At 39.9% G+C, this 144,179-nt stretch overlaps 1 protein-coding gene across 1 annotated transcript; it reads left to right on the forward strand.

Annotated features, from left to right (window-relative positions):
• The first annotated feature begins 9,156 nt into the window (after nt 1–9,156).
• On the forward strand, nt 9,157–59,713 carry trabd2a (TraB domain containing 2A). Its single transcript, XM_034546998.1, has 7 exons — nt 9,157–9,261; nt 10,462–11,022; nt 31,831–31,977; nt 32,488–32,662; nt 52,051–52,141; nt 55,118–55,384; nt 59,102–59,713. Exons 1-7 carry the CDS (start codon nt 9,157–9,159, stop codon nt 59,301–59,303), a joined length of 1,548 nt encoding a protein of 515 aa, XP_034402889.1. The 3' UTR covers nt 59,304–59,713.
• The last annotated feature ends 84,466 nt before the right edge of the window (nt 59,714–144,179 follow it).

The raw sequence follows: 144,179 nt of genomic DNA on the forward strand, positions 1-144,179 counted from the left end.
TCGTGCTCGGCCTGTTGACACAGGCGGAGAGTCAAAGGGAGGCAGAGCAGAGTGCCTCTTTGGATTGTATTGACCCCTGTGAGCGAGGAGAGTTTGAGGGGATCTGTTTGACTGACAGCTGATGTGATATATATATATATATATATGAGACAAAAATCTCTTCTCATTTACCATGAATATGTATTTTTTGGGCCTCCTCTCAGGCTTGTTACGTTGCCTATCGTTGAGCAAGGTTGCCAAGGTCTCCAGCAGAACAGAGCTGATTTTAATTCCAACATGAAGGCATTTCCAGACAGATTCTCAGGCTTGTCGTCACAGTGCATCTCTTCTGATATAGCCTGCTGATCCGTTCACCATCAGAACCAGGGACCTAAAAATGATAATCAGGATTGCTTCCTTTTTTTCCACAATTTCTGGGTTCCTGATGTTGCCTGTTTAGCCTCCCATCCAACCAGATTATTTTTTTCCCCTTTGAACCCGATTGTCCTCGAGAAAGAGATCATAAACGTCATTTAAAGAAAACTGTTCTGCTCATAAACATTAAAACATAGCAAAAAAATGCACACAGTGGTGAAATAACTCAACTCCAATTGACTGCAATGGGCTTTTCTGTAGATTTAGTGAAAACACAGTGAAATCTCAAATAAATAAAATAATATATTTATATTTAATTATATAGACTTTAAAGGTGGCCCGTGGTGGATGGGTCAAACAAACGCAGGACTTTTACTCAGGAGACTGACATTCGTGTCTCATGTGAGACCAAAAGTGTTTTTTGTGTGAAGAGATGCTCCACCACTGAGTCACATGACGTTAGTCCGTAGCTTACGATGCGTCACAAGAGGACTTATTTGAAGCCAAACCATGATGGTTTGTCCAACCTTAGCCGAGTCGTTTTATTGCCTTAACCCACCGTTACACAAAATGAACCATGTGTTACAAGGCAGCTACAAAGCGTTTCACAATGCTAACGAAGCTGCATCAAGACACTATGCAAAGGTTGCAGAGTCGAGATGAGATCACGTTTCACACTACTCCATTGATTAAATGTGAATGTAAACAATGCAGGCTTCAAATATTTAATATATGTATAAATATAGATTTTCAAATGGTTCATAAGAAAGTAAACGCATTCAACATGTGTGTCGGGCCTCATACACACAATGGGTGTTTGGTGAGATTTAATACATTTTCAACAGAAACTCATGTTTGTTTAAATTGAAAGAAAGGTCCACAGGGCAATTTATAATTTGTTACTTATAAAAAGGTTTACTCTCTCTCTCTCTTTCACACACACACACACACACACACACACACACACACACACACACACACACACACACACAGAGTCCGACAGAGCAGGAAACCATCGGACCAGAGGGATGGACGTCTGAGGGATCTCCACGGTGTTTGAGCCAGAGTGAGTCACGCTGGGCACCGTGACCACTAAATCAAGGAGGTGTTTGAACAGCTGCATTCCTCAATACCCCTTTACTCTCTCTCTCTCTCTCTCTCTCTCTCTCTCGGAGTGCAGGAGTGAGGTAAGTCATCCTTTGACTGTGGACAGGTGTCTATTAGAGGTCGAGCGTAAAGATGAGACAGAGAAACTCTATGAGGCTTCACAGCAGCAACTGCCACTGATTTATGGACCCATGACAGCCCCAAGTGAGTCATTATGCAGCTTCCATTTCTTTCACTCATACAGCTACCCTCCTCCAGAGTCACATACTGTTGGGCCATTCGTTTTCAGTGACAGGCACGATAATTGCAATTGTATGGACAAACTAAGCACTGAATTTGTTCTTCTGACTGAATCCTGGTATTTTCCAAAGTGATGTTGATTCTCTGAACTGCCACCCTTGATTTAATTCACTTCTGTAACCATTGTATTAGTACAGTGTACTCATAAAATCATAGCAATAAAAATGCATTGGAATTGTTGGAGGTTGTAACAGATCGCTAATAAATTAAGACCGAGACAAGCGTGGAAACTGAACAGTTGATCTATGTATATGTATATATATATATATATATATATATATATATATATATATATATATATATTAGAAAGTGGAAATAAATGTTGCTTTTGAACATGTTTGAGCCTCTGGCAGTGCCAGATAACTGAGACATCAATTTAAGCATGTCATCATGAAACTTAATGATCTGAATACACATGCGCACTACACATCAAAGGAGAGAAAGAGAGTCTTCATGGAACGGGCTGGAAGTCGAGGGTGGAGTTGGAATGATAATAGTAGGAAAGATAATCATTTTTTCTTTTTTCTTTACATAACACTGACTGGGAGCAATAAACAACTCACGGTCCACTTTTGACCTCAACTGGGGACAATCTTTGGAAAATTAACCGGATAGATTTCAATTGGAATGAGTTTTCAGTGCATTTAATGAACAAAACTGAACATGTTTCATGTGACTGTCTGATTGGGATTTAATTCTGAACATACCAATAGACAAAGACCATCGGAATAGATTGAATATGTACAGGTAACTTGTAACTTTAAACTCATCACAGCGTGATACAAAGCTACACTGTTGTATTGATTTATTCAATACAACAGTGTAGGTTATTATGTTTTTTTAAATGGATATAATATGATATTTTGGAACAGATATATACATACATTTATAGTGTAATCAAACGTTTTTCATAAGGATTCCTTAAATGTGGTTGTGGCTGAGCAAGACCTTTCACAGTGTAAAAATAAATGTGTCTGTGCTCTCTGGTCTACAGACTCTGTAATGGAGACACTGTTTCTAAAAGACCTCAAACCCTCTTATATGCAGTCTATGCCTCAAACCATTTTTGACATTTCTATACTGACATGTATCTACTTATTGGCCGACATATACGCTGATTAGGGTTCTGCCATGAACCGATGTTCACCAACATACTGGCCCCTCCACCATTTTTTGGACTGTACTCATCATGCATTGGTTGCCAGTTGTTACACCGTCTTGCATTGTCCTTAGTTTATCTGCTCAAGTGTAGTATTATTCCTATTCTAATTATTTGTAGTAGTATTAGTAGTACAATTTATTATGATGTGGAATGTCCTTGATACAAATTAATGACACCTGGGAGGGGAAACAGGACAGTGGTTGGGGGTTAGTAATTTAGTAAGCTGGAGCAGACCTTTATATCTAATGTATGTGGTGTGTGTGTGTGTGTGTGTGTGTGTGTGTGTGTGTGTGTGTGTGTGTGTGCGCCCAGCCCTGGATTCCAGTAAATGTTTTTTACCATGAACACCATTTTCCCTTTGATGCTGTGACTAAAGGCTCAGTCACTCGACCACTTCCATCACAACTGGCCGTGCAGTCGTGCCTTTTCTCTCCGTGTGTCGGTCGGAGTTAGTGTCATGTTTGTTTTTTCAATCTGAAACTATAGCTATTTACAAGAAGCAGAACATTGAGTGTGTTTTACGAATATCAAACACAGCAATCATGTGGTTTGTATTGCTGCTAAAAGCCAGAAGGTCGATGTATAAAATGTACTGATGTTGAGTTATCTGGAAGGTTTGTTTGCTTGTGTTGGAAAATCATAGATCCGAATAGATTTGGATTTATGTAAACGGCACAAAAACACCATTTAGATCATTAGTCAGATTATTTGTTCAAAGGGCCCATCTCCTTTTGGTCAGTGAATGGCTCTGGCAGGGATGTTGTGAAAATAACGTTGTAAATCCAGATGAGGATAGTTTAGGCCTAACCACCATGGTGTATCTGAAATTGAAGGAAGTCCCTGTTTATTGAGATTACATCGATCAAAATATGTCTGTCGGCCATAACCCATTCTGTACAAATGAGCTTTCATGTTTTACATAAACAGTGAATGTCTGAGTCGTTTACCAACGCGTCCCTCAGCAGGAAGCCGCCCGATACAAGACTTTCATCGTGAGACAACAGGACAGTGAAACACTAAAGTTTCTGTCCTGAGCATCTTTTTTTAGTAATAACGTATGTTTAGGGAGCTTTTTGTAAAGCCCTCTTTAATATTAGAATTGTATCAGTGAAGCAGTCGATATGATGCTGAAGTCAGTAGACATTGAGGTAAGCAGGAGATGTCTGAAGACACCTGGGAGATTCTCAGTTTGCTTTGACACCTGTAGACGCTAATCCTGCACCACGCTTATTGAGGTTATTCAAGTGTGGCCGGTACCTTTAATGACCCAATTCCCAAATTACACTTTCTGTGCAGGTTGAAGACAAACGTACCACTCGAATGTCTGTCCATTAAATATGAATCTGCATGCAGCTGGCGGTTAGCATAGATAGCATAAAGCAGAGGGAAACAATAACCTGCTATGTCCAAAGTAAAAAAATAATAATAATCTGTCTACCAACATCTCTAAAGCCCACTGATTAACAAGTTATGTCTTGTTTGTTTAGTCTGTACAAAGCGGCGAGATTGAGCCCTCTCTGCTCCCAGTCCACACCAAGCTAAACCACGGCACGCTTCTGTCCGCTGGTTGTATATTTAAGCTAGCTACTACGAAGATTAGTAATGGGCTACTGCACAATTATCAATACCATAAGAATAACGATAAGTGTAGCAATAGCGTGAACAAATAGAAGGGCACTCGGAGAACGCAGGCCACATGCCAGACAGTCATTATGCTGCATGCACATACAGTGAGACACTTACAGATACTCGTGCCAGGCCTTTTCAATCAGAGTGTAATGACGTGTGTGGGAAGTAGACCATGGTCCATACCACTGACCATCTGTAAAAAGTCTGAGTCACATGAACTCAAGCTATTACTGGAAGGCTTACACTGCTTCTCCTCCTGCTGTGTCATGTGTAACATGAATGGATACCTCTGTCTAAGTGACAGTCATGTCTTCCGTGGTCCATTTTCAGGATTATCAGAACATCAGCAATGTGTAAACCAAAGTGTGCATGCAGACATATTTGCACTCTTTGTTTATTGCTATTTGTCTCTTTTTTTTCTCCTTTACTTCAACCAATCAGATAACAGGGTTGTGTTACGAAGAAAAGTATTAAAGAAATAATCTCATCGTTTTACCCTTCTGAAGAGACGGACAGAGTTGTATGAGTCACCTGACAGGATCAAATACATCCTCCTCCGAGTCCTTATAAAATGAAACATATGTGGTCATTTCCATATTGTCAAATCCTTTTGAAGAGGCATAATCAGATGTTTGCTCGGGAAACCTCAGTAGACCACGGTGCTATTTGATCTTCACAAACGCAGCCACGTTAACGTGGAAATGTACAGATGTGCCGTGGTATCAGTATTGACAGGGGTCACCGAAGTCCACAACAGGCTTCAAACAGACTCCGCTTTCATGGCATAAGAGAATTAATACTTTCAAATACAATAAATGTTGGAGTGTGTTGGTTATGGATCATTTTGAATTTTCTACAGTTTCATTCTTTAAAAGACTATTGTATATGTTTTTAATGAGTTATTACACAACGTGTAAAGGATTATACAAATGCTGAATTCAGTCAACATTTTAATAAATTAAGTAATTAGGTAATATTAAAACATCAAAAGCAAGAAGTGGACTTTTTACAACTGTTGAATCTATTTGAAAAAAAACAATGTAAATTGTGTTGCAATATATGTTGTCTCAGATTTAACTTTAAAACTAACTAAGTATCAATTCAAACAAACTTGATATGGCCGTCACTATGAAATAAAAAAATAAAACAAAAAAGGTATCACAGCTTTTTTCACTCATCGATCCCCCCCCGCACACACACACACACACACGCTAGTACTATCATATGGTTTTAAGTTGTGAAAACATTTTGATTGTGAACCGCAGAACTCATCCCACATTTAGTATGAGTGAAGAGCTGACATATGTGGTTTCACTTCACAGCAGTTATCGTATCTCAGACATATGTGCCTAATGCTGCACAGAGCTAGAGAGGATGATGTATGTGGGACGAGTATTTATAAAGAATAACCTCTGTGGGGTTTGTGGGGAGTAGAAATAAAGTGTGTGTGTGTGTGCGTATGTGTGTGTGTATGTGTGTGGCTTCAGGGGCTCATCTACAAATCTCATGTTCTACACCTTTTTGGACATTAAAGAGGAAGCAGCTGCAGGTACAGATGCACAACAAAGAGGATCACACACACAATCATGCACACACACACACTTTATTTCTACCCACAGAGGTTATTCTTTATAAATACTCGTCCTAAGGACTGTCACTGGTCAAATTTTCCGGTCAAAATAAATTTTTATAAATTGTGTTGGGACATGCATTTGAAGCATTTTTTTATTTTACATTTGCACGCCATCCTTTAATAGTTTTTTACATTCACAGTTAAAACCTGTAGTTAGATACGTTGGGAAGACTATTAAGAGTAGAGACTGAAACTATATGCTGCTGTATTTCTGAAAGGTTATCTACTGTATGAGTGTCCATTTATTGTCTCCCCTGTAAGCAGTTTTTTTTTACCCTTCTCCAGTCTGGGGAATGAAAGTTGAAATTTAATGAGACATTCAGTAGAGATATGTGAGGGTGAAGCAGCCAAATACGTCTTACGACCAGTGGATGCTGGAGAGACTTCACTCTTTGTCCTTGCCCTCTCCATCCTCGCTTCATCTTTCTGCCTCCTTCTCTTTCAGTGTTTCAAATTTCAACTAAGTAAGTAAGTAAGGTTGTAGATCAGCTGTAGATAAAACAGATCTTAATTTGCTGATGTTTCTTAAGAAACATGATCTAGACAGCTACTTGACATGGTGGATTTGTCAAAAATTACCCCGAGATTAGGCAGGTTTAGGTGGACAGCAGATGAGAGTGGACCAATGCTCTGCTTGATCATAGGGACAGCATCATCAGGTGCAATAACTAGAACCTCCATCTTATTATCATTCAGTTGTAAGCGATTTACTGCTGTCCAGTCCTTAATAGCATCAAGTAGGCTGGTTAACCTGAAGGCCTCACTGGGTTTAAAGGAAACATGGAGTTGGATATCATCTGCATATAGATGATAAGCAACATTACAGGTTTCAATGATCTAATAACTAAGCACAGAGATGTTACAGCTTTAAAGTGTAAAGACAGAGAATGAGCAGAGAAAACTATGTTTGTCCACTAGGGGGGGCTTGAACAGGGACCCATTCAAAACCATGGGTCCTAATTACACCAGTGCACAGAAACGCTGTAGAAGTTGGCCAATAAAAACGGTTTGTTTGAATGTAGCCTAAAGGCACCTGTGTCACACTTTCTTTTTTTTCATTTCCATGTTAAACTGGGTAAATGTTGTCCTCCCCTTATCAGCAAAGAAGCTTATTAAACTTGATCAAATTGAAGAGGATTTTCACAGTCATGTGACTTCACAGCGCTCCCGGACTGCCGCTATTTGTCTTTCCGGGCGTCCCGGCCTCATCGCCGCCTTTCCAGCATGCTCTTTGTCTACAAAATGAAGCCCCGAAGTCGTCCTTTGCGTCAACAACCCATCCTGTATTTACTCAGACGTCTGACAACACCGACTTGTGTGCGCTGCCCCGTGGGAACCAGGGCTTTAACGGCACCGGCGCATAGAACCGGAGCGCATAGATCCGCCTTCAGTCCGGGGGTATCCTTCCACAGTGGCATCAGAGCTTCCCCGAGATTTACTTTCATAATTTAGTGTATTTCGGTGTTTATAATATACAAAATAATTACGAAGAGAATAATTTTCCCTCCCACCTTTTTTAAAACCAAAACCAAGTGGTTTTCAATGTCATCTTTCACTGAACTAATTGTTGAACTATTTCCCACCAAAACACCATTGGGACCTATTAAAAGACACCACTTTTTTTCTTCATTGAGCCTAAATATGAGTGCCCAGTGCTGGCTACTGTTATGGCTCCACGAGGGTCACCAAACTGTTGCGTATTATGCTTCCTTATAAATGTATGGGGATTATCAGACTACACAATGGGCTCCGTTTGGTTATGTTGAGTGACTGCCGCATAAAAGTCTGCTGATCTTCAACAAAGATGGAGCTCCGTGGTCTCCGTGTCTGTGCTGTGATGAAACACGCAGAGCGAAGCGCTGTTATTGCGGGTTTTCTCATGCAAATGCCTCCAGTTTGTCGGGCATTAAGTTCCAGGGCACGATAATCTATCCTCGGGATCTCCACTGGCACTCTTGATTGCCCGTAGGCCTCCTACGGGGTGACGACAGAACACCGCATCAGTCTGAAACTGGAAATAAAACAGGCCACCGTGAATTGAAATCAAGGCTACGGGATAGTATTCATATAAATAATGATGCAACGTGTTATTGGCATTATGTCTCGTGGTGTTGTAACGCGTATTGTTCGTAATGGTCTGCAGGCTTCCACACCTTGTGTTTATTGACATGAATGAGGTGAATGGAGACTTGCTCATCGCGGGCGGGGTGTTTTTTAATCAGATTACTGCTGTGTGTGTGTGTGTGCGCGTGTGTGTGTGTGTGTGTGCGTGCGTGCGTGTGCGTGAGAGAGAGAGGTTGCAGATACAAACAGTGAGGACTTGGCAGACAGACTGTGTGCAGAGAAGTTTGACTTTCTTTTAAAAGTCCAACTCGGCGATGCAGCGTGTTCATTCACGCCAGACTCATCTTCACCAGCCTCACAACTAAACTTTAAAACAATGTTTTTATGATTATTTACTCTATTACTCTATTCGGTGCTCCCGGTGCGTTCGCACTCGTGCGCTGCTGCTCCATTCTGGCTTGAACCCCTTCAAACCTTTGGATAAACTCGCGCACACTTTTGCAAGAGAGAGAGAGAGAGAGAGAGAGAGAGAGAGAGAGAGAGAGAGAGAGAGAGAGAGAGAGAGAGAGAGAGAGAGAGAGAGAGAGAGAGAGAGATAGAGAGAGAGAGAGGGGGGGGGGGGGTAATGTGACCCTGAGTAAACTCCAGTGACCAGCTCTGCCTCGCTCAGAGAACACGCGTGAACCAGCAGCAGCAGCGCGTCGGTGTCCAGGGCTCGAGCCAGCATGACTCTGTCCGGCGGTTTGTCGGATACTTGTCAGCTCGTTTTACGCGACCGCATGGAGCCGGAGCCGGAGCTGTGGAAGTAGGCAGGCTGCACTTCTCCCATGCGTTCTGGGGGATAGCTGCTGCAACGCGTTGTGCCAGGCGAACACAGGCGGCGGTGCACCCTTTGGAGAGAGCGACGATGCGGGGCTCTTTGGGCGCATTCATCCAGTCCTGCGTGATACTGCTGGTCCGAGCAGACCAGTGGAGGCTGAAGGACTCCGACAACTGCGAGCTGAACAAGAAAGTAAGTCCTTAAATAAGGAGTTACACTGTGAGCTGTCAATATCAACTGATACTTATTATCTGGACCTCTCAACACATTTTATTTTTTATTTTTGCAGTAAAGAGTGTCACTTCTCTCTCTGCCGTTTGACACACTCCCTTTCTACAACTGCTTAATGTCCAGTTGCACCATACTGGGACTTACTTGTCTAATTTGTGAAGTTGGTTCCCACTAGTGATGAAGGTTAATGAAATGGTCAAATCGACCTTGTCTATTGAAGCCCTTATGTTTTGATTATGTCTGCCACTAATGTCTGATTTCATTATTGGTTTATTATTTGTATCCCATTTCTTCAAATGAACCCTTTAACTCACCCAAAACAAGAGGAAAAGCAGCATTAAATGCCCATCAAAAGTTCCCACAGCCCAACATGTTTCTTTAAATAGTCCAAAACCCAAAGATACTCAACAAATCATATAATTCCAAAATAATATTACAATAATATTGTCATTAAAAGCGGGTAGTAGTGCATTTTGGTAAGCCAAATAAATAACACAAGGTCAATCCGTTATCAAAATTAATAATATGATTAATTTTCTGTCACTAATCGCAAAATCAACTAATTGTACTAGCACTATAGTTTTGTGTATTGGATTTCAGTAACATGTCTTTACTAGGTGTGTGTATTTGGGAGAGTGGCATCCTTTCAAGACTAACTCTGTCCTTTTGTATTGTGTTAAATACAAATAGCTCAGATTACGTAACCTCCCTTTTATTGATTACCTTGCAATCTCAGTCAGTCATGTTCTTTAAACTCACGCCGACCATCTCAGGTCAGATGCAGCAGAAACAGGAAGGTGCAACACGCTGGGTTCACAGTCTGACAATCCCTGACTTGTGTATTGTTTGTTGGCACTTGGGTCCTAAGTGGCCTGTTAATAAGTCATTATCAGTCTGTTAGCAGTGCGTCTAATAAACAGCCTCTCACGGACAAAGTTAGCTGGCTGGTGCCAGACAGGCCCGGTTTGGTTCATGTAAAGTCATGTTTTTGTGAATTCACCATTCGTTTCGTGATCTCTCTCTTTTCAGTCAGTCAATAAAACAAGCAATTAGAAGGAAACTCCGTGGGCAAATGTACTTCTTTTATTTCATCTATTAATCATTAATCAGAATATGATCATACTGAAAGTAATTGTTCGTTGCTTCCTATCTTCCCCTCAGCAAACCGACCTAAACTCCTTCCTGTGGACAATCAGACGTGACCCTCCCTCATATTTCTATGGTACAATCCACGTTCCCTACACACGCGTTTGGGACTTCATTCCTGAAAACTCTAAGCAGGCCTTCCAGGAGAGCAACATTGTGTACTTTGAGCTGGACCTGACGGACCCGTACACCATCTCAGCCCTGACCAGCTGCCAGCTGCTCCCTCAGGGCGAGAACCTGCAGGATGTCCTGCCCAGAGACATCTACCGGAGACTTAAAAGACACCTTGAGTATGTCAAACTCATGATGCCTTCATGGATGACCCCGGATCAGAGAGGGAAGGGGCTCTACGCCGATTACCTCTTCAACGCCATCGCTGGGAACTGGGAAAGGAAGCGGCCCGTTTGGGTGATGCTGATGGTGAATTCGTTAACCGAGGCTGATATTAAGACACGTGGGGTGCCGGTGCTGGACTTGTACCTGGCCCAGGAGGCGGAGAGGATGAGGAAGAGGACAGGGGCTGTCGAGAAGGTGGAAGAGCAGTGCCATCCACTCAACGGGCTCAACTTCTCCCAGGTGAGTTTGAAACTGTACTGGCTCCGCCATCTTTGACCTTTTTCAACCTGTCAGCAGTGTGAAATGCACAGTCCGTCTAATACTTGAAAACGTACGGCTGCTTTTTCTACAACTTTTTCCCTCACCGGAATTGTCAAGATTTGCATCATTGCAGTTTAACCGTCCATAAACTGTTGGCATTCATTCTAGAGATAATCCATTCATTCGCTGCGGTCTTTTGGTTAAAGCCTTGAGGTGGAAATCATGAATCACTTTTCTGATTTTCTGTCGGTGACAATGTAGTTTGTTAAATTATTCCCCCCCGAAGTGCTTGCACCGTTCAAAGAGGCACTTCAGTACGTATCAGCCCTCAGGTCTGTTGCTGGTCCAAGCTGTCGAAGTAACATAGTGTGTGTGTTGTGGGCTGCTGAGAGCTGCCGGTTTGTTCTGTGACACTGGTGCTTCGGTATCAGTTCAGCCTCAAGATTCGTTGTCACTTGTAGTGAAGCTACTGCTTTTTACGCTGCCACTTCCTGCATGTGGTTCACAATACAGGCCCTTTGATAGGAACAGAGTGGTAGGCCTTTACTGTGAAACCGTAAGTTTCGACAACCACAGCAAATGCGTGTGTCACATGTATTAGACAAGCTGCACACGATGATGTGTTTGCCATAATGCATTGAAATTATACAATTTTATAAACCATATTCTTTATTCTTTATTTTGATCCCCATTAGCTTCCACAAATCCACAGGTCCTAGATTTCCTGGGTCTATTGTAGATCAAAAAAAGGCACCAACACAATAATTCCTACACTGGCATTCATTTTTTTTAGATACTTTCTGAAAGAAAATCTACTTTTGCCCACCAACTTTTGATGTTTCTGGGTGGGGAGCATATTGCAGGCAGAAGCAGCTCTATAAAGAGAATTTCTCATGAAGTAATTTGTTCTTAGACAGAAACCACCAAATGACCAGTGTTTACTTTAAGTGTATTATACTGATCACATAAACCAGTCTTTTTTAACTAAAAGAAGTGTGGCGCATTCTTCTAAAATGTGGAGCCAAACTTCTTCCTTGTGGAAAGCAGCAAGATATGTTTTGCAGTTGGAAAAACTGCCGTCAAAGAATACTCACTGTGTCCTGCCAGAGAGTTCCTTCAACATGTTAGAACACAGGAGTTACTATTAGAATCGAGTTCCTTTAAATAGGCCTATGTGCCCTTTCAGTTATTGGCGAGGGAAAGGATTGTCAAAGTTTGACAACAATTGTCCTTTTCCCTCCGCCTGGTACTGGCCAATACTCGATATCCACATTCATGCTGTCTCGTACAGTTGTCTCCTTTCTCATCTGCGATCCTATCAATTCAAATGTTTGTCCCCTTGCGCTGCTTTTCAATGTAGTTTTCATAAAACCCTCAGGCTATAATAAATATTTAAACAAGCCTGAAAAGGATCTTGCGCTATGAACGTCTCCATCGTTAAGAATTCATGTGTAGCTCCATCTTTATATTAGCTGACACATATCGTAACCACTTCCACACAGGGAGGTTAACAGGTTTTACATTTGGGGCAAAAAGGGCACTGATATTGCATCGGTACTTGGTATTGGCTGATTTTGATAATTGTAATTGGTAAAGTGGGAAAACAATAAGGATTGGTGCAACGCCTCGGTGCATCCAGTGTGTGTTGCAGGTGTCAGGGGTGCTACGTGACGCAGCTGGTGGGTCTACCCGTTTGTTTCAACTCAATGCTTCACATTTACTTAAACCCACTGGCACTAAGATGTGTAGTACAAATGACCAGATGTATAGATTCACATTCATTTTTATTTTCATAACAGAGGCCTTCAGTTCAGTCCTTTCCTCTCTCTGCCATAGCATAGTCCAGTGGAGAAAGGTGTGGTGTTCATAATCAGCTGTACAAACATTCAGCCGTGCTCCGCCGCGTTCTTTGTTATTAAAGAAAAATGGATCCTAATGACTCAAGTCTGAAATTGCCAGAAAAAAATGGAACCAGCACAGTTAAGTCCCCTTGTCTGCCTGTCTCACTGCGCCCCTCGGTGACCCTTTCAGTATTACAAACATTTCTTAAAGGCAGCAGTCACTATGAAATCATGTTACGTATTATTGAGGAATTTCTGCTAATGCTGGTCAGGAGCTAAGGGGATTACACTTGACCACTTACCCTAACACCCAGAAGCTTTAAGTGTTGTTATTTTAAAGCAGGCCTTTTTGGCCCTTCAGACATAAAGTCTCTGCCAAAAACCACCCAGGACTTTTATTAGTATTCCCTTGAGTCGTGGATGAAGAATGGGGCAATGTTTATGTCATGATAAACACATGGATTATGAGTTAACAATCGCAAGTAGGGAAGATTTTATTCTCCGACTGTCTGAGATGAGATGATACAATTGAGCCTGTGTTAATAAATCACACACACACACACACACACTTCTACTGAGGAAGCTTTTTCACACGGTGAACAGTGAAGTCATTATTGCTCAGATTCTTTCACACTTGTCTCATTTATGGCAGATCAGATGCAAAGATTTATTGTGTTATTTTAATTCAGTGGTTCAGAGGTTTTTTGGATGAGAGTCCTTTAATGATTGTAGTCATTACAAATACTGCAAGCATTTTCTGTGGTTATGTAAAAAATCACTTACATTTTCTTTTTTCTTTAAACTGGATTTATGCCAATAGGATTCTCAACATAGGGACCTATGGCACAGGTTGTAATTTGTAGTCCAGGGTCAGATTCCACCCAATGATGTACTCCCCATCGTAACTGTTTGACTTCACTTTGTGAGCTACACACTGAGGCACAAATTGCATCCTGGGTAAATGTGGCCTTGTTTGGTCACTAAATAGGAGACTGCTCCCTTGAAATTGCAGTCTTTATATAAACACATTTTAATATTTGGATATATATACTTTATTGTGTGGAGCATTTCGATGTGCAACCCTGTGTTGCACATCGGGAAATGACAAATAAATTAAAAGCAGGGGGCCATCATGAAATCATTTTCATAATGGCCATATTGGACTCTTGGAAGACATCGACACACCATTCTGGTGTTTAAACATGGGGACTTGTTGTGATGGATATCACAGAAAGAAAGTCGGTTGCTGAAATTGGGTTTGTCAACAGGTCTATGAAGAGAGAGAAACCTCCCATCATCACAGCTTTCATTGAATTATATCCACAAAGCCTCCAGAGGGCTCAACAATGGACCCTAGTGTCCCAGAAACTACCTACCCTGACACTGCACCGGCACAGCACACAGCTTGGCACTCCATAATTTCCACACTCAGTTTCAATCCAATCAACAGCAGCTTGATGGACGCCTTAACCGGGCTGGCTTGAAGCAGCCCGCTTGATATTTCAGTCAACATTTTCTTTCACAGTTCTCATTTCAAGCCTTTTAGCTCAACTCAAGTGTCCAGCTAGAGTGTGATGAGTGAGATACACTCTTGGTGAAACAATGCTGCCGCCTCAGACGCCATTGTTGACTGAAAATACATTTAAATGAGGCTACAACAAGAGAACCATGGCTCTGTAATAGTCTCTGTAATGTTTTCACTGGCCATTTACATCTGGCATGAAACAGACTTCAGAGGAAAGTGGAAGGCAAATGGAAAATTTAATAATTCTTTCATTGAAATCGGGAACGTTTCTCTCCTTGCCGGCCTTTGTTGAAGCCGGTGTGCCGCTGATTGGATAAATGATCTTTGAGTATGATTTCACCAGCGGAGAATCTTATGGAAGTCTAGTTTACGAAGAAGTTAGAGGTGATAATAGGCTTCATACCTCTATAGTAGTTAGAATAGTTGTTTGTGAGGTTTAGGAGTTGGTGAATGAAACCATCATATGCTGTCTTGGCTCTTGGGCAAGAAATATTGTCAGAACTAATTATTGTTATATGTTGATACTTAAGTGCCTAACATTTGTTAAAAATGATAGGATATAGAAAGCTTTATGCAAAAAAATGATGGTGCTGTTTTTTCATTTTTTAAGTGATGTGTCCATTTTTGCCTGCCACTATGAATTAAGCCCATTGAGCTCATTATTTTCAGACCACAATGAATTATACTTTCTAAACTCAGATCCCTAATCTGGCTAAGCATGACTGCTCTTATTCTTGCACGGTGCCCCCTCGTCTTTTGAAGAGCAGGCTCAGCCTTGCCCATTACACTAAGTGAGCTTGTTGAGGACAACAATGGCCGTATGCAGGCCGGCTTTCTCTGTCACTGTTGTTGGAAACCCGCGGGACATTCCACACCTCAGTGGCGCAGACCTGCTAATGAAAGTGTTGTTTCTTTCCTCCCATCACTGGGAGTAATGGTGCATGGAGAGGTGATGAATGCAGGTCTCAGTGTACGTCGATGAGAACAGGGAAGGAATGTTTGAAGCCCATTTGGTTCATTCATGATGAGGAGGGACTGGAACCGGGAGAGTTGAGATGCAGACTTAGATCAGTAGAAGAGCCATTAAGGAAGGAAGGCGTGACTCCGTCTCCATTAAAGGTATCATGATGCTACCTTTGTTTGACAGCCTTGTAACTTCAGTTGTGAGGTTTCTTTTTCCCTTCAACTACAGCTCTCTGGATTTTCTGGGTTTTGAGAGGCAAGGTCTGATGTAATCCAAACAACACCCACTTCTTTAACCTACTTTTAACCCAGTTATCAGATATTCCCATCTGTCTGTCATTTAGACGTTTCCGTACCCAGTTATAGAAAAAAAGACTGTGGCTGTAACAAGCATATCAAGCCCATATCAAACTTTTACATCTGATATTTATGTTTTGTCCTGCTTCAGTTCACATCTCGTTACATAGCACCTTTAAAGATTTGGGGTTACAGGGTTTTCTTAATCAGATCATCTTGACCCCTTGGTTAAGTAAAATGATGTGGGAAATGAAAGTCTGTTCTCAATTACAGAAAAAAAAGCAGCACTCTCTTGGTTAGCGGATGTAAACTTTCAATTGAATAAATCAAAGTACGGTTTGTTCTTGAATCAGCAGATTTGTGGGAAAATGTCTGGTGCCATAAATCAGGTCTGAGAGGTCACATGAGAGCAGACGGCTCACTCTGTACCAAAACTCATTGGACAGGACAGACGATGTCACAAAGTGTGAGCATCCCAAAACTCCCACACCCTGCGCTGTCCCGATGGTTAAGACTGCTAAGTGTGTTGGTTATGCATACACGCTCCACTTCCTGCACAGTACAATGGCTGTCCTTATTTTCCAGCCCGGCATGGGCAGCGCTTTGGGCAAACTGCCACTGAGAAAAATCTGTCTCAACCCCTTCTGTAATAAGATTAGACGGCAAAATGAGAATGATGATGATAATGATGATGAGTAGGAGTGGGAAGCTTTGGGAATCCTACAAGTTTATTCTATTCTGATTCCTGGTGTCACAATTACATCCAGAAGGGACTCTACATTGAATGAATAGAAAGAGGTGCATTATTTTTCAGTCACTTACTCTCCATAAATGCATCCACAAAATGCTGCACTTGCGTCATCGCAGCTAATTATAAGGTTATTTAATTCCAAATGCGCTCCAACATTTGCACTATGTCCATCTTCCTGGAGCTGCACTATTCTCTTGTGGTTGAGTTATAGACTTTAAGTAAGAAGTGGATGTATTCGTTGCGATGTCACCCATTGGTTTGTGGACGGCCATTTTGAAGCCTCGAGTTTGGCGTTGTGGCCGTCGCCATCTTTAATTTTTGCAACCAATGAACGGAAGTTACCATATTTGGACTATGGAGGAGTGATGTAGAGATGCCGTATATGGCTCTGGTGGTGGTAGCAACCTGTCAATCACAGTAAGCTCACCCTTAAGCATACTCCACTTTATGGTCTATTTTACTCTAAATTTGACCATAAAAATTAACATCATGCTATATTGAAGAAGACTTAAAGCTGTCAATTCAGACCATACATTCATGTTCACTCTTTTTACTGGGTTAATAAATCAAGTAAGAAGCAGGATCATTTTCTCATAGACTTCTACACAAACAGACTTATTGTTGCATCCAGAGGAGTCTCCCCCTGCTGGCCAGTAGAGAGAATGCAAGTTTTAAGACACTATTGCTTTCATTCTTCAGAACCGGAGGTTTCTGCCCGTGTTGAGTTCTTCTTTTGCCCCCGTTTTTCACATAACTTTATTAACAACATACAAAAATGTATTTAGGCATTTGTGAATCACAGACTCAAGATTCCCAAGTCAAGTGAAAACATGTTTTTCTCACCGTCAATGATGTGAGTGAGTGTGCATGTGTAATTATGTTGAATGAAAAAAACAACAGCAACTTCTATCTTTGACTGGTTAGGACGATTCCTTAAGGAATAGTTTTATAATATGAGTCATGTCTATATATATATATATATATATATATATATATATATATATATATATATATATATATATATATATAAATTAACTTAACAACAACAACTGGAAAAAGGTGGGAAGAGTTAGCTTTCCTTCATTTACACCAAGAAGCAGTCCCTCACACTACCCCCCTCCAAGCCACAAAGCGTTGATTGACTAGCTTTTAGCAGTTCTGCTAGGTGGATTTTGCTCGCTGTTTCCAGGCTGTTTGCTAAGCTAAGCTAACCATCTCCTAGCTTCATGTTGACCATACAGCTTTACAGTCAGAGTGGTATCAATCTTCCTATCCAATTCCTGACAAGAAAGCACATGTGTGTGTGTTTGTGTGTGTAAGGGAGAGAAAGAGAGAACGCATGTTGGCATGATGACAGTATTGCAAAGCAATACTCTGGAAACAAATCAGATCAAATCTCATTTGTCCCACTGGAAATAATCAATTAATTTCGGGATCACCAGAGCAGAAGAGCCCGCAGTTATGAAATGTGCTCACATGGGACACAGCCCAAACAAATTGCAATCAATCTTAACCTGGGCTCGATATATTAAGCTTATAAAGGTACGTTTTAAAAATGATTAATTAGTTATTTAGGCAAATGATTAATCATGTGGATCATTTTAAAATAACCAATGAAACAGTTATTCCAAGTAGATGTCATCATATGAGATATGAATAGGAACCAGAAAAAAAAGTTGATTTTTGTGCAGTAAGTCAGATTAAATTGCCAATTTATTTTCACATTTATTCTCAATTATATTGCAGGAAGCAATTTATTTCAGAAGTTGTTTATTTTTTTCGTTGTTCAGTGTACTTTGATCGAAGGAAGTAAACTTTCCATGCTCAGTTGCAGTGTGGCGTGTTTGTCCAGTCTGTATTTGATCATATAATTGCTTGTATCCGTTTATTATTGTTTGTGTCTGTGAGTGCTGTGCACATCTGCGTTTATATGCATTCATGCAAGAGTTCTTGTTTGTGTGTGAATAGACATTTGTGTGTGTTCATACACATCTATGGTTGAATTTACAACATGTCCTCACAGCTATCTTCAAGTCCCTGGTTTCATGTGACACTGAGGGGCTTGATTTCTTCCCCACTGTTGACCAAACAGTCCCATATTAGATTTCTGACATTATCTGTCTGTGTCTGGATACACGACACCGGAGACAAAGACGCTGAGCTCATCTCACGTTCAAAAGCCCTTTTTCCCCCCAAAAGCTTGATAGAAAGAAATGTAAGCACAAGGTCTGTCAGCAAATGACCACGAGGAAAAATGATTGAACAAAAAAGACCCAACGTTAGAGTGATTTGTTTGCTGCATGGACTATTGATAGAAATGAATGCCATTGAGTTTGTATTGATTATAAGATTATTCTAACCAGCCATACTTCTATTTTAGGAGAGGGTATGTTCGTTTTCCAGTAAACACTTCTTACATAATCATGAGTAAATCCCCCCTCTTTGCTGCTGTCATATCAAAGTAGAATAACTTCACACATTTTATTTTCCATTCCTGTGCATGTCCACCCATTTGCAACATTTTGTTTTTCAAGTATATGTGATTGAAAGTGGATCGGATGCAGCTGTATGGTGCCAACCGTGTGCCAAGAATAAGATTGTAGACCCTTGAAAGTGTATCCAGTAATACACTCCAGTGGAGGAGAGTCGGACTTCTGGAGACGGCTGCAGGCTTTTCCTGGTTGTGTAACGCAGGCTTCTGCAGCTCCGATGAGGATTTAATAGCTTGTGTCTCTGACTTAACACCGGGTCAGAAACATTTGTCTAGGTTTTGGGGAGCCTCTTTGCACAATCATTGCACCCATGCTATTGTTCAATTCGTCAAACATATCTAGTGTTTGTTACTTAAAGATTATCCTGATTTACCTGCAGTTTCCAATGACACATTGAGGCCTTTACATCCGCCTGGTAGTAAATTATACACCTCGCTGGTAATGCTTTCTTAGGCCAAATATGTCCAAGTTAACACGGTTCATTACAATTAATTAATCAATGACTAGATCTACTCCAAAAATAAATGTGTCACGACTCAAATGAAACAATTAGAGATAACTCTGAATGTATTTACAGATGAAATACCAAATATCACTGCCAATGATTTATTTTTGCCGGCTATTTTCCATTCACTGTTCCAAATTGGGAATGCTTGCAGAGGGCGAGCAGCTCACAGAGAAACAGTGAAAGACATTTGTGATTCCGCTGTCTCGCAGTGTGCCTCCTCCACCTCAATTTAAGTAAGAAAAGCTCAGCATCTACAGATGTACTTAACACTCACTAACAGCAACCTCCTCACATTAAAAGCTAATGTAAGTTCTACGTAAGAGCAATTACAGTCATTAATATGCTAATTTCAATTTGTTTGGCGCCCGTCACTCCTTCTATTGTTGTGTAAGTTAACATTTTTGCTGTCCTCTATGTGGCCGGGACCCCAGGGACATTGTTATTACTAAGCTATGACCAGTGAGTCAGCATTGATTTAGCATGGGACTGATACAAATTAAGGAATTATATACATTCTATTTTTGGGTAAAATTATAAATTATAGTAATTCATGTTTATAAAACTTATTTACGTTTGCCATTAATGAGTCATGAACTGATATTGTATTGTTGGGGTACCGTATCAGTTGCACTAATTTGTTTAATCAACATGCGGTAGCAAACTGCCACATAGCGTGAAAGTGTGAATGGGCCTCAAAACTTCAACATCCCACTTCTATTTTCCTGTAACCATAGATTTGGCTGTAATGCGTGTGTGTGGCATTAAAACCATGTTACGGTGATGTGTGTGAACAGCGTGCCGATGGCCACATGCTAACAGTAAAAGGGGGTTGTGGACATGAGAGGTATCACATAAGATGGGAATAATTGTAATAATTGTAATAATCCCAGTACATTTGGATCAGTAGGGAAAAGCGTAATGCCAGTGAATCAGGAAACTGAGGTTCAGTGAACTTACTTTCATAGAGGGAATTCTAATACCATTAATAGATAATTACACACCTGAAACAAACAGTTGTTTTTAGATTCACTTTTATGTTCTAAATGTGTTCAAACTTAAGCATGAATATAAAATGTGCTTTGTTTCTGTATCTTATCATCGTTTCTACACAAAAATAAAACAATGCAAATAAATGAAAGACAAAGATGCTTTTCAAGATCGGGGTGTAGTTAGTTTCACACGAGCGTTTACTTCTCACAGTTTAACGTGCTGTCTTATAAATTGCCACTTATGACTCCTCAGTACTGGCAAGGTTTGTGGCTGGTGTGCATTGAATCAGTGCCTGTCGAAATGAGCCAAACCTGGCTGGACTTCAGCCGAGCAATACGAGGCCAAAGCTGTCCACATGCTCCAACACAGAGGATTAATAGTTTGTGCTTCCTCGCAGAGTGTCACCAGGAACCTGCGGAACGGTTTCGTGCAGCAGCCACTTTGTGATTTGGGATTACCGGTACATTAATTTGTTTTTTTTGATGACTGCAAAAAGGAGAAATGATTCATTATTCCACTGTTTGCTTTGAGGCCGCCGCCTTTTGCATAGAAATGTTGAAACTTAAGACTCTTTGGGTGGTTATTTTATAGACTTTGTCCAAGAATGCTTTTACTAACCAAACCTCAAACCAAGTGACACAAATGAATACAAACTGTAGTGATTTCACATAAACATATGGATGCTGATGAATCCTTTTTAAGCTGACAAGATTTGAAGACCACATAGCTTATGAGCTACCATAAATCCACTTGTGTCTTTCTGGTTCCAGTCCACATTTTTGGTGGCTTGAGTGGAATTTCACAGGTGAGCACCACACATGAGGGTTTTGTGAGACTTCGCGGTTCTCCACAGATGTTTTGACCAGACTTAGACTCAAACAAATATCTTAACGATGTCACATTCCTGCACACGTACTGAGAGTGAGATGAAGGCGCGTCTTTCACAGGTGAATCTTTTCACACCGCTGAACCACAACGGTGGTCAGCCAGGAACTAAGAGAAGCAGATGTCCAGTATGAGGAATATCAACGGCGACGATGCCCGAAGCATCGTAGAATATCTTAGATGGTGTCAAACTGCGGTCGTCTTTCCTTGGGGGGGGGGGGGTTTCATGAGGCGACCTGAATGTAGAATTAGATTTGGAGTTGTCCTGCTTGATGCTCATCATTGTTCCAGGCGCTCCCTAATTTGCCACCTCGCAAAACAGAAGTCGATTTAATGAGAGATTTTGATATCACATGATCTACACGCGGTTCCCCTGCGGCATGTAAAAATAAACCCAGTGTTGCCAAACGGCCTGTAGTTACAGCTTCCAGACAAGATCTTTTCATTGGAACAGTGATTTTGATTGATAGTTGTTGCGTCTTGGTTTGACAGATATTTGTCTGAACACAAGTGGAAATGTGATGGTCCGCTGCTCTGACTTCTTTTGCACCCGTAAAGGAGAGAAAGGGGAGCGATGCTGTACAAGCCTGCAGTGTGAGGTTATGTTTTTATATGAGAAGTTCCCTGTAAAGCAAGATCATGTTTCTGACTTCTAATGGAGACACTGCTTTTCCTCTTTTTTATATTCTTTAATGTTCCCCACCACTGTGTGTGTATATATATATATATATATATATATATATATATAAATATATATATATATATATATATATATATATATATATATAAATATATATATATATATATATATAAATATATATAAATATATATATACAATTGACTATGTTGCGTTAAATTAAATAACATATAAATACCATTTTTAAAAAAAACTGAAAAGAACATGGCTTCAAAGATAGTGTTGGCACCCGATACACGCAGACACACGGACAGAGACACATCATTAAGATCACGTAGAGGTGTATGTAAGCCATTATATGCACACATGTTTTTAAGTGTTCGTGCAAGCATCCACACATGTCAGACCAACACATACGTAAACACGTGTGTCGGATTCCTCCCACCGCCCAGTCAGCTCCACGCCGTGGATGAAGGTTTTCAGGGTTGTTGCTACCCAAACACTGTTTATGTTTTGGGGGTTTGTCTGAGCCGCGGCTGAGATCATAAAACCTGTGAGAGCTTAACAGCAACGCCACTGTTTGGCCTCCTAGCTCATTTCACCACTCTGTTTCACTCGCTCTGTGTGTGTGTGTGTGTCTTCTTTGTTCCAGTCCCTTGACAAAGGTTTAAACAACCTTGGTGTTATTTCCAAATTTCAGACGCCATTCTGGATATGCTAACTTTTAAAACTGTTCTAGCTGCGCGGCACTGAGGATGACAATGTGGGTCTCTCGGTAGGTCAAACAGAAATATCAACACTTTTAGATTCGGTAGATACATTCATGGTCCCCAGAGGATGAATCATACTGACTTTGGTGATCCCCTGGCCTTTTCATCTTGCACCACCTATAAGAGGGACAATGTGCAGGGAAATGTCCAGACAGCTATGGGATGGATTGCCATGAGAAAGACATTCATGGTTCCCAGAGGATGAAAATGAATGATGGTGATCATGGGACTTTAGATCAAAGCCTCACACAGCTGCTTGTGTGACTGTAGACTATAATCTTGTTATTTAACAGATTTGAGTTTTGGGTTTGTTGGACGAGCAATTTGAAGAAATCTCAATGGACTGTAGGCAATTTTAATGTGAATTTTAGAAACTAAATGATTCATTAGACAATACTTTGTATTGCTTTATGGTCAATTATGATGAATGAAGTTTGTGTCACTGCAGCCACGCTGCAGAGATCTGGTTTGATTCATAGGAATACTTTACAGCTACATCCACAAATTGATATCCAAAGTCAGATGCAAACCACTCTCTGTCCCCGTGTCTCGAAGTGTTTGTCTTTCACTCGTCTCTCCTCCCACAGCACTTCTTCCCCTGAGCGGAAATCTTTTTTGAATGCATCTTTTTTTTGTAGCTTTGACAGTTGTTATTTTGGTCACATGACAGGAGCATGTTTATTTGTGTGCCAGTGAATGCAAAGGGACGCTTTTCTGAAAACTGAACTCCCAACACATTTAGGATGTTTGGATGATTTTCATATTGTGTTGGCCGTTTATACATCTGTGGTTCTGAGGCTGTGGGTCAACCACCACTCTCTTTCTTCTGTCTGTCTGTCTTTCTCTCTCTCTCTCTCTCTGTTCTTCCATCTGTCCACCTATGTCTCTTTATCACTTTCTCTTTTTTCTTCTCGCCAGGCGTTTTCTCTCTATCCTCCCACTGTCTGTCTATAAATATTGTTTTTGCCTTTCTCTAGCCTTCTGTCTCCTCTGTTGATCACCACAATAAACGGATGCATTTCTCAGATAGATTGGAGGCTAATCCCTATTTTCCATGACAAAACTCATCCTGCACGTGTGAGGTTAAACATTTGCGGTGGTGTTAAAGGTCTAAGGCAATGTGCTTTGAGTATGTGTTTTTGTTTACAACAAGGGAATTGAAGCGAGCTGACGGAAAGTGTTTACATGCATATTAATGTGAACATATAAGGCTGTGTGTGCGTGGCTCGTTCCGCGTGGTTTGCCAGCGGTGCTTTGGTGCTGAGTCCGAGCCAGTGGTTTAAGAAATTGCAGCGCTGTGTGGTTTTCTTTTTGTATTCCTGCTGTCTCTCTCTATCTGGCTTCTGCAAAGTCAAAAGTTGGAGATGTATTTCTGGCACAGATGCCTGCTGTGTTTGTTGTCCCCGATGCTGGGAACATGTTGTCTTTACAACATTTTCCCTGTCATCCTGCGCAGTTGGAGATCTGTTGTCTTTAAGCCCAAATGCAGTGTTTCATAAAGGAGCTGTATCAATTAGAGACCTAATCCTGGTATATCTGAACACCTTATTGAAATAATGTAACTTCTCAATTGCAGTTCAACTAAATCTGAGACAAAGCAATTTAAGACATGCAATGTTAGTCCAACAAATGTTATGTAATAATAAGACACAGATGCAACTTCTTAACTTCTTCAAGCTAAAGAAACAGCCCTGTTCTGACTCAGGCTCTGGACTCTAAAGGTATAACTGTAGCCGGCCAACCACAATGTTTGCAGGGCTTTTCATTTGAAGACAGGGCCCTTAGCTGAATGACTTACGTATGTGTCTGCAAACTGGTCTGTTGGAGCAAATGTGAATAAATGTATGGAAAGTATGAAAAATTACGTTAGTGCTGGTTGCTAATTGATATATTTGCACAACAGAAATATTCACAATATTATACAAAGCTGTCCTCAACATTGACTCGCATGTAAGAATGAATAATGTATGAGCTAACTGCTTCCCTCCATTGAGGTTGATGTGGTTTAAGCAATGTTGTCTATGTGACCGTAGTAATAGTGGAGGAAGTCCATTAGTGACCTTTAGAGTCTTGAAAAGGTAAAACTGTCTGACCTCAGCAGAAGCTGTGCGTGTGTGTGTGTGTGTGTATGTGTGTGTGTGTGTGTGTGTGTGCGTGTGTGCATGCGCACGTGTATTTGTGCTGTCCTGAAATGTTATGCATGCTAAGATCATATTTGTACACATATTAATGTGCTGCTGTAGTGACATGCACAGAAGAGCAGTTTGCAGGTGATGATGGATCTTTGGGGCTACTTCTTTTACTGCGTGAATGCGGATAATCGTGGTCACAAACACACACACACACACACGCGCGCACACACACGATGTGAATACTCGGCTGGTCAGTGTGTATCCACAGTAAGTGCTCGCAGCTGCATTGGTTTGAATGTCGGCATGAACCGGTGTTGTTCTTGATTTGTGCCGTGCTGCAGATTACCAGCGTTCCTCACAGAGATTGATGGATGTTTTTCTTGTGGCGCTCGTGCTGATTCTTAGTGGAATGATGGGCTGAATGGCTGGCCGGCTGCTCTGTGTGTGTGTGTGTGTGTGTATTTCTGTGGTTGCCAACGTTTACCACCGTGTATGTTGTCAGGCTCAGAACTTTCTTTTTCAATTGATAAGTGGAGGATTCTATCGATTGAGAGTAGTGATATTTTTTACTGAATAATCTACCTGTAACTTATTATTCGAGAAGCCGGAACCATCAAATATTTGGCATTTCTGAGAAGAAAAAAATCACTTATCAGAATTGTTCTTTCGATTTTCATACATTTTTCATTCAATGTTTTATCATGATAGATAGCTTTGGCATGTGTGTGTCCCAGAATATGTTGGTTGGGACCCGTGTACAGCTTGTTTAGGGTGTAGTGAAGCAGCATAGAGTAGAGGGTATGATAAGTTTACATTTCAATCACCACAATCCCCTGTACACACACACACAGACACAACACACACAGACACACACGGACACACACACACACACAGACACACACACACACACACACACACACAGACACAGAACTGCAGCCATTTGGTTTGAGGCTGATTCTTTGTGACAGCCTAAATATTTGGCTGCGTCCGGGCACCAAGGTAAATGCACCCCACAATGTTTTTACAGAGAGAGAGAGAGAGAGAGAGAGAGAGAGAGAGAGAGAGGTGCAGGGAGTTTTGGACAGAGATAAAGAGAGAGAGAAACAGGGAACACACAGAAAGAAAAAGAATAACTGTATTCACCGCTACATTTACATGTGGTTTTGTGTTCTGGCCTTTAGTGTGATGGTCTACATGGATTAAGTGTAGGAGACCTCCCCCCATTTAGTATTTATAGGCACTATAATATTTGTAAGCAGATATTATTATTGTATTTGATAAGACACACACACATATAACACACACACACACACACACACACACACACACACACATATATATATATATATATATATATATATATATATATATATATATATACACACAAATTGATTATCTTTTGGTTTCATTTGTCAGAACAAAACATCATCCTGGGCTCTGGGATGGTTGACACTGTTTTCTCTTTATGCTTTATAGATTAATAGATTAATTAAGTTATCAGAAAAATTATTGATTGAGTAATCAATGAAACAAATAATTAGTTGCAACCATTGCAGAGCTGAAAATACATTTGAGAATAAACCCTTCTTCGATTCATCCCACAAAGGGAAAACCATTGTTCACGCTCATTTAGAAGAAAAATAAACTTTAATGTGTGCACACTGACCTCAGCTGTCTGGCTCGGCAGAGAGCATTCATTGAGTCAACTGTTCAAGATCAAAAGGAATAGGATATATCAATTATACCGGAGGGTGGATTTTCCTTCAAAAAAAGGGGGGAGGGGGAAACAATTTTCGGTCATCATTATTGTCAAAGATGGAGGGAAGCCTGGGGATTTTTCTCTGTGTGGCTTGGCGATGAAATCAACGTTTCTCTTTTGGTCTTTTCGCTCCATCTTCTCTCTGTCTCTCCTGTTTAGGGAATCAAGGCCCCATATTTCCTTTCTTTTGTCTCATATTTGAGAATGAATAAAGCTATCCTCAATGGTGTGCCTTAAACCCTGCAGAGGCTGCGGTAATCCACGATGATGAAGCATTTAAACGCACACACATACAAACAAATACGCAGAGAAAAGCCCTAATCTTGCACAGGTGTATACACACTTACATGCACAAACACACACACACACACACACACACATGCAGCAAGAAGGTCATGAGTGAGCTGAGGAATGCGGGGGTCAAATCTTTAAAGACCTGGCTGATAGAGGGGATGTATAGGATCAAAGAAAAGAGAACGGGAGGGAGAGATGGATGGAAGGAGGCATATGAGGAGAGGGAGGGAGGGAAAGTACACGATCAAAGAGGAGAGGAAGGGAGGAATGAAATGATGGGAGGATGAATGGACGAGAGAGAGCGAAGGTGTAGGCCAGAGAGGAAACAAGTAACAGAAAATGTACTTACGGGGGAGATGGAAGGACTAAATGAGAGAAAAGGGGGAGATTGGGGAGGGAAAAGATGTAGTTGAGGAAGGATAGAGGACGTAAAAACAATACAGATAATTCAAACTGACAGGTGTGTGTGTTTAAATGGTAGGGGTTCAGCCAGAAAGGGAAAGCTCACTTGTGCAGTGTTGAAAGATGTATGTCTCTGTGTGTGTGTGTGTGTGTGTGTGTGTGTGTGTGTGTGTGTGTGTGTGTGTGTGTGTGTGTGTGTGTGTGTGTGTGAATGGGGAATCTCAGTGAATACCTGTTGAATGAGGCCATGAACATTTGTTGCAGCTGCAGTACCCATTAGCTACTCTTGACAGTCATTTCTTTAGAAACGTGGATACATTTGAAAATACCTTTCTTTTTCACATTTGTATCCCCATGTCCTCCATAAGCAATATTTTCCACCACCCAAATATGTTTTTTGAAGATCTTAAGAAAAGAAAAAAACAGTCCTTCTCTGTCAGTTATGTGAGGGTAATACTCCACCAGAAATGTCTTTTGAATTACACATTGTCCCCGCTTTAAAGGTGACTGGAAAATGTTTGAGCTCACCTCTTCCAGAGGATGTCGGCTGCATTTTGCCAACTTTAGACCTTTAAAACTTGAGGAAACTAGAAACACATCAACGGTGTAAACTTGTGACCTGTGCCTCTTCATATATTGGGTCGCATGCGGTTTGTTACAATCAGCCCTGCAATCTGCCGCTAAAATCCTGCAGTTAAAGAAAACAGGTGTGTACATGTGGGACTACCTGAGGACTATAGTTCAGAGTCTTTGTAAAGCCCTGGCAGAGCTGCTGTGCTCCTGATAGGTCTTGTTTTAAGGCCTCCGACTAACATTTCAGTGATAACATCACTCATAAGTAACTCAGAATCCCTATCCCTGTCTGCTTCTGTCTGCCTTTGTGCTCTCCTCCTCTGAGATTTCACTGATAGCATCAGCAGCGAGAGTCCATTTCTCTCAGTATCTCTTTCTTTCTGTCTGTCCTTCTCTCTTTTGGTCCAGCTGTTGTGCTCTTCTGTCTCTGCTGATTTCTGGTAGACATCATGGACAAACCCCCCCCCCCCCCCCCCCCCCCTCTCTTAACCGTCTATGTGTTTGTGTGTGTGTGTGTGTGTGCGTGTAATATGTATGACAGAGAGAGGGAGAGTTGTATTACTCTGATAACATCAGGGAGTCAGGAGGAAACAGAGGAGCGGTTGGAAGTCTTCATTTATATTTGGGAGATGGCCAGGGCTGCAAGTGCTGTGTGTGTGTGTGTGTGTGTGTGTGTGTGTGTGTGTGTGTGTGTGTGTGTGGACAGGCTACCTTTTTCAAACTCATTTCAACCCGGAGACATGCTTTCTCTGCTCACGCACACGAGCAGTCATAAAAAAACAAGAACAAACTCACAGTTGGAGCGATAGGTGCGTGCAGGCACACACATGCTTCTCTTTAGTTTCTTATTGAAATGAAATTGGAAATGAAGTTACTGAAACGTTCTCCAAACCCCTTTCGCCAGCACTTACAATCAGAATGACCCCAATTAGTACGAGGCTTTACCATACAAGGAGTTTACCTCTGTGTTTATACGCCGCTCCCATTGCGGCAGATCCATACAGTGACAGGACCTCACGTACAGTTTTACATACACGATGCTAATTCATATACAGACAAAACGTGTTGGAATGAAATACCGTACGCTACCTTATCTTCACTGCCTTTGAGCGGTGCAGTCGTCAACATTGTACTCAGTTTTAAAGCAAACTTGAATTACAACTAAAACCAACAAAAATGTTGCCCCTCATATTTCATCCTCGAATTCTCAACTAAGTTCCCCGATTGACGTTGTTCTGCTCATTTATGACGCCGCCCCCCCCCCCCCCCGACCCCCCTTGGCCTCATTCGTGTGACGCCTCTGATTTGTTACCGTCGCAATGAAAAAGTTCAGACTTCTTGATATCGGCTTGATGTTATAGCCCAATGACGTGAACATGTGTGAGACCTCAGTGGAGGAGAAAAAGGAACTGAAAATCATTACTTTTCTAAACACTTTTTTTTTTGGTGCATGTTCAAATACTGATTTTCAAATAACAAAGGGAGAGCGCTGCTACTCACTATGCCGCATCACTGATGCAGTTGTTTGGTGCAGGTGCTTGTGTTCAGCGTGCGGCGGCATCATTTCAAGTGAGATGCGTCAAACGGTTTCGTTTGACACATCTCACTTCAAATGATGCCGCTGGCACATTGATATGAGGCCGCAGTGCGAACAGTTGACGATAGGTTGATGAATCGATATTCCGGTTCTCAACAGGCTAATGATTTTTGGAAGGCGATCAACCGTTACATAAATGTATCCACCACACAAAGATATTCCCCAAAGCGTGCTCGCTACTTTTCTTGCAAATGTCAAACGAAGCCAGCGCGCCGCTGAGCGAGAGCAGCGAGAGTTTTGTCAGCCGAGCTCGCCGAACACTCCAACTCTCCACATGTGGGAATCTGACTGTGATGATGTTTGCTCTGGTTGCACACAGCCACCCCACTCCACCTCAACAAGGGGGCACATTTCCATGACAAAGGACAATTATTGACTTTCATTGGCTGCGCTTGCTTTGATATCAGCAAGGGGTGTGTCTGTGTGTCTGTGTGTCTGTGTGTCTGTGTGTCTGTGTGTATGTGTGTGTGTGCTGGAGAGGGTGGGGGGGTGGGGGGGGGTGGGGGGGGGAGGAGAAGAAACAGGGGGACCTGATGAAAGGAGCCGAGTGGGAAAATGCACTCGCTGACCCACAGTGCACTAACAGAAGAGGAGGATCACAGTGGAAAGAAAGAAATCATTCATTAAGGTTTTCTTTCTTTCTTTTCGCTCTGCTCCTGTTTTCTGTATTCTCCCTCACTTTATCGCTTATGTTTTCTTCCTGTCTATCTCTTTCCATCCCGTAACCTCCCACTTTAAAAAAAAAAAAAAAAAAACTTTCTTTCTTTGTAACTGGCTATGACTGATTCCCCCCCCCCCCCCACACACACACACACACACACACTCCCCCTCCTCTCCCTCCTCCTCCTCCTCCCTCAACAGCCATAATTTAAGGGGCTGAAAAGGCACGGCGAGCGGAGAAAGAGGAGAGGAGAGAGCTGAGAAAAAGGGGAGACCTTGCAGATGAGGGCCTTCCTTCACGGACGTGGCACAGATGTGAGGGTGGTTTTGTGAAATGAGTCGGGGAGGGGCGCGATAGGCTAATTTGCGTGGCATAAAGACGGGGCCCTTTTCATATGCAGAGCGCTACTTTGATGCGCGGCCGATGAAAGCTGGAGGGAGCGCAGGGGAGACGAGAGGAGAGGGTGACGGAGGGGTTCTTTGTCCCCTGACAAGAAGGCATCTGCTCCAGGCTGCCCTCATCTCCTCCTCTCCTCTGCTACACCGAGGCTCCCACAATGGGCCAGCCGACAGAGAAAAGTGCACCTTAGAAAGCAGAACATGAACACACAAAAAAAACCTGCCGCTTGGGTAGGTCTGGTTGGCGTACGGGTATGCATATCAATACAGAATTCATTTGACAAAGATCTCAGAGTGCACGCACACAGACAAATACGTACACACATGCACACTGAATTGTAAAAACATGCAGACGTACTGTAGACACATTTACAAAACACATCTTCACTCTGACTGATTGCTCCCATTCAGAAACAAATAAGCCATACAAACTTTCCTCTTTTCTGGGGCTCGAGATCAATGGATTGCAGGGTGAAAGGTGTGCGTGTGTTTGTGTGCATGTGTGTGTGTGTATGGCGGGGAGATCAGAGGGAGAGTACGTGCTGAGGTGAGTGGCGGTGGTTTCTTTTGTGCGTCCGTCTCAGTCTTCTATGTGGAGACCATAGGACCTTCAGAGTGTGTATGTGTTCATGTGTATTTGTGTGCATTTATGCATATGTGTGTCCTCGCGGTACTGATCATAGGCGGCCGGCTCACCAGGGCCCTCTCACCAAACACTGGGCGATTTCACGCTCACACAATAGCTGAGTCTCTGCAGCGCAGAGGGGTTGAGGGAAACTCAAACTGTCTCCTAATAGTTCAGTAGATCTAAGTGTTGTACTCAGTCAACGGCCTATTTGGGTTTGTGGATCCCATCGAGGTTTCTGACACTCAAGAATGCTTCACAAAAAGATATGGGTGAGATGCATGTGTGAATTGTGTCCATGCTAGCTGCGTGGCTCCAGGCCCACCACTTTGGCCCAGACTGAAATATCTCAATAACTATTCAACGGCTTATGAGGACATGTTGAACATATATTTCAGATGATTAATACAGTGCCGCTGGCTGTTGCTCTTGTTTGGATGGGTTTGCGTCTGCGATCGACGGTGACAGATGAACAAAATCTTCCTTCTTCTTGGAAACCTATTTCTATCTTTTTGTTGTAAGTTAATATTATCAGTGTCCATCTAGGCCGATTTTTTTTTTTATATTTAAGTGAACATATTTATAATTTTATGAGTTTTAGAGAACTATGAGGCCAGAGAGCCTTCAGAGGTTCAATCAGCGTAACACAAATACATTGATCAATAACTAATTGCCGTTGTCTCCTAGGTGATCTTTGCCCTGAACCAGACGTTATTACAGCAGGAGTCTTTACGGGCAGGAAGCCTACAGGTCCCGTACACCACCGAAGACCTCATCAGACACTACAACTGTGGAGATCTCAACTCCATCATCTTCAATCAAGACACTTCACAGGTCAGTCTCATTTTATCTTATCTCACCGTATCTCACCTTAACTTACCTTACATTACGTCAGCTTATCTTATGTAGCAGTGGACTTTAACTACTTTCAATTTAGTTAATAAGCTAAGAGTAATTTTGACCCCTTGACCTTTTGGAGTGTCCCAGTGACATGACCCTTAACCTTTTACCTTCACCCCTAACCCTCTGACCGAACTTTCACCCCCCACATCTCCTCCTACACCATCCCTTCTACCAGCCTCTATATACCATCGCCAATTTACTTCTTCTTCTGTTCTTCCTTCCATTATCCTTGCCATGTCTTTCTCTCTTTTGTGTTTGCTATTCTTCCTCCTAACAATCCCAGTTCACCTTCGTCACTTCAGATACACATTTTAATGTGTTTTTAGAATTCCTTTTACTTTGTGATAATTGAATGAAAGTGCTGGGAAGGACAAAAAAAAAGAAAGAAATCTCCTTTCCACCTCGGTGGCTTGACTGAACCATCACCCTTGCACCCTCTAGGTCCCTAACTTCAATAATGTGACACTGCCACCCAGCGAGCAGGTGACCGCCCAGGAAATAGACAGCTACTTTCGACGGGAACTCATCTACAAGAGGAATGAGAGGATGGGGAAGAGGGTCAAGGCACTGCTAGAGGAACACCCTGACAAGAGCTTCTTTTTCGCATTTGGAGCAGGTTGGTGCTAACGATATACTAGAAACAATGACACGGGGTATAGAAACAAAGTGTAATATGTCATCGGTATTTATTGACTATCTCCACAGATGCCGGTGTTTCAGGCTAAAATGTCAGACCAAAAGAAGGTATCTTAGGTCTTTATTTAGTCTCCGTTCATCAAAGCACTCAATGAGATTACTTTTATCTCCCCAACAAAATGACTTAAATTCTTCTTTTTGTTCGGAGAGCACTTCTGCAAAGGACAGCTTAACAAACTGAGCAGCTTAACAAACTCATGTAGACAAAGAGAAAACAAGAAAAAGGGGACAGGAATCCCAGTTGAGAGGTTAGTTAGAGAGGTGGAACTCGCTGATTAACTTTCTCTCTCTGATTTGCAAAGGCTCCTTTCAGAAAAAGAAATATAGTATTGAATTGTACTTATATATATATATTTTCACAATCCTTCTTTTCTGTATTGCATGTGACAAACACAATGTTTTGTCTTTCACAATGTTTCCCAGGACAAATACACATTTTCCTCTTCTCCTTCTCACTGTTTGTTGACTCTATTGAAAAGCAGCTCAGCAATTGATCAGCGGCTTAGACCAGATGAAACCATTGATCTACAGCTTCATCAGCTGAGGGTCCAAATGAAACATTGTTGTGTTGGGCAGAAGCTCAATAAAACATCCTTTTATCAGTTCAAGACTGACCAGAAACATCTGGCCTGTTTGAGTCCTTTCACACAGTTTTAGACATGTCAGTTCAATTCTTTGAATTCCTCTATAACTTTGCAGCAACCTCACAAGAGCCTGATAAGAGACTTGACTTAAAGGGAGTATAAAGGGACCAGATAACAGCAAAGACGATTCCACAAAGTTGTCTATTTAAGCACGGATGCCTCTTTGTGTGTGTGTGTGTGTGTGTGTCTGTGTGTACCATTGTGTTTCTTGGTTTCACAATTTATATCTAAAGCAGACAGATAGTTTTTATGTCATGCCAAACATTTAACCCACAAAAGATAACGCTTTATATCTCACGTCAAAAAGATCACATCTTTCAAGCACACATGCAAACCAAAAGGTAGAGCACGTCTTTAAGTGCAGCAGTTCAAATGAATTATGCACTGAATAGCAGAAGAAAGAAGACAAAGGCCACAAACCTAAATATATATACAGTACATAAGTGCAAATGACATCTGCAGGTAAATTACAGGGTCATTGAAAACGTAGTGTTCATTATTGTGGCCAGGTTTCTAGCAGCGTTTCAGCACCAAGAAATAAGCATTTCAGCAAGATTCCGATGCAAGAAACAATTATTACAATGATTATTGTCTCAATTATTCGATAAATCCTTTGGTCTATCTGAAAATTCCTGCAAGCCAAGGGGATGTATTCAAATTGCTTGTTTTATTTGAACAACATATCTTAAGTCTAGCTATTAAGTTATCACAGAAATAACTAAACTTAGCACTTTTCTTACAATTAATCAATTATTGCTTGACTAGTTGACTAATCATTACAGTTCTAAATATTTTTCATTTATTGATTTATTCATAATTTTGTAATATAAATTTGTAATATAAATTTCACTCAAGGCAAGTGTTCATAAATCCATTCCAATCGAACTTTAATTATCACACTTTCAATTAACATTTTTAATAATTAACGAATAAACTAATTTCTTCACATTATACAATGTACCAAAAAAAGAGAACATTAAACAGATCCAGGATAAATGTAACTATTCATCATGAATCTCTAATCAGATGTAAAGAAATAATTGTGTCTACATTATAATTTAATAAAAATGTACTACAGCCTAAAGCTTAAATTATAATGTCCATTCAACATACTCATTGATGGCACAATATGGACTTTTAGTCAATGTATCATTGAAACTCTAAAATATGTTTACAGTGAAGGGCACATACACATTGGAAAGAATCTGCTCGCCACAAATTAGATTTGCGAAGCTTATTATAGGATATGTATGGAGGAGAGGGGATCACATTTTAGTTTACTTGTGATGACATCGCCAGAAACATCCTCCACCAAAGTTTCTTCGGTCAGTCAGAAGCAGAGAAGCTGCAAAGTTGGAGCAGAGAGAGAGAGAGAGAGAGAGAGAGAGAGGCCTTCACAGTCTGTTGGTCTCTGAGCTGACAGGAAACAGCTGAGGAAAAGCAGACACACACTCACACATACACACTCAAACCCTAACAAGGAATACATTTCACGACGCGTCCCAGAGGAGGTGCCTTTACAAGGGCTTGGTCTAAAAAGGTGTGTGCCTCTGTGTGTACTTATGTGTGTGTGTGTGTCTGTATGTGTGTGCATGTTTGACTGTGTGTGTGAGCCGGTGAGTGAAAGTGATACGGGCAATCAGCCCAGAAGCACTAGTCTTAGACATACGGAGGGCAGGTTGGGTCGGCATGTTCAAGGAACGGGATTAGGATGCACGCACATGTGCATATGCATGAACACACACACAAAAATGTACACACATACACACACACACACGCACACACACAAATTCACCAGCCCCCAAGACAGATTGGAGAAAAATGTGTCCCTAATTATCCCTGGAGGGGGTCAGAGGACACACACACACACATACACACACACAACAAAGGAGCCCATTATGTCGGCGTACTCAACCCTCTGTTACAGTCATGTGTGAGGGCAGTCTTATCAGTGACCATCTCCCGTCTCTGAATCTTTACAAATGGACGTCTTGACAGATTCAGGATGTGATTATTGAGCATTTCTGATAATGATTTTCTAAAGTGTCAGTCTGAGGTGTTGCAGTGACCAGAAACGTGGAAAGAACCTCAAATTCTAATGCTGCAAGCTTCAGTTAAATTATGATTTCTAGGAACTTCATTCAGACTTCAAACTAAATCGTATTCAGACGAAAAAGCCACATATTTATCATACTTCTCTCCCAGAGTAATGATCCCATTAGCATGCAGAGGTCGGCCTGCACATTCCTGACTGACCTATGTGGAACATTGTTGAGGGTTTCCATTTTTCCCCATAAGCTTTATTGCCACAACAAGTTAACAAAACTGTTTGTCCACCATCATTTATTCCCTCTCAACTTGGCTGGCTGGATGCAGATTACGCTTCGCCGAAGATTTAGTGTTTGTGGAAGCCTCACTCATGTTTGTTTGTCAGAATTGATAAAAAGTACACTGCAACAACTTTTAATCTGATAAGGGAAGCACAGTTGTCCAAAAATACCATCATATTAAAGTGATGATGAACGTGGATCAATAATCATCCTAAACAAAAAAAAAATCATCTTTTAGCTGTCCATTATTGCTGCTGTAAAACACAAAGCTCCTCTTGTAGATCATCAACCTTCACCTGTAGTTGAATAACTACTTGGCCATATGAAGGACAAATGTTATACAATCTTAATTGAAAGAACTCCACAACAAATATGATCATGTAAAGTATAACAACAGTGAAACAAATAAATGTTTTTTGTCTGTGTCTAAGGGGGAAGAAATATTTAGTGATTTATTTTTTTAGTTTTGTGGAAAATGTTTATGGAGAAAGCATTAATGGTCGACTGCCGCACACTGCCAAACCAGAGCTAACAATTTCTAACCCTAAATGATTTCTCATGTGCTTACAGCATCACACGCAATACACACACACACACACACTGCCATGCACTCATTATCCCACTGTCTTGTTTCTTAGTGTACTTTGTGGACCAAGTCTCAAGACAAAATCAATTAGACATCTACATCTATAATATAGTATATAGCATCTTATGATAATTGTTACCAAGAAATTCAGGGCTTAGCCTGAACGCCCTCGGTGCGATTTACTTTTGTCTGGAACCACGTACACGCCAAACCACACTGGATGAGAAATAACACAATAAAAGAGGTAAAAAAGTTTGTGAGAAACTATTTTGAGAGATTGTCCAATTAAAATGAAGTATTCAACTGGTCAGCAAAAAAATCGTAAAACTCGTAGTCAGGCCTCCCATACATGACTTCATATCACTTCTAAGACACAGATTATTTGGTTGTATCCAGACTCACCAGAATGAGGCCTGTGACTTTGCCTCCCAGCTCTCGCTGTTGGAGGAACGATGTTTTCGCAGCGGTCTGGTCAGAGTGGTGGTCAGAGAGGCTCAAGCCAAACAAACACAAGTGGTCACTGGTCATCACCAGCGGAACACACACATCTTTATGTCTCGCTCGTCTCTCTCGCTGCACACTTGCTGCCTTTCTTCGTCCCCCACCGTGTACTCACTTTATTTTTTTTGTGTGTTTAGTGTTTTTAAAATCCGTCTGCATCGCACACATTTCTGTAGACTGCATTTTGAGCTTCATTTCAAAGAGCCGTGAGACAAGAACAAAGAGAAAGTGAGCCAGATGATAAGAGCTGCTGGCAACAGTGTTGTGTTTATGTAGCGCACGCCCACAATGACCACCCAGAAGTTTATTTACTATTATGTGGGCGTTGCGAGATTTATGGAATAAGAAACATAGCATGCAACACAACGTTCTTTATCCCAGTTTTCCCTGGATAGCCTTCAACCTCTGTGCTAGATTCAACTAAAAAGGTGTCAGTAGGGTAACAGAACTGTTGGCTCGACCTTTACTGACATCCACATGCAACAATCATTGAACAAAAAGGCTCTGACAGCAGTTTTGGAATTTTGGCAAGCTTTCGGTGCTGCTCGTTTTTGTTCAGCAACCAAACCTGCCTGCTGGCTTAAGTCGTATTTTTGTCAGATGAGACTTGCCAGTTCTTGCACTCTGTCGAGGAGCGTTTTGAATGTCAGCTGGCCTGCAGTATTTTTGGAGGAGTAACTTAAAGTAAAGCGCTCTGGTTGTATCCATAGGGGAAGAAATTAAGTTTTCTTCCAGTTTTCCGACGTGTAACCAAACCGCTGCCCACTCTTACCCTGCTCTGACTGGAGGGTATTGTCATGCCTCGCTATACTTTACTGTATTTTAAGTAAATACCTCCTGGAAATTTGTCCTTTCCCCACCCCGTCTGTTTGTCTGAAATACCACGGCCATCACTCAACATAAATGATGATGTTTAAAAAGCGCCATATGTTCAGACAGGCATATGGAAGCGGTTATTGCTGTGCTCTATAGGTACAGTAACCCAATCCATGTATACAATCTCAACCCACGTTCCCTTTATAATCTCGGCCATACCCTGAGTTTAATAAAACGACGTGTTTACATATCGCTGATGGCTGAGGGCTTCAATTCTGTCGGCTCTTACTAATTCTTGCTTTTCCCCACCCTTCAGTGTGAACTTGAATGCATCAATGTTACTCAACCCCAAGCTGCTTAGCACATCATGATTCCCCTCAAACCACAAATTTAAATATTTGCGGTGGCGTAATTGCCAGTGTGGTTGACAGGCTCTGGCGGTTACTGTACTTTGACATGTTTGACTCTTTTCACAGACAATTACGGTTCACCTTTTGGATCTTTTGCTTTTAGGTTGTTAGGGCCACGCTAAAGTGAATACCCCTCGGTTAGTGAGCTGTTTAGTGTGGTGGGTAGACAGTAATAAATGGAGCTGCGGCTCATGACAGATGTTGACATGAAATCATAACTCACACAGAGCACCTTGACTTGTCAGTGTGTGGGTAGCTGTCGGTACTGGAGAGGGGAAATAGTCACTTAATACCCGACTGCAGTTTAAGAGTCAGCACCGTGTACTGACTGGACCAAATATACATTTATAGGTATAATAGTAAACAAAAAGGACAATGACATAACTTGTTAAAGGTGGTATTTTGTGTGCTTTCTGGTGCACAGTCACCTTGAGCATCTGATCCTATATGTAATATGCAAATAATATTATATAATGAGAAAAAAGAGCAGTTTTTAACATTTTAATCATGCTGTCATCACTGGTGTTCTGTACGCCCTGGTGGGACGCAGTGCAGCCAAACTGTTCAAACCCACAGACCTTTTTAAACAAGAAGGTTCTTAAGATCACACATATGTCTTTTATGTTGGAATTTCTTCTAAAATGATGCACAAGACATCTAGAATATTTTCATTGGACTGGATGATGCAGCCATAAAACATATGCAGCACAGCTCTCATAAACGTATGGAGCACAGCCCTCAGTATAAACATCTTAAATCTTAAAAAAAACTGGTGCAGAATATACCGTACATTATACAGTCTTGGAATTAGATTATTTAAATTCATTTAACAAGCGTCGTAAGAGGATATAGGGAATTTTTTAAAACATTAAATAGATGTCTATCAAATGCATTTTTTAATATAGACCATGCTTTAACTACCCCTGTGCTCAGATTTATAGCTGATTGAATGGACATTCCTATTCCCAGGCCAAATCTTACACATAACTGGCCAAAATCCCTCCAGTCTGTTTTCACACTGAGAACTACATCACTGCGGTCGCTGCCCTCTGTTGCTTTTTTTCTTCCCCAGATGGTGTGAACGTCAGAAACGTGGTGCTTTTTTCACAGCACCTCACCCTCATAAACAGCCAGTTTACAACTGTTTGGGGCAGTCGCTGACATGAATACACACATGTCATACAGCACCATTAAAATCCAGACCAGACCTACCACACACTTGGTAGGGAAGGGAGCAGCCAGGGGCGAAATGTCCGGGCCAAACCTGGATTAAGTCCTGGATTTAAATTAGCACGACACCTTCATGCTGTAACTTTTTGTCAGTTTTTTTTTAAATATTACATTTTGTAGAACTATTTATTTGACTGGCATATAGACAAACATCCTCACAGCCAAACATCAATCACTGAACATTTTTAAAGGCACTGACAAATATTATCCTGCAAATTTGAAAAAAAAAAAAATCAATTGGGTGATTTTGTAATGCAATGACAAACAACACACAGTATTTATTTGTTTGTTTTGCATCTCCTATCAATGCTAAATTATATGCTTGATTTGGGTGAAAAAGATCTCAGGAGTGTCGGCTTATAAAAATGTCCCGTATTCCTCAAGAGCTTGCACTTAACACTGCACCTCCTTGTTCACTCGTTTAGCCAATGTGTATCGATATTGAATATGTTGCGTGTCCAAATTGTACTAAATTCGGGACCTCCTGTGGGTCCCCAGCAATACCAAGCGTGAAGTAGATCAGATGACCGTTACTCGAGATACGCTAAGCGCATACTCACAGACAGTCGCCCCTTTCACACAGAGGTTTGCCTTTTGACTACATGTTATTTTGTGCTCCTGGGAGATAAAAAAAAAAACGTCAATTAGCAGCAAACCTACTGAAACCAAGAATGGCAGCGAATTAAGTAGACAACAAGGTCGGAGAGTTCCTTACCCTCCGAATAGAGGACCTTAACACTCAATGCACCTGCCAATATTTCTTAGGAAAGCAGTCGATAGACTGTATATAAGAGGTGGACAGAGTCATTGTGACGCCACCCATTGGTTTGTGAACTGCAGTTTTGAATCCTCAAGTTCGGCTATTTGTCCGTCGCCATCTTGGATTACGGCTACCGCCATCTTGGCCTTTTGCAACCAGTGAACGGAAGTGACCATATTTGGACTGCGGAGGAGTGATGCAGAGATGCCGTATATGGCTCTGGTAGCGGCAGTGACCTGTCAATCATAGTAAGTCCGCCTTAAAGCAAACTCCGCTTTATGGTCTATTTTTACTATAAATGGGACCATCTTTTTTATAATGAACATCATGTTGTATTGAAGAAAACTTGAAACTATCGATTGAGAAACTCACGTGTACCATGTTTACTGAGGTGATAAATCAGGTGAGAAGAAGGGTCATTTACTCATAGACTTCTATTCAATCAGACTTGTTTTTGCAACCAGAGGAGTCTCTCCCTGCTGGCCGGTAGAGAGAATGTAAGTTTTAAGACACTTCAGAATTTCTTTCACTGTTCAGAACCGGAGATTTCCGCCTGTGTTAAGAGTATTTCCCTGTTTTTCACCAGAGTATGCCGCCTGGATAATCCTCAACATTTCAATGCTAGTTGATTTGGCGGAGCCTGTGGTTACTGGTGGTAGCAGCATGCAGGGTTGAATACTCATGATGCTTGAATTCTGGAGGCGGAAAACACACCTTGAAGCAACTTCTTTGTCAGATATGATAGAGGAGCAACTGGTGTTCCGGTTTACAGTAAAACCAAATAAGCCTTGAGATAAAGAAATCAGTCAATAATCGATCAAATACTTAGTGTTTCGCCAGTTGAATGCCTTTAATGCAAACTAGTAATTCTATCTCAGCCCCCTCCCACGGCCTTATCAAGTAAAGTTACTGCTAATGCAAACCAAACATGTTTTACAATGGATTCCATGTATGCATCGTTGCCTAGGAATCTCTCCTGCAAGTCAATAAATAGATATGTCATCAATATTCCGATCTATATCTTTATATTACATTTATTTACCAGTGACAGTACAATTCTTCATATTTCCTTTTACTGCTTTAAGATGCATCCATTCACAACACGCAGAGAGTCGTCATGACGTTTCTTTTATGGGATGTGAAACACTGATTCACTGACCATGTGTCTGGTCTTCTAGTCCGTCTGTATGGAGCTTCCTTTTGATCTCCTTCCTCTTCAGAAGTGAAATATTACCTGACATATTTACGATCCTAAATACAACCCATACAACCATGAAACACATTCTACCAGTGGGACGTTAACATGTCAGGAGCATCTGCAATGTATCATGTGGTACATCTATGTCTGTTCTTAAATTGGAGGATAAAGCTGTCAGCCACTCTAAAAACTGGCTGTTAGGCTGCAGAGTGAAAGGCACCTAAACATATACATTTTGTTGCACTCATCGGGTCAAAGGCCTCAAACTCTGCACTTGAAAGACATATTTCATACAGCCCACACTTCTCTCCCAGTCATAGCAGGGGAAGCTTGTCACAACAGCTTGTTTTGATTTATTGAAAGAGTTGAACTCCTCACCCCTGACCCCATTCAAACCCAGCAGTATTTCCGTATACACCTGGAACTGACTCTTAATGTGCCAGCCATGGGGCTAAAATATTATTTGGACCACAAATGCCTCACTTCTATATGAAATAAAAAGGGTAAGGAAAATGACATATGTAACTAGCGAGCAGTGCATTTATTGATGATTCTGAGTGGGAATTGTTACGCAGGAGCGGTCCCTTTTCATTTTAGAGGTAAAACATAAAGGAGAGCAACACACTGGCCAGAGGGGATGAAGATATGAAGAGACAGATGAAAACATGACTTGTGTGTTTTGTGGCTTCCACTCTCTCCCTCGCTTACTGGAATCCTTTTTTGTTTTATTGGAGTGGGGAGTTTTCTGATTGGCTCTATGAATGAGCCTACTTGGTTGGCCTTGCACGGCTGATGCCACAGAGCACTGGTTTGAGTTTTTATCCTGAAAATGAGCTCAAATATATATACATATATATATATATATATATATATATATATATATATATATATATATATATATATATATATATATATATATATAACTTTTATTTATCTTATAAGACTCCTGAAATGTCAGTCAATTTATATTATATTATTATATTTTTCACAGTGTAGATTTTATAATTCTATTTGTCTTAAGTACTAAAATGTATTACGCAAATTAAAGAAAGCTTTGTGAAATTGTGTGATGCCAATCTCTGTTGCGGAAATGGCAATATAATCAGCTGCATTCACAAACAGGCTCAGTTTTGATTAGCTCATGTTGAAATTACTGTCGTAGCTTTTATAACGTATTTTTACAACACTAAAGGGCTGGAGCAAATGAGAGAGTGTAAATAAAGAAATATGATTTTCCGTTTATGTTAAGGCTGTTTCAGATGATGTAGTTGGTACCGATTTAAAAGTTGGCCATGTTTCATTCGCAGGGAAGCAGGAAAGTTTTTGAACAACTAAGCTCGCTGTTCTATTTAGAGCTAGTTAACTGGGGATAGAGGATAGAATGATTAAGGAGGAAATGGGATGAATGGAGGTTTGCTAATTGACAAAGAGAGACAAATCTTTCTGTCGTAGTAACTAAATGGAAGATAAAAAGAAGGGAAAAAAGACCGGTTAAGATAACACAGCCAAAAACAGAGCCTTCATTCCTTGAATCTGCTCCTAGTTATAATCTAGACCTCGATCACAGATGATCTGCAGGCCTCATTTGACATCTACAAGATCTCTGGCAGATTGCTCAAATCAACTGGGCACAAAATTGTCCCCCAGGCCACGTGTTTTAGATAGAAGCTCTGTGAGAGAAACATCAGAGAAAAACTACAACGTGGAATGCTTTTTTAAAAAGTGACCCCGCATTCGACTCCCCATTGGTATCCTCTTTCTGTACTGGGAGAAATGAAAGGCTGAGCAGAGACTCGCAGCAGGACGCGAGGCTGGCCAGGATCATGTGTTTTGAGTGGAGGCTGCAATATGCAAACCGAATGAATACATTTCGGAAGGTTCGGACGAGCAAAAACACGTTTGGGGAAAAGAAACACTGTTCTGTCTCAGAAGTCCTGCTGGTTGAACGAGCTGAAAGATTGTGATCAAACCTCCAGTGCAGAACAGTATGCAATTGATTTAAATACAACACACAGCGGGTTGTGTTGCTTGGTGGAAACCATTCTCAATTTCCTAACATAAGTTCACTTTGGATTAATTTAAAACTTGTTGGTGCTGTTTTAGACAAATGGTTTTACTGATGCCAATCTCGTCCTTTTGAACCCACACTCCACCCTTCAGCTCTGCAGTGTGTGAAGCCTCATTCCGTCAGTAAGGTGGATCACAGGGGTTCAGAGCTTTCTTTTGGGCTTGCAACCTCGCTTGCAGGACCTTATCACAAATTGCATTACACTACATCTATGTGTGGGGGCCATTTCAACCAAAGACTGAGATCATTTTTATTTGAGCATAACGATGAACAATTATACAGTAATGCATGAGAAAAAAGCAAAGATTAGAAAACATAATCAGAAAAATAAATTACATTTTGTAATTCTGTCTCGCCCTCGCCCCAGATTCATCTTTTAAACCGTCAGGGAGGAGGGCCAATGGTTAAGCATATCTACCAGAACCATACACATGTTATCTTCCAAATGTAGATTTATGCGTGGTAATGGCAAACTGAAGAAGAAAAAATGTCCTGGATATTTTATTAATAGCAAAAGTTTATCTACCAAGCTTTTACTTGCACCTGAGAAAATGTACTCAATTAGAAGATAATTCAAACACTCAAAGGTATTTTCCTGAATTGGATTCTATCAGTAGTGTAAAGGAGATTTACATAAGTACTGTATACTTAAGTACAATTTTGAAGAGTTTTACTTTCATAAAACTGTATATAACTACTCTAGGCAATGTCAGTGTCATATTGTTCTTTTTACATCACCACATCCATTGTACACCTACAGTTACTATGCAAATAGAGATTTTACACACAAACAATGTTTCTTTTATATGGCACTTTAGAGTCGACATAAAAAACTCAGCCAACCTGAGGCCAGGTAGCCCCCCCCCCCTCCACACACACCCCCACCCCGCCCCTCTTAAACTGCTTTGAAAATCTCCTTTCACTCGCTTTTATTGTAGACAGTATTTCTAGATAAAAAGGAGACAATCAGTGGCAGCGACATTCAGAACTAGCAGTGCTCTGGTGGACTTTGTTAAAAACTGCTCACTTTTACGGAATTTTCTAACTTTGATCACAGTTTCATATGACCACAGGGAATAAGCTGGTGTGTGCTCAAGCGCCATAATTTATTGGCATAAAGAGCCAAACTGAGGAGAGTGTAGAGACTATTGCAGTCTGACAGATGTAATCCCTAACACGGCTCCAGAGTGCTGTGTGCCACCACAAATGTTGAATGTGAGTTTATTTAAAAAACAACCTCACACCACAGGCCTCTTATGTGCTCTGTTTCTCATTTATTTTCAGCATAAATTCAAAGTTGCTCAGCACGATCTCAAGGGAACTATTTAGCCGTTTTTACCCCGACGATAAACACGGCAAAACATAATTCATGTAAAAGAAAAGACAACATGACTCAAATGTTGGGATGTGTAATGATCCATCTTTTTAATTTCCACAATTTAACATAAAGCTGCAGGCAAATTATACATTTTGTTTGCAATTCTACTCATGAAGATTTCTTAGTAAGCTAAACAAACGACCTCTCCCACCATTCTGGGCAACTCCCCCAAATACTACCCATAATACATTTCACTTCGATGCATTTTAACCGAACATCACTCATCAACATGTGTCTGCGGTAGGGAAACTTTGAGATGATTCTACTTTGAGATAATACCCAGATACAACATATAAGGTGTCCGTATATGTGAACATTACAGATGAGGTGGAGGTGAAGAAAGCACATTTTCTCTGCTACAGTAACACCTACTCTATGTTTAACGTTTTTATGATTTAGGACTTTTAGAATTGAGAAGATCTGGCTCATTTAAGAACAACTTTTTTATGCATCTCTTCAAAGAGTTTCATTCAAGACCTTTTCTAGACCCAGTCTCCATGGTTTTGCTTTGGAAATGGTTGGAAAACCTGCATGCCAAACTAAGGTATCACTTCAAATAGCCCCGGCTTCACCCCTGTTTTGTATAGCAGACTTTACATGGGCACTGTGTCAAGATACAGTCTACACAGCCTCGATAGAGAGGTGTTTAAGCCCGAAACCGAAGGCCTTACAGGATGCTCTTATCCTCAGCCATCGCAGTCTGGCATCTGACGACTCAACATTCCTGTGTTGTTTTGGATGACTTTTCCCTTTGTCTCGATTCCTGTTCTTCTTTCTATGTTAAATTGAGCAATTGACATCAGCGCTTATTCTCCTCGTCTCTGCTTCTGTCTTACTTGCACTGTTTATTTTTGTCTTTTTTGTCCCGAGGTTGTTTTTGCATCGCCTTGTTTTTCTTCTTCCCTCCAGCTCTGTGTCTGTTTATGAAATAGAGATCATATCAATTTGACAATAAAGCACTGACCCATTGAATTCAGCCTTTTTCTGAGCTGTGCGTCTCACTATGGCTGAGGGAAATTGAAAGAGAAATGTTTTGGTGGTGGTTGAGATGTTTGCATTCAGAAAGGCTTATTTCATTAAACAGACCTGTATTTGTGCCCTTTGCTTCCAGTTTTAGGTCTTTCAAATTCATACAACCATATCACTGCTGTGTTTCATCACAGCTTTCTCATACCACTAGTATCTTCCACTCATGAAGTCATAATAGATTGTAATATTTTGTATATATTAGACTTATTATCCATTATTAGTGTTCATATATATATTTTACACAAAGTACAAATCCTAAATTATACTGAATCACATTTTTTTTTTTATAGTATCAATGACACTTCCAGTATCAAAAATAAAGATTGATATGCCAGAACAAATTTGAATAAATACCATTAAAATATGATTGAGTTTGTGCTGAAAAGAAATATACCATGCATGTGAGGTAAAGGCATTTTAAAAGATGTATGACAAAATATAAATATGAATGCACAGAAAGTCATCAAAAATAACCAAAATCATCCAGAACTGAATGTTAACAACTATAGATAGATGCGTTATTTAGCCATGTTAGAACTGTAGCTCCCCTTACACATGCAGATGGCCGTAGTGTATTGTCTGAAGGTGTGCTAAAAAAATGTAGATTTAAAATTTTCATTGGACAAGAGGAAATTATGACATCATGCTCAGAAACAAGGCCCATACAGTAGGTCATTAACGGCTGAGCAGCAGAAGCACTAAAACAACATGTGGAGGTTTATTTTGGCCCAGTCAGTAGTTTCAACCTAAAACTGGACTTCACTCTTTCTTCATCAATCTATGTTTTTTAAATTTTTTTACCAACATACCTTGGTTTTGGCTACCGAATTTCTCTCCTATGCTATTATATTAAGCATATCCTCATCCTGCAGAGTTTTGAACAAAATGACAACTTATAGTTGCATGCAACATCATCTTAAATGGATTCCAGGCGAAAATAATCATTTTTAAAACTATTTTTCCAGGGCCCATCCAGTGGTAAAGAATCTTGGTGCCTGCTAGGATGAATATTATATTAACATTAAGAGGCTCTTAGGTCTCAACACCACAAGTTGGCTATGTTACATCAATTATCAAAGATTGAAAAAACAACATTAACTGCTGCTATCCAGTAATTGAATTGTGGTTAAGATATGTTAACATAAAGCACTTAGTGCTTCTCTGCTGGATTCTTGTATTCCTGTCGCCATCTAACATTTTAGCAAAGTGGCTCTCTGGATGCCAATGCTGGTTGGTCGAGGGATTCACCGTTTCCATACTGTCCCACGCCCATACTGAAACATTGAAACAACTATTTCATGGATTGCAATTGTGTACGTTCATGGTCCCAATAGGATGAATCCAAAGGCATTTGGTGATCCCATGACGTTTACTCTAGTGCTGCCAAGAGTGTGTTCAACTGAACGCTACCAACAATTGAATGTATTTTACCACAAATGATTCAAGAATGATGAAGTAAAGACTGATATATTACATTATAATGCTATACCTCATAATTACTCTCAACCAGCTTGACAGTATTTCATCATATTGTCACATTTATTGTTGTCTAAAACTTGCACTTGACTGCTAATAGATGAGGTTGAGATTTAATACAGGGGAACAGACTGTCCATCAAAGACATAAAACAGTATGATTGATGATGATGATGAGCAGGGATAAGAAGAAGTGCTTTCTAAGCAAAGCCTGTTTTTTCCAGACATTTGATATGACCGTTAATATAGTTCTGGCCTAGTTTGTAAAGAAGGATGTTGGCTGTGGGATCTTTATGCCAGTGGATAACCAATAATTTTTCTGTTACTTGCCTTTGACATGCCTTTCACTTTTATGGATGGCTTCGTCTCCTTGACTGTTAAAGACCCTGAGCCTTTACTTGACTGTTAGCAACTTGCTGAGCCATACACAGATTTTCCAGTAAAATCTTTGGCTGGTTAGTACATCCAATGTCCTAGAAATGTCAAATCCTAAACGTCAGTCTATTATTTAGAGTTGATAATAGTTTGAGTAGCTTAACTCACTATTTTTTAACATCTCTCTTCCTGCCTGTGTAAGTTATGTTCCTAAAACCACTGCAGTGTCAAATATCTACACAAGAATAGAAAGCCTTAAAAATTGGCCAGTGGCAAGGCATATTCAAGCCAAAAGTGTGTGGCTTTATGCCATTGGCAACTAAAACACAGCATACTATTGACTAAAGAAAGTACCAGACACCTTCACTGTCATCTTTATTCAGGTCTTAGTAGTCGTGATAATAGGCTGATGAGGCCAGCACGCTAGCAGGGAACATGCTAGCTATGGCTATGCGGGCTATAATGGCCTGTAGCGTTTGTTTATCCAACATGCTGTAATGTTATGAGAACTGCTGCTTGGGCCCTGGTTACAAGTTGTAATGTAAATATCGATGTGCATGGAAAAAGAATGCTATTTAAGACTTACCATATGTTCTATTAATTTGAGCCACTGATTGTGGAGGCTGGATGTCTTTCTAAGGACGGATACTGTTGTGGTTCTCATCTGGTCTTCCTCTTACTAAGTAAAAGTGTGCAGAACATAATGAGATCATTTCCCTTTACTTAGAACATAAGTCATCTGTTTTCTAACTTACAATTCCATTTATTTCATTAACATGTAATAATAGTGAAATTAGCCTTTTATGCTAAAAGACATTTATAAAACGACTAAAAACAAAGCAAGCATCATCAATTCCAGATAGAATAATTAGACTTATTTTAATTATCCTGTCTCCAAAAAATACATTAATAAACAACAACTTTGGTTTGGCAAGTGTGTTTTGTGTAAAGCTAGATTGTTAACAGCATAACAGTTTGTATCAAAGGTTATTGTCATTGTACAACAGGGTTGGTTGCACATCAAAATGCAGTTCAGTATCTGCATAGACAAGATTTTAAGTGAATCTTTCCGCAACAGTAACCAAATGATTTAGAATCCTGAAGCTCACAACATTGGAGCACAGGTCATGAACCCTGTTGTCTGGTGTAAAAGTTGTGTGTTTGTACACACAGCCTTACGGTCCTAGAGAACCTTCACCCCCCACAACTTCTGTGCGGTATAAGAAAGTCCAACTTCCTGGATCTAGGCAGCAATTGTGTTTCCTCCAAATAGTAGACACTTATAGACTTGTTATAAAAGCTGTCACTTCATAGAAAAGTTCAGTACAACACATACCAACTCTGTATGTTTCTATAACCATGACATGAGCTAATATGTGGCCCTCTCACTCAGTGGTGCCATATAATGTTGCTGCGTGTTGGGAGTTAGCTGTGAATGAGAGCTTTCAGGTCTGTTCCTGGTCATTATCTCGCCCATCTCCCCACTCCTGGAAAGACACACAGTCTACATATTGTTCATTGATGTACATATTTCTGGCCCGTTTCATAGTTTTAAAATGTATGAAATTGGCCTAAATAAATAATCTGTGGAAATATATGTCAGATGTCACTCCAGAAGTGTGCTTCTTAAACCTTGGGCCTTAACTATGGACTGTTTCTAGTTTCTAGTAGGAGCGTGAACGGATATGGCTGCTTGTAGCAACACTGATGTGAAGTTATACTCAGCAATAACAGCAAATGTTTATTGCTGAAGTACTAAGTAACTTTTTTAATTAGATTTGCCATGTGAAAAACAATAACCAGAAAACATGTTGATTTTTAACAAAGCCATGCAATGAAAACATCTGTGAAACCATTGTGGCAGAACTAAATATAACACAGGATGGAGGAATACAACGTTAATTATGAGTTAGCTCCACAGCGTCAACATTTTTACAGTTATCGTGTGTTTTGTTTCGAAGCAAATGTGGAAGTGTTAGAATTGAAAAATAAATATGACGGTGGTTTTGTCCCAAATATCTAAACATGTTTTCACTAAGCCAGACATTGATGCTCGGCGTGTCGCTGTAGAAACCTCTCTTTGGCAAACGAGGCGCATGTGTTTTCTCACCACAAAGTATTTTCAGTGTTGGACCGCACAGAGATTGATAATTGGATTGTTTTGTCTTGTTTTCTGCAGAGAAAATTAATTCACCTCCATGGGGGGAGGTAAAATATTCATCCAGGATTGCGTGATGTTTCTTTCTGACAGAAACACAGACTAATGTATTACTTGGTACCAGTTATTGGCCGTATGAGAGAGAAACAGAGAGATGTAGTTGTCAGAAATCACCTGGAATATGTAAGCCCCAAAGTTCAGGTCAGTTGCCAAAGGCTACATCATACAGAGGGCCTAATTTCAGGAAAATGCAGATGCAGACCTTCTAAAACATAACGTTCTGTTCCTGCAGCCTGCGTTTTTCCTTGGCTTCAATCATTTTTAATCAAAGGTGTCTGAATTTCATTTTTGTCGGCGCACAGGCAAGCTAAAGGTTTGGCCTTTTCCCCCCACAAGTATAAAACATGTTCTAGTTAAGGTGGGCTGCTGGACATAATAAATTACCTCCATTCAAAGTCGTCCTTAATTATTTTAGTTTATCAAATTTCAATATTTCTTTTCCCCAAAATAGGTTCTCTCATTTTGTATCTCATTAAAAAAAAGCTTCTTCCAATTTAGAGATTTGGGGTTTGGACGTCAATTCATCAGACCTCTTATAATCATTTCGTTAAGTTTTTTTTTTTTTAATGTCGTGCAGCATGGTTATTTAAATATCACCTTCTCTTGTCTCAAGCATATAATAGCAGAGGTTTTTTTCCCAAACTCGGCCCCCGAAAAAACATTGAATCCTTTGGGGACCCATCAGCTTTGATGGTTTACCTCCTATTAGAATTTGCGTGTGTGTACGAATTTGTATTTGTGTGTGTCCCTTTGAAGTTTTGAATCCCGCCCACCCTTCTGTGGCCCTACATTGTGCCGAACAGCTCCGTTTGTCCCACCTTAATCCTCTGACGTAAACTCACATAAATCACACTGAGTTGTTTCTAAACGTGGGCAGGCTGGGAAACTCTGTCTCTCTGTCTGGTTTCCAAGTCCCATGGAGAGTTTAAGAGCCGCTGGGTATTCATGTATCTGACCACCTGTATTGATACTGATTTCAGCTTAAAGTAGAAAATAAATGCACGTCTCTTTTGCATTGTAGCTGCCGGTTAACCTCCCCAAGGAGCTCTTACGTGATTTAGAGAGGTGTCCAAATGAGATAAAGGCATCCTTACTTAAAAAAGAAAGAAGGTAAAGCATGACTTCAGAAACAGACCAAATCCAAAGTTTTTGTCTGTTTTTTAAAGGGTCCATCAGACTTTATTCTTTTGAGACATTGTTCCTCTCGGAGTTGGTAAGCAGACACAAATCACTTGCATTTACCTTAGTTAAATAAAAAGGTTATTACATTTTATCAACTGTTGACATTACACTTTTCAGGAGTACGCCCTCAGTCCTCTTCCATGGTTATTACTCACTGGGACGTAGTTTTAGCCAACACTTATTAGTTCTAGAGATGAGGCAGCATTATGGCACCCATAGTGAATCGAGGCCAACCTCTCTCTATCGATGGCTCTGGGCCAGATTAAAGTGCCGGGGCTCATTGTTTACACAGCTCTGTGGTGCCACGGCCGAGCAGGCCCAAACAATGGGCCCCTGCTCCCTCTTGTCAGAGTGAGGGGAAGAATGGAGACCTCTTGACATGGCAACCTGAAGCCTCAATGCCCCCACTTCTCGTAGATGAGAGGGTCAGGAGCGAGAAAGAAAGGAAGAGGGGAAGTTAGAGATATAGAAGTAGGAGAACGGAGAGATGAAAATGGCTGATATGAGGGCGGATAAAGAATTATCAAGGAAAGAGAGAGAGAGAGATAAAGAGGTGAAGAGAAATGAAACAAGGGATAGTCCATGAAACAAGAGTAGCAGAGGAAAAAGCTGAAGGGAGGTGGTGCTGAATGTAAAGGGTGCACAACAGCAGGGGTAAAAGTAGGAAATGTAGTGCAAAGAAAAGTCAAACACTTAATTGTTTAGGAGACAGCAGAAGTATGAAAGGATGCAAGAAGAAATAAATAGTTAAACATTTGGGGAAATAACCTGATTCACTTCTTGGACAAGAAGATTAATAATGTGCCAGGATGTTGTTAGCATAGCTTAGCATGAAGACTAAAAGCCGGGGAAACAACATCTAAAGTCCCAAAATATGTTTATTGAATACTGTAAAAAACTCACTAATCAATATGTTACGATGCTAATGTTTATGCTAAGCTAGGCTAAATACGTCCCTGCTACTTCTCAGTATTGAAACCATGTATAAGACTACTTCCTATGAACAGTCAGAAGTAGTAGTAAATGTCATGTTTAAATTTGCTTGCAGTACCTAATCATTAGCATTCGGAAGTGGAGGTCATCATTTTTCTTTTTTTTTTGGTTGCAGGTCACTTTCTGGGCAACAATACAGTCATTGATGTGCTTCGTCGCCAGGGATACGATGTGGAGCACACCCCTGCTGGGAAGCCTGTAAACAGGTACATTTACTGCGAAAATGCCTTTAAACCTCCCACCACACACACACACACACACACACACACACACACACACACACACACGCACACACACACACACTAATCACCATCTAACTTTACTGAACAAAATGATTCATCAGAATCATTTTTGTCTTGTAATTTTTCAACACTGGGTTTCTGTTTTCTGTTTATAATGCTAAAAAATCTCTCAAGGACAATGATGAAAGAATATTGGGTTTAAAGGAATAATTTTCTGAGGCCACATTTTTCAAATGAAAAACCTCCATAAAAAGCACAATAAGTGTCTGAGTTACAAGAGGAGACAGAAGAGACCGACAAGGAAAATAGCAGAGAAAGTGAGAAATACAGAGATGACGGAGGGAGAACTAGGCAGAAAATATTATGTTTCACCATATTTGTTGCACATGATGATTTCTTCAGAAAACATGAGTCTGTAAAACTCCAAGGCCCATACTTTTTCACTTAAATGGGAGTACGGTTTCATTTCCATGCCACATTTTACAGGGCAACCACTGTCTCATGGCCTTGACAGGAATATATTCCTTTCAACTTTTTCACTGGATTTCAAATGGGAAATCATTTTCCCAGTAAGCACAACTCCATAGTTGGTCTGTGTTCATATGCAGACATGAAACAGATGTTCAATTTCTGCTTTTGGCCCTTGTGAGAAATGCATTGTCTGCAAATAAGGAAAAACTGCGCTCTCCAACTGTTCCTAAACGTAAAAGTATTTTTTCATCGTTGCGTCATAATTTATTACTTTACCTGTACTATTGACAATGGAGAGTTGGCATTGAACCACATATCGCACAAGGGGCTCATTTTGGTGTGGAAGTTGGTGATCAATGGAAAGAAAAGAAATAGTCAGATTCAGAGCACTCTTGTACTATTTTACATAAGAAACAAAGGACCTTCAGCAGGTTATTATATTAAGTTGAAATACCAACTGCAAGCTTTACAGGATTTTTCTATTTGTTTTTCCCATTGCTTTAAACTATTGTATGATTTTTAGTCTGAACGGACGCTGTTAAAGTTATAGTCCTTAAGATTTTCATGGTATCAAACCCTGTTTTTGATACTGTTTATCTTTGTATTTATTAGTCTCCATTGTTACAGGCGGACTCTGCCTTTCCTGCAATTGAATCAAATTCATTTCAAATACGTGAGGGATTCACAAGAAACGTTGCATTGTTTACTGTTCACTGTCCCAAGGCTGTATCAGAACTGTATTAAGTTACTCCTAATGCATACCAAATGCATACTGCTTCACATAAAAAGCATTTAACTGGTGAAACATGGGCTGGCTTTTACTGTGAGGCAATGAAACAATGTTGTTGTCACACCAATAAGGTCTGACCACGATCAGCAAAACGAAGGTTACAATGTCGTAACCCTAGTTCTATGAGCACAGGCAGAGCCCTATACTGGACTCAATCTGTAATATTCCTCCTATCACGAGAACAAATTCACCCACTGGAAACTTGCAGAAGTGTAACCCTAGAATCCGGAAATGCTTCGTAACGTACATCCCTTCAACAGGTGTTTTGTGGACCCCCAGTAGTGTAGGTCATTTTCGACCAAGGGGAGAATAGTAACCAAGCACCACTTGTGCTTCTTGGCATCCAAGCGGAGGCTGACAAGCCAGTGAGCAGCCGCCATAAACCTGAGCATCTGCATGATGGTCAATGCAGGGATTTTCTGCAGGGCTGTCCATCTGTGTTACGACAGAGTGGATCACAACCTGCACACATTGAGCACAACCCACACCCACCTGTTGGTGTGGCAGGGGGCGGCTCTGCTTCCAGTTGATTGCCAACCTCAACTAGAGTCAGACCAATTGACCCTTGTGGAACATATCCCATTCTCTGGACTTAGCCACGATGATGAGGTCGTCGAGATAAAAGAAAACACTCATGCCACCGTCGTGCATTGGCTGCAGTAAGGTGCCGAGATCATGGGAATAGCTGAACAGTAGCCTGTTGTACTGCAAGGCTGTCCCCTGGAAAGTGAAACGCAATCATGTCCTGTGTTTGAAAGCCCACACACTATGTGTGACTTGGCGGTGATTTCTCCCCATCAAGACATTTAAAGAACTGAGTGACTGATGAAATCAATCCAATAAGGAGCATTGCAGTGGGCAAACCACTTTGCTACAATGAGGTGCAAAGAAAATGCATTATCTATTGCAGTAAAATGCCTTCTATATGTTTTCAGCCAGCATTACTTCGTAAAAAGTAATTAAATAACTAGAAACATTTTCTAATTATTTGGTGTTACCAGATATTGTCAAAATATATCTGACTATGAAACTGCAGATCTCAAACAATTATTATGAACCAAGCTTATGAATTTTGTAAAAGTCAGGGATGCATTCTTGTATGTAATTGAGAATGTGGAGCCAAGGAGTGCAGTGTGGTGGTCGGATAGGTGTAAGGAAAAATAAAATCTGCTCACTGATTCCCCTTATTCACTGGAGCTGTCTATCTTTTCCACTTTGTAGATTGTAATGCAGATAAATCTGACAAACTCCCCACCAGACCCCAATGAAGTGTTGAAAAGGCCAACCTAAGCAGAGCGTATACCTCCTGCTGTGAAGCATGTAGTGCAGTCGACCATAGCACACTCCGCGGGTGGCTATCTCATTGCAGATCTGTGTGTGTGTGTGTGTGTGTGTGCGTGTGCGTGTGCGTGTGCGCGTGTGTGTGTCACAGGGACATGAATAGAAAAAACTAGCAGAAAACAAGCATCCCTGAGACTCACATTTGTCAGGAATAATTTGGAACAACGATCTAGTCTTTGTTAAACATTAAAGTAAGTCTACCCATCATATCATTTCATTCCAGAATTATTGATAATAATGTGGGACAGATAGGTCACATCCCACATACAAGGTCCTATTTAACCGTTAAGTAAATTATTTCAAATGTATCTTACGGTCCTGTGTTTTGCACCCACTAGGAGATCCAGACCTGACTCACCAGAGTCAGACGACCACGATGACGAGCCCCCTCTTCTGGAGCCTTTCCTCCATGAGCTCCCTCACAAAGAGGACGATGAGGGGCGTCCCCTGGAGGACGATCTGTTACCCCACATGCTGCTGCCACCGGACAGCCTGGAGCTGCTGGAGAAAGCAGAGAGAAAAATGCTGAAGAAAAAGAGGAGGAACAAGCAGAAAAAGCAGCGGCACCGGCATTTTAATGACCTCTGGGTTCGCATTGAGGAGAGGTAAGAGGACATAGGGGCGGTGGGGGGGGGGGGAATAAGCATGCATGGGATCTTTTTTCTGATATACATCTGTCACCAACGACTTCTCTTCCTTTGCTGTGAGAAAGGGATGAAGAGAAATGTAGAAAAAGTGAGATGAAGGGTCACAGGTGTGGAAAATAGAAGAGTGTAATGGTAAAAGCTCAGAGAAGAAAGACAGAGATGATGTGAGGAGAGGGAGGGGGAATCGGAAATGTGTAATGCAGCCTTTCCACCTGTCTTTAGAATAGAACTGAGACTTCCTGGTGAGATGCCGCAGGCTCAAACAGCCACCATATCGCATCACCATACTCTTCATGCAATCTGCACACATACGCACACACACACACACTCCATGCAGTGTAGTATGAGTCCAGACTAGTTCCTAGATGGTATAAGTGTCTTCGATGGAAAAACAGCAGCCTGGGAATTCCGGCTAAGTATCCGGTTGTGTTCTCACAGTAGCTCCAGGCACGGATCTAACCGGACAACAAAACAAGCTCACCTTTCAGACAAAAAGGAGACCAATGCACAAGGTGTGCTCTGCCATGTGGAAAGTTATTTTAGTTTGTTGTCAGGGCAAAATGTTGTGTTGTCATGAGTGTAGGCAGGAAGCCAAAAGGTTTTCATTCACACCTCGGGGCAATTAAGAGATTCCAGTTCATCTGACTTGACCATTTCTGGACTGTGGGATAAAACATTACGTGGAGCCTGTTGCTTTGCCGGTAGTTTACTTTGGTGTATTTGATAAGGGACAGTGCACATTATTAAAAACATTTCTGTAAATGTGCCAGAGTTAGCCAAGAGGCTATTTTTCATCTGTAGTCCTGAGAGGCAGATGTCACAAAACAAACCTGCTGCTCTACCTGCCATAGACCATAGTATAAAGGTGCACAATCACATTTTATGTTTCATTTTTTAATTTTATCTGTGAATGAGCACGTGTTTGCATGCTTAAGTCAACCCTCCCAGACTCCTAAATTGTGTGGAACATAGAGCTTGTTTTCTATGGCTAGTATTGACATTATGCAGATGGCAACTGTTCACGCAGGAACTCACACTCTGGTCCTGGGGAAGCCAGAGGCTACCATTAACCATGTCATTTCAGTTAAATGTTTGAAATCTGTGGTTCATATTTCTAAGATGTCTGTACTTTTCCCGACTCGTCCTCTTCCTTTGTAAATACAAAGCTGCACATTATTTTTACAATACATTTTCCTTTGGTTGCTACAGTTTACTTCAATGGTCCAAAGACATGCAGGTCAGGTGATTGGGAGAATGAAAATGATCCATTGGTGTGAGCATGTTTCTCTGCATGTTTAAATCTGACTATGGGATACTGGGATACACTCAACCGTTCTGCTATAGTTAATAAGCACACGGGCAGATCCCACTCCTTTGTGTTTCCTGTTGTAGCAGATAACAAGTTGCATAGTGCAGTGTACTGTGGGTCCTGCACTGGGTGTGGGCGGAACACGTGGAAGGATTAAGATAAATAAGGAAAAAGAGAAAATAAAGTCTGGTGTCTTTTTTATCCAAACGGTTACCTGCTAAGGCTACAATCCATCCAGTGACTTCAACATCCTAATGATCAATAAGTGTGGCTTACTGGTGGGTAAGGGTTTGCAAAACTGGAGCTGTGCAGGACTCTGCTCTTACGCATTTAGATATATTTCACCTCCGTATCCATATGTATTTTTCCACGTACAGTATGCAAAATTCCAAATTCTTGACCGAAAAAAAGTGTCCAACCATGTAGGGTCTGTTCTTCGTGGGAACAGAGGGGGTTTGTGAACGTTTGTGTACATTATGTCTGCAGATATGTTTTCTCTCTTTCTGAGAGCCCCTGTATTTTGAACGGAAAGGAAGCAGACTGTTTGTGTACATATGTTCGTGTACACGTTGTACGTCTTTGTATATTTGAATGTCTGAAAAGGTGGCTGAACGAGAAAGGTAGAGAGCGAGTTCGGAAAACTGAGGCAACTACAGCGCCCTGTTCTCTGTTGTGTTTGATGCATGACACCTCTCTTTGCCCTCAAACCTAAATAAACCGACTTCATAACTTTAAAATAAATTTTGAATGTTTGCTCTGGACTTTTAAATAGCTGCTTTAATAATTTACAGACACTTTCAAATAAACATATCTTTCTAAGCAGGTACCAGTTAAGAGTTCTGCCTGCTGTTTGGTCTGAAATAATCATCCGTACTAAAATGTATTTAATAACTAAAGCCTGAAGCTAAAAGCCTTTGGCTATACAGTCTTTAGACAACACCAATCAATGCAAAGCAAAGAATATTATCTCCAAGTATCTGCGAGTAATGCAATCAGCCGTGGTTCATTTGTGAGAGATGTATATAAACTAATCAGTACCAAAAAGAGTGTTTTTGGTACATCCTAATTTCAGCCAACGAGATTGCAGTCGGCCATCCAAATCCACAACAATCCCTCTAAACGTAGTCTCATTTGTCTGCAGACAGTCAGATGAGACATCATTTAGTTCGTTTTTTTTTTGCAATGGTGATAGACACGGTTTTCTTGCCAAACTGCAGTTGCAGCCCACTGGGACGAGGAGATTCCAACTTCAGGAACTTGGGTGTTTGTTTTGCCTGGCCTCGTCCCAGTCCAAACCACACAAGCTCTGCAGTCTCTGCATCAAACAGCAGATCAGAAATGATTTAATTGCCAGACTTGTTTAAAAAAGCACAGATAGAGACAGACACACACGATATATATATAATATTTGGAGAAGAAGAAAAAAGAGAGAAAAGCATGCAGGCTGATTGGCTGTTGGTTTATAGCCATACGCTGATCAATGAGTTGCACTCCTCGGAGTTTTGTGTTTGTTAAATCTTTGCTGATTGTTCTGCGCTGTGGATTCCTTTGTTGAGGATTGTTCCTTTGTAGTCGTCACCATCATTAATATTTCCATAGTTTCTTTTTTCTGCAGTCTGCATATTTTCTTTGGGATTGTGGACGATATGGGGACGTATAGAGGCCTGTTTATTATTATTATTGTATGTTTGTTCCAATCCCAAAGAGCAGTGTAAAAACAAATGGAAATATGGAAATTTGTCTGGAAATAATAAGGTCTTACCCAATCTGTTGTAATTCCCGAATATGGGGAGGTTTTTGAGCAACACATTCTCACTCCCAAATCGTCAAAATACGTCGGTCAATGGCCCTAAGCTTCAAACTATGACGCTCTAGCTATCCCTCTAGTGTCGCTTCATGACCTGTCAGGGACGGCATGTCAGGATACACTATCAGACATATTGGGGGAACTGGCCAAGCTGCGATATTTGACGAGTTGGGAGTGAGAACCAGTTTCTTTTGAGTTGAGCCTGTAAAAAAAAAAACAGCCTTTGCTTTTGGTTACTAATCCACTTCATGAGGATTTGATCACATTTGACTGACGACAGCCTGGCAACTTAAGCACACAACCCCATAACTATTGCTAAACTCTGATTGGTGCATGGGAGTATGTAACATCACATTTATTTTCCAACTGAGCTCCGTCCTTCTCAAACCTTTGAGGAGCACAAAAATAACTCACTTAGAAATCTCACGAAATAACCAAAGGCCTTCTTACATTATTCCCAGTTCAAATCCCAGAAAATAGATTATGGAGCTTTTAAACATAAAAAAAGAAAAGAAAAGAGATAATCTGAAAATCTAATTTGTCTGTCTTCTCTGCGCAGCACTATGGTCCAGTCTCCACCTCCCCCGCTGGTTCGCATCATCAACGGTTACATCACAGTGCAACCACCTGACCGAGTCCACAGCCACCACCATCACATATCTTCAGCGTGGACCACCTCCTCGACCTCATCATCTTTACTTGTCTTCCTCTGCACATTGCTGACAGTGATCCCACAGGCATGGACTGTGTTTCTCGAGTAGAGCATTAGTCGGGACTCTACAAAGCAGCCAGCCATTCAAGAGGTTAAACTCTCACATGTGGCGGTTTCCTGTATCGCCTCATGTAAAGTGAGATCTGAGCGTGCATCATAGGACCTAGACGAAGCTAGAAAAGAGTGTGGTGAGTCGGAAACGGCAAACACGGAGCATGGAGAAAGGATGTGAAATCAGCTATGGCTATATGGTAACAACACACTCCATGGATGGTGGGTGAGATCCACGTTGTGTTGAATGGTAAGTCATTTCAATAGAGCATGTCTCTTGCAAATTGAGGTCTTCATGGGCATAACACGTTAGGACTCTTGAAACATAAGTGTTTTATAAGGTTTCAGTTATTTTGCACACACACACACAGACACAACAAACACACACACACAGAGAGAGACACACACACAGAGACACAACAAACACACACACACAGAGACACAAAAAACACACACACAGAGAGAGACACACACACACACACACATCAGGAGTGGGTACACAGCACGCAGCAGGAAAGAAAAGCGAAAGCTCCCAAACGGGAAGTGTTATCGGACATCTCACTGACATTACACAGCATGTCAGTTTCCTTAGTGTTACTATAGACTCTGAATATTCAACATTCAAACCTCTGAGAATATAAGTTCTCAACTGTTCAGTGAATGAACATGAGAACATCACCCCAACTTTTGCTGAATATCAATTACCTTCAATAAGTACAACTGGAACCATATGTCCTTCGTCTGAGGGAGTGTGTGTGTGTGTGTACGTGTGTGTGTGTGTGTGTGTGTGTGTGTGTGTGTCTTAGAAAGAGAGAGAGAGAGAGAATGTGTGTGTGTGTTTTAGAAAGAGTGAGAGAGTGTGTGTGCATGTGTGTTTGTGTGTCTGTGTTAGAGAGAGAGAGGATATGTGTGTGTGTGTGTGTGTGTGTGTGTGTGTGTGTGTGTGTGTGTGTGTGTGTGTGTGTGTCTACCAGCTCTTAAACCCCCCCTGGCCTTACAAACAGAAGAGTTTCTCCTCGGACCTTAATTTATTCTTCCATTTTTAGAAGAATTTGTTGCATTAAAGCCTATTGTGGGGGTTAATTGTACATATTGTTTCTAAATATTATAGATGTATTTTAGAATTATAAAAAAAAATGAAAATCATCAAAAGTTTTGTTGTTGTTTATATAAATATATAAATAGATATGCAGTATATTTTTGAAAAAACTAAATCAGGAACTAACCACCATAGCCCATGTCAAGTGTCTCACTGGCATGTCATTTTTGGAAGGGTCATATGATCGTATTGTGCTTTATGTATCAGTGTTATCACTTGCTTTGCTGTTTGCATCTGTTGAAAGGATTCACGTGTGTTTTTTCTCACATAGAGATCATTTGTTTAATTTATTTAACTACTATAGTTATACTGTAGACCATATCAAACATTCTTAATGTTGGTTTTCTTTTCAAATGTGTTGCCGTCATGATGTCTAAATGTATTATTTCAAATGTTTTCAAGTAGGATTTCAAATGCATATGATAGTAATAATAAGTATAATTCAGTTTTAAATATTTAAAGCTGTCTCCACAGATAGAGCCCATACAGCATAGTATTCTAAGTTTTTCACATTTCACTTGTGGCATGAGATGATTGTAATAGTATTACTATGACAACAATAAAATATTTATCTACATTGAAATCAGATTTTATTGCTCATGCTTGGCTGCAAAGCAAATCATCGGAAAGTCGGTCATAACCTGCATTTCATATTCGTTTTCCTCCATTTTTTTAAATTACCACTGGACCAAAGTACATATTGCCATCATAAAGAAGTTCAGAGCTGCTTTAATCAATATGTTCATATTAACAATGAATCAAATGAATGTGTGAAATGGATTGCTCTTCATAACTCTGCATTTCCCCTCAGCGCTACAGAGCTTCTTTTTATTAAAGATTTCTTTGTGGCATTGTTACCTCCATTTGTCACAGACTTTGAACTTGTAAGAAAAGTCGTACGAGGAAATTCACTAAATGTAAGGCATCAGGTATCTCTAAATGCCCATATACATGTTTACATGATGGGCTATTAAATGCATTACGATGTAATATGTCTCAAGGTACTTCAGGACATATTACTAATTATTGTTACAAATCAATAATCTGACATCGCAGTTGAATTACACCGATCGCGTGTTCTGGCTGTCCTGAACCAATGTGTGGCGGAGTCCACACACACATGCTGCCCTCCTGCCCTGACCCGAGGGTCATGCCATGTTTATGTGAGGTTAATGTGCTGTGATAAGGCTGCTATTAAAAGATGTTTGATGTGTGCATGTGGTCCGTTACAAACAAGGCAGCTGCTTTTCCAGTGCATGTCGACCCTGCAGGAAACAAACAGGGGGAAAAAAGACTCTTCAGATGTGCAGGAAATGAGAGTTAATTGATTTGTTATATCAACAGGAAAAGAAAGCTAATTGAGTTGTTAGTTTGTGCTTTGACTTAAAGTGACCGTGTGCTGGAGGAGGTCATAGAGGTCTGCCTGTGTATGGCTGATGTGCACGAGTAATGTTATTTGGGTATAAGTGAGATATGAGGTATGCACATAGTTCTTAGGAAGATGTAACTGAGCTTTTTTTCTCTGTCTGATTTGTTTGATTTCTCGCATTACAACATTGAAAGCTGCCGAACAACACTGGCTCAGAATCCCGGAGGCGTTTCCTGTTTTTACATTTATTTCTGTTAAGAAAGAGCCGTTTCAGCTGATGGCTGCATGCAGAGTCCAGGCAATCCATTTGGTAAAAAGGCATACTGTGAAATAGAGTCAACTCACCAATTGAGTTTGCTGGTGAAAGCTGAAACATGCCAAAAGGGTAACATCTGGAATGCAAAGACCATCCCAGTCTGATCGTGTGTGACACAAACGGCATCTGGATTTTCCCTCCTTACCTCGGACACTTTGATCGAGTGAGGTTGAATTTGTAATCTGTCGCTCTGACGAATTATGCCTCTGACTTTTTCCTGTTGACCCTGTGTAAATGCAGAAAGAAACTGCACCTTATTTCTATACCATACGTTGCCAACGCAAACTGCTCAACAAAAAAACCATTAAATCATGTCAAATAAATAAATAAAGAATGTGACTCTAAACAAGATCCTTCTTTTGCTCCCTGTAACACAAGACTTTAAAAACAGCAGACCATGTAAGTTACTCAGTCATTCTATAAAAGAATAAACAAACAGAGGTGCAGGTCACCTCTAATTGCCTCCCGTTGAGTACTTTTAATGACTGATACATTGCACAAAGAATAGTGTGAATTCCATAAGTCAAACTGAGTAGCATAGGAGCTCACTGCAGGCAAGACAAACGGTTTCAAGACAAGAAACAATCAGGAAAAGAATACGAGTTGTGTTTTTTTTATTTGTTCTTTTGTGAAGGCTTTTGGGTCGTAACTGTGTGTAATTACGTACCCATGTGTAATTTAAGCTTGTGAGGCCTGCTGGGCGATATCAGGTGAGTCTATAACTGCAGGTTTAAAACCCAGGAGTCCAGTGCCTGCGAACATGATGGACAGTCAATTGGAACACCTTTGAATTTGTGCGCACACACAAAAGGATGGAAAAGCATTGTCTAGTCAGGTGTATCTTAGTTAAGACATTCAAATCGGTTCCATCGCACAAAGGAACATTTGTGAGGATCTGTTATTGCACCAGGCTCAAGTATCCTTCATCACATTCACATGAAATAAATATGCTCTTGATAGACATCTTACTCCATAAAACACAATCACATAAGAGAATGGGTCTCGTGAAAACACACCACACTGGGCTGGACGTGGGGTTGCCAGATTGGACAAAGTAAACCTGTAGAAATTGAAAGCAGATGTCCCCGCAGACGTCTGTTTCCTGTGGAGCCGAAAAAGGTACAAAATAAAGACATGGCATTGAAAATCGTAGGTAGTTTATGTCGTGGAAACACGGGAATCCTACGCTATTTATTGGAGCTTGCCGGTATAGCTCGTTAAAAATAACACATCCCTTGTGAAGAAGTTGGAAAATCACACCTTCCGATGCTTAGCTGGATTTAATGACAGACGTATGTGCAGTGGAATAACTGGGTTTGTTTTCTTTTAATGATTTTAAAAAGGAATAATGAAAATGCGTAAATAATTATGTCAGAGGATCTGTTCACGACACGATATTAATCCGTACTTGTCATGTTTTTTATTGCGAGGACACTACTAATTTCACCGATTATTACCAATCATTTGAAGCAACCATCCTCCCAATTATACTTCCGTGCAGCCTTTTATATAGCTAGTCTCTCTGTAATGTTCCCATTATTAAAACAATCCCAGCGTGTTATTGCTTATTTGATGTAGCACTGGTCAATCCCTCACAGTCTTGCACACATATGGCTGTGTGTGTAGAGTAGGTCTCACGGTGGCTATTGTTACTGAGAGCCTGGCCATAAGTGCTCTGTTGAGTCCTCTGTATATTTATCTAGTAAATCTCATTGGGGTTATATATAATATATTTTAGTGCAGTTTAGAGCTTTGTCCAATAGGAGGTCATAGTGTAAACAACAGGATTTACCTATATCAGAGAATACTCTATTCATACTCTAGTCATGACAAATTCTCATGGACATCTTCAAATTGCATTGTTTAAAAAATAAAGTGCTTTGGCCAATATAAAAGCATACAACACATGTATTTTGCTTATAGTCAAAGAAAAATACAAGTAAGCTGTAAGTATTTAAGGAGGCCATTTTATGGCGGTTATACTTATTTATAATATTTCCACACACGGTTTCTCTTCTCCTGGCCTCTGTCCCACAGTAGTGGCTTATTGGAACACCTGCATAGTGATTACTAATGTTATTGGTAACACCTGTGCTGTTCCTACAATGACAATAACTCTTATGTAAAAAGGGTTTATTTCTACAAGGAAGGGAGGTTTCATAGATTTAACCACAAAGTAGACTTTCCCACCAACATTTACAATATTTATGAATTATTCGTTGACTATTATGATGAAGACGTGGGGCGAAGTCTCCACCATGCTTGCATTACAAGACTCTAATAGAAATACTTTTATTTAGTGACAGTCTAAAATGCATGCATTGCACTGTATATTGAGTCTTCAAGTATTAACATCTGCTGTGTTTCTCTTTACCTTTTAATGTTACCACAGAGGTAAAGACAAGATAAACAGGCCTCTTCCTAATGCTCAAGTTAATGATCAAAGCAGCTATTTAGGCTAAACCGTGTTACACTTAAAGTCACATTTACTCTTTGGTAGGACTTTTAGAGCCAAACATTGTTTATGTCTGTCAGTGGCTCTGAGGGTCGACCTACCTGTGATTGTCAGCTTATAAACAAATGGACCACTTGTGAGCTGGTGCTGCACCACAGGGTGTCACTCAGTTACAGCCGGGTCAATAGAGCCCATTCACAGGGAACCATTTTTTGGGGTGCGTTATTGATAGAAGGAAGCCCACACTGGGAGCTCAAACTTTGAGCCATAACAGACAGACACACACACAGTCTAAATGTTAACAGTCAACTTCACGTCAATACAGATTTTGAGTGGGTTTGGTTGATATCCATTTTCACCCTCTAGAAACTCTAACTAGGTTCTCAGATTCAGGAATGTGTGCTCAGGGTCAATGCAGTCACTGGGAGGCAGGGAGCTGAAGCTAAAAGGTCACGATGACTAACTAAAAGGAGTTCAACACTTTCCTCTCACCAAATAACCACGTCTCTCATAGTCACACCATGCTGTCCTCATTATTAGCTGATTGTATTGCTTAGCATTGTATTACATGTTTCCCTTGTCTACCTTTTGCGTTTTGCACCAAAGTGTGGCAGGCACGCTCTTCCATTCGAAAAGTAACATTTTAATAGTATGACCAATAGCTTATGATAGCTAATGTTATTGAATGCAAGCTATATATAGATATTGGTGACCAACTCACTCAAACACCACATATTGGCCATCACTAATATCGAAAAAGACTGTAAAACCAGACACAAATGTGTCACAGATGAGCAGTATTTAAATATACACATATGTGCAGTATAGGCACAATAGAAATGTAGTTAAAGTAACAACATCAAGAACTACCTTTATAATGAATACTTTTCTGCAGCATTGAGATACATAGAAACTGCATGTTAACATTCTAATTACAGATAGGAAAACATAAATATGATGAATTCAAAATATAGTAGAGATTGTGTTTTTTTTTTGTATCTGAGCCATTCATTTTACAATCTGAAATGTCAGTATATTAAAAAAAGATGTATGTTTCTTTCTTTCAATTTATAAAAGAAAACTTCAAATTATACTATTAATTTTGACCAGTTGACACCTCTTTGAAGGTTTATGTAAATCACTCGGCGAAAATAACTGTGCAAGGCTGCCCTCTGCCGGTGAGCTGAGGCTGATGGAGAACTCTCCATCAGAACTCTCCATCAGCCGGAAGAAGAGAGAGAGTAGATTTATTTTATTTTTATTTTTTACATCCAAGATTAGGATATTATTTGTAAATAAAATTGTATTATTGTGTTTTATATACAATATACAATCACTATTTATGTTTTTTTTTCCGACAAACTATATCCTCCTGATATACCACACTATTACTTTTTACGGTGTGTTTTTGACACTTCTGGTTGGATAGTTGTGCTGCTGTATTCTCACTGTTACCTCGGCTGAAAAGTCATAACTACATCTTTGATGGTACTGCAGTTATTTTCTGCTGCAGCAGTGAAATTATACACACAAATTATTACACTTTCATCTTTCTTTCAAGGTGTTGAAGACATTTTTTATTAGAACACATACATTTAAGTGTCCTTTAGGGGGTGAACATGAAGTATGCATTTCAAAGACACTGCTGTATTCTTGGGGGAACAAATAGAGGCTCAGCAGATAATGTTTGATCCTATAGGAAATATTAGAACTCATGAGGCCAACTATATCATTTTTGTTTGTCAATAAACACTATTTTAATGTAAAAGTACCATAGTATTTTCCAATTTTATTTTGTCTATAAATCTGTCACCTGGGTGCTCTATCTTTCTGTTATCTTTCCTCCGACTACCTCCCACTAGAAGCTGTACTCGGCCAACAGACACAAACTCCCATGCGCCTCTCTGCTTTTCCTATCCCCCGTACCAGCCGCCTTCCCTTGCACTGATTCTACGGTCGTGTTTATAATGACTATATCTATTAAATTGCCATTATAGAAACAGGGAATGATGCTGTCCCTGGCAGAAGTTTATTGAAGAGTAAAGGTACGCTCCCACACATGGAACATCTCATTAACTGGGTGGATATTTACAGCCCTGCAGCATGGAGGCACGGGGAGGGATTGAGGCTCTGCTCATCTTAATGGTGTCTCAGCTGATAAGACTAACTCTTCTCCTATTTACACATGCACTTTTAATGGGACTTATTCTACTACTAATGACCTTCATTGTGCTCGAACCCCCAGAGAAACAGAACATAAACCGCCATAGAAGAGCATATTTTTACTATGTATTTTGTCAACTACCTATTTATAATTTTGCACTAGAAAGGTTAAGGAATAGAAAATTGCATGGCAGCCCAATTTTTGTAAATGAATGAACATTTATTGCATGGGAAACATTACAGAACAGGAATATGACAGAATTGCTAATCCACCACCTCACTCCGAAAATGAAAAAAAAAAATAATAAATTAGGATATGTAATGGTGCATCAATTCAAATGACAGACACACTTTTGACTCGTTGGACAAATAAACAATAATGCACATGGGATACATTAAACAAATTGGCTCATCTGCTAAAGTGTATTTATGTAGTCCTTCAGCTGAACATAACACTGTTCATTAAATTGTCTGTCACGTTTTGTCATTTGAATTGTGGAGTAGGAAGCAGAACACTGCCTGTCGCCCAAGGATCGCATGTCAAAACCTCTACAATACAGCTTTTCTCTGGGCATTTCAGCTCTTTCCTCGAGGCTGAATGCATTACTTTTTTTGAAAGACGGATGGTAGTGCTACCAACCCTCCTGAAAATTCCTAACCATTCTTTAGACCTCTCAAATGTTAGTGCGAAGTCCCTCAAAGTTCCCTGTCAACCCACCTTGGGTTATTTCCGAGCAACGGGAGATAACATTATTGAATATAAAGCATCTGGGACTGGCTCCTCACTCTGCCAAGATCAATTTTAAGTCAGAGGCTGTAAAAAAGTAGCAGAGAAATTCTCAGAAATAAAAAGGTGAACTATCAGCCCATCGCAAAACAACCTGCAAATGTAGGTTCCTTCTGAAAAAGTCTCACATAATAGCATTAATTTGTAAATATATGAGAGCTTTAATTGACAAAAGCTGGTCCGTACATGAGTTTTTTGTGTTGAGCATTGCATACTTATCCACAATAAAATAGCTTAGCAAAATAGCAAAATCTTTGAAAAAAGTCATTCTTAAGTGTGTTTCATCTCCAAAAAGATGACCACATCTCTTACAGCTTCTCAACCATCTCAGTTATTCACACTAATTTCAACTCAAATTTTCTGTTAAAACGAGAGTGTGGGCTCTCGTCTAACCAGGTCGTCCCTGTTTTGTTAAATATCTTAATAAGCTGCCTGCATTGCCCAATGTAAATAACTCATGATTGCCTCTCCCATTGTCATGTCGCACATTCATCAGACACAAAAGAACATTGTTTCTGCTCTTTCAACTTGGTTTCAGAGGGACAGGACAGGAACTCACTCCAAGTACAGTTCTTTTGTCCGTCCGGGCTTAGTATGAATAGATCTCATCATGTTTTCATGGGAATCCAACAATCATGTTGAGGGAAATGTTCATCTAAATGCAGCATGGCATTTCTTTCAAAGTCCCAACCAACAAATAGCTGCCAAAATAAACCCAGAGGAGGATCATAAATAGTGGAATGTAGAGATGTATTCTTGGACTGGTTTGCTTCCAAAGGCTGCTGAAAATGTTGGCGATTAACTGTGAATATATAGCAAAACTCATAGTCAGAAATAAAATATATTTGATTACATTTGTTTTTCTAGCACCCAGGATGTTTGCACAAAATGAGTGAGTCAGTTTCTGTTCACTTGACAATGGATGGAGGATTTGAGACCTAAAAATGAGGAATAAAACGTCCGAGGTTGCTCTGACCTAAAAATCGCATTAAAAAATCAACTCCGTACCAACTATGAAATATTCAGCTCATGCTGGAAAGCTTATAGCCCAACAAATATCCAGTCAATTAAAAGGAGTTATATCTAATAGATTAATCATTAGCTGCATATCCACATATGTGTTTAACCACATGATGATCGAGCCTTCTTGAGGATCCTCCGGTATTCAACAGTGAAGCTCGGATAACTGACACCGAAAAGGAAGAGATGGAGCGGATGAACCTCATCGACCCCAAGAAGCATCACTGGTCACAGCCGTGACAGCACTGCAGAGGTAGGAAGAAGACTGACGTTAGAACAGCAGCTATGGTGATGCACGTCAGAGCTGATACAGATACTGTCTTTTCAAACAGGTTGGGCTACCTCTGTGCACAATTGATAACTTGGAAGACTATTTAGAAGCCTACAGTGATTAATGACAGAGAAGAAAAGGACTTTTGAAGTTAAAGGAATAAAAACAATCAAACAAAGACTGTTTACCGGTTGAGATATTTGAACACTAGATGGCAGTTTGACACAGACGTGTAATGTTATCTGCAAACCTTGCGGCATTGCGGATTTTTTTATTTAGCATCAATCACTGTAATTGCTGTTGATTGGTGGAGCTGATTGAAGATACAGATTCTTTTGATTGTCCCTAGCCACATTTGATCCAGTCTTTGTCTGGAATATTAATCCTAGTTCAGAGAGTGTGTGTGTGTGTGTGTGTGTGTGTGTGTGTGTGTGTGTGTGTGTGTGTGTAAACATTTGGGCAACAAGACAGATGTGTCACACAACGAACAGACAAAAGAAAGGACTATAAATACACATAAAGAAACACTACCTTGTTAGGTGAAGGAAACCATTGGGTTAAAAAAAGCTGTGCATGTCTTGGCTCACGATTATATGGCCTACATATATATTACATTACTTCTCAGAGGCATAATTATGCAGTGAGAAACAATGGCTCGCAGAATTACATTAAATGACCACGACCTCTTGACGGTACATAATAGGATGGTGCCACATAATGTGTTCAAAGTATTTAGGCACCATGAAAACAATTTAAAGTTCAGGCAACAAAACCACTTTATTGGGTTGAGATGTGTTATCGCGAGTGGCCCCTACTAACCAGGGGCCAGTTGAGGAGTGAGTAAGGAGTCAGCAGGCAGTCAATGACAGTATAAAACAGGCAATAAAAGGTATTTTGGGAAAGTGTGCGAAACAGCAACCACAAGAGGTCCTTGAGCATGTGGCATTAAGTGGCCACCCTAAAGTCTGCAGTCTGCAGAATGTGAGATTAGCTGTGGACATTCACAGAGGTGCACAGGCACACAAGTGGCACTCACATTGTTGTGGTTTTAGCCAATTTAGGTTTTGACGCATGAACTTTTGCAGACATGCAATAGAGTTGTGATGTATAGTTGTGACAATTTGTTAAAAATGAACCAACGCAATTGAGATAAATTGTCACAAAATCACAAACCAATTGACACTGAACTTGAAGGCCTCCATAGAGATAGAGTATGTCACAGCAGTGCTCACACGTGCCTTTTGACTGTAACCTACGCTGGCTGAGAAGGTTTGAATGAATGCAAAGCCACAACACATATGCAAAAGCAACAATGCAAATGCAAAAGCCATAACACACATGCAAAAAAACTAAACAATAAGCACTTTGTTGGACCCTTCTAGGCCACTGTAGTAACCAGCACTGAATGCAGACCACATTCAATAGTCCTGGTCTACTCTAAACCACTGTCACAACTATCCAAAGGACGAATAATGGTAAAAGGCAACACTCCACGGTCTTGGGCTGAGCTGGAACCTGAAAAAAAACAACTAAAAACACTTTAAAAACTGCATCATTTTTAATATACCCTCATTGTAAACTCTGAGAGGGTTGATAATGGAAAATGTAATAGCACATTAGAATGGAAACCCTGGAGGGACAGTGGTGCCTGAACAACATAGCAAAGAACTGATTTGCCCTAGTCAATCAGCACTCATGTGGATGTATTTCATTAGTACGGAAATTGCTTACAATTCAACATATTCTGAGTTTTAGGCCCTCTCACAGAATTGACTGTGCTTGCAGAAGATTTGCCCTTGTTCAAGATATGAGCCTTTTGAAAATCAGTACAAAACTGAATGAACTAAAGTGACTTAAAAAAAAGCTTATTGAGGTACTATTATTACGCCAATCAGGAAGCAGATAATATGCTTTAACCTCCCAAACCATAATTTGACAGACAATTATTGGATGTACCTCTTTTTCTTATTGTGAAGAATACCTTAAAAAGTGTCTTCTTATTATTATTGGCATTTCCTCCAAGTCTTGCAGATAGAAGAAAAATACATTTTGAGATATAATACCCTCAGAGAAATATACATTCTGATAACCATAAGAGAATCTCAATAAAACTAAGGCAGTAACAAGTGCATACAAAATGCACCCATCAGATTTACATTCCTTGACATCTCTGCCATGCAGTCAGTCCTCTTCCCCTGAGGTCTTAGCGTGATCACAGCCCACTGATAATGTTCACTTTATGCTGTCATATCTTATTTCTACAACTGTTACCATCCAGATTAGTTCTTATTTTAAACTGCGGTTGCTCTTTCTTGCATTTGTTTTGCCCTCGGCTGTTTCCTGCTGCCACGCTCAGTGTGCACATCAAGACAATTGCATTTTAATTTTCTCTATATTTTGCCTTTTTATTCTTTGTACAGAGAAGATGACACCATGAGAGATAGAGAAGAAGCACACGATATGGGAGCTCAAAGCAGATCATTGGGTGTGGAGGTTAGAGGTTTATCGTGGATGAGGAGGGCAAGACATGTTTCTGTATTAAGACCTGTAGGTGGCAGTCTTGATGCTTACACATCTGGGAGGAGTTGTACTTTGGTGAACCCTAGCACACACGTGTCCTGTCTGATCAATGATAAGGACAACAGTGCAGCCCAAGGCTGAATGTGGGATTTAAGCAGAATTTAATTTGGGGCTATGGGATTCTTGTTATTTCATGGTGGTGAATGCCCAATTCACAAAATATATTTGTCACTGTGACATATAACATTACATAATGTTATGTTTCGTTATAGGTGAATGAGAAATATCTAATATATGTTTTGCTGATCAAATAAGAAAGATCAAATGTAATTTAAATCAAAAGCACATTCTTTTCCAATGCCTGTCCTAATCATCAATACTCTGTCATCAAATATTCAAAACATTCCCACACAAATGTGCTGGTGCAGACATACACACAATACTACAATATCTCCTCTTCCATTTGTCACATTGTGTGGTGGACTGGCCATCCAGAATGCTGGGGTTTTCCAGGTGGGCAAGTCTCATAGGACTGATAAGAACAGATTAAATACAAAATAAAAAGTCCTGTGCTGTTCAGTCTAGCTTTAGACTGCAGGGGTTGGATCCATCCAGGTGTGTGTGGAGAAAAGCTATAAAAACATCACATCTCATGAGTCTGCTTTTCTCTCTTTGCCAGCTTCACTTTCTCATAAATAGAAACTGATGCTGATGAATTGATCGCTGCCTTTTTAAAACTCTCGAGACAAATGCCTGAATTACAAGCTAAAATGCACAAGGAACGTATACACAAATGGTAAATAGGTGGATTGATAGGATTGTATTAACTTCCTTTATCTTTTATCATATTCTTTACGGTAAATAGTGTGTTTCCTGTTTTAGTTTTTAATTCCTTGTGTCATATTGGTTTGCCCTCAGTTTGTCTCTTTGGTGTTTTTCTATTGTAGGCCGCTATGTAATGTCGCTGCCTGCTCACTTGATTTTTTGCTCCCAGCTTTGTGTTAATAAAGCTTTTGCTCATTTTACCCACTAACCTGGTATCTTGCATTTGGGTCCACTTTGGGTCCACTAAAACCGTGACTCAGTTATTATTCACTTCATAAATGTCTCTCAATTGCTGTTGGGACTTTAACTTATTATTTCTTCCTTAAATCTTTAATTTCAACCCTCTTCTCTCCAATTGTTCGTCGCTTGATTCAGGGGAAGTGATTGTCTCTCGAACCCATAAGGGCCATAAGTGTGACATACTTTATGCCACATTTAATTGGCAGCCATTCCAGCTTCAACCAACACAAGCTGGGGGAAAAGATATCTATATGTAGCCATTTTAACTGATTTTAAAGGCTCAATAGTGCTTTTAGAGGCACAATAGTGCTTTAAGCTAAATGCTAACTAACAAACTCATGTTAAAATGCTATCATTCTTGTGTTTAGTAGTGCAGAGCATGTGCAAAAAATGCTTGTTTAGAACAGGCCGAATGTTTGGCCTGTGGTATATCGCCCTCCATATTGTCCCTGGTCCACAGGGTGATACAGTTAGAGTCACCATACACAGACTAGTGGCCATACCCAAAGGGCTAACCTGGAGGCAGCCCTGCAGTGTGTCATTTCTGCCATGAACTAAAGTGAGCACACAGCTTGCATGAATTCCCTTACCATTGCAGTTCACTACCCCTCCAACCACCTAGGTCCTTGATGTACATCCTGCTTTCTCTGTCTGACAGCTCCCGAATGTGCTCGGCCATGGCAGAGATTTTCCGTATCTAGTGGATTGGTAAGGATACAGCCTGCAGGAGGGGTCCTCAGTGCTGGCTGACCCCAGGTAAGTGAAGAGTTTAATATACCCAGCATCCAGCAAAAAAAGCCAACTGCAATCATCGAGCCCGGGTCCGCTCACTGCAGACTACATCTCTACTGTCAGAAGAGCCCTGAAGCCCCACCCCCACTCCTGAACAGGGCACTGTTCTTTATTTTTGTATTAACAATTAACATTTCTTGTGTCCAAATTGTCCCAAATTACACACTGTATGTCCTTTGAACGTCAAGTGTAAAGTAGATTGGATGTAGAGTTATTGAGATATGTGAAGGACTTACCACATACCCTCAGACAGACAGATATAAACTATAGTTGGGACACACAATGATGTGCAGGTAATATAAACCAATATCAACCTCATATTGGGGCAAGAGGAACATTCAGGGGATCACCAAAAGCAATGTGATATATCCTTTACGGACTATGAATGTGTGCACCAAATTCCATAAAAATACATTCAATAGTTTTTGAGATATTTCAGTCTGGTCCAAAGAGCAGGACAGACAGACCCCTTTGTTGTTGGTATTTATTAAATGTATGTGGTTTACCAGTCAATTGTCATAAGTGGGCATCGGCCACCTGGCACCAAAGGGAGACATCCAAAGGTGAACTGACAACAAAAAAAAGAAAGACAGATATAGACACAATAAAATTAGTTTAACATACAGTATCCAGGAGGCTGTTGGTAATAATTCGATTTACTTATCTTTAGATGAATTTTTAAAATCTGGTTAGACTCATTACATTTCTTTTTTGCACCCACAAAAAAACCTAAAATTCTCCAAGACTTATAAGGCTAAGGAGCTCATTTCCTCACAGAGGACTTTTTTTCTATGATGATGTACAGAACTAGTAAAAAGTCATAAGCAACAGTTGAGGGCAACACAAAACAAATGGCCTGGAGATGTTTACCGACTTAACAGCAAAACTGAATAATTAAAGCATCAGACTTAATCGGTAAGTAACCACCCACTGATCAACAATGACTACCCCATTAACTCTGGTTCACAGATGAAAAGAGACTTTACTTTATTTATTGGCGCTTCCATTTACCATAATTTTGTGTTTCATGTATTGAACAGGTGCTATAAAAGGTGAGGCTTAAACATCAGTGCGACATGAAATCAGACTTCAAAGCGAGCTGGCTCAGGCTTTTTTTCCATGTCTGGATCCAAGTACTCAACTCAGATATTAAAACGAGGTGACAGAATAAGCAAGCCCATATTCACATGCACTATTGCGCTAGACTTAACGACATGGAACATTATGATGACAGGAGCAGTTTGTGCAGACAATAGTATCACACAGCTAACAAAGGATTCATCTAACTCCGGCTTGACGTGCACTTGATTATTTCTGTAACATCCGAAGATAATTATTAAGCAGTGGTTGGATACGTTTGTTGCCTTGAATAGCTCCTTGTGAGGTACACTGTGTTAAAGTGGTTTTGGTTAAATGAACACCGTATTAAATGTAATATGTCTGGACATCTGAATTTAAGTCCAATATTCACTATAACTCATATCTGGCTCTTTATCTGCTAAATGCTCCTTTGAGTTCGTCTGAGCTTAGCTGTAAGGTTCATGGCACGGTAGCATACAGTGGGTTTTAGAGCTTTGTTCCACTGTCAACAGATTCATTTTAGACCTGAGGGCAACTTCAGAGTTGGGGGACAATTCTCTGTGGGTTTGAGCAACCCTCTGTAAAAACATTTATTATAGCTGCTTTAATTGCAGCTATTTTGGTAAAACTTCATATTCCAATTTTCTATTTAATATTGAATGTAATATTTCAGCATTTTACATGTTAAATGAAATTGACGATTGCCTTTTTAATGTGTCAGGGTAGTGTGAAAGCAGGACCTATAAAGGGGCTTATAGTGCATTCAAGTTTTCCATTGCTATTCCTGTCACCATGCCGATGCTACAGGTGAGTGATCTGGGCTTTGTTCAGTGTCATGCTTTGTCTATATAGCATCATCACCGTACTCGCTGTGGAAGTGTTTTCTCTCTCTGCTTGTGTCAACTATAGATGACAGATCCTCCTCTTCTCTTCTTTCATTTTTTTTCTCCTTCTTTCCCCTCCGGGTACATGTATTCAGACATCTCTATTGTTGTCAGGCACAGGCTACTTGGCCTTAATGAGGTTTGAGGTCTGCAGCTTCAATTGTCTGTGAATCAATACTTTGAATTGAAGTGAGAGGAATAGAAGACAAGCACTCCTTACAAAAATTCCTTACAGAGAAAAATTTGCAGGAAATTATCTTTATAAAATGTATTTTAACAAAACAAACATGGAACACTTTTTTTGTCCATTGGGAAGTAAAATATTTGTTGGAAGTTAATATAGAGAGCCATGTGATTCAGATACAACATACTGAAGCTGTTCTGTGTGTGTAGTACACATACCTGTTGGGGTTAAGCCACACTGTACAGAAGGTAACAGGTTCACGGAGCTGATGAAGGGTTTCTGAGCAAAACCTCCTCTGGGGCCGATGATATTGACGGACACTGAATAATAGCTGACACACATTCCTAATCACATCACATTAAATCTTCTCAATTCCGTTAACGTGTTTTTTATTTCTTTGGCTGGCTCTCTGCTTGATGTCGACTACTCCCCTTCATCAGCTCTGGAGGAAACAATACGCCATGAGCAATGACAACAGCAATCCAATCCACACCGCTGTTATTCTCGGGGCACGAAATCACAGTGTGAACTCTATTGTTCATGAAAGTCGCTTTCTGACTGACTTTTCCCATTCTCAGTCTGTCTTTCTCTCCCTCTCACACACATATAGACATGTCAGTTACCTCCTTGCTTTGCATCAATAACTATTGTGGGTTCTATGCAGGTCTGGAGAAGGAATGGAAAGGCTGTGAAATCTAATAAAACTGGATGTCAGAATGATAAAGACAATTGAGGCAAGGAACAAAGAGAATTTAAAAAATAATAATAATAATTGTGCATCCATGTGCTGAATGCTCTCTGAGTACAACTATCTCCTTCTGTGTTAGGGTTCACCAAAGTACATCTCGATTTGTAAGCATCAAGACTGCCACCAACAGGTCTTAATACAGAAACATTCCTTGCCATGTTTGTAAGCCCCCACCAACCAATCAGGTGGAAGTTAACATCCATATCTGTCCAAGATGTCATCACTTCATAATTTTATCCAACTATACATTAATTTAAATTGTCATAATTAGCATGTCAATTATCATATGATGGAGTCTAGGTGGGTGTTTGGGTCAAATCTGATTTTCCTGAGATATCACGTTCATGAGAATTACACAGATGTGAGTTCACAGACCTTGACCTTGGATCACCAGAATTTAATCAGTTTCTTCATTCCTCAAATTTGAAAAAAATCCCTCCATGAGACTGGACTAAACGAACAGACTGACAACCCCAAAACATAATGTAGATGCATAAAGTCTGACTTAAAACAATATGTAAGTGCCCACATACATACATTGAAATAAGTTTTTGTTTCCAGTAATTATTTGACATTTCATTTATACTAGCCATGAACAGATCCTTCCTTAAAGAACTCACACATTTCCCACACATATCTATCCAGCAGCCTTTTTCTCTGTTGCCCATTGACTGACGACCTCCACAGATAAAGTGGCCACTTCAAGGATCTCCTCAGTGCACATCATGTCCCTTCCTTATTGTGGGGACCAATCTTTCCGACGTCTGTGTCTCAGCATTGAACACACAGGGTGTGCCCAGACTAGCTTTTACAGCACAGCTGAATGGCTCGTTTTTGTCAAACCCATTCTACTAGACACCACTTGCATTGACACCTCTTTGGTCCTCATGAGGAGAGTTCCCTGGACCAGCTACCAAATGTAAACTCAACGTTTTGAATCATCTCCAGAGCTTTTTATCTGCTTAATTTGTTATGAAATAATGAGGGAACAGGCCACACCTAGCCATCAAACCATTTTTTAAGACAATTGTCCCATTACTTCTGAACTTCTGAAAATGTGGGGAACTGTGTAAAAATAGCTGTAATTCCTAAACAGTTATTGAAGTAAAGCTAAAAGTCCATTTATGTCATTTTTTACTACACTGCTGATAATGTGAAAATGAATATGCAACATGTATAGTGTTTGTACACACTGGAGCAATTGAAATTTGTGTTTTGAGTTATGGTGGGTGGGAAAAATTCAAACAAGCTTATCTCTCCACTGAGATATCAGATCATTTCGAAATGGGCAGATGCTGGATGAATATGCACTTTGCCCTTCACTTGGAAAAAAATAAATAACTGAGCAGAAGAATAACTAGCAGGGAGCAGGCGGACTGCATCATTCCTCACAGATGGCTCTCCGATTCCACTACAGTGATGGAAGACAGGCTGTCATAATGGGTTTTGTGTTCATCATCATGAGGTGAACTGACAAGGCCCAAGCATTGTGTTTAGGAGAGAGAAACAAAAACAAACAGAAATCGCCTACTTTTGGTTGGCATGCTTTATTGCCATCCCCTCAATCTGCTTGTCGTGGGAGTAAATGCAGAGGAGATTCATGAATAGCTCAGCTTCACTGCTAAAATGTCACAAGATTTCTCAGCCTGATTTCTCAGAACAACGATAATATAATAATCTCGTCAGCGCATTACGAATCAGCACAATTGAATCGATGCCAATGGAAAGAAAATGAGGTTCCTTTTCCAGGGGGTGAGGTGGATGGTTCAAACAAACATCGAATTGTCAAGCAGGAGACCGGTGTTCGAGACTGGTGTCCCAAAATGTTGTTGAGTTGTTTACTTATTTGTAGCCCAACCACGATGCTTTTCCTTGTTCTTGTTGCCCAACACCTAACATCAGTTTTGTTGCCTGAATGTGTGAAATGGTGTCTAAACCGGGAAATGTGTTGTTAAGAGGTCGTGGTCACGTCATTCTGAGAGATCACGCTGCTAGTTCTAGAGGTCATATTGTGCGAATTGTTAATTGCAGTATTAGTACTTGATTAAAAAAAAAACCTAGCTCATCTTTCTTCTTTGCTCATTCTGAAAGAAAATGATCGAGAGAAAGTACATAAGAGTTAAATGGGAAGCTTGACACACATTCCTTGTTAAACTCTTCACCTCTAAAACAGCAGCATCTCCTCTCCAAACCTCTCCATGACGATTCCTTATCTCTGCTATGAAGGAGAGCTCTCTAATGTCAGCAGCTGAGATAGATACCATAATAATCAAATACTCGTTGCTCCATTTCATCTCGCTGCAGCACTGAAGTGTGCTCTCCCTGCCACTGTCAAGATGTGCACTGATGATGAACCTGTTGTTTTTACTACCAATAATTGGTGAGATTGTGTTTGGTCTATTGTCATCTAAATACTCAAGTGTCTGCTGAAAGTGAGAACGCCTCGCGTGTTCAGATCTACAGCAAATACCGCAGCTTGGTCAGCAGCCCTACGCTTCAAACAACGCCGCTGTAGGTACCCCTCTCACGTCGGTTTTGGACTTGTCAGGGACGGCGTGTCTGTGTTACATGCGTAGTGTTTTTTCAAAATAAAACATCTGTGTTCCCAAAAATATGGTTAAAAGAAGGCATATGCATATTGCACCTGACAAATGCAATATTCTAAAAGGTGATGCCAAGTCAAAAAGGACGTTGAGACATTTCTAATTAGTTTTCCTGACTAAATTCACATTATACTCACTTTATTGCAAGCAGCTATGCTGTATGCCCCAACAGGCCCTAATAGATTTCTGTACTATGGATTTAAAGTACATTCATTGCTTATAATTGACATGCTGATCGAGGAACAGAAGACAATTTGCAAAAAATTAGGTTTGCTAAATAAGTGAGTAGCACTGACAGAATGAATAACACAAATGTCTGTACTTTTCAATAATCTCTCCTCAGAGTTATTATGCTATACTTAATCTGTGTCCTCTCATCTTCTTATCTCTCTCTCTCTTCTGCTACCTCACTTGTATTTCTATTTATATATTTTGTTGATTTATTGTGCACACATTTTACCCAACACACCTATTGTATTTCATATACAGTATTGTCTTTACTGCCTACTTGCAAGTCTTCTCTTCTCCGTACCCCTCCGTCTCACAGATGGAAGCGTAATTAGTTTGTTCTCTGCACACTTTGTACTCAGACGTTCACCAGTACAGTGTTAATTTCCATGGCACATTTGATACTAATGACTCAAAGCAACGAAATATGCATGCAAAAAAAAGCAGCAACTACAGCACATACAAATACATCACAATACACTCACAAAACAATTATTTAGCATGAAACCTCTGCAGAGTAACTTTGGGTTGGGGGAAGAATTAAGAATGTATTTACTGAAAAAGCTCAACACTGATGTGGATGGGTGACCTACCAGAAGTTGGAGTGTTTGTTTGCGGTCTCTGGTGCCAACAGTCACACTCTCATGGGGTCAGTCATGCAACATTTGGAGTTTCTCTCTGTTTTTCTCATTTCACACAAGGCAAGTGTTTACTCTGTGTTTGCAGCCCTCTCTCACCGCTTTCTCTTCACTTTCTTTTATCTCCCCACCGTCTCCATTTTATTTTTGCTCTCACTCAGTCAGTTGTCTCACCAATAATGATTGTCATCCCAGGTTATCTGTGTGCGACAGGTGTGTGTTTAGTGTCACCTATCATTGTACCTGTCGCCTTCTTCACTTAAAATACTCCATATGCAGGAAGGGGAAATACATATCAACACACTTAGATCAGTTTGGGATTTCTTTCAATGCTCAACAATACACACAGGATGTGAATGAAACAGGATTTAAATGAATAACGCAGTTATTCCCTGAATCATCATGCATTTCTACTTCTGAAACCTGTCAACTAGAAGATGGACAAGGGCTTTTGGGTGCTCATTTCCATAGGTATCCACTTCTTAAACACCCAGTGGATTTGAATGCATTTTACTGAATCTGCACCAGGCATGTAGATGTTTTAGAAAATGGCCAATGACAACAACAAAAAAGCAGAGCTCTTTGGATGTAACTGAGAATATTCGTATGCTATTGGTGTTAAATGTTCTTCTCTACTTTTCCACTCACATGTATGCACCCACAGAGTGGTGAATGCTACTCTTCCTTCTCAAACTGTGTTTTACTTCTTGTGTAAGTCATGTTTTTAATTTGATTTAATGAGGAAGTGTGATTTCGTACAGCTGCATTCAGGTGACTCATTTTAATGAGCAATCCTTCATCTGTGCATCCTTTATTCAAGGGGCAAACCACTTTAACTTCACTTCAGAAACAAAAGTTAACCTTTTAAAAACCATGGCCCCCAATTGGGTGCCGATTTACACATTAAACATAATGTGTGTCAGAAAAAGCCAGATAGCAAAGAGCAAGAGGATGTAACACAGATTCTAAACATCTTTAGAAAATCCTTCTGCACCAAAGCATCACCGAGATATGAACAAGAACACAGCAACATGAATCGCTTTAGCGCTTTACAGTCGCAAATGTTGCTTATCTTTGGCTTTTTTACATTTTTATTCATTGTTCTTCTTCTAATCAACAAAGACTGCTGTATTTGGATGTATTGAAGACCATAAGTAATATACAAGTGAAATATATGGTTTGGTACAGAAAATTCAAATTGCACAGATGGTGCCCAAATACCCATTTTGGCTAATTTATCTGTACTAAAACCTCTCTAACTTTGTTCCGCTTCACTTTTTCAAAGTCAAAATTTGCAGAGAGACTGGTCCCATAGTGTGCTTTGCTCTGCATCCTTTCAAGAGGGAATCATCTTGAAAGTGCTTTTTTTTCTAGGCGAACCTGAAAATTCAACTTTTTCTGTTTTCATCTATATTTATTCTTAACCAGTAACAAATATACTAGAATTATACATCTGAACAAAAGCACACATGGGTTGCCTTTATTATACCACCAACATTATTCAAATAGCCTTTGTGGTTGCTGAGATACACCCTTTTTAGTTTGGGTATGTTATTTTCGAGCAGAAACCTAAAAAATAGGTCGTTTTTTAAAAGGAAAAGAAAACAACAACAAACAAAAGTTCAAACTTTTTAATGTCAGTGCAGTTGTAGCCTACACTATTTATGCAACACAAGAAAAACATGCCAAAATAAAACAAAACCATTGCCGTATCCGGAGGAATGTAAACCGCACTGAATTCTCTGGGAAGATAATGTGTATATATATATATATATATATATATATATATATATATATGTGTAGTCCTGGCAACGGGGACGCTGGCGAAACTTAACGCTGCTCCGTCTAGGCCTGTTTTTTTTCTACCTTTTTTACAATTTAACATTCATTTAAATTATTTAAAATTGTATTTAACAATGTAGCCATTCTTCTGACTTAATTATTCTGCAAATCTTGGATTATTTTTTATTTTGTGATTGCCGTTGGCTCCTGCTCTCCACCACTGCGATCTGGTCACCTGGCGTTGGTTGGCTAGCCGACAGTCTCTTGCTGGCCGGCGGCTACCAACGAGCCAGCCGACTCCCTGCTGGATGCTCTCCACCGCTGCCGCCTGGACAATCCTGGACAACTGGCGTTGGCTGGCTAGCCGACAGTCTCTTGCTGGCTAGCCGACGGTCTCTTGCTGGCTGGCCAACGGTCTCTTGCTGGCCGACAGCTTCTCTGCTCCTCCGTTCGTCTCGGCCATCGGGGCGCTCGGACTCCTTCGTCGGCCCCGTTGCATCCACAGAGCCTCCCGCGGAGGGTTTGTTTGCTCCTGGCCTGATCGCTCCACGCTTTCCATCCCCTCCCTCTGGTCGGCCGAGCGCATCGCTGCAGCTCATCATCACAACAACAGTCCCCAAGAGCGAGATGGTGGCACGAAATTAGGAACTGTTACAGCTCCCCCAGCACCCTCTACTCTTCCTGCTGACTCCACTCCCCAAAACCGGACTGGCACACTCCAAGATGTCGTCCTTTTATGCAGTTCTTTGGTTCCCCTATTTTAGTTTGTCTGTTCTGCTTTATTTTGTATTTGTAATTTTCTATTGTGTTCATTGCCTATATGGCATTGTCTCCTTTGCCTCATGTATTTTCTGAAATGTTTACTTGTATTGATGTTATGTTTTTACCTTGCTTCTATGTAGAGCACTTTGTAAACCCTGTTTTTAAAAGGTGCTATATAAATAAATGTATTATTATTATTATATATAATAATATTATATTATATAATTCATGGGAGAAACTGGCAGCCACATCTATGCAACGTCTAGCACTTCTGTGTAGTCTTTGTCACTCTTAGATTTTCTGTCACTCACCTTGTCTCCCGTTTCAGATACCTACCTCTCCCTCCTTGTGTGTGATTGCAAGCCCTGCCCTGATTGTTTCCACCAGTGCCTTGTTGCCTGCCTTCCCCCATGTATTTAGTCTGTCAATTCATTGTCCTGTGCCAGTTTGTCTCAGTCTGTTACCAGTGAGCGTACCAGCAATTCCCAGTGCGTTTTCTCCGTGCCTTGACCAGTTTTTGCTTTCCTTTGAGTTTTGCCTGCCGATTTTGATACCTTTGCCTGTGTGACTGATTACTTGTGTGCCAACCATGCTGCAGTAAAAACATTGTTTTTGCACCCAACTACTGAGTCCTGAGTCTGCATTTGAGTCATGCTCCTGCTGGTTCCCAGTCCCTAACAATCTACATGCACCGCCATTGCCAAAACCCAATAATCAATAGGTATATGTGTGTGCAACAGTGACCATGTGTCTTTGCCAGTTGTGTACTGTAGTTTGCAGTCAGCATAAGTGCAAATACTGTTGTGTCGATGCCGATAATTCTGGCAAGGATGCTGTATTTTCATCCTACCTTGATCTATTTTTCTTAGCAGATGCTGTGGCCTCAGCTTCTGTGTGTTTTTATACCCTGTGTCTCCCTCCCCTCTGTATTTGTTTGTCAGTGGGCATGGCTTTCCTGCTCCGGCTCTGCTTCAGGGCAGTTGCAGCTGATCATTCACTCAATGTGCTCTACTGACACACCTGCCATCCATCTACTCATTGAACATATGTGGTGGCAATTTTTTAATTCACTAATGACCACATTAGTAGCGATATGGAATTTTGGAACGGTTTATTGTGAAAACTTATGAAGCGGAGAGGGGTCAAGGGGGAAGGGATGTAGAGATGAAGGTAAGGGGTCGAGGGGGAAGGGATGGAGGTTGAGTGGTAATGGAAGGAAAGGGGGTAGAGGGATGAAAGAGAGGGAAGGTCAGAGGGGTGCGATGGTGGGTCGTCGGTGTCCCGGCGGCTGGTGGGAACGGGGGAGCGGAAACTCGTGGGTGGGGGTTGTCTCTTCTGAAGCTTCGGAGTGCGGAGTCCCCAAGAGATAGCTTCACGTGGACAAGCACCGGTGAGCGTTCTGATGCCGTTCAGGTTAGAGAGGTACGCGAAGACGGCGCAGATGCGGAATGAATGGCCAGAGAACGACTCGGGTGGTATTCCGGATCTGGCTAAAATCTGGCGGAAGTGGTGGAGGAACCAGGACCGCATGGCCCCCTTTCCCAACTCCGTAATGAACAGAGGGTCTTGGCCGGGGGTTCGGCTAGTCGATCTCAGGCTTAGGTAGTCTCGGATGGGCTCGTACGGACTCAGGAATGAGTCTAGGCGGAAAAGATAAACGTGCTAAGGTGGACCGTGCTGGTTGTCTTGCCGTGTTTGAGGTGGTATATGATGGTGTTTGGAGGATTGATGGAGATGTTGGAAGTGATGGCGTGTAGTGACGGACAGTGGTCGGAGCAGCGCAAGAAGCTGAAAAAAGCCAGCAGGAACATGGACTTTGTCCGTGAAGGGAGACAGGTAGCCTGAATGGAGTGTGTGGATGCAGCGAGCAAGGAGGTCTGGAGGGAGGGGCTGGCGTTTAGTCGCAGAAAGCGGTTCGGTTTTACAAAGGCCTGAAGCATGGCTACGTGCGAATAGTGGGACACGGAGCCCCTGAGGACAGTTTTGTGAGGAAGTTAATTCCGGTAGACTTGTATGGAAGAGGACCTGATGTTGAGGGAATGGGCGTAGTTTGTGAGGGTTAGTCTCCGCATGAACTGCATTTTGTCTAGGCAGCGCGACCTTCCCTTGTTGATGATATCGACTACTGCTCGGAGATCGTGGAGGAGGGAGTAAGGGATGCGAATTCCGGCGGCCAATTCGGCTGAGAACCACTTATGCCTATTGAGGGTGTTGCATCTGTGAAGAGCTGGATGTCTTCCGGCTTGGTAATGTGGTCGTCATAAAAGAAGGAGATGCCGTTCAAAGAGGAGAGGAAATCGTGCCATAATTCTAGCTTTGTTTGGCATGCTTTGTCAAGTACACAGTGCACAGTGCAAGAACATCCGGTTCAAGCGAGGAAACGACAATTAAGAGACTTGGGATGTAACCTTGGCTCTCCACAGTCACCGAGACCTGCCTTACCTAAATAAATCCCTTAAAAAACGCCTGTTTGTCTGTGTTCTGCACAATGGTCTTTCAATGCAGAAGGACAGCAAAACTCTCTTAGCATAACTTTGACAGAATGTATAATAAGTCATATTGTATTATATTAATTAATTGAAAACAGTCAATTTCTGTTGGCTTTTGGGATCATCCATATCCAACATTTCAATCAGGAGACACAAGTCAGATGAAGAAAAGATAATTGTTTATTAACAGATGATATGTGATGTCTTGACAGTCTTTGGTGCTTGGACTCTACAGGGAGATTTGTAATCGAGGGGTGTCTGCCCTGAGCAGCATGATGAATGTCCAGACACTAGTGGTGGTGCTGATGAGGCAGATAGAATGATGAAGCTGATGGATCTACGAAGACTGGGCGGAGATGGGGAGGTGGAGGGCTGCGTCACATCAATATAAATTAACTGAAGGTAGCGAGACAAACCTATTTAAAAGAGAAAATAGCAAGATGATAGGCTTATGATGTAATGAGAAAGAAATCTACGAATTTAGGCACGCAAAAGTATAATCTTCTTGACTTTTGATTACGCTAAAGCTGAATGTGTTGACACATGCTTCAATGTGTTGACACATGCACATTGCTTCAATGCTTTGACACATGCACATGCTTCAATGTGTTGACACATGCACATTGCTTCAATGCGTTGACACATGCACATGCTTCAATTTGTTGACACATGCACATGCTTCAATGTGTTGACACATGCACATGCTTCAATGTGTTGACACATGCACATGCTTCAATGTGTTGACACATGCACATTGCTTCAATGCGTTGACACATGCACATGCTTCAATTTGTTGACACATGCACATGCTTCAATGTGTTGACACATGCACATTGCTTCAATGCGTTGACACATGCACATGCTTCAATTTGTTGACACATGCACATGCTTCAATGTGTTGACACATGCACATGCTTCAATGTGTTGACACATGCACATTGCTTCAATGCGTTGACACATGCACATGCTTCAATTTGTTGACACATGCACATGCTTCAATGTGTTGACACATGCACATTGCTTCAATGCGTTGACACATGCACATGCTTCAATTTGTTGACACATGCACATGCTTCAATGCGTTGACACATGCTTTAATGTGTTGACACATGCTTCAATGCGTTGACACATGCACATGCTTCAATGTGGTGAGACTAACACGCAAGACATACAAGGTTACACTCTTTTAGAATTAAAGGAAGAATAGTTGGGGACTTCAATATGGCATTTTGATCTCCATGTGCACATAGATGTCGTCGTTGACAGTCATCATACCGTGATGGATACAATTAGAACCTGTTGACACTTCTCATTCAACATGACTGCTGTTATGTTATTACATTATTTTACTTTAAATATATGTGTAAACATTTCTAAAACCACGCTATCAGTTTGCATAGATCAAATATTTTGCATAAAGAAATACCCAAAAAAACGTTTTGATTATTGGCTGTAAAACCACAACATGCTGGAAAAACACATTTCTGTGCAGGGTTTGAAAGGCAGAGGCACTGAGGTGTAAAATTGGAAGGTATGTGGGAGTTTTGATCAAATGGGATCTCCTGTAATATGAAGCATTGATGCTTGCTACTCCACTTAATCTAAAATGACAGCACCGCCTTTCATTAATTTGTCACACACGTACATTCATCTGTGCAGTGTACACACACTCAAAACATGGGCACACAAAAACAGCCCTATATACACTACTGTAGAAGAATTTACAGATGTCATTTCATATTATGTTTAATTAGGGACACTTTATCTGTCATGTTCACCTAAAAAATATCTTGTTCTTTTCCCTCATTATTTAAAAAAAATAAAATATAGTCTGATAGAGAGAATAATTAACCAGCTAATCATTGATAAACAAAACACAGTATATTTAGACTTTAAGCCATTTTAATCTCTCCAGCTCAATCAGAATTGGAGCTGGTTAACATTCACCCCAGTCCCACTCAGATTTTACCCAGAGTCCATTGCTCCTCACTGTGCTGGTAAACAGCTTACACAAGCAGAGAGACAAAGTTCAGCAGCCTGCTCGACTGTGAAATAGACTTGAAATTGCATATAATTACTGCATAATAATCTCAATGCATTCTATTCAAGACCCAATCATATTACATTAATTAAAGTTAATTACGGAACCACTGTGATATGCTAAAAAGGGTTGAGAAAGGTTGATCCTGGGCTGTTCCAGGTTCCATTTAAAACTTGTTTTCATTTACATAATTTATTAGCATAGTCAAACTGATATTGTATGTATGTATATATATATATATATATATATATATATATATATATATATATATATATATGGTATGTAATGTAACGTATGTCAGCATGTTGTATGCCTGTATAACTTTGTATTGGACTTTGGGTGTAAATCATAGGATTTGATATGGTTCATTACTGATGTAAACATCTCATTACATTATAATTAGTAATGTAATGAACTAACAGAGATTCCATCAGACTTATTTTCCCATTAAACTCTTATTTCACAGGTTATCATTTGTGAAAGTTTACTTTGACTTGCATCAATGGCCACAATATTATGGAGAAAAAAACCCTAACAAAATTAATCTGTTTTCTAGATTGTAAGGGAAAGAAATGGAATGATTATCCGAAACAGGCAACAGATCGACAGAAGAAATGTGTAATTGTTGCTTCACTGAGGGATACTATCTTGTCCTGTGCATGATTGCATGCTAGGTTATTTCAAAATAAGTTATATCATACTCTTGGCCTACACTTTGATAGATTACTTAAATTATCGAATGTGTCAGATAGCAGGTAAGATAATTTAAACAGGCTCAAAATTGGGCCAAAACTCAGACTATCACTGTCTAAAAAAGTTGTTGTGTTAGGAGTTTTATTTAGAAGCTTGCTGTTTGACTATTGTGGCTCACCAGCGATTAATGAGGCCCCGAATGAACAAGATTGATAAATGCAGTTCAAAATGCAGACTTTAAAATACACAAAAAAGAACCACCAAACAAACGTTTCCAGAAATAACAGGAGTTTGATAATTACTGCAATGTCAGTTAGTGGTTTCTATTAAACTCTGGCTTCACCTCCCTATGGGAGCAGCCTTCATTAGAATATAAAGTGGAGACGAGGCGAGTTTCTCCTCGGACATGGTTGATGGTATTCTTGCAAAGCGTGACCACTGTTGAAATGTTGGTCAAGTGTCCCCAATACACCCACAAATAAGCTGAAATTTAAATAACAACAAACAGATGAATAGAAATAAATAATTAATTCATGAAAGTTTTAAATGAGGTTAGAAAAAGGTCTCACACTATTGTCTTAGTTTGGTAAAAGAGAGAAACTGTCACACATTCACCTTAAATTGTTTTCATCCCACATGCCTGTTTACTTACTCCTGCCATGTCAGATCCTCCCACAGCTTCAGCTCTCATTCCCCTCACCTGGGCCTCCTCCCCACCTCACCTGCAGCACATCATCGCTCCCTCACTACTTAAGCCCTCTACTCACACCTGCCAGATTGTCTTGACTTTTGTTGCTCTCCAGCGGTATCCTGTCTCCTTTATCTGATCTGCCTGTTTAGACCCCGTCTGCCCCTTTTTGACCCTGGATCGCTGCCTGACCCTTTTTGGACATGTTTGCTCCGATGACTGATCTCCCGGTTTTGACCCCTGCCTGAATACTAGTAAAAGATTTTTTCTCACAACTTTGTCTCCTGGTCGTGCTTTTGGGTTTAGTTCACAGTACTCGTAATCCTTACAGAAACTATATTTCAAAAGGTCTATGGCTGTATTCTAACAAGTGTGTAATACGATTTAATTGTTGTACATAGTGAGCTTGGCTGGTAAATTCAGTAACTGGAGAAGAGCCAATGACGGGAGAAAAATGTTTTACAGTAAGTTAACAGAGCGAAACAGTTTATTTCCTTGGGTACAGTCTGACTTTTTCACTTTTCCCCTCGAGCTAATTCAACTGAGACAATGAAATATAACTGACTTGAGTGATATTTCATTGACATTAATTCAAGTTAAATTACTAATATACTGGATCGGAAATTAATGCTGAGTCTTGGATTGCATTTTACCTGAGACAGCTTAAACGCATTAAGTCATTGAGCTAGAAAAGTGAATTTGAAAGGGCACTTACCTGTTCACCTACATACAATAAATGAACCAAAGGAAAGCGCAACCGTTTTTCCTTTTTGTTTCATTTTGTCATGTTTTCCTTGTGTAACAAAAAGGGCTAAAACAATGACAATAGATTATCCTTGAATCCTTGAATTAACTCCAAAAGAAACATGAACATGAATAAATGGGTTCTACTGATAATATAAAATCCTTCATTCTAAGAAAGTACCGACTAGTATTAACTTAAATGGTAATATCTAGTTGACATATCTATTTTTATTTTAGTAACTACAATAACCTATTTTGAACAATACAAATAATAAAATGGCCTTTTCATACGGGGCTTCTTTTACCTGGTGAACAATGTTATTTATCTTCATACACCTTGTCCAGTAGCTGACAGTTCTGTGATATTTTGACACTAATACTTTCCACTTTCCACTTATGGATATAGTCTTGACAGTCATGCCCAAATGGTAACACGATGCAAGTGAAATCTTCAGGTTCCCATTCGTTGTTGTGCACTGCAGTCTGAAGACATGATGAATTCATTTTGTTGGAAGTTCTTTTACTGCTTTGCCAAAGCAGCAGCACTAGGAAAGGTGTTCTACTGTGTGTAGTTGGAAAGGCCCCATGTGAACACTAAAGATGAAATACGTTTTAGACAGAACATAAGAGAAAGTTATGTCTTTACTACACAAAATCAATTACATTTGCTTACAGTCTGCTCCAGGCAAAATTGAATGCATCACTGGGAGGTGTAAGTCTTTCAGCTTGTACTCAGAGGTGATTAATTAAATGAATCCAAGGCGGGGGGGGGGGGCTGGTTTAACAATCAAAAAACGTGCACATGTATTTGATATATGCAGAGATGTGTGAAATAGTTTTCCACCAACTGAGTTGAAGTACAGAATTAAGAGGACATTGTTTTGTCTTTTGTTTGTACAACCTGCTGCCCTCTCGGAGGCACTAATTCTGTTCTTGGGCTGTGACTGCATTCCTCGAGGTATCGTTGATGCTTCCGCAAGCCATACGGGCCCTTTACATCCGGAATGAGCACACTTCACATTCTTGGCATTGTGTCAAAGTCAAAGTGAGTTTGGATTTTCTGAAAATGATGATAATGCACTTCTGGACATATTCATTTGTAACTTTAATAGTTTTTCAGGAGTGTGACAGAGAGGGGCAAATGTTACCCAAAGTGTCACACTTTGGGATGTGCAGAGTGAATGAAGAGAGGGATAGGCATGAGAACAAAGCCTTAAATCGGAGAGATAAAACATGAATTTCTGATTTTCACAGACCTGTTCGAAGGTGCCAGATTTTGAATGAATGCAGCCGAAGGAATGCTTCATCCTGCTGTGGGCGATCTGATCTCTGTGCCTGCATCAGGCCTGTGAGGTCTGTGAGCCTCGGTACGCCAAGGGGCATGACAAAGCTTTGGTGTTTGACCTGGGCTTGAGAACGGGCTGCACACCCAGCTTATTGGCTGAGAGTAACACCCCCATAGGTCTAAATGCTCTTTACTGAGGACCAGAAGAGTCCACAACACAGCTAAATAAGAAGAACCAGAAAATACAGGTAGGGGCCAGGTCTCACCTACACACACTTCTAGTGGGTCACACTGATTTAAATATCAATAATACATTGTGTTTTCAGGAAATTGTTGCATATATACCCTTTAACTGCCATTTCAGGTGCAAATGTCTTGATTTGATGACCATCAACTGAATGAGATTTCTTGTTTGGATAACAAATGGAGGCTATTCTCCCTGCTGTTGTAATGTATGCGTCTCTGTGGTCTTTTAATACTAATAGTGTACACTTCATTGATCCCACAGTGGGGAAATTCTTCTCTGCATTCAACCCATCCTTAGTTATTAAGGAGCAGTGGGCTGCAGTGAAGCACCCGGGGAGCAACTGGGGGTTTAGTGTTTTGCTCAAGGACACTTCGACATGCAACTACGGGGAGAGCGGGGATCAAACCGGCTACCTTGTGGTTGCGGGACGACCACTCTCCTCATGAGCTACAGTGAATGATCGCAAAATTATTGAATTTTAAATCATAGGATTTAGCCTGTTTTTACAACAATAGGTGGACGTGGTGGACTTTGTCAGGTAATGCCATGAAGTTATTTATTGAATGAAAGAACGTACATAGAGTTTGTGATATCGGGCATATTTGCATTTGAAAAATGTATGCATGCATGCCAAACAGTGATCTTGTTTATTACCAAAAAAATACTTTTTTGTAACTGGAAACATATGGAAACTGAGCTTTTATATTCATTTTATTTTTCAGCAATACACAACACTGGAAACATCAACTCATGTGAAGCAAGGGAACTTCTGCACAGTAGAAGTAATCCATCTGAAATTATAACGGCAATCATTCAATCCTTGTGCATTTACTGCAAAAAGCTGTATCATGCAGCTGTTACCCAGAGCCTGTCAATAAAGAAATGTGACCATCAGCAGATTAAAATAACAGCTTTGCTCAAGTCTCAGGGACACTTATTAAAGCTGACTTTGTGATATCCAGAAACGTTTACAGAGGGTTTTGCCCTGCAGCGGGAAAAGTTCTCCTCCGCTTTCTTCTAAATCAGATTGTACTGCTGCCAACTGCCCACTTGCTTATTTGTGTTTACCGCAGCCTTTGGTGCTGTGGTGGATTCCAGGAACGGTAAACAAAACAGTTGAAAGATATGCGTTAATGAGCTATTTACATAGATCTCTTTATGTCATCAGCGTTTTTTCCAATTCTCAGAAGGGAATATGTCCAACGTTCTATGTGCCTAGCTCTCTGCTTGCAGGAGTTAAAATCCTTCTGTGCATATGCAGAGAGTATAATAACAAGGTAAAACAGAGGTATGTGTGTGTGTGTGTCATCTGTTCGTGGGGTGGATCTATCAATGTTTATGCCCCATGAGAGAAGCATTATCTCACCTCCACTCCCAGAAAATAGTGTGCCTCAGATACAGCAATTTGATGTGCTCGTATACTTCTGTGCTTCTACTGGTTTGCATAAACAACAATAGCATACTGTAAAAAAAGAAAACAGCTTGATGTAATTAAGAGTCCGGACTGGAATTATATTCTGTGATATACATATATGTATGTATACATGTAAACAAATACTACCTAAATTAAGTCTCACACTGTTAGGAATACATGTCTGGCCTCTGCTGTTGTTTCTAATGGCATTTAAAACTCAATAGCAATTTGTACCGGTCCATTATTTTGTTTCCACAGTGTTTTAATCCTGCTACTAAGTGTTCAGTGGTCAGTCGCTTTATTAACTGGTGCAAACTTGCAATGTAAGCCTTCCATTTAAAACTGCCACAACAAGACACAACTGCAGACACAATGAGCAGCTCAGAATTCCTGCTGCATAATCACGTGAAGCCAGCAATGGCAACACAAATCCGACAAAAGATGCACGAGAGTTGATGTGCTGCTGGTTGAAGGGATGTTTATTTGCCCACTTTTGGGGGATAACTTTGAAATATTGCAGGAATTAAATATTTTAAATGACCATGAAATAATCTTAGGGGTTGACCTTTCATACAAAACAATCTATAACATTGATACTGTGTAGGATCACAGAATGTAAAGAATAGGATTAGGAGATTCAAAACCTTTTGCAAATGTTTCGAGATGTAGGAATAGCATTCAACATATTTGTTCGGCTTTGACACACAAACACACACACACACACCATTTAGTAAGAGTTTTGAATGCAAAGGGGTTTTCCACAGTGTACTTGTATTATCATTATATACCAATACCAAGATGGACATATTTATGTTCATGTTACTTGCACTCACTGCTTAACATGATCCTTGAGAATTTATCCAACTTGACTTTAAAGTATGTTTCCTGACACTCTCTCGCCTTTTAATGGTCAAATATCATAGGCCCTTTGAGTCTGGTGTGCAACAAAGAAGCCGCCACCAGCAGGATAACGCTTAAGGCCCAGCTTTTTTGAACAAGATGGTGCACAATGCGGGTGGGGAGAGTGTCTCAGTTCTTTGGCTCAAACCAGTTGACCGTCTGGGTCTTTATCAGCACAAGCTAGTGTAGCTCTTTTTAACAAAATGGGAGAAACAGAAATAAAAATACAAGAATCTTAAAAAGCTATTAAGACAACTTTCAAGAGGAGATATGAAAGACGGGAACAGGCAAGATAAAAATCTGAAGAGTGTGGTGGTGTTGTTGTTTTCATTTAGCTCTGTGTTTACTTCCATCTCCTCTTAATCAAGTGATTTGAAAACTGCTCAGCATCTATTAGTGGTTTATACAACACAGATTAAGCCATGTATCAAAACCACACTGCTTGTCAACTTTAACAAAAAAATAGAAATCTAGTTATACCATCTACTAAACCCAAATTGGACACTTCTTGCTTTCCAAGCTGGACATTTGTCCACGTAAAACATGTGGCCTGTTTAGCAGTAAAGATAATTACATAAGATTCCTGCATCAGTCCAATCTTGGGACGGCTCTTGGACCTTGATCCCTTTTAAAACTCGTGTTGTCTTTAGCTTCATGACTATAAATAATCAGATTGATGAACGTAATGTACTAATAATATTTGTTTGCATATTCAGAGTTTCTTTCTAAGTAGTTAACATATCAGAGTAGGACTCCCCCATAAAGTATCGTAAAGTCATCTTTCATTATAGTAGTAGGTGAACATTAATCAATTCTGCTCTAAAGAACATGTGATGCGATGGAATTTTCCCCTGTGAATAGCATTCATCAGGGCTTGGTCAATGACAAAGGATTGGCTTGAAAGAAAGAAATACTGTAAATGGTTGTGTGTACGTGTCCTACTTCCATATTCTACGGGGGTTTGTACTAATTACCAACACATTTGTAATTGCTGTTACATTATTAATGAGGTGATCCTGCGTCCTTGCTTCAGGAGTTATTGATCCCTTGGAACACGAGCGTTATGTGTCACCGAACACATCTTGTTCTGTTGAGTGAGTCCACATGAAAAGATCCACAAGACCAACCACTTCAAAAAAAAAAGAACGATTAATTAATGAGTATTCAGAATAGTAAAAATGACACAAGATTACTTCAACATAAACAGTACAATATGTTTCACACATTCTATAACACTATACAATGTTTTTAAATCTTTTGTCTCCTCTTCGTTGGCGATGGCTCAGAGAGAGCAGGTCATCTTCATCTGGAAGAAAGGCTTAATTAATCAGGGACTGGGCAAGCAATCACAGTACTAAAATAGTCTCTTTTTATTGTGTTATGCCATTAGGATAGTGTCTGAGGTACTGAAGTAAATATCTAAAACACTCAATGTCTTCAATTTATTCCTGGCCTTCATGTGTTTTTCCTACAGCTGCCATGTATTGAATTAAGCAGATCATCAAAGGTGTCAGCAATAAGAGGTCTTTGAAGGGAAATTATGTGTTGCTCTGATTTAAATGCTAGTAAAAGGAGTGTTTAAGTAGCTGGCCTTTTTAAAAAAGGAGTACTTTAATAATTCCTTGTTGGGGATTCAAATTGTAACCGCTGTTGTTGTTCATTGACATTATTTATTACACAAACGCACACGTGGAGAGAATACACAGCCAGGATTCAACAGTTCTGGGTTTGGGGTCTTGCTCAAGGGCAGTGTCTGGGAGGCTATCTATGTAGCTATGTGTACGTGTGTAGCTCGGTTTCTTAGCCTGCTTTTTTTTTGGGTGGTTTTTAAAAATCGAACTTTAGGCCCTAATTCCATTTCCCCCCCCAATCCACAGAGAGAAGGGAAACGACAGGGAGGCGAAAGAGAGGGAGTGTGATGCATGCTGCAAATGACACTTCTACATGCCTCCCTCTGCTGATTTGATAGATAATTCTTTATACACTTTTATGCGAGTGCTCTGATTAATATGTGTATAATATATTGGGAGAAGCCACACAATTATTGGGAGATGCCAAGCAATGTCCACTAGCCTGGCTAAGGTTAAACCTCAGTGATAATGAGTGATCTTACAACTTTGATGTTGGGGAAAATTATATTCCACATGCTCCGTATGACTTGTTTAAGACCGTTACAACTCCTCCCTTTAGTATCATATTAAACACCGTGGCTTCCCCAGCTTCATTCTGAATTGGCCAAGTGTGTTTTTGGTGTCGCTCACTCGTTCTTCTTTCCGCTCAGAAGATGCACGCTCATGAGTGACTTGTTCTTTGGCTCAGTGAGTGTGTGTGCTCACAAGCGACTCATTCTTTGGCTCAGGGTGTGTGCTCTGAATAAGAGTCAGGAGAAGCGGCTGTCTGAAGGCGCTGATGCACAACTGAGGATGCACCGTTCAGAAGCAGGATTTCGGATTCACTCCCGCTTGCGAATAGAGTACACTTTCTCTTCATGAGCCTTTCAAAAAGGACGCTGAAGATTGTCACATCAGTGCTCCAGTCTTTCTCCGTCATTGAGTTGCATCTCAGGTTGTAGCCAATACTGTGTATCTATTAATGCCTCTTAAATTATAGAAATATCTTTTAAAAAAAACTATAAGTGGTTCAAGCTGTGTTTTAAAATTGTTTGTATTATCCTGACTCAGCGGCATATTTATGGCTACCTAGCACATACTAGCATGGTAACATGCCGAACTACATTATACCTGCTTAGCATCAGTGTGTTAGCATCATAGTTGGTGGCGTGCTATCGTATACTGCCTCACGGAGCTGCTCTAGCTTGGCTGCAGACTCTTTGTCTTGTGTATTCTCTGAAAAAGATACTGACAAATCTTTAGTAGAAAATTAAAAAATGCCCCACTGTTTACATGAATCAATGCTGATGTGGAACTGGGGGAAATGTCAGTACAGAAAAAATATATACAATAGGTTAAACAAAAGTTGCATACAAATGACCCTGGACTTATTAGTTAGTAGTCATTTTACAACTTCACCTTCATTCCTCATATAGGTGCATCATCATAGCTATTATCTTTATTTAACTCTAACATTTACAATGCAAAGTAAAACACAGGCTGTGAACTGTTTCGTACAAGCAAGTATTTTGACCACTTGTGGCTGGTTGTGAACAGTGTCTAAATGTACAATCTCAAATAAGAGACATAAGAAGGTATTTTGCTTTTTTGGCAACTATCTGTTGTTGCTGCTTACAAGCAGACAGCAGGTGTTGTCTCTTTCCCCTGCCGAAGCAGCACTGTAGGATCTGACTCCCATGGCTGCAGGCCACTATTGACCAAACAGGACAAATACAGCTGGATGACAGATTAAAATAAAGAACAGCATAAAGTACAATATCAGTTAAGGCTTTGATGCAGTGTCTAAATGTACAATCTCAAATAAGAGACATTTCTCTTTAAAAAAAAAAAAAGGTATTTTGCTGCACTTTATTTTTCCTAGGGTGCATCCATAGCAACATTAAAAGTGGCCAAGTGTCCCACACACTGAATTATTCACATCACAGTATGGATGCATAGCTGGCCTGCTCTGCTTGTATTGTTTTAACTCTGTTTTCAAAGACAGAGAGACCCCAGGCAAACTGCAACACAGAGTTCATCTGTCACTAACCAGGCAGAGCTGACCTGCTCTGAAGTGAGTCACTCTCTTCAGCTACAGCTCTAGCATGCTCCTCCTGTTACCCTGCATATCTCAAGTTTGATGTTGTAGAATTTATACAAAAACAATGGGGCTTCTTTCCCTGTTTGTCTGGATTTTCACTCCCATATGGTCCCATATGCATGAAGGATATGAACAAAGCTACATTTGCATGAATGCACCAGAATGAACCCAAAACAACATTTTAATTCTCTTGGCCCATAAAACATAACTTTATGTCTGCCCATTGTGGGTTTACTGATTGGTTGAGAGACGACTATGCTACACATTGGTCAGTAAATGAACCCCGAGAAATAAGTTTTGAGGGAGTCAATGAAATAGTCAGAACGTCTTGAAAAAGTGGAAGAGTTTCTGAAGTAAGACAAAGGGAGAGAGTCATAAGGCAAATACCCAGGGTCGGTGACAGAGAATAATGCCTTTGTAGCTATGGGAGAGAGCAAAAGTTTAAAAAAATACAGAGAAATAGAGGGGATGATCCAGCTTAAGCAGAGAAAATAAGGAAGAAGCAGAGTGAGAATAATGCTATTCCCTCCACCACTGTCTTGCTGCACCATCTTTTCTGTGTTGTGTGGGTGTGAGCAGAGAGAGAGAGAGAGAAGGGGGGGGGGGGCTGTTGTGTGTGGCTGGGGGTCAGGTGTAATCAATGTTTCCCCTAAATTGCATATCATTCTAAAATGTAACTAAACACATACCCAGAAAGCTAATTAATCTGAAATAATAGCATTAAAAAAAAATTAAACTATATACCTTAAAAATTAAACAATGGCATTCAAGATAACATACTTGAAACTCGTTGCATTAAGTCTGCTCGTGTCTGTGCATTTTTTTGGAAACACAATTTAGTTACTGACTGTAAGCACTTCATTTTGATGCACATTTCAACATACAAACTAACTGTCTTCACGAAGTTTCCCCTTCTTATCGAAAGCACAAATACACACAAAATTATTCATATATGCAGGCTTTCATATCTCTCACCCCAATGCAAAGACAGTTGCACACACACCACCGCCCTTGCAATTATGTGCTCTATCATGTGTTACAGCACAGCCTTCCAGGGATAAGGAAGACAACATAATATATGTATTTTGTTATTTATTTATTGTATAGATTGGTCCTGGTTAACCTAGGAACTGCAAAGGCAAAGGGCTTGAGCATGCAGTTACAATTAAATAAATAAAACCAATTGAAGAATCAGAATTTTAACCCGATTATAAATAAAGAATGATAAAGATCTAAACCTTGTCCATCTTCCCTATCCTACTCTTACCTGACAGAAAAGCATATAAAACTTAAAGTTAGGCAAACAAACGTTGTGGCTGTAACGTTGTATATCACCATGACTCATCATAAATTCATCAGATTCATAAGGAAACGGTAACATGATGGTTATGCAGTTAAGTTAATATATCCGCTGTCTAAGTTGATTTATGACACAGGTAGTTAATGAAAGCTTTTGTAATCCATATTTCCAAAGCAACTATTCACTAAGATACGAGACAACAAAAGACAAGTGTCAAGAACTTTAATGCAAAACTACATCAGCATATACAATCCCCCACATCTCGTTTTAGATTAATTGCTCACAGGAAGGTGAGCATGCTTAAAAAGAAAAACTAATGCCTCCGAGCCTAAAGTATAAAGAAAATCCAAGTTGACTTTCCTAAATTGGAAAGTGCTGGAAAGGAGCTGGGGAAAGCATGCAAACGTGGTTCCTTTTTGTTTGTCTTTTTGGGGCTGGTAGGTCTCATTACTACCCATTAGCCCCAGTCTACATTAAACAACTTCTCATTATTTGGGGCCACTGCCTTAATTAAGTTGTAGACTTTGAGATCTGTTGCCAAATGCTAACTAGAAATAACTATACTTTTAAACAGCAGGATCAGCGTAAATGCTTTGTTCTGAAATACTATAATGTGCTGTCAATAACTAAATAGCTTTAATTCCTTGTTCATGATAGAAATGCTGAGCATATGGGGGAAGTGTCAGCAACAGCAGGTCACGTTCTCTTTTAAGTGGGGTTTAATGGTAATTTGTATTGGGTGTGTGGGAGGATCCCTCACCTGCAACAGAACGACAGTGTGCACAGCGTCACTGTTGTTCTAGCACGGTTAATTTAATAGCCAATTTCGCTGTCTCTCATTCTCACCATGTGTGTGTGGGTGGGAGTAAATATGATAACGTCTTCATTTGAGAGAGAAAAATGCAGAAACAGCACGGGACAGAACAGCCTCGTGTGTGTGCGTGCATGTGTGTACGTTGTGCGTCTGTGGATACATATCCGTTTGTGTGGCTTCTTCAGCATCACCCCAGTCCGTGACTGAGGATTAATGAGTGTTACTCTGTGTGCACACTACAGGCCCAGGTTTCCCCTAATCAGGGTGCAGATGTATTTCCCCTGCATGCTCGCAGTGCTACGCTGAGGGGGTTGGGGTCACTGTACCACAATGCACCTATAAATGCACAGTTTACTCTTTTTGGAGGTGGCGCTGAATGTTATCGGCAGGTTCAAATGGGTGTTGACACAGATCAGCCTTATCTGAAGCCAGCTGTAACAGCCTAAGAAGGTGGGGCTGATTAAAAATAATGAGCTAAAGCCCATGTCCAAGCCATATGAGCTACTGATATTATAAACTTTCAGTAAAGTTTCACATTTGCCTGAACATACTGCACAGTGATCCAGAAAGCCTTCACAGCAGACATTTGAACTGGAACAACTCATGTCACAGAACAATCATCTCATTTCACCAAATAGTCCAAATGTCTGCTGTTGAAAAAGCCTATAACAACATGACCCAGCGGACTTTTTCTGATGGAAGCATGTCTTCATAGCTTTTAGTATTCTTTATTTCATTGGTTTGTCTCTCAGCGGGTGATGATGTACCAGTCTGTACCAGCTGAATAACACACCCACATCAAAATGTCCTCAAGGTGGCGGTAATATACAGCATTATTGTGTTAAATTTCGTTACAATCTGTTTATACATATGTATCGTATATACCTTTTTCATAGCATATTTTGCCTTGTCAAAGTGTGAAAAGTACAGGTATTACTAATCGCATTAACAATGTTGAGACACTCAAACAGCTAACCAGACTTCAGCCATCAATACTTTAATTATTGACACCTTTTTGCATTCTCTTGTGCACGTAGACACAATAACAGTTATTGCCATTATTTGTAACATGTTAGTTTTCTCTCTCATTGTAAGACTACAGTTATTGTGAAAGTGTACTGAAGTTGTTAATATAGAGAAGCGGCACAGTACAGTAGAGTCCAATTATTGCCGTGAATAGATTAGTAATTCATGTAATGAAATGAAAATTGACCTTCAAATAAAAAACTTCATTTGTCATCTACTAGAGAAACATTAAGCAGACAGGCAACACAAACAAAGAGGCATGGTGACACACTTCTGATTGTACTAGCAATGAAAAATGACTCAGTAGTTGTAAAGTACAATCAGCAGAGGTGCTGTTTGACCGTGTGGTATTCATTGTGATAGCTTGGCATGTTCACAAAACAGCACTTTACAACAATTATCCCAGATGCACCAGAGTCTGGCCTTTTTTAAATGAATCTCTAATTAGACTCTCATAATGGACAGCTTTCATCTGCTGTATTTTTCCTCTGTGAAGTCTTGATCGTTCAAGGATGGTATACGCTAATTAAATGCAGTTAATGATAGGAGGTTGAAAGAAAGAAAGAAAATTGTGCCCAGAGAGTTAAAGTCATCTGTGTCCTCGTCTTGTTACATAGTCACAAGTATAAGTCCCTTATTCTTTAGAAACACAACACACGTTGTCATTGCAGTAATTGGCTAAAGAGATGATTTAAAAAGGGCAGTGCCAATGAGTGAGGACCAAAAGAGGTGTTTATTGTACTGGTTTGTGTCCTTAGAGATGAATCATTACACATAGATCACACTAGTTATTTGCTAAATAACATTTTCTTACACCAGTCTCCTTGAAGGGCAACTAGACAAAATGAAACCAAATCTGAATGCCATTTAACAAATATTCTATCATTATATTAGAACTTTTTTAAATAGGCTTGCTTGAGTTGAAACACAGAGAGTGAACTCCCAAGTGATGATGCAACGAGGATGCTAAATCATTGTTAATTACCACATAATTAAATAGCAAAGGAATAATATACATAGCCCAAAGGCTCCCTGGAGGATAATATTAAAAAGAGAAGAGTTGCTAAATCTGCTATATAATTGGAAGATTATGTGGCGGTATACAACAGAACAAATGCAGTTCATGTGGCGGGCATACATGAGTCATATATTGGGATGTTTCCTTATGTCACAGTCTCAGGAGATGCAGGCTTGGACCCGAACACAGAGCAACAGATGGGGAGGAAGCAGTAAGAGTTCAATGAATTATTGTCAATAATAACTTTATAGTACAGCACCTCTCAGAACAAGATCTCAAAGGGCTTCACAAGAAGAACGATTAAAAAACAAGACTATAAAACGGTAAAAACAAACAATAAATAAAACATAAGCAGCAACAGATCTTTGTTTCCATGCACACTGATGTTCCACTGTAAATCGGAATATGACAATAATCCTAATTTGGTATGGCTCATGTAAACATCATTCTATTTTGATATTCTGAATCAGGCCATATTCAGAATGGAGCATTTGGGATATGCCGGTATTATTCTGGTTTGAGAAGCTTTCTTTAGACATCAATACAGCACATTTGGATTATGGTCTCAATAGGGCTCTTACAGCACTTTATGGCACACAGACTCTTTGAACACAAAGCAACTGGTTTTCAAAGCAAAGTAGAAAAAGTATTACAACAATTCTGTTTGGAGGGAGAAACACATCTACTTTCAAGACTCATGAAGGACTTGGATATCAACAGGTTTTTAAGAGGCCAAATATCACAAAAACTGTGTGAGACGGTCGAAAACATTGAAAAAAAAATACATACTTTGACGCAAAGAAGCAAAATGGCACAAGTGGCTCCTGCCGTCTCACTTTTCCATATTTTGTGGTGATAAACAACATGTTAATGCATCGGCCCCTGTCAAACACCGCCGAGAGTGGCGTGGATCTGGGTGATTAACCGGGGCCGGTGATTAACTGCGGCTTGAAGTCATTTTCCGTTTATCGGAATATGCACGGCTGTACGAAAACCCTTTAAGTGAAACCCAAACTTGATAGGAAGCCAATGTAAAGAAGATGGCTGTGTGAGGCTTCCTGCTGGATCTGTTCCAGCAGCCTTGCAGCAGTTCAGAGAGGACTTGCTGAGTAAGCTCAAACAGGTTCATTTAAAGACTTGTAACAAGACCAATAAAAACAACAAGACACTAGAGTGAAAGGACAACGTTGCTGCTGCTATATGTCATGAATGACTGATGACTGGGCGAGTGAGAGCAGGTGAGCAGAAGGTGAAGTGACTGCAGGATGAATGAGGGACAGGTGAAACTAATCAGGGCTGGGCAGTCGACTACTTCCTACTTCCTGTCTTTGTGTGTTTGACAGACACGAGTCAAACACACAAAGACAGGAAGTAGGAAAAACATATTTTCAGGACAAAGTGGGACTATGACACTTTAACTGTCTAATCTAATACTCTTTTTTTGTGTTATTATTTCTTCCCTTTCTTTTCTATTTTACCTGACCATACCATAATATGAATAAGAGAAAAAAGAAGTGCAGATGAGTTCACTGGGAGCTGATGGTCGGTCAGCAATATTGTATTCATCTTTACCACTTCCTCTCTGTGTCACTGGCTAAGGAGGCTGAGTTGTGGTGACAGCAGTAATGTTACAGCAATGGTTGGATTAAGACCTGTCGGTCGCTCAGTTTCTGTTTAGCATGCACAATAAGAGAATACAGACCTGAGATCTGTGTAAAATAAGCATATTATAAAATACTATATAAACTCTCACTCAACCACACACTTACTACGCACACAATGTGCAGTGTTGTCAGCTGCAAAACAATATCAAACAATTGATTACTGAATAAAACCTGATCAATTAAAGGAAGAATTAATCAAACAATGACACGACATAGAGACATTGTTATCATGACAGACAGACCTATGTAGATATACATGTGTGTGTGTAACTATATGCATTATAAATGAATGGATAGGATTACTCTCAATATTTCAGCAGAAATCAGTGTTCTGTGTGAGAGACAAGAAAAGGTGCAACATAATAATACCTGTTCTGTGCCATGGTTAAGATACACCTTGCAGGCAGGGTAATTAAAACATCCAGTTTATATGGCAGGAAGCTACAAGAATTGTAAACAGAGTTGGCAATAATTAAAAAATAATTTATAACTTTTATCAACTCAGAAGTTTAATTTCAAATGTAATTTAATATAAAATACAGGGGCTTATTAACACTAGGACTAGTATATTGAGTACACGTTTCTTTAAGTTTTTCATTACAATTGGATGCTTTCTATGTCCTCAAGAATGGTCGTAAAACATCAGGTCGTAAAACATTGTAGCCGTAACGGTTTGCGTGCCCTGATTGACTCAAATCCTATGTTGAGTTTGTCCACACACAAAGTACATTGTGAGTCTAACCACTTAGTGCCATATAGCTTCCTGTGTGAGTGTGTATATATATATATATATATATATATATATATATATATATATATATATATATATATGAATGTAAATGTGAGTGCTCCGGGCGTTCTGTACAGCATGATTATCATGTATCCATACAGCAGCTAATTAGTTAGTATCAGTGCTTTCAGCCCACTGGCACATTGGTGTGGGTGCACATCAGGACGGCACGTGCTATGATTCACGCAGAAGAAAGGAAGTAGGTGCAAAAGCTTAAGTCTCCACCACTGTGTTTATATAAGTGTGGAGAGAGGCTTAAAGGAGTACAAATATTATGAGAAAAGTAAAAGGTAAAAAGCACTGTGATACAGCAAAGCTGCTCTGTAATAACTCATTGATCCAGATATCTTCTCCAAATCTACCAACGTACTGTGGTATATTGGTGTCTTGGTAAGTTTGTCACACACAGCATTGCCCTCTGCCCTGTGTCCTAGAAACTAAAACGGAAACTAATATGTATGTCAATTACAATTTGACTCAATTTGATATGAGTTTAATTTAGTTTCTTTGTAGACACAAAGTGCAGAACTTTGACACCATGTGTTGCTAAAGTGGTTAAAGTTAGGTAGAAATCATAGTTCTGGTTTAATGTTAACAAATTAACATGTCCTGTGTCGGACTTTAAGTCACATAACGGTAAAAAGAAAAAAACAATACTTTCCCCAACCTTGACGGCATAAACCTAAAACATGCTTAATAGGCATTATGTTTCCTTCAAAACATAATAACTTTTGCAAATGATGAATATGTTAACGAGGAGACATCCTCATACCCTTTTTGACAGAACACAAACAGCACCATTGAAAAACATGCTGTGATTAGACAATTTAAATAGGCTAGTTAAACATTTTTAAATCTTTTTTTTTTTTTATTCACTGAGAATGTCAAAAATGGAATTGTTTAAAAACAGAAAAAACACTTGATAAGATATTTATATAAGTGTAATTCCACTATGTAACCTCTTAGCTTTAATGTATCTTAGACATATTCTCAAAACAGTTTGCATATCTGCTCATTCTCATTAAATCACAACTGTATCACTTTAAGGTGATTTAAGGCCAATGCAGTAGCAATTAAGATCAAATTCTCAGGATAAGTCTCCTCACTTTAAAAACGGCCCCTTTAAAGATAATACACTGCAAAAATGGTGCATTGTCAAACATATTCAAATGATGATCCCCGAGGCAAGTGGCACTGCACTAAGTATTAACGTTAGAGATGGGATAAGATCATTCCTGATAATTCCTCCTGGCGCTATGTTCTGAGCTCACTACCATCTCCACTGAGAGGTGCGTGAAAAGGGGAGGGGGTTGTTTTGCTGTCCCACATCAACTGGCCTACTTGATGGGGATACAAAGGAGAAAAAGAATAAAGAGGAGGGATGAAAGTCACAATGGGATTCAAACTGAATAGAGGGAAGATTGCTGCTAACTCCAAAGAAATATCTTCTCCATGTTGTCTCATGTTGAATTGAGGGAGTCATGCTAAATCAAGCACCAGATGTGGAAAATAGATAATAAAATTAAATACAACTGCTATTTAGTTTTTTACAAAATATCTATTCATCATTTATTCCAACAAACGCATAATAAAGACTCAAGCCAAGGTGACATCTAGCCAAACACACCGAAAAGTAGGTGTACAAATGGAGATGGAACATTGGGTGTTGATAATTACTTTATGTGCATATCATATTTTTACAAGGTGTACATGTAGGCTAATTTACACTGGTTTAAACTATATTGTTTTGGATCTCTCCCCATCTCTCAGCCTCATGTGTCGCTCAGCTCAAAGCCCATTCAGTGGGGAATATGAAAAAATAAAACCCAATTAGAAAGTGATAGAGCCAGTATGAGGGTTGGTTTTGAAGAAAAATTAAAACAAAATGTAAACCACTGGCAATGAATCATAATGAGAGCATATGGCAGTGTGTTTGTGGTTAAAAAAAAAAGAAAGAAAGAATAGAACATAATTGGAGTACCTCTTTTTCAGACAATCATAGACAAAGCCTGTAAGTTACATAAGGCAGGTGCTACACATCCAGCCTATGTTGCTCCTACTTCATTAAAACAAGTTATTGAAAAAACTGTATGATGCAATGCAATGCAATAACCTGAAAACACAATTACTAGCATTTGTTGAAACTACAAGTTTGACTTGACCCAGTGCAGCCTTGTAGTCTCTGTTGTATTGGACTGTATTGAAAGATGTTGCAAGTGCTGTCCACACCATTTATGTCATAGAAAGGCAAACAAAACTACCCAACTTACAGTATACTGCAATCTATACAAGACCAGAGACATAACTATAACTTTTAAAAATTGTATTTAAGTTGTTTAAGCTGTTATAGCTTTTCATTTATTTAATTTCATTATTGTATTTACAGTGGATTGGGACATTTTTATTTACTTTTTTTAAATGTTCTGTTCTTGCGGCCCACTCTTGATCCGTCTTATTTTGAGCTTGTAGTGATCTTTAAAGCAAGTAAGTGCACCGACCGGTATGAAAGGTGCTATACAAAAATGTATAGAGTCAATGATTAGGTACAGGTTTTACAGATCATATTCATTGGATTGTATGGAGAGCATAGCAGTCTACACTGTGTTTCAACTCATGAACAAGCAAGTGACACTTCACTATTGTGAATATTTGAGTTTGGATTAGTAGGAAAATTATATATAAAAAAATATATTTGTTGGTTTTGTACTAAGAATCCAGTAGGAAGATTTGTACCACACTCGTATCTGCACTAATGATACAAATCAATGTAGTGGTACCAGAACAATGCAACTCAGCCACGGACAGTCCAGTCACAGATTCAGGAGATCATCTCTCCTCGGCATGGAGAGAGGAGGGCACCACTGTGGTTGGCCTAGCATTGGAGGGCACCACTGTGGTTGGCCTAGCATTGGAGGGCACCACTGTGGTTGGCCTAGCATTGGAGGGCACCACTGTGGTTGGCCTAGCATTGGAGGGCACCACTGTGGTTGGCCTAGCATTGGAGGGCACCACTGTGGTTGGCCTAGCATTGGAGGGCACCACTGTGGTTGGCCTAGCATTGGAGGGCACCACTGTGGTTGGCCTATCATTGGAGGGCACCACTGTGGTTGGCCTAGCATTGGAGGGCACCACTGTGGTTGGCCTAGCATTGGAGCTCAAACACTGTGGTGCCCGGTGTTAGATTTGACAGCCACGCATCAGTAGTCACATTTATTGGCAAAAAGAGTAGAGTGGACTAGCACACACCAGTGCTTATATTAAATTGGTAAACCAACAAAAAGAGCAGATACTAAGAAATAGCTTTCAGTCTGTCAAGGGATCCGCTACCCCCTGCAGACTAAAGGGTGATATTCAGCGAGGACAGCTTCTTTATGGAGTAGCTACTTTTGGTTTCCACTGAGCCAGACACTTATCCGACAAAAATGAGCGGCAGCAGAAAGGGAAGGCTAAAACATCTTAAGCCAGGAGAATCTGTCTATCTACAGCACATGTATTTATTTATCTTGTGAAAGAAAACTTTCAGGCTGCAAATGTTCAAGCTTAAAAAAAAGGGATTTTTGTTGCTGTTGTCGTGCACAGCAGGCAAGACAGCAAGAGAGGCAGACAAAGTAATAGAGCAACATGTATTCTGTGGCACCAAAATGTTTCTGCCTTAGACACAGCCTTAAATGACCAGAAACAAAGTAAAATATGGCGCTCTCCTTAGAGAAGGCATCTCAGCAAGTGATCAAGCACCAGTTGGGGTCCCACACACTTGACCCAATGCAATGGCTCTTGTCCCATTGGGGGGCTGTTATGGCAATGTTTTGTCTCCACTAAGCACACTGAGTATTTATTAAAGATGTTTGTTTTTTGGAGCATTTTTCTTATTTATTAGGAAAGTGTAGAGGCAGACTGGAAATGGGAGAGAGGGAGCGAAGGGTGTGGCATGCAACAAAGGTCACTTGAATTGAACCAGGGGCGTTGAGGTTCTGTGGCATTCACTGTAACCATTCGGCTATCCACACCAAACATTTATTGAACTGGTTGGATTTATTAAGTAGTTCTTAAGTAATTATTTGAACAGTTTGCTGGTATTTATATAGAGTTTTAGATAGGTATTGTAGGTGTTTGCCTAATCTGGATTAAAGAGAAAGCGGACACTTAAAGTGGTGGACATATTGTATAAGCAGTTTTTAAAATGTAATAGGAATTATAACGCATCATAACACATCAACATCTACACATGAATGTGGTAGGCAAGATGCTCCACACTATCTGGTGCAGTACTCTGGCAGTATTGTGTCCCATGGTGTAATTCACAGTGTCTCATTTTAAATGAAATACAAACTCCTGTGAAATATAAAAAGCATATTTGACCCCAAGCTGAAAAGTTCCCTCCCATCTGTCTCCATTGTTCCAGTCTGATGCACTTCCTCAGCTCTGTTTCTGTAAATGGGTGCAAACCGCCCCGGCTTGGAGACTCCAGCATTTGTCCACGGCAATTCCACAGGCAACATTATGAATTAGTTAGGGAGCTCAGAGGGAAAACAACAATATAATTAGGGAACTCCATCACCACATTGTGCACACTGTAATAAGGAATTTAGTTTCTTTCTTTATCCCTCTGAGATGCACATAATATGTGTGCACACTTTGGTAAATGAGCCAAAGAACAGGAGGCTGTATCAGAAATTGAATTTTGAAAATATGTATATTTAGCTGAATGTTTTGCATATTTGGTATCCAGGAAGGCTGTTAACCAAGGATTCCTGTCTTTTATTATTGCAATAGTTTTTTTCAAATGACATTTTGAACAGTTGACTAACCGAGAGGTCAAAACTCAAGCAACACTTGTAGTATTAAGAACAACTGTATTACAAGATGAATGCTCTCTTTGTGCTAGAAAGTTCTTGACCTTTTCAGAACAGTTGAATAACCCCATTTATGAGATTAGGAATTCCACTTTGCATATCGTACATAATACTCAATTGTCCTTTACACTTGACCCTCCAGTTGAATAAATCAGAATTGTCCCTTTGTAAGATAACATAAAACTTCAAAGCATTTTTTAGAAATCTAATGTAGATCCAACAATATAAATGTAAAACCCATTAAATGACAAATGGTCATAATATAAACTGTGCCTCGTGTCGAAATAAGATCTATTAAATTTAGCAGATTAATGACAAATGACAAAAATGAAAAAATGGCATGAGAGAGCAATGCTAAAGTGGTTGAGTAAATCTATCTACATTTTTAATGAGAAAATTAACTAAATGAATGCACACACAAACACACATGCCCCCACTCCAAGAAAGAAAAGAAACTGGCCTCTGCCCTCGACTGATTATTAACGGAAAACTTTTCCCCCCCATTCCTCCCACCGACCCCTCATCAGCTGCATGTAGTGAATATAATTACAAACTGTCTGGATTATGGTCATCATAATCATCACCGCTGCTGAATACATTAATTTGCATTACTCATACGGGACACATCTCTTTGTCTCTCAGGCCTAGAGTGTCTGTCTGAAGGCCTCATTTCATCCCTGGCTGATGGATTAGTGATGTAGACCCTAAGACCTAGTGGCAGGTCAGAGTTATCCATCGCCATCTCTGAGGCCTGTGTAGCCCACAGAGCAGCCAGGCAGTAACCATCATTCATGAGTCAGAAGGGATACTAAGGTCCAGTGTACGGCGTACAGACATGCTTTGTAATCACTCATGTCACCCCGTAATGCACTGGGAGTACCTACAGTGACGGATAGTTATCACCCCCTTCACTCTCTCATTTTGTTTCGTTTTCTCTTTCATCCTCATACCCTCATTTTTACACTTTCTTATTTACCCAGCACGGCTTCATTAATCTCTTTATTGCTCTCTCTGTTTCTCTTCACCCCCCAACACAGTCTCTCAGGCTCGACTCCAATGCCTTGACCTGCCTGATGCTGACGGTCTCTTTACAGACAGCACAAAGCTCTGACTACATTAATATCCTGTGTTGACAGCTTCCAAAGTGTGCTACCTGATGAAAATTTCAATTTTACAAGCAATTTCCCACAGGTACAGCAGGCTAGCACAAACGGTTTCACTGCTATACATGTTATATGTGGTTCCCTCTACTAATGGATGCGTGTTGATATTTTAAGATTAAATGTACTTTTTCAAAAATGGGACAAAGAATAACAACAAGTATCACAAGTTCAATCACTAAGCGTTTGATTAGAGAGGACCTCATCATTTTGCTTGTCTCATGTGCCCTTTAGCAAACAGAAAACAATTGGTTTTCTATGTGAAAGGAGCCTGAACACAGTGAATGCAATCTATACAATGGACAGATTCAGAGCTGGATCAGTAATTCCCAACAGTGTAAAGAGCAAGTCCAGTTTAAAAGTCAACTAAATAAGGTCACTGTGTTCTGTCCATTGTTCAATTTAGCTTGGCTCAGATTCAGCATTCTTCAGTAAGTGGTGAAGAAGATGGCTCGTGTTATATTTACAAATAATGTGTTATTTTCCAATCATTACAATATGAAACAGACTTGTTGATTTGACTGTTGAATTGTTCATTTACAATTAGTTTTTTGTTCATATTATAGATGATATATATAATGTGTTAAATAGTGAACATTGATGGAAGGAAGATTATGATAGCTAGGCTAATTATTGCAGTTCTTGGCTCCAGCTATATACCGAAGAGACGGATATGAAATAGGTATTCATCTTCTCATCTAAAATGTCCGTATTTTTTATCTGAAATTATAAATGAATGAAATACAACCTCACATTTGTTAATAACATTTACACACCTAATCCAAAATGTGTGTCCATAAATAAAGTTTTCAGAACCATCATCAAAGTTTATTGACTTTCATTTGTGTCCCAGCAGAAACTATTTTACTGCAAACAAAGTAAAGAATAAAGAGTTGAGGAATATAAAGTTAGATTGTGGCAAGTGATTGCAGAACAGCTCAGAAAGTGTTGGACTCATGGTACATAAAGAGATTAATAAAACGCATCAGACCCATTGTGCAAGCTTTCTGTGCATAGCTAATTTTATTGGGTGATTAAAAAAAAATCGCATATGAAATTTGCATACAAAAAATAAAGACTTGTTGAGCAATGGCCTTCAACGCACAACTTGAAAGCAAATTAGCATATAAGCTCCAAATTCAATATCTCTCTTTAAAAATATGGACACACATACATGCATTTAGTATCACCAGCCTTATGAACGTGTATTCTTTACTCCTTTCCTTATGTGCATGCAACACACACACACAGAGAGAGAGAGAGAGAGAGAGAGAGAGAGAGAGAGAGAGAGAGAGAGAGAGAGAGAGAGAGAGAGAGAGAGAGAGAGAGAGAGAGAGAGAGAGAGAGAGAGAGAGAGAGAGAGAGAGAGAGAGAGAGAGAGAGAGAGAGAGAGAGAGAGAGAGAGAGAGAGAGAGAGAGAGAGAGAGAGAGAGAGAGAGAGAGAGAGAGAGAGAGAGAGAGAGAGAGAGAGAGAGAGAGAGAGAGAGAGAGAAATGAAGAAGCTGGGCCACAGACGGAGGACACAACCACTGAGCATGAACTGATGTTGGATACAGCAGAATGGGTTTGATGGAACACAAATGCCTAGTAAGAACAGAAAAAAAAGAAAAAAAGGCAAGAGGGCTAATAGTCTTTCATACATATTTATATGACTCATACAAGACAAAACCCCCTCTGGGCGAGAGGACTGTTAAATAGATCTAAAGCGCTATCTGTCTGCAACTTCATCGGCGTTTTGGGAGCCGCTGCTCTGTTTCCATTGAGAGAACCAAAGAACCACTTAAACAGATTATTACATTTTGCATATTACTTCCCCTGCAAGCTGCACAGATCAGATTGGTCATGGATCAGGGGGCAGATGGGTTTAGGCACAAATAGATATTGCATAGCTTCTGGCTTCACAACCTTATTACAAACCATTAAAAGGCATTTTGCGCCCTTTCTTCTTAATGTCATTACTTTCCCCTGAGAGGAGTCTTGTTTGGCTAAATGGAGCTCCAATCATAGGCCTGATGCTTCCTTAATGAAAAGCTAATGGAACGTAAACAAATGACAGTATTGACATTGAGAACACAAAAAAAAAAATGTTAATCTGAACACTATTACTTTCTTTACTTTGTTGTTTATGCTGCTAGAAATCTGAGCGCATACAGTAGCTGGAATGAATTTAACTATCAAGACTTAGAGTGATTCAATCTTCTTTAAGTATAAAGTTGTCACCGCACAAAATGCACAAAAGACATCCTCGATTATAGGTTTTCAATGGAACAAAAAAACAATTGGGATTTTATTTCTTATAATGAACCGGGAAAAAAATGTGTATCTTCCAATAATTACAAAAAGTTAAACTTCTGCAAGGATATGGAACGATCGGTGTCTTTGTGTAACGTGCAGCAACAAAGCTTAACACTAACTATGGTGGGGAAAACTATTTAAATAACACTCTCTATATGTATTGTATAAGTCTCACTGGCATCATGCAGGGATGCTTTCAGCACAACAGGAATAAGTAAAAAGTCAAATAAAACTGCCCGAAACATTAGTTGTGGTCTTAAATAATCACAAAAATAATTCATTTTGTGTTGAACAAGGAACAACAAGAAAATCAATTACATTCCCCTGAAGGACAGACGGCTAAATGAAAACATCCACTCAATAATGTAACTACCAAAAATCATTTGAGAGCAGTAAAATACCTTGGTTAAGGAATTGGCTTTCTAATCTCCGGGGTTACACTGGCCCTATAAGGTTAAATTGTGTGACTGATGAGAGTGCTGGCGCGCTCAGATTTACACAAACGCATTGATATAGGATGCTTGATGAAGATGACTTTCATGCTCAGTGCTAGGTGTTAGACATGCCATGAGAAAGTGGGAGATAGTGGATGCACTTGAAGAAATTAAAAAAAGAGGAGTATAGGCTATAGCAATTACAGAAATGATTCCCGGCAAGTGGGGAAAGCGGGCATGGTGAGATGTCCGTTGCATTTTAAGAGCTTTTACACTGAGCCACATCTGTGAAGGAACAATGATTTAGAGAGGGCTCACTGTTTTTAGTGCTAGTCAATCAGCTAAAAGCAGGAATGGCTGCGGAAAGCTTCTACTGTTGTTAATGCCTCGAGTATTTTCACGTGTATGTAATCCTATTTATCTTTGTCTGACTGGGGAAGTTTTGCTGAGCTTGCCAATCTCTCTTTAACTTAAAGTGAGGCTAAATATAGGAAATGTCTATACAATGCACTATACAAATTACATATATAGATTTTCTTTAAATATAATTATCGTCAAGGGCTGTGTCCATGTAGTCCTGGGGTGGCATGGGCCTTTTGCTATTGTAAAACACATTGTTGCTTTGTCCAAAAATCACATCCACTATTTGCCACTGTCACATCATGCTAGTCTCCAGATTAAAAGAACCTTAATAATAACTATAATCCGGTAATATAATATATATATATATATTCTTTTTGAAATGGGCCATTCTCCATACGGAGTACTTTTACGTAACTATATTAAACATTTTGATTCTAATAGTTTTGTACTTTCACTCGTGTAAGATTTTAAAAAGGCCAGACTTTTTACTTGTAATAGTATTTTTAAACTGTGGTGTTACTATATGTACTAAAGTAAAACTTCTGAGTACTTCTTCGATACTTGATGTGGGCGACCCAGGAAGAACTCTAACTGGAAAAACCGCAGTGCCCAGTGTTTACAGCGAGGTGGTCAAGGGGTTTGAAATGTCTGACGACCAATTCAGCAGCGTTGGCGTCCTTTTGCCAGCTCTGGTAAAGACAAGGCTCCAGTAAATGATTCAAACACTGTCTTTTCAGAAAGGCAAGAAGTTAGACTTTCATTTATTTGTTCCGCTGGACCCATGGCAGGACTACGGGGGCGTGCAGCGACCCGATTTGCTGTTGCACTCTGCTCGCCCAGGACTGGACCCGACTGTACAAGATGGATTGCTCCACAGGCAGCACTCACACATTACATGCACACGGTTTATTGCCATCAAAATTGAAAGGGACATTTTGTATGACATTGTTTTACTACTTATTTTTTCATTGAACATGAGAAAGTAGATGCCAACTAATGTAGTTGTGATAATATTTGTATTATCACACTTTTAAAGCTAAAGCACAAAGTGTTTTCCAGATTCAAAGATGAACATAATTGAAATGCAAAAAAAAAACGGAAACCCTTATATGACGCAAATTATGAACACGAGAGCACATATATCAAGCAGTACCAGGCTAATACATAAAATGTATGTGCAAGTGCAATAGAGAAATAAATGCAATCACATGATGATATAAATAACTGAAAAGCAGCCATCTGATGTCAACCTTTTTAAATATATAACTGCTAAAGAACAGGGTTGTATCAGGTGAAAATGTGGCTTTTCCAGGAATGCTTCCTTTCAGGACAGTCCAATTATACATACACTAACTGCAGCTCCTGTTCAATGTAATTTGTATTGCATTGCTGGATTATCACAACACTTTAAAATAATAACTAATTAATTATGTCTCACTACTAAGAGAAAACCACAGCTACTTCAAACCTGGCCGATTGAATAGCCTGATGGGCAGAAACACATTTCAGTACAGTGGAATAATCTGACCAAGGTATTTCACAGAGAACGTTTAAAGTGGCCTCAAAGAAATAGTTACAAAATAATATGTGGAATGTTCAATATGTAGTTTAATTATTTTACTTGTTCAGGATCAAGATAATACGAGCATGTTAACATAGCTACCTTGCTGCCTGCTATCTTATTGATGCTTGTATTGTCTGCACTTGCTGTCTTGTTGAGTGTTGTTTATGTTGTAGTAAGATATGCTAAAGGGAAATAATGTATTTAATGACTGCTATTAAAAAGTTATGTGTATTTGAATCATCAAATTAATTAAATCAATCAATCAACCAGTCGAACTGTAACCACGACCCCGAGAGCTTTGATCACATGTTTGACTTTGGTTGTAAAACACCAAACCAGATACGTATCAAACGAGCCTAGCGGTAGCGCAGCATGACACACAGCTGTGTCCCTCTCTCTGGCATGTGCATGAGTCTCCAGCTGTGTCCAGTATCGGATGGAAAATGTGAATCCATTTAAAATCCAATTAATCTAAAAATGCAGCTAATAAATAGCGAATGCTCTATCGAGCATCATCTACATCTCCAGTAGTCCTCACAGGGAGCACACTGGGCTGTGATGTTCATAGTTCAGGACACTACTTATTATCATTCATACCTGCACACACATCATGTTGCCATCAAACCACATCCACTTTAAACCTTTCTGAACAATGCACTTCAACAGACCTGCTCAGACTCAAAAGAAGAGGTCATTTCAAACGGTTGGAGGTTTTCAACATGCTCATCTATCTGCAATGGGTGTACTTGCCTGGAGCACAACGCTGCAATGGACTGAAAGCTTCACTGATGTCATATAATACTCAGAAGTGATGAAGTTTGGAAACTATCAGTTTAGCCTAACAGTCTCCTGCTTTATAAAACATTCTGCACAAAGTGCCTCACGATTACGTGCTGACCCTGCGTCCCCCTAGATGCGGAAGATGTCTGATGTGAAATATAAGATTTTGTCCCCTTACCAATTCAAAATAATTTCTGAACAGTCCCCTGCTGGATAGGTTCACAAGTAAACATTTAAAATGTCTTATTCGTCAATCTAAAAACAATAAAGAATTACGCAACTGACCGACCGTTTTCTGTTATGATACAGTTAGAAAGTTAGACACACACTCAATAACACAAAGAAACAATTGATTAATAGCCTGTACTACGCTATCATTGACATTACCCAGCTCCTGTCCTTATTCAGCCACTTAAGAACCTTTGTTTGTTTGTGTAACTGGCATTTGAAAAAAAAAAGGTAGATATGATATCTGTGTGTGCGTTTGTGTCGGTAGGCGTGTTTCAGTGTATGTGGGTGCTCCTGTACTTTTGAAAATCAATTGATGTGTTAAATCTTCAGAGGCCTTCTCTTTTTTTTCAATGACTAGGACTTACTTACAGTGTTATGTGTGTGTGTCTGTGTGCAGGATTTATGAGCAGGTATAAGCTCAGTTCATTAACTCAAGTTCATTATAATTGCACACAGTCACAGCATGGTAAACAGAGAACAGTGGGTGTGTTTGTCATATCTGTTACCTCACTGAATAAAACCCACAATGACTGATATTTCCATCATGCAATACATAGGTCATTAATACTACACCTTCCACAGGGACATATTATATTGTGAAACTCTTGTTTGTAATTGAAAATGTACTGTGACTGCCCCTCCACTTTAAATACCATGAATGTCAGTGGAAAGAGGAATGAGCTCAGTGAACTGTAAATCTGAAAATGTATCTTTTGCCTGAAGGAAAAAAGAATTTAGCAATATCATAAGAGATTGAATCATGTCTCCATCTGGCTGATGACTTTTCCACAGCTTGTTGTAGTTAATGCATTTATTCATTTGTACTACCGTTTCTTCTTTGTTTACACTGAGCAGCATGGGGCGATCACGATATGTAAATCTAATTTTCTCTCCTTATTCATTTTCTCCAATAAGCTTTCCTTCTATATTTGGTGACATTTAGTAAACGGTTACTGTCGTGTTCGGGCCTTCCTTTAGGAGAGCTGCCACGAGGTCCGTCAACAAAATGAAACCGAATAGATGGTTCAAATTATAATCAAAAGAGGTTTTTATCAAAAGCAAGAGCAAAAAACAATTACAAATCACACGATGTGGTACAAAAAAAAAATATTTCATGGAATAGAGACCTAATGCTTTCTACCAGTCGGTTACCTGTCAGGCTGTTGGCTAAAACATCTGCATATTTGCGCACGTATCCCAGCGTTTGTAACCTTAGAAAATGCACCTCTTTTCCATAGTCACGATCACTTCCAGCCCCGTAATTGGACGAAACCTTTTCCTGTTCATCCTTATCATTCCCGCTGTGTCAGGTTACGTTCAACAGCCTCAGTGATGATGAAGTTAAAAGCATTTATACTATTTGGCGATGATTGCGGCAAGTCGAGAAAAACGTGTGTTATTTTTGGAAATCCTGTAGGCAGCCCTGCCCTTTTAATTGCGATGCAGGCATCCCTTTAATTAGTGTAATGATTGTGTCGTACACTCAGCAGTCATTTATTCTAAACTTTTAAGCTGCACAATGAAAGGACTTTATGAAAAACATGTAAATTATTCTGACTGCATTGCTCTCCAAGCTTAATTTTAAACCCAGCCTCATTATTCTCATTCTAGCTACCTAATTATTTCCCATGAAAAATACAGGGAACAAAGTCAGAGTACTCAACCCACAAAAGTCAAGCTGTTGTCATTGAGATTCTGTTGAAGACAAGTTACGAAAACATACTCGATCGGCCTTCCGTTTACTGCACCGATGCTATTTCTACCTTCTCATGAGGTATAGAGTCATGTCCATGCAGAACTGGCCCTTGTATACTGTGTGAAGTTTAATAAATCCTGTGTATATGACATTTTGTCTGACTTTTGTATGAGCAAGTACTGTAGACTTTATTGATCTGAAAAGATTTCATTTCTGAATAACTACCAAATATCTAAGGTACTGCTAAGGATACCTGCTGTGAGCAGAATTTGATGAGTGAAAGTGAAAATGAAAAGTGGCTGAAAATGGATGGATTCCATAAGTAACACTCTTTAAAAGCCATATTGAAAGCCTTTAGGAAACAACTGCAGCTTCCTTTCCCGCCGGCTAATCTGAATCAGCTCGATCTCCAAATCTCTGTGGGTGGAGTGTGTTTGACATTTGACTTGATACTTCAACCCAAATCATTCTATACAATCTGCAGGTTGACTGTCAGTCCACCATATGCAGCCATTAACGGGCTTAAAAGGGCTGTGCTGCATAATAAAAATCAATGTGTATTATCTGGGAGTGCTCGTCATCTAAATGCAGTGCAACCCTTTCAGGAACTCGGCCCCAATTTTTAATTACAGGGTGCTTTTTAAGAATGTGTGAAGTCTGAACTGTGAATTAAAAAATGCCAACACGGACTAGGTGCAAAAGGATTAAACACGGGCCTTAACACTTGAAATGCATGTCACTTACAAAGCCAATTTCATAGAAGTTAATGGCATAATTCCTCAGCAGACCTTTTTTAATGTAATAGCGAGATCATTGAAGTTTATATGCTTTAATTTCCAATCATTGTATATGTAAAATGGTTTATATAATCTAAGAAATAGATTATTATTATTATTATTATTCATGTGAAGACAGTTCAGACAGAAACATTACTTTTAATCAAACAGGACTTTGCCTTGCAATGTATTTTCCATCTTTTTAGTCATCTTTTACTTTTCAACATTTGAAGTTTGAAGTGGTGGAAGACAGTATATTCGGTATTTTAGTACCGATTCTGACAAACTGCCGACCCATAGGTCTCATGCCATGCCATGCTTAACCAACACAATATGCTTTTGTCAGTTTGTCTTCATACATCTTTCTCAGATTGGTCTTGCAAAGTAAACCGATAGAAAGACAATGTGGCAGGTTGCAAAGTTTAAATCTTAATATCCTTTGCTCCCAGAGCAGTAGCATTCACTTTCCGGAAATCAATATTAAATCACCAAACAATATATCATCAGGCTGCAGCTGTGGCAGGACTAGCTGGTGTGAGCTGACACAGAGCTGTAGAACCTGCAGTCATCCAGACTGGTCACGCTATTTCAATTTTGATTTCATTAAAACTCAGGCAACTTCACACATCCCATAAAATAAATCAAATCAGCTGGACAAAAATGGGTATCTGTTCCACAACCCTAACCTATCAGCAGCATACTTTACGATTGCATGTCATGCCTTATTTTGTATTTTAGCCTTTACTTAGCCAAGAAGGATGTGAAAATGGCTACGTTTGCAATTGTTTGCAATCTGAATTTGGAGCCATACCCATATACAGTACGAGGGGAGTTGTTTTTGGCTTTGGAATTTGGCAAGTTTAATTTTCTGATTTTTTTATCCATTTACTCTGACCACATGACAGGGAATTATATCACTGAAACAGAAGTGGCCATAACACTCGCCATATGTAGGTGTTTACAATTTCTGACTGATGTCACGAATTGCCCGTCATATTAGTTGTTTTTACCCTGTCTGCCTGGTTAGTTAACTCTCATGTCATTTCAGATCCTGCCCGTCACACCTGATTATCCCTCATTCCCTTCACCTGGTCCTCACGCTTGTTTCCTCATTAGTCCTCCACTACTTAGTGGAGGACTAACTCACTTGCACTTGTCCCTGTTTCGACTGACCTCCTGGTTTTGACCCTGCCTGAACTAAGTAAAAGTGTTTTGCGTGTCCATCTGCCTCTGAGTCGTGCTTGTAAATTCCAGTACCTGTAACTTACATCAGAACTGTCTGAAACACATTGATCGTTTTCAATGACACCAGTACCTTAGGAAGGGTTTATTAGTTTCTCAAACTCGCCTCCGAGTGTACTTTATGTTCTACTAAATAGGATGTGAGAGGTTTCTATGCACACTAATTTTACGCTCATCAAAATAGGCGGAATTGGAAGCCAGCAGCAACCGGTATCAGCAATTACTCCTAATGAACAGAAAATAAACAAATATTCTTTAAAACGAACAAACATCAGCAAAGAATCATCTTGACAGAATAGATCCAAATATTAAATATCACACAAATGAAAGCTTCAATAACAGGGAGTACAACTATCGAATGCACAGTTTTTTATTGTTAATTGAGAGCATATGTCCATGTCTAGGTCCATTATTTACTCAAACGTCCAGATCATTCCTCAGCAGGTCTCATAAATCCAGACTGGCATTTGACTTGTAGCTTCGTCAATTCCTCCCAGAATTTGGTTTCCCCTTTTACTCCCTAGCTCGTGAGGTTGAGAGGATTTTAATTTGTTGAGCTATCGACGGCGGCTGCTCACTGTTTAGAGTGGATATCAATAACAGTCATAGTTGACAAAAAACTCGTACTGTAGGATAATGCCAGGGGCATCGGACCGTGGGGAAAGGAGGACTGAGTATACAGGGCCCTCATGGGAAAAGGGCCCATAAAGATACAGGAATGAATAGTGGATGTGGGGAGGTGCCAATAGAGAAGGCATATGTACAGGGTCCAGGATGTTGTGCCACGCCCCTGGTTAGCATCAACTACTTGGTTCTGTAATATATCAATCAACAGTCAATGCATTTGTCAAATTCAGAGACATGTAGGTAATAAGTTGTTTCTTAATATCTCTGGGATAAGCGATAACCACATTTTGAAATGCTAATTGCACTGCATTCCTATGAAAACATTTGTTACACATCAGCCTAAACCTTTGGGCGATAAGGAGTATATTTGTTGAAAAATAATAATCATAAAACTGATATCGGCTAACAATTTCCTATTTATCAAGTGCACGGAGCTAAAAAATGTGATGAATAGTGAAAAGCAATTTAATAGCCACTGACTTGCAATTAATGTGTCTATAATTTTCCTTTTGCTTCAAACCAATACATGTTTATGACATTGACTTAACTGAGTTGACCGACAACAAACCAGAACAGCTGCAGGAATGTAATGATGTTGTGGTTGTAAGATGCAGAGCAAGTCGCTCTATAGTAGTAGTTGTATTAATTAATCTTTGAAGTAGGCAGCAGCAGCAATAAAGTAAACGTTCATTCACATAACCACAAAATGTTAAGTAAGATAGTCTTTTACGTGAAAATTGAAGAGGTAAGATCATTCTCCATCACAGAGAGACATTTAGGGCCACCTGGAGCTTTGGCATGAAAACCGTGCACAATGTCAACGAACAAGATTACAGTCGCTGCTTATTCCCAGGTCTTTAGCGCACTCTGGACACAACATGGTGCTCACACAAGATGCATGTTTCTTTCTATGTTGGATTCAATCCAGATGTAGATGTCTGCCAATCTTGTAGATAATGCTGTGCTGTTGCTTTGGAATAATGTTCAATCAAACTCCCATCTGTCAGCTGTTCTCTTGACAAATCCCTCAATAGCCTCTCTCACTCGTACAAGCCTCTTTGACTATGATCTACAAATTAAATGTCTTGTGGAGAAACTCAGCCATTAACAACTTCAGAGTTCCATAGATGGAATCAATAATGCATCGTGTTTTGCTTTCCAAACTCCTCCACAGCTCATTACAAAAGAACTTTAAGGGAAACAGGTCCGAGGGCAGACGGTAAGACAAGACTGACGGATGGATGAAAAAGAGACAAAAAGGTTAGAGAACAACAAACAAATCAAACAGAAGCAGTGGTAATCAGAGATGCTAGCCTGAAGACTATAGTCCAGTGGGAAAAAGCATTTTTAGGTTACTTCCTAGCTTCCCATCCCAATGTGTCCTGTTGCTACAGGCTGTCTATGAACCTTACACCACTCCGAATCATTAATGCCTGCTAAGAGGCTCCTTTCAGACCGCTGAAAAATATTTTCATTCACTGCTTCACATTATATATTTTGTTCCACAGGTTGAATTTGATAGTGCAACATTCACATTTTAACGCCACACACACCTACTACAAACAGTAGAGGTTAAAAGTACAGAAGCAAACTTTTGAGCAAATACAACGTTGCCTCCCAAAAATTCCTGCATTCCTTTTAAACATGCCTGTTCTAAGACAATGGTTCTCAAACTTTGTTTTGTCTAAAGCAGAGGTTCTTAACCTTTTTGACCTCGGGGCCCAACTTTTAAAGTTCAAAGAGGCCCGTGGCCCGTTCAAATATTAGTGGGGCGTTCGCACCAAACGCGTTGCGCGCCCAAGTGGATCCCATGCAGGGTCGGTGCAAAGGCGCAAATGGTTACGAGTTTCGCCGTGCGGAGCAATAGTGTGGCGCGTTGCGAAATTTTAGCCACAGTTGAAATATTTCGGCTTTAGCGAGGCTTCGCGGGGGTTGCAGGGGCGTCGGAGCGTCTGGCGCCCTCGTGTCTGGGTTCATGGCATCGCCCGTGGGCTTGCACGGCTCAGTGACTTTCGCCGACTGTGGCTCAGCGGCTTCCACTTCCAGCGCTGCTGGAGCGGCGGCGGGCGAGGCGGCGGCGGGCGAGGCGTCTCGGCGCCGGTTGGCTTTCGCAACTTCGCGTCAGGCCGTTTGCGCCGCCCAGTGCGAATTTGCGTCATTTGTGTCTGTGCATTGACTTTGCATGGGGTCTGTTCACTCGAGGGTTCAGGGCGCATTTTGGCCACAATTTGCACCCACGGGCCAGTCGGGGCGCGCAGCCCTATGGTTAAGAATCACTGGTCTAAAGTACCCATACAGTCGTATCGGATCACCTTAAGTGCCCATCAGTATCAGTACTCGTAAAAGACTTGCATGGCGTAAGTGCAGCGTACGATTTTCAAACACTTTCACCGGTTTGAAGTCTGAGAAATGTCACCGGCGAACGGCCGGTCCTGTGCCAAGTGATCCCAAATGGCTCATGGTCTTAGCTTTTCTTGTTGACATCACACAGGAGCTGAATGTACTGAACAAGAAGTTGCAAGGTCAGGGGCAGCTTGTCAGTGCTGCCTATGACAACGCCAGAGCATTCTCCACAAAACTTGTGTTATGGAAAGCCCAGCTCTCTGACAACCCTCTGCCATTTCCCAGCATGCAAGGCACTCATGGATGCGGTCACACCATTCAGTGGTGAGAAGTATGCTGATACCATTGTAAAGCTACCGGAGGAATTTGATCACAGGTTTGCATACTTCAAGACACACAGAGCCACTTTTCAAATTGTTGCTGACCCCTCTCCTTCGATGTCCAAGATGCCCCTTGTGCGCTTCAAATGGAACTCATGGACCTGCAGTGCAACTCTGAGCTCAAAGCCAAGTTCAGGGAGGTGAGTGGAAAAGCAGACAAGCTTAGACAATTTGAGAGAGTTGCCCCCCACCTTCCCTGAGCTTTCCAGGATGTTCAAGCAGACCATGTGCCTTTTTTTGGGCGCACATATCTGTGTGAAAAGCTCTTCTCCACCATGAACTTTAATAAGTCAAAGTACAGGTCCAAACTTACTGATGAGCATCTTCAAGCCATACTGAGGGTCTCAACAGCTTCCTCCCTCAAGCCAAATGTGGCTCAGCTGTGTGAGAGGAAGCTCTGGTAGCAAATAGGCAAGAGAAGCCTATGTTCTGAAGACCCGTTCATGTTCTGAAGAACCGTTATTAATAAAAATCGAGAAGATTGGATCAGTTGTACTTTTGTTTGCAATACTTGATGCGGCCCAGCCTCACCCAGAGTCTACCTCCAGCGGCCCCCAGGTAAATTGAGTTTGAGACCCCTGATTTAAAGTGTTTATTCAATACTTATTATATTCAATGTATTGATTAATTCAGCGACATACAACAAACAGATTTATGGGCAGCTTGCTACTAATTGTAAATTAAAAAAATTCCTAATTTCCCTGTACCCAATGGAAACTGCATATGTACCCCTGGGTAAATGCCCCTAGTATGCATAAGCATGCTGGTTGCAAATTAGCTGTCATTATTGCCATTTCATCTGTGACAAGTCACAATATCTGCTGCGTTAAAGCACAAGGACATTCTTTCATTAATTACCATGATTACACTCACCTGTTGGGATTACCTTCCTTGACCGTGTTAGACATTTCAAACACTGGTGAAGGTTGAAGCAGAAATGTGTCGCCAGTGAGTTTTTTAAGTGGGTCTAGTGCTTTCCTCTTATAATATTGTTATTTTTGGTTGAGCAAAGGCTTTTTTTTTTTTCAGTGAAGCACACTTCTGCCTCGACCCAGTGTATCATGCTTTATTTAAAATATTCAGAGTGCATCTGAATACCGTATGGTATGCAACAAACAACAATGATTGTTTACATCAAATATCAATCTTTTTGGGTGTAGCTATATATCTACGTCAAGGTCACAAAACAACCTGCAAAAGTACCTGATTAAAGTGGTGCTCATTATCAACATTCATTACTTTAACATTGTATACTTCACACAACCGACATGAAATGGTTGTGTGGCACGAACGACATGCAGATAAACAATTCGATTTTGTCCCCGAGTTTTGCATTTCATGAATTATTAAATGTAGAGCAGCAGTCGGGAATAAGAAATCAGTGCTTAGAGGAGAGTCACCTCAAAAAAATGAATTGGAGTGCTGCTCCTAATGAAATGCTTGCTCAGGGAGGGAATGAAGGATGGGAGGTGAAAGTGACTGAACGAAATTGAGTGTATGACACAGCGTGGGGAGGTCAATGCATTGGATCTGATTTTCCTTCGCCCTCTGCTACATTTTCCTCTGCATGGTTGTAACATGCATGAAATTAGCATACAGTTGTCTGTAGGGCAAAGGTCTCACTCCAAATCCTCTGTGTGAGACAGATAAGAAACTCTTTGAGAATGAGAGCAAGAGGGCATGAGTCAAACCAACTCATAAGATGCTGTCACTACATGCTGTGCACGAGCTACATTACATACAGACGCACATATGAAAACCTGGTTGCATGCTTTGTTATTGTTAATTGTTGAGTTGTAGTGGATTTTATATATACTTACACATGTATATAATAAAGTATATGTTTTAAATTAATACATAAAGAAAGTTATGATAATTAATTTGGGATATTATGAGGAATATTCTGGAGGAATGTATTATGAAACATAAGAGGATCACTGTTTTATTATTCTGTTTGTTAATGACAAATGCAATGATTAACTGTATGATGCATGATAATGAATGTTTTATTGTTTAGACAATAGTTAAAATGGATGCCGATTAAAACCTGATATGTTGCTTTTATTCTGACGGGGAACTTCCGGTCCCTGACCGGATGTGTGCACTTTGACCCCGCCTATTTACTAATTAGCTGCGGCATCCTTTGAACTGACCAATAGAACTAACCCTTAGGTGTGAATTCATTTGCATGACCATACTAACGACTGAGCATTTGTGCTGGGGAACATGGTTCTACTGGACTGGAGGACTCGAGACAGCCCCGGGAGCTGCAGTCCGTCTGTGGAGAGTTTCTCCTTTCTGGCCCCACGATCGTGAACGCTATATGAGCATTATCTTTGCCATTAAATATTGTTGAACTTTAACTCATTGAATCCTGAATTTCCTGCGGCCACGGGACCCGGAGCTTTGAACAAATCTTACATAATCCATGATGCATTTCTAAACAAAATTCAAACTCCACCACCAAACTTTTAAATAAAATGCCATAACCTCCACATACATATCTTCTGATACACCTCTCCTCTTTTCAGTCACAGTATGCATATTAGTTTGGCTTGGACAGCACTGTCTGTCCCCAATGACCGTGAACATCTGGTTTCATTTGCACCCCAGCTGTGAGTCTCATTTTTACCCAACTGATTGATGATGTTGGTACATCAACTAAGGGAAGATGTTGCTGCTTGTAGCGCAACATTGTGTTTTTCTGCATTTTGTCTTCCTGAACTAAATTGTGTCTGCAATGCATCTCAGACCTCAAATTATATTTTTAAAACTGGCCTTAGCTGGTTGCCAGCTGGTGGTAGCTGCTAACAGTTTGGGTATGTTGGGTGTTTTCACATTGGAGCAATTGATCTTTCACTGAACCAACTTGAGGTTTGTGATAACCTGCAAGACGAGTAGCCCTCTGCCACAACAACAGGAGTATGTGGTTAGTGCAACACTCGCTCACTGGAACAACAAATGACGAGTAACAAGGGTGGAGTGTTTTGTGTTGCACCTGAACCCCGATCCGGGATTGATACACCTACATGTTCCAGTGTTCTCTACAGAGTATTACCCTGTAGAGTTCAGTAACCTGAGTGTTTATAGAAATTAGGTATAATAAGCTTTTCTTTGGAGCAAAGAAATTCTAAATTTCGAGAATTCCAAGAAATTCTCAATTGCTTTGATACTTTCTAGTAATATTCAGACATTCAGCTCCCATTAAAGTGTTGCTATATTTATTCATGTGACCTGACAGTGCTGACTGTATATTGAACACAGTTTGGTGAGCCTGATCTGGTTTCAGTTGTACAGATTCCCGCTAAAGACGGCAGCAAATCAGATCCTATATCGGTCTCAAAAGGTATTTGAGCAAACAAGCACAAGCATTAGAGATCATCAGCCTTTTTTCTTTTTACCTCCTAGTGTTCTTCTGAACCTTTTTATATAACCTTTCACCTACCATCTGATAGGAGCCTGTTGGCCTTTGGGAAGGTTGTCTCTAATAGGCTGATTTTGTTCTTTCCTCACGGTGACATTTCAGATCTTCACATGTCCATCACTCTACCCCTCTGCTGACTGTTGTTGTCTATTCCAACAACAGAGGCACAGCCCCCACTGAGAAAAAACACTGAAATTTAATCTCACTGTTAAAAGCTTGGAAGTCATCCTCACTGAATTATTAACATTGGAGATCATTTGTTTTCTTGCTATCTAGGAAATTAGTTTCTGGACTTGGACAATCTACCAACAAAAAAAATACCAACATATACACAAATGTGACAGAAGAAATAGACTGAGTGTTGAACAGATGGTAGGACAAATGAGTCAAATCACCAACCTTAGAAGACTAACGGCCCACTCATCACGTGTTGTTCATGAGAGTAATTAGCTGAAGAATAAACTGTGTCTGACAGGATATCCACCCACATCTGGCTGATAAGTGAGGACAGTGATAGCTTGCAGGTGAATGATGTTCTGCAGGGATGCTTACATGCTCTACTATAATAGATAGTGTCATTCTTAAAATATTTGCACTACTAAAATACAGCTGGTCTACCAACAGGATTGGTGGTGAAATAACTAAATGCACGTTTCTTCATTTCCCAGGACTGAAAGCCACCTATCTCACATAGCATATGTTGGAGACTATCATTCGTCAGTGGCCACTTGCCATCTCTTGTTGTCCAATTGTGTATCTGGCAGGCAGCAACAGGACTTAGCTGTGCCAAGAGGAGGCATTTGGCGAGACACGTCCTTGACTTAGAGCAATAATGCAGTACATATGGTGATAGAAAGGCTCGGCACTGAAGACTGTCTTTCATTTGGTCTGGATGTATCACTTGGCTCTGATCAAAGCAAATCTTTGTTTGAGAAAGCCCCAATCAGAAAACAGACCAGATCTAATTCATTGGCCTGAAGCAATCCACCAAGAAAGACAGAGGACACATGAAAGAAGCTTTTTTTTCGCTTTACACTCCACTTCTGTTGCAAAATACTGTCTGACATCGCACCCAGAAATCTCATGCTGTCCTCTTTGTTTCTCTTTTTTGTTGCCACTACTTTAACTCTTATTTCTATTTATTTTTAAAGGGAAATATTGGGCACAGACTACAGACTTCTGAACAATTATCTGCCTGGACAAACTGGACAAATGTTGGTATCCTGTCCAATTAGTGGCCAAGAACAGAATGAAATACATAAGGAGGAAAAAGGTTAAAATATGTGTAATAATGAGTGGTAACTGGCATGTCAAAAAAATGAGTCCTTCTGTGTTAAATACTTGCTAGGTTTTCTTAAAAGGAGTTGAGCATCTTATAGTTAGACATGACCGTTGTTTTTTTCCCCGAAAATCTTAAAAAATTTCGGAGGCCCAAATCTATTCTATTTATAATGAGTAAAATAACAAACCACAAAAGCAATGCAGATAAATCAGTGCCAATACTACTCTGGGGTGGTCAACCATAAGCATGAGACTTAAGGCGTTAATTAAAAAAATCCCTATGGTAGTTTACCAATTTTAAAAATGGCAGGTTTGTGCAGGATGTATCGTGCTCTACTGACTATTCTCTCTGGCCAATCAGCTAGCTAGCCAGTGGGACACACTCAGTTTTCATTCACATGATGGGTATCAAATGAAGTATTGGTAGTGCTACCTTTTTAAAAAGGTACTAGCATTGTGATTTTTTTAAGATCCCCAGACGTGGTACTAAAACAGGAAGTTGAGAAATATGTAAAAAGTCCTTTAAAATGCAATTTATTTTTGTTGAGATTTCTGAACAGGACTTATTGAAGCTCAGTTTCCCCCCTTACATAAATCACATTAAACTAATCTGCCTGAGTTGTATTTCTGTATAAACAGCGTTTAAGGCCTCTGTGCATCTACCTTTCATACACTCTTGTCTGTCATCTCCACTTTCCTCCGGTCCTTTTATTTCCATTTCATGTCCTCTCTCCCTCCTGAAATCACTGGATCGCATAGCTGATATCCTCCCAGCAGCCCAGTTATCAGGACATTTTTAATAGTGTGGTTGAAAATAGAAAGAAGTGGTTGGCAGGTTGCCTTGCTGTTGTCACCTTTAGGTTACAGATAAATATCCTGGACCTGCGCAGTCACCTTTTTAGAATGAAAGTGCAAAAATTTGAGCACTTTATTTAGCTCACAAAAATGTGGATATAACTGTTTGGCTTGAGCCAATATTTAACCAGAAGACCAATACTCCTACACATGTAAAACAACGGAGTGCTCTTTACATCTCTCGTGGAACCAAAAAAAAAAGAGACGCAACATAGCCTTCTCAAACTATCTGTATAATCGCTTTTAATTTGTTTTAGTGAGACTCTTGAAATATATTGTTGTCACCTAATGCAATGTAAATATTGTATTATGACTTACAATAACTCCAAATAGTAGACATGCGCATGTATGCACTGTTTGGGCCTATTTAAATATTATTTTCCTATTTTTTCTGTCTTTCTGCACTTCTAATGACTGCATCTCCTTTTTTTCCGATATTTTAGATTGACGCTTTACTTTTGCATTCTTATCAGCCCTAAGCATTGCATGACAGTGAATGCAAGCCTCTGAAAAGCAAAAATATACCGTAAAAGATGTCATGTACTCATCATTGTCAGGGGAATTTTCTCTCTCAAAATAGCACCTTCCACTGCACAATTTGTCTCTTAAGTGTTGTCATTACTTAAGGACATTTCAATTCTATAAAAAAATCAATTTTAAATACTGGAGCAAAAATTTAAGGAATCTTTGGATTCTGTTTGCCCTTGTCCTATTTTTCAAACTGGTAAATTAATTTAAAGTGTGTAAAACTGTGTTTAAACAACACTAAGACATTCACACATCTACTGCTGTCTCCCATTGACAGTTTTATTAGATGGATGTGCTACTGGTCTAACGCACAGATTATGTATATTACCAGAGCTGACAGAAATAAATATATTTGTGGAGCGAATGAGATATCAGTTAATTGTAATTAATTTAGTGTTTCTCCCAATCCAGTAACAACTTTAAACTCATTATACAGCTGAAGTTGCCAATTAATAATTCTCACTAAATAAATATTACATTTGTAAGAAAGAAATGTGGTACACTCTGTATTTTTGAATGTTATATAAAAGAAAATGAGCAAGGAACTCACAATGTTTTGAAAAGTTAATGTCTCTTTGCTTTTGTAGTGGCAACATGAACACAACCTGGCAGGTCTGCATCTGTCAGCAGTGTGAATATTTAGTGGAATGTGTGTTACTCTGCAGATGGGAAGGGTGGGGCATGAGTCAAACAAACACAGGACTTTTAATAAGGAGCCTGCTTTTTTGTGTGTCTGTGAAACAAAAAGTCAAGGTTGACTCATTAGTCACGTCAGTCAGTTTTAGTGCATGTGAGCGTGACCCACTGGTTAGCTCAAGGCTGCTGCTCTGCACTGCTCTCATACGACCGTTACAGATGAAAACGCTGTACAGACTTACAGCATTGCAAAAGAAATGCTTCCAACTTTGTATCTTGTACCTTATTTGAAGTTGTTTAAAATGTCTGTGTAATGTTGTGCAAAGCTTCAGAAGGACTCAAGGTTGAAACTGTTTAATTTCCATGTTACTGGAGAGAACAACAAGTTAGGATGTGTCTAAAGGTTACAGTATACAGGATGTATGTTGCTTATTTTACAAGTCTTCATAAGTATTAGCTTGATGGAAAATATAAGTGAGAAAATACGTGATATAGCAAGCTCATATAATCAATACGCCAGCGCTAAAAACTCGGTTTGCTGCATTTATATCATTCATGTTGTCAACATAATCTTCAACAAATTGGGAGAAAACAGGGTGTCTGAAATAGATGAGGAAAAGATAATATGTCTTTCAGTCCAGCAGATAGCACCCTGCCAAATCATGTTCCCCACCTATTTTTCTCTTGGGGGTTGAGTCAAAGCTATTCCCTTTAGATTCTCTAATAATTATGGTTCAGAATCAGCTCCCAACCACCACGTCTTTAGAGACATTCTCTGGAGTATATACAGACACCATTCCCAAGTGTCTTGGCTAAGCCATAAGCTTGGAGTAGAGTAGCATTTCTTTGTGCCAATTGTTTCCCACTCACAGGTTATGAAGAACGCTGCAAGCCTTTTTCCAATCTGTCACATACTAAATCATGGTGGATCAACATAGGTTGAAATCATTCTCTTTTACATCACATTCACTCCAAGCATTTTAAGAAGAATATCCATGTCACTACCTCAGAAAATATGTGCAAATGTAATGCAACTCCTAAAAATTTCAATACTCAGAATCAGCAGCGGTGATGGAATATTTATGTTGTGGAGCATTTTATTTTTACCTTGTTGTAATCATTTAGTGCGAGTGTTCACAAGTTATGCCCCGTAGGCTTTCTGAATACATTATTGATAATATCAGATAGTATTATCATGAAATACCTTTCTCCTTTCTCTCTTTGCTCTTCATATTAAAAAGAGAAGCTTTAAATGTAGCTATTTTTCACTAAGTTTATTAAAAATAGAGGAAGGCAATCCTCGAATAAAAACAATTCAAACTCTACCCCTGGATGGGATTCATTGAGGGAATCAGTGGGTATCCCTGAGGTGAATACAGCCATATAGCTTTGAAGACTGTTTATTCTCAAGATCCAAAAATGTTTCCGATTATTTTGTTTTGTACAAGACCAAGTTTTTGTTTCCAATTTCATCCAGTTCACGCAAGTTTTGCAGTCTGTTAGCTTGACCAGCCTTCAGGGTCCTTATGGGGCACATTGAGGTCCCCATTACGATCCAGGACCCCCTTGAATGAGTTTCAGGGTTCATGAACTACTGCAACCATGCTAGCTCTCGAGAATGTACCTGGATCCTGGACGTCTCGTTATGTGACAAACTAAGAGTTTTGTTTTATAACCTTTTTAAATTCTAAATTGATGTTATCTTTGGCTGGCGTCTCAATTTTGTTTAAGGCTAATCATCAAGGGTTCTGTAGACCAGCAGTCCCCAACCTTTTTTGCACCACGGTTTGGTGTAAGACAATATTTTCACGAACCGGCCTTCAAGGTGTGGGGGATAAATATGACGAAATAAAATGTTACGACCGGCATGAAACCAAATATAAAGTACATAGAAAAATACAACTCACCATTGTGATGAATTATCGCCAGTCTTAATGTGTGTGAGAATCACCTGTAGCGGTAAACCTATATTTTAAGTAGGACTAATATTGTCTATCAAATGTTTTTTTCTCGGAAGTCATAGGCTCTACTTCTGTCTCCTTATTGGGCTTTCCCCTTTGCAAAGAAGCTCTCCAAAGACGTCTGTTTTTACTCATTTTTACTCTCTTATGGGTTAAAGCACGTCAACGAGACGAGCGCAGACGGATTTATCTTGGTCATTTCAGACCGTGATAATAAATCAAATATTTTTTTCATTCATTCTTTCTATGTGGCCTGGTACGAAAGAAGCCACAGACCGGTATTGGTCCGTGGCCCGGTGTTTGGGGACCACTGCTGTAGACTGCACCTGCAAAACGTATAAGCCCTTACAAGTGGATATTTTTGCATTCTGGGTCTGACACTGCAAATGAATTTTAAAAAAGTAACTTAAGTAGCTCAAATGTTTATGTATTTATCTATGACATGTGATTGGCAACAAATTAGTATCGACAAATTATGATTCACTGCCAAAGTGTAAGAATGTAACAACCAATTCAGTTCACACACTCACATTAGAGAATAAATAAATTTTAAGTCTTGATTAAAGTCAGAATGCAGCAACTAATGTCAATGTAATGAAGTAACGCAACATTTACCCAACAAAAAAGTTTAACAAAATAACATGTCATCTTTCAATCCACATGTGTACTCCTTTTTAATTTAAATCAATGCATCAATGTCATCCCGCAGTTATTGTTTAAATGCCTGAGCATCGCAGACAGATAAAACATGTCCAATAAGAAAATAGATTTTCAATAAAAAAAAGAAAATTAAGAATACCCATTTCCGCTCATAATTTTGCAGACCATTAAGATGCTGCTGATTTAAAACTGGACTTGCTCAAATATATTATGTATATATTTAAGGCCTGAGAAAGAACAAGATCAAAGTATATACCTCTAAATATATCTAAACCTTTTTGAAAGTACAGTGTTTACTATTCTTTTGTATGTGAAAGCAGGTATGGAATGAGCCTGTTTGTGCCTCCATGCTGGTAGACGACCAGGTGGCTAGAACGCTGCACCAATGGCGACTACTGAAGTTCGGATTGGAGCCTTTTCTTTTCATCATTTCCTGCAGTATATAAAAGGTTAGATATATCTTATTGCGGTACATCTAAACATTTTGATTCATCGTCCTCATTTAGAAAAGGTCATCTTCTTTGCTAAGTTAAAACGTAACAAAAGCCATTTTTATTATTTGAAGACTCCAATTTTGACATCTTCTGTTAGTTATTTTCAAAAAAGTTTTGCTAGGTTTGGCCAATGTCCGGAGGATACTATTAAAGAGACAACATGTAACATTTTAAAGTCAAAATGACTTAAATAGACAAAATATGTATCTCCCCCCACCCATCTTAATTCAGTATCCTTTGCTGCTACAGTCTTCCGTTATTGTATAAAATGTCTTCAGTGCAGAAGTCCATAGATTAAATTATTAGTTAGTTATTAGTACACCACCAGAGCTTTATCCTCATCCATGGCCCTCCTGAGAGGGATGACAGAGGTACACAGCTGTGTGCTCCTGAGTACAACATCACTCAACTCCTTTTTCCTCCACACAGCGCAGTCAGGATGCATGGCCTTATTGCCCTCAACATGTAGTGTTTGTAAACTGGTGTATGTTGTCTGCTTGAGGACCTTGGTATCACAGTTAGACACAGACTGCATCAGAGTGAAGGCTATAGAATATCCAACCTTAGTCACGTACGGTAACTCCATATTCTATGAGTATAGACGGCGCCCTCTAAACTGTGGGCCCTCGTTCCACACACTCCTGCTGAAGAACTGATGGTCTAGATTGGAAGCAGAACTATTGTTGCCCGTGATACACCAAACAGAGACGGCTCTTTGAGGGCTACACCCTTAAAGAGACCCTATACTCTTACAATACGCTATTGTGATTATGATTATTATTATTATTATTATCAATAACACTAGTTGTAATAATATTATCTATTTTAATATAATTTGTGAATATAAAAAACAAGACAAAATAGTTATTGCAGTATGATTCTATAGAGGACTTTCTAGACAAAATAAATCTGTAACAGAACTTATTTCTATGCTCTGCCTGTGCACTTCATATGGAAATACATACTGACAATTCATTGGAAAGTTCTCACACTAAAAATAAAGTTCAAAGTCTCTCATATATTAACTTCCTCCCTACCTCCTTGTTGCTGTGCTACTTACTTGATACTTGTCTTATGAGAAATAACCAATGTTTGAAGACAGTATTTTATGTGGGTCAAGATTTTTTTTAGATATTCATAAGCAACTTAGTCGATAATCAACTCCTGTAACAGACTTCCATCTCTACAGTGAAGTTGGCAAACATTAGTATTGTTTTTGCTCATTTTGGGTGTGCTGGAAAGCTTTGGGAAGCACTGACAATTAATATTTACAGGAGGCTTCAGCAGCTGACGTGTTCTATTAATATCATGTGGTTGGTCTTTCAGTCGTATTGCACAAATAAAAATATGTTTATTTACATATACCTTGTTCTTTGTACTTGTAAAACCGAAGCCTCCTTCAGACCTGATGGCTGCCTCTTCCTTTTCCACTTCCTCCTCCCTCTTCTTGTGGAGGTGTCCTTGAGTATTTTCACTGCCCTTCCCCTTGTGTGACTCCTGCCGTTTTAGCTGCTTGTCTAACCAAGTAAATTATAGGCAAATTTGGATGGCTGGTGAGCATGGGGGTCGGGATCTGGGCTCGTCCTCAAGACCAAGGTGCAAGTAATTCATCAAAATTAACATCAGTCATAACTTGGCAGCAGCCTAAACACTCCTAAATTGTTTGCTCTCTCTCCCGCTGTCACACGGGCATGCAAGCGCAAACACACTTTGTTCTTATTCCAATTCAGTAACAGAGATGACAGAATATGAGGGACTTTGCTCGAGTTGCAAAGAAATGTAGAAGTTACAGTTTGCCACTGCCATTATGAGACTTTCAAAATGTCAGATGAGCAGCCTCAAAATCAATGTTTCAGTGTTTACTCTCCAACTTAAACGTTGGGCCCTTCTGATAGAAAGCAATACGAAGAGGCTTTGCAACAATGGGACCCAAGTGACTCGGTGAAGGGATGGGTCCACAATAATTATAATAATTTAATTGTGTATAGGTTCAATATGGAGGATGATGATTTATGTCTGTGTTTTCTTGTAGGTTTTCTGTCCTTGTCCGATTGTTCATATAGTTGGTTGTTATGCTGTTATGTATTTTTATTTTTCATATTTTATTATCTCTAAACTTACTGAAACATATTTCCTCTAGTCTGTTAATTTTCAAATAGTTCACCTCAAATAATTGTACAGTACTTTCCTTTGAACTATAGTACAGTGGTGACAGTAATTGTATTATTCTATCAGTAATATATTGATATTGTGTAGCTGTGTGTTTTTGGATCTCACACACACACACACACACACACACCTTGTGTTTCTTTCTTTAAACACAATCTTTCTATAAACTACGCCAGATGGACAGGTGGTGTACTTACTTCCTGCACAGGGCACTGTTACAACAAAGTAAGTGCGATATTTTGGCCACATACACCTTTTATTTAATTTCTCTGCAGCTGTTAGAATAAAGTCTGTTATTTGTACAACTCATGTTAACGGCAGCTGTGAGGAGAGCACACATCCCTGGGGGGTGCCAGTGCTGATAGTCCGGGTGCTGGATGTGATTTTTCCCAACCTCACCTCCTGCGTCCTGTCGGTCAGGAAGTTTGTGACCCAGTGACAGGTGGAGGCTGGCATGGTGAGCTGGGAGAGTTTATGCTGAAGTACCTCCGGGATGATGGTGTTGAAGTCCACAAACAGGACCCTTGCATATGTCCCTGGGGAGTCAAGGTGTTGCAGCATATTGTGAGAGCCCAGTTTGTCACACGTCAGTGAAGAAACGGGACTCAAAATTTCGCCCCCGATCTGTGTGGATGACTTCATGCTTCTTATACTGTTCTCCGTGTTAAGACAAGTAGTGGCGCTTGAAATTATATTCCTTTTAAAACAGCAAATTGTTCTTTGTATCAGGCCAGTGGCATTTCCAATAAACTCCACAAAGAAATACTGCAATGTCCATCGATCTTGAAACTGCAGTCAAGAGTGCCAATAATGTGGTTTGTATTATCTAGTTTATCAGGCCCTCAAAAGAGACAGGTCGGGTTCATCTCTATAATAACTTGATTCAGTCTTTTATAGCTCTTGTAAAGGAGCAGGGCACTTACAAGGAGAGCTGAGGGGAGTATTGTTGGTTCAGCAGGCTTCAAAAACAGAAACTATAATGCAGTCTTATGGGCCTAACAAACCGTTGTTCATAGCCCCTGATCAGGTCTATGTAACTGATATGCATGTCCTCGTTGAAAGAGTGCAGACGATGGATATCCAGTAAACCTCTTTTTTCTTTTTTTTGCCCACTTCTGATTTCTGTTCATTCACTTGCTACCCCAATTCGTCAGAAGTTGAATGAAAGACAACATTCATTAATTGAAAAGGCATTTGAAGAACATTTGTTCACAATTTTCTGGCCACAATATTGATATTGTTCACACAGGGGGAAATGTGCAGTGTTACAAGGGATAGTGCAACGAGAAGATGCATCAATAAAAGACTAAACGAGAATAGTAAGTTATTGAAAAGTACATAATTATACAATTCAGGTACAAGTGGTAGACGTCTACACCGATGTCTTTGACATAAATAACACTGTAACCTCCTCACATCCTGTTGATGTTAAAAAATCTCTTTAAAATGGCCATATCTTACACGTTGCACCTTTTTAAAACAAATCATACAAATATAACTACTAATCCAGCGGTCCCGAACCTTTTTTGAGCCACGGACCGGTTTCGTGTCAGACAATATTTTCACGGACCGGCCTTCACAGTGTGGGCGATGGATATGACGTGATAAATATGACGTAATAAAATGATACGACCGGCATAAAGTGCATAAAAATACAACTCACCATGACGCCGAATTAGTAGGAGCCCTGATCTTGTTTATCTGCAAAGAGCCGGTGCCATCTCGGGGTGATGGCAGACAACGACACCCGAAGTGTGTTTGTTATGTCCAGTCTGCTCCGTAACTTAGTTTTCGTTGCTGTCATTGCAGAAAACCCACTTCACAAAGAAGCTCTCCAAAGACGTTTGTTTCTTTACTCATTTTCTCTCGCTTGTGGGTTCGCTATAGCTCGCTAGCTTTTCTCAACTTATACGTAATACGTGACCTCTTGAGATGTGTGACTTATTTCGTGACCTCTTGAGAGGCTCAGATGCACAGACGGATGTATCCGGTCCTTTTTCAAAATAAAACATTTTTACGACTTTGATAAAAACCTCTCTCTCTCTCTCTGCTTTATATTACCTCCAGTGGCTGTTAAGTTCCCAAAGGCAGCTAGTAGAAGCAAGGAAGACATTTCTCAGGTCCACAGCTAGTCTTGTCAGTCTCTAAATAAAGCCACAATCTGAAAATAGCCTATTCTATATAGTGAGACATTGAACCCTCAAACACATCAATAACACATATGTGCACACACACACACCTGCTGATTTTATGAATTGGACTTTTATGATCTCTCTTGTAAAATTCATGAGCCACTAGGGAAGTAGGAATGCATCTTAGGCTTTGCTAAAAAAATTAAGTAGAATTGGTCATTCTCGATCCTAGGAACTGACTGCCACACACCCTTTACACTCGAATGGAAGATCTAAATATTTTTGACAGATTAGAAATCGGAAGCAGATTCCAGATTTTTTTTCATCATCAATTATTCAGTTGTTGTCCTCTGAGCAAATGGAAAAGCAATATAATCATGACTTACACATATTTGTTTTATTTATTATTGAAACCCCATCTCAACTCTTTACTATTCTTCTCCCCACCCATTTTGCTCTCCCTCATATTTATTACTTCATATTTATTCTCTTGGTTTCCTACTCCCCTGCACACTTCTGATTTAACTGAACTCTCATCTCGACTCAGTACATTGTTATAATAATGAGCAACATACTCTGTTTCAATTCCCCAATGATTATTTTCCTGTGGGATACAGAGAAAAACCAACATATGCAACTATTTAAAATGTTTACATATCAACAAATCCAGCGCATGCTGGACCCCTTAAATATATTCAGCAGAGCCTTCGGGCGACTGCAGTATCACACTTATTTAGCTCTATAAAGATTTACTGGTGATAGTTACTGTCATGCGGAGCAGTATCAAATAACAAATATCGCTCTAATGCCGCAGAATCTCAAATCAATATTTAAATGCCATCACCCATTTCAAATTAACATTACAAACGACACCATCACCTGGCTTAAATGAACATCACAAAACCCATTATCAAAAACGATAAAGAATCAGCATGACGGAATAAAATTCAAGCAAGCAGAAGTTATTGCATCTTAATTTAATTTTCCTTCTCAGTCCAACTTTTTATTCTCATTACTGTAAATACACAGACTAAAATTATACAGTGGAGGTACAATGTGAGGCTTTATTAAACTTCCTTCTATACTATCTACTCCAGTGCATTTACTAAAATTGAAATCTGCTGTAGCGGAATACTATTAAATTGGAATGAATTCTTGCCACACACTGTTCAGCAAAATCGCTGAGTTTCAAATTAACTATATGAATAGTGGTGACTGCAGTCCCAATAAATTGTTCAGTGTTGGTACCCAAAAATCTTGGTGGCACACCAAAAGCCTGAAATGAATTTCAGCAATTCTTTTATGCTTTTGTAGTTTAGGCTAGTTGGAAACTATATCAATATGAGAGAAGTTTTACTGTTAATGTTAATCATTGGTTAATCATTTGATGTGTGAAGACCCAAGAACAAATCTATTCTGTATTTCGAATGCAATTTGATTAAAATCATCAAGCACACAAACCTTGTGTGCCCTACATTGCACTAAACTCATTGTATGCTTTAGTGTATTCTATTTAATCTAGTTTCCACTGCATGTCACATGGATGTGCAATTTAAATACCAGTAACCAAAAGCAACGCCTTGTCTGAATTATAAAATATTTTGTGTTTTTTCTTTTTTTAATTTATATATATAAATAAATGCTTGAACAATATTAACTATATAATAAAAACAACACCATAGACAAATTAACACAACGCTACTGCAGATGTAAAAACACAAAAAGCCGTTCACTCACCAAATTCTGTTCTCTTAAAGACAAAGTCCATCCTCCTCTCTTTGTTAACGGTTGTACAGTTTATCGGTGGCTTCAATTCCAGTAACAGGTCCTTTTTGATGCCCATGGACGCCATTGATGACAGTCAAGCCTCCCCAGTTACATTTCTGGAAGAAGTTGATGCGTTTTGCGGCTGAAAATGTCCGCTCAACAGTGGCAGTCAATATTGGGATCTTCACCGCCAAGCATGCCAGTCCATAAAGTTGACGCAATACCTTTTGCAACTCTTGTCCGATGCTGTCAGCCAGGAATATCGTGAAAGTGATGCACAACGTTTACTTGTTCGGTCAATGCTGCAAGGTTCTAACGGCTAAGAAAACAATTATGTGTTTGTGTTTATTCATTAAATCTTGATCTTTGGCTCCCTGAACAAAGATGTACAGCCAGGTGTTGGGTAGAAGATTTAGATTCAGGGACTCTGATAAGACTTTGAGTATTACATCCCATTAATGTGTCAGTTGTGGACAGAATCATAACGTGTGTAAAAACCTGTGTGGCTGTGTGTTTGTTCAAGAGATAGCATCTCACCAGAATAACCAGTACTAAATGCATTTTCAAATGCTACGTATTGTGAATTCAAAGTTCGTACATGCAGGGTATGGCAAAAAGCGTCATATGAGCAATAGCATTCCAATATAAATGTTACAAAACAACCTATATGTAGAGGTCATAAACGCTGAAGTATTTTCTCTTTCGCTGCAAACTGTTACTATTCTATGGCTTTGGGGGAGTGGCACAGTTGATTAATTTGACAGCTTTACAATACTATTCGTGAATTAAAATCCCATTCTCCTGCACTATATTTGCCTTCATGTAAAATTGATTTCTTCATTATTAATACACTTGCTTGACATTTCTGGGTAGCCGCTTTGCTAATGTCTGATTATAACCAAGCAAATCTTGCTCTTGACAAACATCTGCTGAGTGTCATATGTTAAAATGATTTAAGGAAGCATTAGTGTACTATGTATCCAAAATGGTCATTGGCGTGATTAAACACTTTATTTTTGATAAACCATTTAGGATAAAGTATAAAAAACAGTATGTGTAAAATATTTGCAAATGTTACTCTTTGCATATTTTTATCTTCACAATAATCCTCTCATGTCCTAACCACTCCTTAAGCACCTACAATACTATGCATAACTACAGATATTACCTTGCTTGTCTAAATTTGAAAATAATTAATTCTTTGTCATTTGACACCATTTGTTTTGACTGTTACTTGCATCTTTAACGCTGCCAAGTGTTTTTAGAAAGTTAGTTAGTTGTATCTTTTCTGTGGCCTCTGTGGCATGTGATCATCAGTTTGTCCCATTGTGCTTATAGCTGGATTGGAATCACCATGGATGACAGCTTATTGATCACACTCTTGATGAGACCAGTTTACCATGATTGAGAGTTTGGTTTTGTGAAGCCAGATATTGAAAAGATAAAACAAGCCCCATGTGTTGTGAAAAGAGACAAACGCAGAGAGGCTTCCTCACGGTGCTGAAAGTTCAGTAAGATTTAAAAAGGTTATTTGGGGGCCAGAAAACAAAAAGGAGCGGATTGGATGACAACGTTGGTACACAGATTGTTCCATCTCAATGGCAAACCAATATTCTGATGTGGTCTCTCAAGAAAGAAATTACTGATCCAGTTGAGGGACGACGGGACAGTGCTGAAAGACTAACTAATACCTCTAAAACAACACAACTGTGTCAACAGCGACGCGTCCACTTAAAACAGCAGATGTAAAAAATGCAATGAGGGAATCACTCTAGCTACTGCGTCCATTTTCAAACTCCCTGAGACCATAGACAATGGCTGACCAAGCAGGCTTTGACGCACATTATCTCATTCACACGTCTGTTTTTCTCCATCTTCCCTTTTTATATCTGTGCTATTCAGAGGTCTTGGTACCATTGCAAGTGCAACCTCTAATCTCTTTATCTCCTCTTATTTAATGGTGGAACAATGTGTCCTGACAGTGGACAAGATGCAGTCCTCCCGAAGGCATAAACACCTGTGACCGGTAACTTCATTAAGAGGTCCAAGATAACATTACGTGTAGAGATCGAAGAGTTTGGAACAATAGAAAGAAAAATACACATTCAGAAATTAACAAACATTCTGAAGGCTCTCAAACATATCTACAGGATACACTGAATGCTCTATCATAAGTGTATTTCAGAATTAAGCTCACATGGAGGCAAATGTTTAGTTTTTTTTTCACCTTTATTTACATATATTTAGCTTTTTGCTTTGTGTTCACTACCTTGAATGGCACACTATTTATTGACACACTAAAATGTATGCTCCACAAGGTTTCAGGGAGCTGTGAGTGTTTTCAAAAATGTGGTACTGTACATAACTTTACGGTCAATACACAGTCTTCCCCTTATGTCAGTCTTCCCTTATGGGTCCCTTTGAGATTTACCACAACCCTCTGTTATTCATTATTTTTCTCTTCCAGGCTTTATTGTGTTCTGGAATGTTTATTAGTAAAAAGCCTCAGCGGATAGAGACCTTGATAAAAGATGGAGGTGGTAGGCCAGTTCTGTTATGTGTGCAGCTCGAAACACTGGACCCAAACGCCGTCAACGTGGGAAAAGCAACTTTATTGCTCAACAGGATACAAAAACAGGATTCAAAAACCAGATACAAAACAGTCTCACACACAAGATCTTCCACGATCTAGACAAGACGAACAGACAAAGGGGAATGACACGAACGGGACTTAAATACAGAGGGCTGGTGCAGGTGATTGGACACAGGAGGAAACAATCAGGGACAGGGCAGACAATCACAGGGACAGGAAGTGCAGAGAAACAGAGGACACAAGAGACAAGGACTTCAAAATAAAACAGGAAACACGACAACACTACAGATCCTGACAAGTTCAAATGAAAGCTAAACTTTCAGAGTTGCGAAGCCTCACTGGTGTGACATTGTAATTACTTAAAAAACACATCAAAGCCAGTGACAAATATCCATTAATATATATGTAACAAATGCTATTGATTTAAAATGTGTAATTGTAAATCCCAGACCCATGTATCAACAGTTAAGTTTCAACAAAATAATCTATCCCAGCCCTGTTTGAATTCTGCAATGAATCACACAAATGATGTATGTCAATTAAAAAGGTCAAGACAGTCCTGTTTGTTGTAGAACATTTGTTTCATGTGTAACCGCTCAGTGAACTACATTTATGATCTTGCACAATACATATTAACACCACTAGCTAACTAGTCAACTTACTTGAGAGCTAAGCTGTGTTCCACACACACAAATGTAACATTATCTTACCCGATGTGTTTTATCTAGCTTTCTTTTTCAGCCGAGTAGCGAAAGTACAAGGATGAGTCATTGCTAATGTGAGTAATACTGGTAGTAAACACACAGGCATCGTAGCTAAAGCGAGAGGGAAAGTTATGACAACACTTACGCAACAGCTTAATGTGTAGTATTTGTAATTACATATTTTATTTGAAAACAAATTATAATTTTCTCTGGCTTCTATATTTTACTTTCCATTGGCAGAGCTTTTTTACATATTACAAGCAGAAACACCTTTTTTTTAAATGTATTCTTCTCTCTTGCCTTTAACCAAAACATTTTTTCCAAAGGAGGTCCCATGGCGGTCCACTGAATAACACTAAAGTTCAGTATAATGCCCAGCGTTGCTTTTTAATCCTAGAGTAAGTCATTGATCTATACTGATGTATAAGGGATGACCCACTTGCGTTCATGTCCTCTTTCATTCTTACATACTGTATCATTTTCAGATAAAATAGAATACTGTGTCTCATGTTCAGTATTTTATGAATTATGGTAATCCCCAATGTCTCATTCCACACTGATGCTGATGATATCCAGTTTTACCTTTTAAATCCTCCCAATTCTGTTGTCAGAATTATGAGTTATTCATGCCCTCGTCATCTATGTACAAGACTTCTTCAGATCTCTTGTAGTCTTTTCTCCAGCTACTTCATCAAAATGTAACAGCCATACATCATATTAAAACAAGGAAATACACCATCACATTGATTCTATTTTGACCCTTTCAGGTTTTATGCCCCATTCAAAACTGCTGACCATATTAATGTCCATTGTCAATAACCAAATATGATGTAGCCCCAAGTTATAAAATAGCCTTCTAGAGCGATGTTCACCTGCCATCATATATTGGCTAACTTTTGGTTTTGGTATTCAAAAGCCGTAATTAATGCTATATTAAAAAAAATGCTATATTAAAAAAAAGAAAACTGCCATTATTTTTGTATTAAATTCTTCATTGTCCATATAGTTTCATATTATTATACAGAAGGACTACTGCTAACATGAAAAGAGTAACCTTCTTGTTAATAGTATTAAGTACTATTATTCTTTTTCACAATTAAAACATTGGGAATTAACTGTTGCTTCATGTCCCTCTACTCAGCAACAACCAACAAAGCTGTGCCAGACTTGCTGGCATGGATTACCACCATGCATTACACATTCCAAGATCGGTCCTCTGGAGTGGTGAATTGTGATTTTACACTTCAGTCACCGATGGGGTTTTCACAGTTTTCACCGTTTGCTTGATGGTAGGCCCGACAGTTACATGCCGGCCAAAGGTAATTTAAAAATTAGCCTAAGCTCATTATTATGCAGGTGATCTCCCTGGTTGTTTTTTGTCCAGGCCTATGTTTCTGGCCATTGCTTTGCTTTCTGATTTACAGTTTGCTCTGCCATCCACATATCCAGGTCTCTTTGTAAGCCAACAGGATCCTGTGATGGGCAGAATAAGGCTACGCTAGCTATCCTCTGTTGTTTCATACTGAGTCTGGAGACCGAATACACCTACAGAGAGGGCTCAGGGTACAAGGGTTCTGCTTCTCTGCATGCCATCATGTTAGTTGGTCACTAACTGTTGTTACTCACAGTTGCAGTGGGGATTTTGCCATGTTTTAGCAAGAATCAGTATTGGAGTAAGACCATGCCGGGCCCAAGGCAAACTGCTCCACTAGGCCCTTTGTGCAAACCATGTGTATTCCTTTGTATAGATAGGCCCTTTATGGCCCGTGCATACAACAGACTACCAAGTATAAATTGCAACCACCTACCTCAGTATGACGCTACTGGAATTCACCCGGAATTATCTTAAGACCAAAGCTGCTCACAATCATTTAAAAAAGATCTAACAGGCATTAATATAAATACCAAATGAGCAGGAAAGCATGAATGTATAAATGATGTGAACATCAAAGCAGCTGCAGCACAAACCACAATGTGCACAAATTATGTAGGAATTAAACTTTATTATACTCTTTATTCCCCAAATCAGTGACTACTCACCAATTTGAACGATGTTTCGTGTGCCTTGCAATTTCTTTAACAATCTGCTTTAGGGCAACTTTTTGCTTGTTCATTCTTAATGGATAATATGAACACTCAGTCTCTGCCATTGCGTTCCTTTAAAAATATGTTTTTTTCCTTTTAGCTTGGAGAATGAGCACACGGCAGTCATAGCGATAGATCCTCAAGAAAAGTAGAATTACTTTGTAGATGTGTTAGTAGGTATGCTATGACCAAAATCTGACTGGTGAATGAAATCATTATTTATTATTAGGTACACATTTTGTAGTCTCCCTTAATTTCATTGCATTGTTGTGCATCTTCGTACTGTTCAAAGTGCTAGTGAAGTTTAACATCCATACGCCTGGTTTTGGACATACCTCTTGACACACTGAACATTGCCATGATCCTTTCCCTTATTTCTACCCTAAAGCCCAATCTATTTTTGCCACATGTACGAGGGTTGCGTGTGTCCACCCAGCCAAAGTGACATCACACCATCAGATACAACCCTTCGCTGGGGGTTCCTTCCATGTGGCAGGTTGTTGACTATCTGTGCACACCCAACATTTTTAATTACATGGACGGAGAGAGGATGTAGAACTTTGAGGAGCTTTGAACAAATGTTTATTTATTACGATTCCATGTCAGCTTATGTTTGTGCGGCCGTCCTTGTGTTGGGTTTAAAAGGCATGGAATCAAAGCTGAAGCAATCATTTTATATCCGAGTAGTAGCAGTCACAATATCCCCAACAGATCCCACAATATTATAATCAACCAGTAGGAATTGCTAGTGTTGTGAAAAGGACATGATCCCTGTAGCGTAGGATTCCCTTCAAACCATTAAGGGTAGGCGCCAGACAGGAGGAGAAGTTAATAAGGTAACCTTTAACCTGTCAATTTAAATGGATGCTACCGGAACGGTTAGAGGTCGCTTTTATCGTCTTCTCGGTTTTAAATACAATGGGACAAATCGAAAGACAAACTCTGGAATAGACTCCATACAGTCTTCGGCCCACTGTCCATTAACAAAAAGGGAAACTCAAATAGTGTCCTGAGATGGCCTTAAATGTCTGTGATTAAGGTAACTAAATAAAATGTAGACTCCAGAGAACTACTAATTAAGTGTGTGGGTTCAGAGGGGTGTGTGAATGCGTTAAGAAGGGAGGGCTTGTAGGTCCGTTCAATCCGACTCAGAGTTCAATTCCATGAGTGATAGTTTAGGAAAGTCCAGTTCAGTGTTGTGTAGTGTAGTATGTAGAGATGGGCAAACGATACCAGTGCTCCGAAGCTTGA

This window comes from Cyclopterus lumpus, chromosome 12, assembly GCF_009769545.1.
Source record: "Cyclopterus lumpus isolate fCycLum1 chromosome 12, fCycLum1.pri, whole genome shotgun sequence".
Lineage (NCBI taxonomy): Eukaryota > Metazoa > Chordata > Actinopteri > Perciformes > Cyclopteridae > Cyclopterus > Cyclopterus lumpus.

Bases quoted from the DNA above. Each gene is read 5' to 3' on its own strand.
- trabd2a (XM_034546998.1), top strand. From the start codon at position 9,157: ATGCGGGGCTCTTTGGGCGCATTCATCCAGTCCTGCGTGATACTGCTG. The intron at 32,663-52,050 runs GTTGGTGCTAAC...TTTTGGTTGCAG, and splicing joins CTTTTTCGCATTTGGAGCAG to GTCACTTTCTGGGCAACAAT. The intron at 52,142-55,117 runs GTACATTTACTG...TGCACCCACTAG, and splicing joins GCTGGGAAGCCTGTAAACAG to GAGATCCAGACCTGACTCAC.